Source organism: Pithys albifrons, chromosome 2 (assembly GCF_047495875.1).
Source record: "Pithys albifrons albifrons isolate INPA30051 chromosome 2, PitAlb_v1, whole genome shotgun sequence".
Classification (NCBI taxonomy): Eukaryota; Metazoa; Chordata; class Aves; order Passeriformes; family Thamnophilidae; genus Pithys; species Pithys albifrons.
Genome location: NC_092459.1, coordinates 109,205,921 through 109,335,785, shown reverse-complemented (window position 1 = coordinate 109,335,785; position 129,865 = coordinate 109,205,921). Strand labels below are relative to the sequence as shown.

General features: G+C 45.4%; 1 protein-coding gene across 6 annotated transcripts; it reads left to right on the top strand.

Annotated features, from left to right (window-relative positions):
* Nucleotides 1-30,737: 30,737 nt before the first annotated feature.
* Nucleotides 30,738-112,851, top strand: SERTAD2 (SERTA domain containing 2). Of its 6 annotated transcripts, XM_071582071.1 has the most exons (5): nucleotides 30,738-31,071; nucleotides 32,394-32,546; nucleotides 89,837-89,994; nucleotides 90,707-90,803; nucleotides 107,372-112,851. In XM_071582071.1, exon 5 carries the CDS (start codon nucleotides 107,376-107,378, stop codon nucleotides 108,318-108,320), a length of 945 nt encoding a protein of 314 aa, XP_071438172.1. In that variant the 5' UTR covers nucleotides 30,738-31,071; nucleotides 32,394-32,546; nucleotides 89,837-89,994; nucleotides 90,707-90,803; nucleotides 107,372-107,375; the 3' UTR covers nucleotides 108,321-112,851. The 6 variants fall into 6 exon arrangements, with proteins under 6 accessions (XP_071438172.1, XP_071438171.1, XP_071438175.1 ...); XM_071582070.1 differs by lacking the exon at nucleotides 32,394-32,546; XM_071582072.1 differs by lacking the exon at nucleotides 30,738-31,071 and having other exon boundaries at nucleotides 32,390-32,546.
* The last annotated feature ends 17,014 nt before the right edge of the window (nucleotides 112,852-129,865 follow it).

Below are 129,865 nucleotides of genomic sequence, written 5' to 3'. Positions count from 1 at the left end.
TCACAAGTGCCAGGGAAAACACATCAGTTGGGTGCCAGCCCCTCTTGGTGGCCTGCAGGTGCAGAAAGGATGGTCAAAGAGATTGGGAGGGGATGGAGATGTGGAGGTGCAGGGAAACACAGGCCCCTGTGCACATTTCTTTAGTGAAGAAGCTTAATTTGTTGTTTGTGTTTGATAAATATCTGATTTTGATTATCAGCTACTTATGTGTATCAGAATTGACAGAATTTCATCATGATTTTCCTCTGTCTGGACATCAGGTGGAAAAAAATCCACCCAAAGCACCATGCCACTCTGTGGGTTATGCCACTGTATATCTACAGAAGGGCAGATATTTCCAACACTTTCACGAGGAGTTCAGACATCCCAACACCCTCCAAACCTACGAGTCAGTGTATCCTGGGAAAAGATGGGGCTGTATTTCCCTGTCCATCCACCACCCATGGCCAAAGGCAATCCAAGCAGCCGGAGAGCAGGGCGTGCTCTGACGAGCTGGGAGCTCTCAGAGGATGGTGCACTCCTCTGCAGAGGCGCCCTTGGAGGAGAGATCTTTCATTAAGATTGTCATTTGCTACCACTTCCATCCCCGCAGAGGCTGCCTCCTCCTCACAGGCACCGTCCCCAGGGAGGCAGCGCTTGTGAAATATTCATACATCAGAAGAAATTACATTTGTAAGCGTGGACTGCGAAGCGACAACTGGCTGGAGGGGCGAGTAGAGAAAAACAACAGGAGCGAGGGAGAGAGAAAGAAAGGCAGAATGTGGGAAATGAGAGGTGAGCTGTGATTTATTCCTGCCAAAATGCACGTTGAGTCTCACTGCAGTGAGGAGCTTCATGGGCTCTGCTGTGGTTTGTTTCTGGTGGCATATGAAGTGAATAAATTTTCTCCTCACTCAGGGATGTCTAAACAGCATTTGTATTTGTGCTTCTCTAAGACTGGAGAATAACCTCGCCAAAGCATGCCCAAGAGAAAAACTGTCCCCTAACCACTGGCAAATCCGTGTCACAGGCTTGAATGGTACAGGCATCTCTGCAGGGGCTACCCCAGTTTTAAAGAACTTTAAAAAAAAACTAATCCACTAATCCACTTTTTGGGCTTTTTTTTTTTTGGTAAAATTGGATGGAACAGAAGGAAAAAGGCAAACCCAAGCACATTTAGTCCTGCATGGCAGGAGGCTTCAGGTCCATGATTGACAGAATGTAGTTGGGTGCTTGGTGCAGCCCTTGGGTATCCCCAGCACACAGCTGCAAATCTTTTACATCATCATGGACCACTAATGCCCTACAAGCACAGTGCAAGACCTCCTTGAGAAATGCATATTCCCTCTTAAAAACCACCCCTTTTCGTTTCCTTTCCTCTCTGTGTCTCACACTGTGCACTGGATTCCCTATCAGTGTCCACAGGCTAAGACCTCTAGCAGTGACAGTAACAGTGAAAACCAGAAGAATCATTGTTTTTAATGCTGTGATGATTAAGATCCCCTCACTGCTGGTGCTGTCTGTTGCCCACTCCTGCATAATTTACCCAGATATCCTATAGGTATAGGAAAGGAGTCTGAAAGCATCCTGTAGATGTTTCCTCAAGGGGATTGCTTCCCCTCCCGCATAGGAAGGATCCTCACACCCTGCCTGCACCCTCCCAGCTTGGTCCTTGCCTCCCTCTCAGGAAGCACACACTCGCTCACATGATGCAGGAGCAAGTTTTGACTATTTTAGGGCCTGAAATTTCCCTGTCGGCATGGCAACTTTCAACTCCTCACCTCTGACGGAAGCTGCTTAAAATAGAAAACCCAGAAAGCAGGCATCGTTCTCCATGCTCAGCAAGCCCAGCTCCAGCATGGCAGGCAGGGCAGGATCTGGGGCCGGAGAAATGCCAGGCCTGAGGAGGATAATCCATGGGACATCACCACCCACTGCTGCCTTGGCAGTTCTTAAAACATCACCTGTATCTTCATTATCTTTCCTATATAAAGATATCCTCTCCCTATCTGCCCTTCGTAGCTCAGTGAAACTCTGTCTCGATATTCTCAGACGTATCCACAGGCATTGAGCCTCCATCTTTCCATGGATACAGTCTCCATCTTACATATATTTTACCCCAAGCCTCCAGGCCAGTACAGTGGGACTGTGATATGAAGAAAGGCTCTCCAACCCTCCAAGCTTACTTTTTATTTTTACTTAATTTTTTCCCCCTTTGGAAAAAACATTAATTTTTTACTCCTATTTTTTCCCCAAACCAATTTTCCCTCCAACTCCCACATAAACAATTACAATTACATGGGGTCAAGCGGGCATGTGGTGTGTCTCCTCTAATCCCTGCTTAACCTAATTCATTTTCTGTCTAAGAACAAAACTCTGTGAGATTCATTCAAGAGTCTGGATTATGTCTCTCTCAGCCTACAATGCTCACATAGGATTAGGGAATAAAAAAACCCAGAAGTCACTGACGAGGCACTAAACCTGCAAACAACCCAAACACCTCAAAAATCCCTTTCTTTGCCTGAATTTGAGCTAGGAGACGGGATGTGCAGGAAGAGCTGCTCCACTGAAATGTCATTGCTAACACAGAGTCTAGTCCTCAGGGCTATTTTTAGGTCTTTGGGGATCTGGACCTTTTGTCATATTTTGTTTTGGAAGGGTTTTTTTCTTCTTGTCTCCTCTCTGCACCCCAGAGTTTTCTGGGGAGTTCAGCAGATGGAGTTGGGATGTCTGAGGGGTTTTATTTGGCTTTCTTGTGGGAAAAATAAAATCAATCTTCTACGCAGGGAAGAAGGGCTTGTTTTGTACAAACGCAATCATTGCTTCTTGTTGTTGCTTCTAGGAGAGGTTGTTGACATTTTTCAATCAAAATATTTTCTACTCTTCCTCCAGTTTATGTCTTCTTTTCTCCCTCCCCTCACCTCCTTCAGTTATGGCAGGTGTTATTTTTTTAAACAAATTATGCACTTTCTTCTTTATGTGTTTTTTGAAAGGGCAACAACCACCCAAGCATTTTTCTTTCCCTTTCTGCAACTGGGCAGCAAATACTAACATAAGAAATTTCTCTCTCTCCTGACTTTATTTTATTTATTCCCATCCTTTTCCCCACTGATTCCCGCCCTCCCAAACTTGTCAAAACTCCAAACAGGGAACAGGCAACCCCCAGCTCTCCTCCAGAGAGCCTGAAGCACCCCACCAGCCACCTCTGCTTTCCAGGATAAAAATGGATTCACCTCCTAAAGGATTTCACTTTTACTTCTTTGGGATCCACAGATGCTTCACTGAGGCATCACTAACAAGGCATCTTCTCAAGAGCCTGCTGCAGGATCTTGGCTCCTGGGGGAAGCAGGAATCAGCTGGGAGAAGTTACCTCCGAACACAGGGACAAGCTCTGGTCAGGAGCAAGCTGGGGACACCACACTCTGCAGCTGTTTGCAGTCTTTTTTGGGTATACAGACTCCCTTAAAAGCTGACAGTGGAAATGGAGAGACCTGTATTTTACCTGACTTGAGTTTGTCAATTGCTGTTCGCTTAGAGGAAAACGAGGGGTGCCCATTCCCCAGACCAGAGAGAAAAACAGGGGTTTGCATCTCTTACACAGAAGGCCAGAGGAGATTTAATGCTTTACTACCACAGTGTGTGCTCTTGTTCAGTCTTAGAGGCAGCAAATCCCCATTTCCCAGGCAAAGCTCCTCCTGAGCTCCTCTGAGGGCAGGGGAGCTACTACAGTCTCCAAGGAATACAGGGAAGAACCTGGGATATCAAGAAAAAGCAGTCAAGCTGGACAAGCAAGTATCTGCAGTTCACCTAAAGGACCTGCAGATAAGAGAAAGACAGGAAAAGAAATTTCTAAGGCAGAATAAGCAGGGAAAAGAATGCACTTACATTCTCATTCCCAGGCTAGGCCAACCAAGTAGGTGTTTGGCAGTGATTTACCAAGGTGTGCTTACTCCAAACATTTCCTGGAGCTATTGAACAGTGAAACAAAGTGAATATATTCGTGTAGTTGCATTTATATGTGTATCTACAATGTCATTATTAACACAGTCAATCACAGGAGCTTTATTTCTTGATTCCCTTGAGTGGGGCACAAGTCCTGAGGTGCCCTGGGCAGGAAGCCAATCACCCTGGAGCTGCAGGGGGGTTCCTGCAGGACTACAAAGGGTGCCTGTGCTCGGGCTGCCCAAGCAGACAGGGTAAACACCCTTGGCCCTGGCTATTATAGGAAAGAGTGAGCCCACATGTCCTGACTCACTCCCGGGGGACACCCAGCAGAGGAGCTCGTGGTCACCCGCACATCCCTCCTGTCCCACCGCTCGCCTTTGCTGTGGCTGCAGCTGGTCCCCTCTGAACACCAGAGCCTCTCTGACCTCTTCTCCCAAGGGATTGCACCCCTCCCTTCCCAAATTCACTAATTGCCTCCTGTTTCTCCTTCTACACAACCCTAGTTCCTCCTTCAGATGCCCACTCCTCCATGGTGAGACAGGAGGTGATGGGCACCTCGGGTTAAGATTAGCCCATTGCTCCCTTCTATGGTGTTCATCTTACTGTATAAGCAGACATGTAAAAAACTCATTGAAAATAATTCAGAGTTAGATATCTAATCCCCCTTCCTGGTCTCAAGCTTCTCCTTTAGCCTCACAGCCTCACCAGCTACTTGTGTGACGGGCTGTGCGATCACATCACTTTAAGCTTTGGCACAGGGCATGGGCGAGAAACTTTTGTGTGTACAGAGGAAAGGAGATGATTAGGATGAGGAGAAAGAATTAGCAGGCAGGGCAGCAGGTTTGTGCCAATAAAGAAAGTTTTTTCTCTATGTCACCTTCATTCCAGTTTTGCTCCCCCCAGCCAGCAGCTAAAATCCAAACCAGCTTTGAGTGCTCGGGGTCTGTCTGAGGGAACAGAAACCTCTGGTGAGAAGTACAAATGTTGAGGTGAAGGGAGAAGAAATCTTCTAAAATTACTATAAAAGGTCAGTACTACTTAATTTAGCATATATATTACTAATGAGAATTGCCTGGTTAGGCTGTACACATTACTAGGAAGTCCCTTCCATACCTCACAGTCAGTCTGACCATTTAAAACCCACTCTGCCCCCTCCCCAGATACCCCCCTGCTGCCACTGCTTGCAGGACATCTGCCAGGGGAGGATGATAAGACAAAGAGGCCACCATAAATCACAGCTGCTAATTGCAAAGCCATGTGTATCTGTCCTTGCCCTTTTGTGCCTTTGCCTTCAGTCCACGGCTTGCCCACCCAATTCATCTCCCTGTCATTAGTGCTCTTTCATGTGTCTTTGTGCTGCTTCCCTTTATACTTCGAAGCACAGCCTCTACTTCTCCATAATTGGCTTGACTCCTTGCATCTTTGTTCTTGAGCACTCCTTGCCTCTTTGCCAGCTTGTTCCCTCCTTCTATGTATTTCTCCCCTTCTTCCTCGAGCATCATCACCCTCCTTACCTCCCTGTCTCTCTGAACAGATACACATGATATGTTTTGCTGTTGCCATGCTCTTCTGACATTAACTAATTATGGTCTACAAGCCAGAAGGTCAGCAGCAGATAAGTATTTTTGCAGCACTTAATCCCTCTACGTCTATGGACACAAAAATGTGGATGAAGGTCTTTCAAGGAGATGGTCAGACCTAGACTCCAAAAACCTGTAAAACCAATAAAAAAGGCCATTTCACACCACAGAAACCATCGTTGTCAGCCCAGGCTGCTCCTGGTGTTCGAGAGAAAAGCCATATCAGCTGTCAGGAAATATTCTGGAGGCAAAACTGCCAACTTTTGGGTCATCTCCTCATCCTTAAAAGGCTAGCTGGCCTCCAGATTTCTAGGAACATTTTTTTACCAGCCAGAAGAGTGTTGGGAGACTATGAGGCCACAGTTTTACTTTCAAGTAATTTAGGTAGATCCCAGGGATAGAAGGAGACCCCTTAGGGATTACTAGGAGTTAGTTTGTGCTTCACTGGAGGAAAAATAAATTGCTGGTAAAACTGAGAACTGACAGTCTCTGTGGCAATGTTTCACTACCTGGAGAAAACTATCCCTGACCTTTGCTGTCAGTGCTTTGTTCAAGCTTGAACTGCCTCCACCTGAACAAAGTTGCTCCACAGGTTTCAAACACTGAAAAATTGTAGGGAAAACAGGGGTAAAATATTTCAGAGAACCAAGCGAAACAAGAAAGTTCTTCCATGAGCCAAATACCATAATTTTTTTGCAGCACTGGTGGGAAACTTCTGGACTGTGGGACCCCAGCATAAGCAAATCTTGTTAACAAGCTGCTTGAGCGTTTGTGTGAGGCAGCAGAAGAATGGGTCATGTGTCTTATTGATTTAATGACAACTATCGCTGTTAGGAATTGATGCTTGCATTAGAGAAAGCAGGTTAGCAATAGGCTTGTGAATGTTTGGCCAACTCAGGAGATGGTGAGGTACAAATGGTTTCCCCTATTGAAATATAACTTAGAGGCAAAGCGTAACATAGGAAGGCTCTGCTAATGTCACAGGGCTATAACACAGCTCTGGTTTACTGAATTGAAATATCCCATAGGTGCAGAAACCCACCAAAGATTATGATTAATATATCATCCCTTTGGAAAAGTGCAGTGAAATACACAAGGAAAGTAAGTAATTGTTTTGAATATCTGTCTTTGAAACCCTGTGAATAGGATTCCCTTTCCCCATACGGGAAATCTCGGCTGCTGATGCCAAATATCTTAGATGATGATTCCTAGAAAACTACAGGCACTGTGATGGGGAGAAGGCCTTTCCTGTTTTCTGCTGCAATATCAGCAGAGCCCAAGGATGTGGTATTTTACGAAAACAATGTGATTAAGAGACAGACGCTAAGTGTTCACAGGACTTCTGACAGAGATAAACTGCAGTATCAGTTTCTATCAGATGGAGAGCACACGGTCTGTGCTTCAGGGGAGAGGCCCAATGATTTAATAGGGCTTTCCCATCCCTGCTAGCTAGCGACCTTCAGCCCTGCACACAGAATCGAGAGCATCAAGGGGAGACATCCCAGATGCAAATACACCATTAGAAGCACTCATCCTGGGTCTCAGCACTGAAGTGTTTGGTAGCTTGGGCATATGTCATGCAAGAAGCAAAGGGTGTTTCCCCTCTTGGAGGAGGGTGGATGTCTACTGTCATTCCTTCTACTGCCCCTGAGCCTACAGCCTGTGTTTTGTTTGGTGTTTCAGGCTTTTTCAAGACATTTACTGTTCACCTGAATGTACAGTGATGAAACACTGTCAAAGAATTTTCTGGATTCTGCTTCCTCTCTCTCTCCTTTTTCTTGTCTACCTCCCTTCCTGCCTTGGCCCCAGTTTCTGTTTCCCTATGGATCTATTCCATGTTACCCTACCAAACAAGCACAGTGCATCTCTGTGGGTTGCCCACCATCCGTAGCCTCCACTCTAACATTCGATTAGGTGGAAACTTCTAACCGTCAGTTAGATGGGAAAGGAAGAAGAAAGAGGAACTTCCATGTGGTTGCTGGTGGCACAGCCTCAACCATGTTTGCTGCAGAACGGGGATTTAAACCTCTGGTATCCTCACTGACTCAGTTACTGAGGAGGGGTGTCCTCTGAAAGCTTCATCTTCGTTGTGTGATATTTATAGGGAGGCTTTGGCCACCTGTGATGGGTTTGATCCATGGCTTCCTCAGTAACCGGAGGTAACTAAGGAAGCGGACATTACATAAGTATTCCACACGTGTTTTCCACGTAATAGAAGAGGAGGGGAGATAGGAAGTAGTTTAGTGATGGTATCAACTCCTCTATTTCCTCTTGACTCAGGATCATTGACATGTATTTACCATGTGAGCTAATACTCACCTGGTTTAGCTCAATAAAATTATGAAAAGGAGAAGGGCAGAAGTAAAGATCAAGATCAAGCATATAGATTGCCATGGAGGAAAAGTCCTGAAAATGCCCTAAAACGTGCCAGAGGTCCTTATTGCTGCCACTGGGAAGAGGATTTTTTAAAGTACAATGGCAACAAATAGTTCAAAGAAGGAAAACAAGGATGTGTTTTCAATGACCCCCTAAGTAATTTCCCTCCTTGCAGGATCTTATGTGAAGCTTCACTTTTTCTCATTGTTTTTTAACATCCTGCTTAGACCACCGTACTAACTACTGAACTAAGTTGCTTCTCCAAAATCAGGATGTCTAGGCTAAGTAACTGCCAACGAAGCTCTAGTCCCAAATCCCACAGAAGAAGCTCTGGCACCCACAAATTTCACAGGATTTTTGGGTGCTCACCACCTCCCAGGCAGGATGTGTCCTCAAATGACTGAACTGAGAGGAAAAAAAAGAAAAAAAATCCTCTCAAACTGCAAGTAAAACATGCTTCTGATGCAGAATTAGCATTTGGCAGAGAAGTGACTCATGGTGACTGAGGGCTTCGTGCATCCCTTCTCTGAAGCAGACAGGATCTTTTTCTGGCTTGTGAATCACCAGAAAATGGTAGATGAGCACATCCTGACCTAAGTGAAAAACCGAGGGTGTTAAAGAAGAAGATGGAGGGCTCTTCTCTGCTCTCTGAAATAGCACTGCTGACAACTTTGTGATGCCAGGAAGAGGGAAAACAGTATTTCCAGGGGTGGGTTAAAAGGCAGAAAGCCTCATTTGCAGTGGATTTTATGTCTTTGGAAAGCCCAGCTGTGCACAAAGGGTGGATTCCACTGTACACAAAGCAGGCTCCTGCATGGAAAGGGAATGTCAGCTCCTTTGAGGGCATGATGCCTTTTGTTTTATTGCAGAACCCTGTGTTTTAGAGGGCCTAGCACATTTTCCAGATGCTTTTGTGACCCTCCCAGAGTCCAAAAATCAGATCTTTGGGGTCTTCACAAAAACCCTTCAGGTTCCTTTGAGAAGCTAGGGGAGTGGCACCATCTGAGCATCACCCTAAACCCCCTCTATATACTTCCCCTTTAGACACAGCTTCACATCAGTGGCTCTGGATGCAGAAGAGCCAGAATTTTAAGGACAGGTCACATGAATTGCAGTTTTACCACCTAAATTGCTACAGGAGAGAAGGAAGGAGATATGTATTTATTAAGTGGAGCACATATATAACCAATTTGAGCTACAGTCCAGCTGCATGAAATGGGGCAAACACAACACCCCCAGCTCGGGAACATTCTGGCAAAACCTTCCTGGCCAAGGGAGGGCACAGAGTGGAGCCAAGAGACACATCTGGCTGTCCAAAAACTATGCTGATGCCCCAGATGCTTCCTTGCTTTTTGCCCCCACAGGTTTTGTTTTGCAGCAGGGTGATTCCAGGAGCCAGGCAAGGAGAGGCAATGAAACATATTTTGTTTGCAGTCAGATAGATGAGTTTCCTGATTGCTAAGGTGAAAACACCTGCCCTAATTCTGCTCCTTGTTTCATAATTATCCCTCCCTGTTCCTACACCTCATTTAATTATTTTTTAAGTCAGATGACTCCCCACAGGAATGTCCCTGAGTCAAGTGGTCTCTTATCCTGTAGAATAGAAAAATAAATTATGATTGTGATCTTTTTTTTCTTCACATCAAGTAGAATTAAGTGCCAGCTTTTGTCATGACTACAAAACATTCTCTTCTCTCAACAGAGGAGTCCCTTTGGATAATTGCTCATCACAAAATAGCACCTTCCCAAGCATCTCCCATTAATTATCCTCCTGGTCAAGATTTCCAGGACTTTCCTACTGCAAAAACACTGCAACACTGATGTTATGGTCTAACCTGGGCTCATCTTAAACAGTCTAAATCAGGTTTTGAGGGATGTGTAGCCATAACTACAGAGGAATACTCAGGGTAAACACTTGAGGGAGAGGTGAGGAAAAATGTTATCTGAGCTCTGCTGGATGGCAGCACCATGGTATCAGTGCTCCTAAGAGGCACCTGGGTGAGTGGCTGGGGATGTTACTCCTCATGACTCCAGACATCCAGGTGCAAACTCCATTTTTGCCACTTGTGTCATGAATGCAGGCGGGTGACTTCAGGCTTTTGTGCTTCCCTTCTTCAGACTTGAAACGAAGGTGAAAATCGCTTCCCCTGTGCTGTTGCTGAAGAGGATCCAAGCAGGAGCCCATAAAGGCTTTCCACAAGGATGCTTTGCTGTAGGATCATCCACCTGCCCTCAGGTACCTACTGAAGCTTTTGGCTGAGCAGCAAAGCAGTGATGCACGAGTCGTATCGGCCCAGCCACGCAGATCTGAGCACAAAATGCTGCCTTAGTGAGGCTGCTGCACCCAGCTCGTCAGCTAAGCATGGCAACGAAGACAGGCAACCAAAAAAAAAAAAGAGTAAAATTCAAATCCTGCCATTGCTTTCATGTTAATCAGCACAGCATTATGCAGAATGATTTGTAATTTTACACTGACAGCTATTATCTTCTGGCAGCCACTATGACTTAAACAAATGTCTGATGTTGCAAGGGGCTCAGGTTTTTGTGCCTTTGACAAGAACCTTGCCTCAGCAAGGAGCCCAAAGAGAGGGAAAAGCTGCTCTGCAGTCCTTGTTTCAGTCCTGGTGCAGGGATGCTGGCAGTCCTTCCTTGGTGCTTACAGTAGCACTGCGACACCAACCTCACTTGGAACGCCTTTTGCAGAGCAACAGAAGAAACACAGCCCATGGACTTTGCTTGTAACATCCTCCTTTTCATCGGATGAACTATCTGCAGTGAGAGGAGATGCAGGGATAGACCCCACAGCTTGACCCTATGTGAGAAATTATGAATATGAATAAGTAATGTCAAAGTAATATCCAGGCTCTTGCTTGAGCAGAAACAGTTTTGGTTTTTTAATGCCTTCTAGATAGGCAAAGCATGTAGCAAGTGCCTGGGTAATAACCAATTAAGTAATTCTTCAGCTGTACAGGTTCACAGGAAATCATCTGATATTCCTTACAACTCACAAACCATGGGAAGCAGGAAGGCAAGAAGCATGAAAGAACAGAGAGAATGAGAAACACTCTATTTTGCCTTGATTTTTTTTTTGCTTTTTAAACCAAATTTCTTAGAAACCCAAATCTTGAACTACTCCAGTGACAGGGAGTGCTTCAGACTCATGAGCTGTCTGGTCCTGGACACTGAATAGGGTCAAACACAAAATGGGATGAGGCTCTAGAACGGGAATACTCCAGTTCGGGTTCATTCATCACATTAATTTTCCTCCTGCCATCAGGTCTTGCTTATTCAAGATGCCTGTGTAGCTCAGGCCCTCCCACCAACCACAAGAATACTGTGCCAATCCACAGGGATTTCCTACAGTGCTATTTTTAGAAAAAAATTAGAATTTTGAATCAATAAAAAATTGGTCAGAGTCCCACCTGTGTCAAGCCTGACTGGTTTTCAATCAATCTTTTCATTAAATTTTCATGTTTTGATAGAAAATTTTAAAAAGGAGGATTTTTTTTATTTTGTAGGAGAAAATTTTGCCTTTCAAGCAAACCAGCTATAATTTATCCAAAGCTGATCCACACTTACAGAACTTCTTTGGCTTCTGTGACTATTTCTAGTTTTTGTCTGACTACTTTTGGTGGTTTATTTAAGGTGTTGTTGACACGAATGAGATATTTCTGGGTACTTTTTGAAAGGTTTTAAGTTTTTTTGCTTTTATTCTGGAAGCTTTTGTGTGACCAACAGCTGACAAGCTGCTTCCAGCTCTAGTGCCTTGTCCAATAAAATATACTAACATTCCCTACAGCCTTGTTTCTGTGATGCTCACAAAAACAGAGGGCTGCCATTCCCACCTCAAAGCCTCTGTTTGATACGTAAAAACTCCAATGTCCTGAGTCATCTGTAATTTAAAGTTCAGGTTATACAATGCACCATCCCCTTCAGTCCTGACTGGGACAGATCCAAGGTCATTTCCCTGGTAACTTTGGAGATTTTGGCACAAACCCATGGCTTCTTGTTTTATAAGCCACTTTTGAAAATCTTGCTTGATACCACCCAAAGCTCCTCAACCCACAGAAACACAGAAAGATGTTTTTCAAAGTTATTTTTGCCCTTGTAATGCCTTTTTTATCCTCAGGTGCTCCTTCTTTAGGGTGAGGAGCTGTTGCACCTTTTTGAGGTGTTGCGTGCTGTCCAACACATGAGATCCAAAGAGAGGTGGTCCAGTGGTCCCCCAGGGTGGAGGGGCAGTCCTCCCAGGTGGCTACAGCACATCTGTCTGGGATTTTGTGCCCAGTGGCACCTTCTGCCTGGAGACACATCAGCCTGGCTGGTTGATCAACATCAAACCAACCCCACCCAAGTAAAGCCATTTTTATTTATTTCAAAGACTGTCCTCAGCCCCTGACAGTGGGCACAGCTCCATGGCCTCTCCATCCCCCTTGTCCCCAGGCCTTGGCTGGCCCTGGGGTCCTCTAATGTTTGATATCTTCCTTTTAATCTCAGATTTAGCCTTGAGAAGAGTAAACTCTGTGCAGCCTGGCTGGAGCCAGTGAGAAGCTACACCCCAACAAACATCTTCTCCTTTGTTTTGCCCAGTAATGTTATCTAGGTCATTGTTTTACCTTTCCTTCTCAGCCCTACTCAAGGTGATTGAAATCACATATAAACCATAACGTGGGCAGCTCCCAGTTTTCAGAGTTCATCTTTACCCACTCTTTGGATGTTCACCTCACCTTCTCCATCCTAATTCTCACCACACTGAGAGCTGGTGAGATTACTCACTTCCTCGTGGCAATATCTCACTGCCCCCCCTCTGTGGGTAAGGATTGCTGGGGTGATTCTGATCAGATCCTCATCCTGCTATGGCAACTGGTGGGGAGTGGGGTGTCCCTCATACACCTGAACACAGTCTTTGTAGAAACCCTGAATCCCTAAGGCTCAGCTTTGTAACAGAGAACAGGTCTGTATAAAAAAAATAAAAAAATAAAAATTCAGGGAGAGCTGACTTTTATTTCCCCACTCAGCTCTGTATTTACTTCTGAACATCAGCACTGGTGGCAGGGCTGTGTTTCCATATAACACATTCCCCCCCTCCTTATATAATTACACTTAATTGCTGGTGTCAGTGGCTCAGAAGTCTGCCAGGCTCCACCGTGGTTACCGCAGCAGCTTGAGAGCAGAGCAGGTCCACCACACGTGGCCCAAGCTGCATCCTGAGGACACCCAGTGCCACTCGCACTCCCACCCTGCTCCCTGGCAGCTCTGGGAAAATCAAAAGGACCCGGGATGTGTTACACTGGAATGCAGAGTCTGTCCCAGCACGCAGGCAACTCGGGCCAGTAGTTACCCTTGAATTGGGAACAGTCCCTTTCATCTCAGCAAATTAACTCCGATAAAGATGATGATGGAGCCGACAGCAGCTGAGTTTATCACAGCTTTCAATTTAGAAGAAACAACCCGCTAATGTGTGCTCTGAGCAGATGTCACACAAGCCAGGGTTTTAGGAAGCATTCCTGATTTTCCCAGACTTCTCTTCTTAAGACCTTCCCATTGCCTTTTTATAGCTTCAAGGAGATTGAAAAGGGCCAAAGTGGTGTGGTGGTGGAGCAGCGGCCAGGGAAGGGTAGGAAGGACTGGCTAGAAACCCTCCAACCCAGTGTGGTAGTTTTGGCTTTAGTTTTAGTTTAGAAGGGGAGCACTGAGGCTGATGGAACTTCTGTCTTGTGGGGACTTGCAATAGATAACCCTCTCCCATGAGGAAGGGATTTGCTCCTCGAGCCTTTGTTCCTGTGCTCATACTACTTTTCTCACCTGGAAAATGCTCTCTTAGAGGGAAGGACCTCACAGAGCTTTACGAAAGCAATAGTCTGGTCCCAGCAGATAATTGAGATGCCAGGTTTGCAACAGCCTTTAAAGCATTTTGTTCATTGCTTGAATGCAGTATAAAGAAAATCTCTGATTTTCTGTCTTATTTTTGAAGGCCTTTACTTTTCGTCAGATTAGTTTCTGAAATGCCCAGCTCTGCAGGAAGGTTAGCAAGGGCTTGGTGTCCACCCCTTAGGGTATGAATCAGTGTGAGTGGGCACAGGATAACTCATAGCCTGTCTGCCTGCTCAGTTGACAATCTGCTCAACAGCACTAGAAACAGGCTTAATTGCCAAATAATCCTTCATTTTTGAAATCCTCTGCCCCAGCATTCTGAAATATCAAGAGATAAATACTAATTTCAGGGGTTCCCTGAGCCACGCTCACGGAGCTTGTTCACAGACAGCATTTATCTGTATCATTTCAGCCAAAAAATGTTGCAATACTTCTTCTTGGTAATCATTTGGGAAAGCTGTTGCCATGTGCCACCTGCCCCTCCACACACAATGTGCCTGTGCCCTTCTTTTACTGGCAACTACAGGAACCAGATACCCAGCTGTGGAAGATAATTTCCCCATGGCAAGGAACATCTGCTCCTTGGCAATCTCAAAAGACCATTGTGTCAACTAATCTCTCTAGTGTTGGTTTTGGTTGTACAATGAGGTTGTATGTGACCTGGCACTAAAATCTTGCTCTTCCAGGCACCTTCTGTCTTCAGGTGACTTTTGAATATAGATTAGTTGCTTTGTCCAAAAAGACCTAGTTTCTTGAAAGCTTCTCAGCTTATCTATGGTGTCCTTGTTTCTCAGCTGAACTTCTCACTAACCTCAGCCCTAACCACCCTTCTGCTATTTACAGTGGTTTCTTTTTCCCTTGGAAAAGGTTTATGCACTGACCTTCTCCCCACACACCTCACTTTTGCCTTCTGTTTTTCTCACCCAACTTCAAGCAGTTCTCTGAAAAACTGGAGTGAAAATAAGGAGTTTTGTGATCCCAGGTTGTCCCTGCAGTCAATGGCCCACAAGACAGGAGAGGTAATTCTCTTGTCAAGAGTTATAGTTGTGAGGTAGGATGCGTTTCTTTAGGTCCCAGGCCAGAAGAATTTTGTGGATATCTGCCTTGGGGATGCATTTATAAGTATAAAAGAGCCAACAGCCACATGAGGTGCAAATGCAGTGAAGAAAGGAGCCTTCAAGTAGCGTTATTTTTTTGGCTGGTGAAAAATATGCCTTCTGTCTTCTATCAAGTGCACTGAAATATCTCTACATTAAATGAAATAATTTCCCTCCCTTTTTTTTCTTTAGTATCCAGCTGGGTTTTTTTCATGTATTAACATTTGCTATAGTAGAATGGCAAATTATTGTGGTAGAGCCAAACTACTGTGGCTTGAAGAGTTGCAAAAATAGGGGGGTTTACATTAGACAAACATGGAGTTTTTGCTTAGTCTGAGGTAGCAGCAAATGAGGCAGAAATAAAAAATTTGGAAAGTTAAGAGACTGCTCTCTCTGGTTTGCTACTTATACAGGAGGCATTCTTGATTTTATAAGGAACTTTCCTTACACCCCTTCTTAAACTGATGTTGTACTTTGCCAGGACCTGAAATGTAAAAACTAAAAATAATGGACTGTCTTGCATCAATTATGAGCCATTTACACCTTGAATGCAGCCTTTTGCTATTATTTGTCTGTTATTAATTGTCCTTTTCCTGGTATGTATCATGAAAAATGGTCTGCTTTGAAAACAGGCTTCCCCAGCACTGTGATGGAAGGAGGGAAGATGGACGTGGTTTGGGTTCCACATCTTGTTGCTTCTGGGGCACCTGTTTCCTGTTCCTTCTACCTGCAGGAGAGGAGAGGAGAGGAGTGCAAAAGCACAACTGCCAGGCCAGAAGTCACTGTTTTCACTAGGTTCATTCCAAAACTCACTGAGATATTCATGCAGAATGGGTTCTCCCTCAGGGCTTTCATTTTGGCAGCTCTAGCTGAGCAAACAGACAGGGACTACCAGATTTCTATCACAGCCATGGGCAAAAGCCCCCAGGAGACCAGGTTAGCTCCAAGATAGCTCTGGGATAGCTGCTCTTGCAAAATGGCCATGGGTTAAGTGTCCGAGTGGAAAAACTTTACTAAGAGGTGCATTGTGCTGCCTAAAAATAACCAGCACTTCTGTATCCAAACCACATCCCTCCAGAGGCCTCCAGTATTTAAACAAATTTGGATGCTGAGAGGAATCCTAATCAGGGAGACATTTTGCTTTGGCCACAGATCTCTCTGAAGTCCCTGGCAAGCATCTGCAGAGGTGATGGGAGCGCTTGGCCGTCGCCCATGCCCACGCACTGCAGCAGTGTCGGCTGCTCAGTGGTTTCCTTTAATTGGGGTGATCACTCACATGCGGAGGAGCAAATTAAAATCCTGTGAACTCAGTTATATATAGGAACTCATGGATAGGCAGACAAGGCTGGATGGATTGGCACAGAACTGTAGTCGTTTAGGTTGGAATAGGACTTTAAGATCTTCGAGTCCAACTGTTAATGCAGCACTGCCAAGGCCACCACCACTAAATCATGTCCCCATGTGTCACATGTCTTTTAAATACCTCTGACGTGGTGACTCCACCACTTCCCAGAGCAGTCTCTTCCAGTGCTTTTCTAGACCCTTCTCCAGATTCTTCCCCAGCTTTACTGCCCTTCTCTGGACACACTCCAGCACCTCAATGTCTTTCTTGTAGTGAGGGGCCCGAAAATCAACACAGGACTCAAGGTGCAGCCTCATCAGTGCTGCGTAAGGAGCCCTGGTCCTGCTGACCACACCATTTCTGTGACATGAGGGGGAGGTATCACCTGTCACCCCATTCTCTGCCCCATGGAAAATTTCCCCTCCAGACACTGTGTTGGCCTTATTAAGAGTCTTTGCCTGCAGGGAAGAGGCTTCCCAAAATATGGTGTCTTACCACAGGCTGTCTGCAGCATGTTTTGGGGAGACCACAACCTGCCATGCTGAGCCTGTGCCTCCAAACTCACTTCTCATCTGTGTCTCCCATCAGCAGGACTCTCAAATCTTCTTCTCAAGCAGACAGGTGGGATTTTGGACGGGAAGGGTCAAGGTCTAGTTGAATCCAAAAGGTCCTGTTCCTCCACCACCCTCATGCTGCCAGGGCTGTCTTTTGTGGAGCTCAGCTTTGCTCCTTCCATGACAGCAGATGACTCAAACATCATTTAAAAAAACCCCTAAATAAAATTGTCCCACAACTCCTCCACTACCCAAAGCTCCTCTTTTTCTTTCTTCCCAGTGACTTTCTTGCTTTAAATTTAAGATGGTGCTGGTCACCTTTGCTCCAAAAATACACAAAGCTGCTGCATAACTATTTTCCAAATAATTAATCTTTCCAGTGGAATAACTTAAAGCCCCACGTTTCCTGTTATGTTACACAGCTGCAATTTGTAACAAGAGATCCCGCGCTGCGCTATGTGGGCAGAGGGCCAAGGACGTGGCGCTTTACCTACACAAGAGCCCTACATAAATAATCCTTCCCTGCATGTTAAACAGTTAGGTACTGTTCAGTTCAAGAAAAAAATGAAGAGGGAAAACAAAAGCCTTTCTTTCAATTGTCATTTCACAGTTCGGAGTTAAATTTTCAATGTTATTCTGTTTTGTTTTATAAGCTTCAGGGGTTGGGAATGCCCCCTTCTCAGCTGCCAGGGGCATACATGCTCTGTTCCACCATCAATACTTGTTTTAGAGATTAATTCACATTCAAAAAAAATATTTTGTCTGTCATAAAGCTTACAGCCTCCTGTATAACTGGGATCTTGAGATATGTCAAGTGTAAGCATGGCAATCCTTACTTCTCTGCCCAAACCCAAGCTTGGGTGGAAATCATGGAAGATGGCCAGGAGATAAGGGATGTCCCTGGGTGGAAGAGCCCTTGGAGCGCCACTGGAGCCAGGCATAAATCAGAGCCACCCTGAGACAGGGAGAAAAGGATGCCAGGAACTGCAGTGGTCCCCTGCCAGCTGCATCACCCTGGGATGATATAAAGCCTCCATTGGCAAGGCTTCATCCCTCCTCTGCCTGGCACAACACTCAACACCACCACGCTGGAGTGTGAGGAGTCTGGCCTCCCAAAATCACCGAGTCTCTCTTGTCATGTGTGTTTTGCATATCCATAATAACAGCATCATATGTACTGTGTGGGGAATGCAGGGTTTAGCTGAAATAGTAGCAGTGTTTATAGGTATTATAAATCATCATCAGAATCATGCACACTGCTATTATACTTTCAGGGTAATAGTGAGAAGGACAGCAATATGGCATAAATCACTTGTAAATTGTTGTCTTATCAAATTGAGGGGAAGGATCAAAGGCTTACACTCCCAGGCTTTCATTCAGCAAAGCACATATGCGTAGTGTGTAAGCTCATGGGTCAAACTCCCAATTTCATCCCTAAAGATACAGCTAGAGGAGCTCAGCAGGAGGTTTCTGTGGCATGGTAATGTCTAAAAGCATCTAAACCAGTTCAGTCCTAACTCTCCGTGCTGTCCGTGGGATTTTAGGCATCTCTTTCACTTCCAGACCCCTAAATACACTCACAGTATCTAACCTGTGGTTAATGGGACTAACATGAGGTGGGTGGGATGGAGTGGAGAATGTGTTCCTTGTAAGAGCAGGTGCTGCTTGTCTCCTCTTTTTGGTGAGGAGACAAGGATCTGAGTGTGCTCCCTAAAAATCACAGCTCACTCAGTCCAGTGAGGCAACGAGCCTGGAGAGATTACCTACAGCACCTCCTAAATTTGAAGGATACTCCTATCTGGTTTTGGGGGGATTCATCCAGGTGAAGGAGTGGGTCTACTGGGAGGAGTGAATGAGGAGACCAGAGGCTGTAGTTTACCTTTGGCCTTAGGCATGGCTTGTGCTCACAGTGATGGGACTTACCGCAGGTGATGGAGAAGAGCCTGGTGTCCATGTCAGGTGCAGTCCTGGCTGGACAGGTGTGCTGCCCTGGGTCCAGAGCACGTGGTGTCACATCAGCCACATCAACTGTCACATACAGGAATAACCCTTCAAAAGGGAAACAATTTGAAATAAAGCAAATGGGAGAATAGCATCCAAAAGGCATGAAAATTAGCTGTTTCATGCTTAGAATAACCCCATTACCTCAATATCCTGAATGAATTATGCCAAACTTCCCATACACACACACACACACACACACACACACAAAATCCGCCTTTGGGCTACTTAACAACAGTGGGAAATTTCAGAAGAGGAAGCTCCTGAAAGAGGGAATTTGAAACAAAAGTGTCATTTGGAACAGAACTACAAAGTGAGTATCATCATGCTTTGATATTTAGAATGGCAATTGTTCTCCTTATTGTGAAATACATTTCTTTTGTACCAGCAAATTATTGAAAAAGCTTCATCTTGCACCCATTGTACATTAGGAAACTTCTCAATTAGGACCTCTTTGAGACACTGATCAATGCAGGGGTGAAGAAGGCCAAGAGAAAAAAAGAAAGCAGCTTAGAAAGCGAAAATTGTTTCCTTCCGGCCAGAGAGGGCTATTTATTGTAAACAAGGATGGGGGAAGCTTACGCTGCATTATGAGAAATAATGATTGTGTCTTACCTTTTCCTATCCAAGACCAGAGCTGGTAGGTTTGCCCCCAGGCAAGGTGCCTGTAGAAATAATCATGCTACAGGAGAGTTTAATGTTCTCCTCACACACAGGTGCCATCAAACTCCAGGCATCTATCAGAGCTTAAAAACCTGTTCACAAACTTTTTTTGTTTCAAAGCGCAGAATAAAACACTGGACCCACATGAAATCTTTGCCTTTTCCTCATGTTCACTCTTGGTTTCTTCTTCACATGTGACTAAACCACGAGTCCACTTTTTCCATCAGAGTAATCCAAAAGACTCAGTGTCACCTGGAAATTACTTTGTGTCAGCACAACTCTTATTAGACATCAGAGAATCCCAACCAGCAAGTTGCCCCAGCACTGGAAAAACTTCTATCAGCTCTTGCATGAAAGAGACAGAAATCTGGGGTCAATTTGGATATATTCTTTTCACAGCTTGCAGAAAGTCGTAGTTTGTGTAGTTTCTCCCAGGTTTGAAGCAATGGGTGGCAAGTGAGCAGAAAAGGCTGGTGAAGAAATGGAAAGGACAGGATGAGAGATCATACATGGCTAGAAAAGGGACATAGCAGGAAAGGTGATGAATTGGTGAAAAGAAAAAGCAAACAAACCAAAAAGTAAAATAAACTTACAGAATTGTGGAGCAGTTCCAGTAAAAGAGGAAAGAGAAACAGTCTGGGAACATCAGCGATGTGGACAGTGTATTTAGTTAAGCCATTGACACTGGTGGGAAAAGTGACAATTGCAGGGTTCAGATCTTAATCCAATGGGAGAGTTTCAGCATGGGCTTGTTTTTAGACATGCGAGTAATCCTTGATTTCAATTCAGAAAGCTAGATCCCTGCTCTTATCAAACCTGTTGCCAGCATGGACCTCACTGTTAGGAAAAAAAAATTTTAGATATCTTTTGAGTCACATGTCTCATTTTTTCCCTGTGAAAAGATGCACATACCCATATTTATTTAGATTAATAAGGACATGGAGGTGGCAGCTGTGAGATGTGAAAGGATTTGAGGTTTGCCCCACACTGAGACAGGTCTGCCTGGTGAGGCTGCTCCTGCTCTGGTTGTGTTTTGCTGAGAGCAGGCAGAGCTGGACATGATGAAGATGCTTCTGGAACAATGGAGTGATCAGCGGAACATGAGCACCCTAGATATCACGTTCACAGGACTGGGACTTGTCTGGTGTGGAGAAAACTGGACAGTTCACAACTGCCTCCCTCACAGGCTCTTGCAACCTGTACAGTATTTGGATTGGGTGCAAAGGGAAGAGAAAAGCACATCTGAGGGTGAGCCTGGCTCACATATTCAGAGCACAAATTTTTTCACTGGATTTTAGAGTGGCTTGTTTGGGGACAGGGAGGTAGGATTGCTAGTTCTTTCTGCATCCATCCTTTCAAAATGCTCTCAAAACCCAAATGTTTTGAAGCGTAAACCTTTCAGACACTGAGAAAACAGTGATGCTTGGAATCAAACACTCAGCTTGGGAGTGGGCTGTTCCTACATGAGGATGTTCCTGCTCACTTTCAGTGACATTTTAACACTTGCTGCAAGCACTGCAGTGTCCTCTGACACAGCAAAGCCCACCATGGGCTGCTCCTTAAGTGCCAGTGCCATATCTCTGTTGATACCCAAAAAGATTAACAACCATCCTCAGCATCCCCTCTTTGTGCTGTGTTTTGTACTGGTAAACCCGCTGGCTATTCAAACATCCACAGAGTTGTGTCTGCTCTTGCAGAGGCTGCTCTTAGTCAAATCCACAGTGCTCCAGAGCTTCAATACCTTCAGGAAATTTAGGAAATTAAGATGTCTGAAGTGGTCTTCAGTTGTTGGACGCAGTGCAATGTCACAGAGAGATGGTTCCTCCACTGGACATTGATGTGGCGCTGGTGGACCCCACAGAGAGCCCCAAATCTGGGAGAAATTACCACCTTCCTTGAAATGAAACAAATCTCATGGCATTGGCTTGGCAGAGAGACCTGCTTGTGTCAGTCTGGCATCTTCTTAACAGGCTGAGTTTTAGCAAATAGACATCTATAGGAAGAATTTGTCAGCAGGTTACTCCTCTTCTTTCCATTGGATTGATGTAAGCAATTTCAACAATGCCTCACAATTTAAAAATTATTTTGGAAGAGAGTTGAAACCAGTGAGATTTGGCCAGCCCATCCTCATCCTTTTACCAATGATGTGGTGCGTCACTGAGACCAGTGTCTGATAAGGAGATCTCCATTAACTGCGCTCCTACAAATACACATCAAATTGCATCCAAGCTTGTCAAACTTTCCAAGGAGGAATTAAGGAATACAAAACAGATGGAGAAATGACTGATAGGAAGCAGATCAGATGCTGAGAAAATTAAAAAAAGGGAAAGTAACTGCAGTCTCATTTTAATTAGTGTAAAAAGTCATCCCCCTTTTTATGCAAGCATTTTATACTGTCTTAGACACCAGTTTTTTGTAGCACTCTTGCTGCTATGGGGCTGATCGCAGGAGCTCAGAAAAGCAAGTGCCAGGTCCTCTAACACCCCAGCCCTGAAATCTGGATTAGACAGCAATGGTTTAAAAAGACCAGGTGGGAGCACCAGCTTTATTTATGGAGGGTTATCTACAATAGTGTGGAGTGATGGTGACAGGAATTGGAAACCTGGGCTAGAAATGCACTCTAACATCCCTCAGACTGTTGCCTTTAGTCACTCTGAGACTAACATTTAAACCCACAGGGAAGGGATCACTAACTGGTGGCACTGAACCAGCCTTTGCATCTTGCTGAGCTTACTCCACACCTCTTCTTCCTCCTCTGACCCTTAGTGTGGGGAAAGGAGGAGCGAGGTGGGGAAGCAATCAACACAGCAGGACTTCAGAAACCCTCCCAACATCCCAGCCAGGTGTAGGCACAGGCCTTGGACATCCCTTTATTCCAGTAAGAAGCATTCACCGGTCCCAACCGGGCAGCCGCAAGAGCAGTAACTGGAATGCACTTTGCAACACTCGGGCGAGGCTTGTGGGGAACGTGTGGATCCTTTTCCTCGCTCCCGCTTTCTCTCTCAGCCTGACTGCGGCACGCAGCGCTCAACCCGCTTTGCACCTCCCGGCCTCCCTCTCCCAGCTCCATCCGTGCCAAGCCCAGCTGCTCGGCTCGCGGTGCCGCCGCAGCTCCCGCTCCCGCTGCCTCGGCTGCTGCTAAGCGGGGCCGGGAGGGCCGTAGTGACGCACCCGATCGGTATTAGAAGACTTCACTGGCTATTTATAGGCCCCCACCGACCGCAGAAGGCTCTTGGCCTCGCTTTTTCTCCCTCCTTCCCTCCATCTCACTCACTGGTTTTAGCTCAGCACAGGAGAGGGAGCAAAAGAAATGCTGTCAATAAACGAGTGGGTCCAAGTGCAACATTCCCAAGCACAGCAAAATTTCTACCCCTCTGTTAACAGATTCAGTCTGAACAAATTATTTCCAGCACACCGGCTTTTCACTCTGGTGTTTTTTCCTGCTTTTCAGCTTGGATTTCTTTCCCGTTTTGCTTTTTTTTTTCCTTTTCTTTTCTCCGTCTGCGCAGTTTCACTTTCCAGTTCCTGGCATTGGTTTGGCTGTTCCTCAGCAGGGCTGGATACAGCCCAGAGAGGGGGAGACCTCTCTATTGAGCTTGGCAGATTTCCCCAGTTCCTGCCAGCCGCTTCCCTGTGTCTCTTCCCAATATCCAGGCTGAGCCCTGACCCTTATCTGGGCCCACGACATCTGAAGCTGCTCTGACCACGGGGCCAGGCTACAGCTCCCACCATCACTGAAGCAGACCCATGGTCCAGCACCCTTGTCTCCCACGTCTCTCCGGCCCCCGTCCTGTTCCCGTCCTGGTGGGTGGTTAATGAGGAAAAGGGGAGCTGTGCATGGAAATGGTAGCCATGCACTCCCCCAGGGTGCTCCTTCAGCGGGGATAACCACAGCAATGAGTTTTAAAGTGCTGTTGCAGGAGCAGTCTGCCCCAGTTTGGGGCAGAGTGGCATTTGGAAATGTGAGTAAAAGATTCAGTAGACCTGGATACGGGCAGCGAGGTAAAAACAATGCCTAGTGTCCACAGCAAAGGCACTGATGGAGAAGTAAAGCCATTTATAATCACTTCAGTGAAGTGAAAAATAGAGGTCACTGGAGGTGCATATCCATTTTTTTTAACAAAACAATGCTGATTTTCACAATATTTATTGTCAGAAGCACTTCTAACAGAAACATTCTCGCCTGCGTGAAGACCCTCAGGTTTCATCAAAGGTAAAAGAGGACGACTGTGGGAATTATATCTGTAGCAAGACATTTTTCTTCTGCTTTCTCACTGCATTAACCATTGCCCTCCCTGAGAGATGCTGTTCCTTGCAGCTCCACCAGCACCGAAGGACTAAAGCAATCAAGCGGTGGGGGTGTCTTCTCGGTCTTATCCTTAAGTAAATCACTTTACCTCTCTGTTTTTGAATGGCACCCTGATCCAGGCTTATCTATGCAGACTCGCAGGCTCCGGGGCTGTCTCCGGCTGCAGGGGGGAAGATGTGCAGAACCAGCTGTAGGCACATCCCCCGAAGGGCTGAGGCTTGCAGCAATGCTGGCAGACAAATAATGGGGCCAGGGTCTTTCTCCTTGGGCAGGAACAGCATACCCATATGCAAACAGCTAATGCATTATGCTTTTTAAAATTATTGTTATTTGTAGTATTTACTATGTCCAGTTCTGGGCTCCTCAGTACAAGAGAGACACGGAGCTCCTGGAGTGGGTCCAGTGGAAGGCAGTGAAGGTGATCAAGGGACTGGAGCATCTCTCTTATGAGGTCAGGCTGAGGGATCTGGGACTGTTCAGCCTCAAGAAGACACAACTGAGAGGGTACCTCATCAATGTCTACAACTATCTGAAAGAAGGGTGCCAAGAGGATGGTCCAGGCTATTCTCAGTCCTGCCAAGCAATAGGACAAGAGGAAATGGACAGAAACCGATGCAAGGGAAGTTCCACCGGAATATGAGAAAGAACTTCTTTACCACATGGGTGACCACACACTGGAACAGGCTGCCCAGAGAGGTTGCGGAGTCTCCCTCACTGGAGATACTCCAGAACTGTCTGGATGCAATCCTGTGCTGAGTGCTCTGGGATGACCCTGCTTGAGCAGGGAGGTTGGACCAGATGACCCACTGTGGTCCCTTCCAACCTGACCCATTCTATGAAAAACATACAGATAATTCAAGAGCTGTATTTTAACTTCGGGATGGTGCTTAACATTTGGCCTCAGAACAAAAGTGTTTTACTTTCTCTAGACAAGCTCAGCCCTTTGCAACTTTCTGACCCCATTTTTAAACCTTGATGTGATGTCTTACTGGGAGCTATGTCATGACCTGGTCTTGTGTGCTGTGCAGGACTGGGTCTGAAAAATGGGTAAGAGAAAGAAAATTCTTATAACCCTTATGCAGCTCCTTTAGGGGTTTCTTAGTTTGTTATCTCTGCTAAGGTGAGCGGTCTGACAATGGTCAAAAACAAGCTGGTGGAAAGGGGATGGGAAGTGTCCTGGCAAAGGGAATGCTGGTAAAATTTCGGAATGCCTCTGGAAGGCTGTTTTAAAAGTGGATCAGAATCAACAGGAAAATTTTGTTTTATTCCCCAGTTCCTCCTTCAATTTTGGAAGAAGCACATTCATAAACCATAAAAGCATATTAGTCTTTCTCCACTGACACAGATCCAGCCTTGACCTTTCTGCAGCATGATTAAAATGTAAAAGTGCTTTTGTCATGTGACTGAAATTGTTCCTTTCAATTACACCCCACTTTCTGCCAGCACCAATGAGTGAGGATTTGATGGTCATGGCTCACAACAAATGTCTGGTAGTCCTCCAATGATAAAATCCTGAATTTGAGGGACTTGTAGATTGAGCTGCACAAACACCTCATGGGATATAATTTACTCTCGAATTCAGCATCCTTGTCCACATACAGCTTTGTTTTCTCCATTTTTTGTGTTTGAAGTTTTCTCACTGGGTATTTTCTAGTAGTAAATCTTGTTCTCAGGGACCACCCAAAAGCATCCCAGCTACAAAGTTATTGACCCTTGGCATTTGACAGAGAAACTGGGCTCGGTTTGTTGCTGTTATTTATTGTATTTTTGTCAGGGCTATAGTTATGCCACTCCATTCCTAAGCAGAAAAAGCCACAAAGCCTCTGCCTGGAATGGACTGCAGTCAAATGACAACTGCAATCCTGAGGTGCTGCAGGTGGCACACCTGGCTGTGGAGGCTGGCACACAAGCTCCCTTAGGCATTTAAGAGGCTCACATAAAAGTTCTGCTAATTTCTATGATAAACTTTTGGGGAGAGGGGGGGGAACGTATTTAAATTGCGGTTCAGACTTTGGACTTAAGAATGAAATGTGCAATATTGTATTTTAATATAATAAATGTCTGTGGTTTCTGGTAGTGCAGTAATACCAGAAATTCAATGCTTTCTACATTCATGGACTATGTGGGAAATGTTTGTAAACCAGTCAATAAAGCTGTTAGAGCAGAAGTATTGACAAGATATTAGTGAAGTAGTTTGAGTTTTAAAATTACATGAAAGATTGGTGTTTGACACAGACACTGCACAACCAGAACTGTTACAATCAACAGAAGTGTCATGGTGTAAAGTGAAGGAGCAGCTTACAAACACATGTGCAAATCACATGATTGAGGGACAAAACATTACAGATTTTTTTGCCTTTAGGTAAAGGAGGGTCTGTTTTCTTGCAACAAAGCACACACATTAGCCTGTTTATTGATCGTAGTAATGACACTAAATTTAAATCTCAGCCTTTCAAACTACACAATGATACTGTATGTCCTGTAATAAACTCAAATACTTTTCATATAATTGTTTAAAAAGATGAATATCATTTAAGAAAAGGAAGTACATTACACTGGAATACCTTTGTTCCCAGTTCTACTTAACAGTTGCCAACAGAGAAAGAATCAGAAGTACCTAAGATCCACACAAACTGTTTAAAATGGCAATTGACTCTGTCTCAGCACACAGGATTGTTATTTCTTTGCTAAATGCAGATGGTCTATAAGCTCATTGCAGCTGGACAGTGTTTATAGACATACGGCAGAGGATGGTTTTCAAAGGAATTTAAATATTGCAGGGAGTGGTTTTATATTCCAGGGCCCCAAGTTTGCTTTGTGATAGTGGCTTAGTTTCACTGTTGCTCAAGAAAGGAGCCCTCTGTTCAAGAGGGAAACGCAGAAGGTGTGAAGCGAACAAATAAAATGTTCCATTTTCCATCCCTGGCAAAGCAGAGGAGTAGGAATCAGCAGGGCAGAAAAAGAGACAAGAATGGATAAACAGCAGAGATACACGACCTGAACAGATCAGACACATAATACTGGTTTGCACTCCCCAAGTCCACGAACATAAATTAACACCTGGTAACATGACTGTGTTTTTGAGATAAAATTTTGCTTTCCATGAATACCCTCTAAAATGGGTTTAAAATTCTTTCCATAAACATTTCTAGCTGCTAATCTAATTGACTGGAATGTTTTCAAAAAGCAAACATAGATGAAGGAAATTCACTGCTTTTATTCACATATAATGTGAGTATTTGCACGTTATTCCCCAAAGTCCTTAGCTAAATAAACAACCTTATTTTGTAAACAGCTCCAGTGCAGTAAAAAAGCCAGGCTCCAAGGTCTTGATGTGAAAACATCAACAAAATAATCTCAATTATGCTTAGATGAAGAAATATTTTTAGCAAGTGTTGCCTTCAAAATGATATACACTTTCTGATGCTCCCTAGAAGTTGTAGCTGAAAGTGAAGTCACCAGGGCACCTGCATGTGATCAAGGATTTCTGACTGCTGGGGATGTGCATGGATGCAAGGGAGGGATGAGGCTCCCCTTGCCAGACTCTGATTCGATTCAAACTTTGACAGCTCAAACCCATGAGCTTCAGGGGAATTACTCTCCACTTACAAGGGTGGGAGAGCTGCATCAAGCCCTGGGATCTACCCCAGCTACAGGCACACTACACACCTTGAACAGACCTGGCTGTCAGAGCTCCTTTTATTTTGGGGTTTGCAGTACGGTCTTCTCAGGTAAAGCCAGAGCCAAGCCCATGACACACAACCTTCCCACACAAATTTTGGAGGGTGAGCTGCTGAATCTCCAAGCCAGGGACATCAACTATCCCTGCTGAGCTGATCCTGTCTAGGCAGTATTCGTTTAATTGTAAGCAGTTTTCATAGAATCATAGAATCAGTTGGATTCGAAGAGACCTCTGAGATCATCAAGTCCAACCCTTAATCCAGCCCCACTGTGATTACCAGATCATGGCACTCAGTGCCACATCCAGTCTCACCTTAAAAACTTCCAGGGTCGGAGAACCCACCATCTCCCTGGGAACGCCATTCCAATGCCTGACCACTCTCTCTGTAAAGAACTTCCTGATATCCAACCTAAACCTCCCCTGGCACAGCTTAAGCCCATGCCCCCTTGTCCTATTGCTGAGTGCCTGAGAGAAGAGACCAACCCCCACCTGCCTACAACATTCTTTCAGGTAGTTCTAGACAGTGATGAGGTCTCCCCTGAGCCTCCTCTTCTCCAGGCTAAACAACCCCAGCCCCCTCAGCCTCTCCCCATAGAACTTGTGCTCCAGTTCCTTCACCAGCCTTGTTGCTCTTCTCTGGACCCGCTCCAGCCCCTCAATATCCTTTCTGAACTGAGGGGCCCAGAACTGAACACAGTACTCAAGGTGTGGCCTCACCAAGGCAGAGTACAGGGGAAGGATCACTGCCCTGGTCCTGTTGGCCACGCTATTTTTGATACAGGACAGGATCCCATTGGCCTTCTTGGCCACCTGGGCACACTGTTGGCTCATGTTCAGCCTTTTGAAGCAGTTTGGTGGAAACACTGTAATTTCTAAACCCAGTCTAACTGAGGAGTAGCTTGGCTCAGTTCCACTGAAGCAGACACGCTCCTAAACAACTGACCCTAAACAACCAAACTCGCTAAAACCCCAAACAAACCATCTCAGCCAGAAATCACCTTTGGCAGGCAGGCCGTGTTTCCAAACTTTTCCCTGCAACTGTGAAATTGAGATTTTAAAAGTAAAAGCCTTCATGTAATTGTTTCCCTGCCAGCGCTGGCCCTGAAGCAAAACTGCTGTATGTTGGGAAAGCTGCAGGACTGCAATGATATGAAATATTCCCTTGGCTGCTGTCTCAGAGCATGCTGAAGACCCCGTTGTAGGTTGCACAGAGGGGCAGGATGATTGCTTACAGACTTCCACCATCCAGAAACAATTGTGCCCAAATTCATGAGCTCAATTTCTGTTTCAGTTCCGTTAGAACATTCCTCATAAAAGAACTACAAAAAGACAGTTTTCTGTCCTGAGATTCCCACCCCTTTCAGTTCTTTCAAGAGGAGGTGTGTGTGTATAAATCTCTATCTATATCTGTATCTATCATTGAATGGTGAATACTCTGTTCATTTTGTTTGCCAAATTGCACAGGACCTGACGCAAAGCCCTTCTGTGCAGTGTTCACAAGCTGCTAAGCATGAATCAGTGTGACCACTGCTGAAGGTTGCAGGACCTTGCAAGTTTTTTAACCTCCAATCAGTGGCGGGGGGGGAAAAAAAGATGACAGATGCTAAATTCTCTGCTTTTGCTATCAATTCAAATATGGGAATCACTTATAAATATCATTCATTATTCCCCGTGATTAGCTGAAATTAATACCTTACCCTCACCTGTTTTTTCTCCCTTTTTTTTTTAATCCTGACAGGATGGCCTTAATGCTCTTATTTTCTTTCCCTTTCATATTAGAGCAATAGAGTACTGTCCATCCTGGATTTCTTGCAAGACACTATAGCAAGGCTGGCACTTTGGGGCATTAGATGCTAAGACACAAATCTGAAGGCCTTTTTTTTTTTTTTGGTGAGTGATTTAACAATTCCTGCTTCAAATGAAGTGAATTCTCTGTTTCATCTCCCTAGGTTTCAATAAAAAGCAAGCAGGAAAAACTGTAATTAGTCCAAGTATTTCTAAAGTGAAAAACATGAACAAATTATTGCAGGTTATAGTTTTTCAGCTCTTCAATTACTGTGAGTGCCAAAATACAAAAAAAAGTCTGTATTTATAGCCCTCTGATGAAAGAACAAGTTTTTTACGCAAACAAAACTCTATTTTTGCAGCCTGGGAAAGTGCCAATGCAGTCCCTTATTCTGATAGCGTTATCTCATCATCTTATATAACTCTATCAGCTATTTTACAATTTTTCTTCAAAAAAACTCAGGTCTTAGTGTAAAAGTTTGTAAGTAGAGATGAAGAGGTGAAACACAATTTGAGTATCTTATTTCCTTCACTGGGATTAAATCTTTTGAGAGGTTCCAGCATTTGTTGGAATCTCCTACTGGGCATTACTTCCTCATTGTACCCAAAATAAATTCCTCCGGTATTAATCATTTGAGAAAACAATGTTGCTTTCCTACGCCGCTGACACTGTTCCTACCTGTCAACTCCCCCTCACAGCAGCACGAGAGGAATTGCGCTGTCAGGGATATTGTTTCTTTTTTTTTCTTTTTTCCATTCATCTGGTCAAATTTCGACATCGCGCCGGATCCTGGGATGTGCTTTGTTCTCAAAAAAATCTGTCAGAATTTTTAAAAAATCCAAAATACGAAAAACCTTGAGCCCCTGACACCTGTCAAACACAGGCAAACCCCAACTTCGCACCTGGCAGCGCCGGCCCCGAGGGAAGCGGCGGCTCCCACGACCCCCTCCCCAGGCGCGTCACCGCGGCCAGCGGGGCGGCCCCGGCTGCCCCCGCACCAGGCCCCGGCTCCGCTCTCCTTCCTCCCGCGGGAAACGACCTTGGCGGCGCCGGGCTCAGCCCCGCCCCGCCCCGGAGCCGCCCGCAGGGCGGGAGGTGTGCGGGGTGAGCCCAGCCCGGCGCGGGGTCTCTGAGGCGCCGGCCCCGCCCGCGGAGGTTCCACCACCCCCGGGCCGCCCCCGCTCCCTGCGTGACCATCGCCCCCGCTTCCCCCGCGCGCTCCTGATTGGCTGTCCGCGCCGCCCATCAACCCAGCTCTGGGCGCTGATTGGCCGCGGGGGCCACCGGGCGCGCAGCGCCCGCCCCGCGGGGCTCCCCCCGGCCCTGCCCGGCGCTCGGCGCGGAGTGTCCTCAGAAGACTCATTGGGCCGGAGGGGCCGCTCCGGCGCTGGCGGCGGGCCCGCGCACCCATTGGCCGGCCGCGCTGTCAATCTGTCGCTCCGCGGCGCGCCATTGGCTGCTGGCAGCCGAGGGGGTGGGACGCTCCCCCCCGCCCTCCGCCCCCGCCCGCGCGGTGCCGCCCTGTGACCAACTCCGGTGTGTGAGTCACGGCAGCGCCGTCAATGCCGAGTGCGGGCGGGCGGCGCTGCCTGGGCTGCCCCGGCCCCCCTCCCCCGGCACAGGGCTGGCGGCCCGCACTTGTCACCGTGTCACATCCTCCCCGCCGCCTGCCGACCCGGCTCGCCCCTCTCAGCTCGGCCGCCGCCCGGGGCCGCCGCGGCGGCATGGGATAGAGCCGGGCAGCGCTGCGCGTCTCGCACTGACCTCCCCGCGTTCCAAAGCGCTCCCCGCCACGCGTGTGTGTGTGTGTGTCCCTGTCCGCACCCTGTCCCCGCTCCCTGCGCGCCGCCCTCGCCGGTCCTCGCCGCGGAGCGCCCGGAGCGGTGAGTGCCGGGCACGGCCCCGGCGGGCGGGGGGCGCGGGGGGCGCGGGGCGGGCACCAACTGCGCCCAAGTTGGGGCATCCCCCTCTCCCGGCTCGCACCGCCAAAGGAAGGCAAGGAAAAATGTAAAATAATAACCCCGCTGGCGTCCTCGCCAACTTGTAATGCGTGCGGTGCTGCCGGCGATTGTGATTTTTATTTTATTTTGTGGGGTTTATTTTATTCAACCCCTCCCCGGAGTGAGGCTGTGGTGATGCTGAGGGCATCCCGAAAATCCGCCCCGAGTGGAGAAAACCCCTCCATACCCGGCTCTGGACACTGTCCGTCCTGGAATACCGGGGGAACCCACCTTTTGTATTCCGAGGTGGCTCCATCCTCCTCCCCACCCTGCCATTCCTGGATGTTTCGGTGTTCCCTGGGCTTGACTTGCTGTGTTGGAAAGGGGGAAGCCGTGTCCGCAGCGGGGAGTTTTGGTGGCTTGGCTTGGTATTAGGAGTGCTTAACCATTTCACATTATGTCTCTGTTTCATAGCTATTGATTTTTAATTTTTTCCCCCCCTCTCCTGAGTGTATTTTTAGAAACGTGAATGTGGTATGTTCTCATGTGCTGCATATTCAGAGTAGCTAAAATAAAACAGAGGCATGGAAAACCCCAGCAAATACAGCAGCGTTTGCATACAGGGCGTCCAAAGCCTTAGTGCTTTGCTGGGTTTATTTATTAATATTAATTGCTTGATCTTTGTAATTCATATACTATGGAAACTAATTGCTGAATTGAAGGTTTACCAAACCTCACAGTGCTCCAAAATCAGCTTTCTCAGGCATCTGAAAAATAAATCTGCTGAACTTTTGTTAATAGGAAAGGTCAGCATCTTTCTGGGAATCCTCCACGTGAGGTTTCTATTTTTTAAGGCAAACATCTTGTAAATAAGTACTAGTAGTGTGGCTTTACTCGGTGAGTACTCAAGTGAAGTCTTAAATGTGCTTAAGATCAGTAAATTTTTAGAGGAAACGAAGTCTTTACCAAATCTTGTCTTGCTTCTATCTGTAAAGAGAGGGAAGAAAATAAAAAAAAAAATCAGGTGTGAGATTGATACCAAATACAAACTCAGTCCTTTTTCCAATGAATATCTTGCCTAACATAACCTGAAAACTTACTAAATTTTGCCTTTATGGGAAGGTCCTTGAGCTGTGATCTCTTAAATCAATATGAAACAGGCCCTGTTTCTCCTCTGGTACCAGTTTAGCACCACTGTAACTTCATTAACGGAGCAGATTTGCATTAATGTGAAGAGTAATCAAGAAACTCATGTTTTCAGAAAGGCCCCTGTAGTAATGACGTGACAAGCTCTGAGTCCTTCTGTCATCAGACCCAATTACACCACCCTTACTCACCCTGAGTGGGACTTTACTGCGCAAGCACTCCCTGCGATGCCTCTGTGACTACTTGTATGCTGCACTACCTGCCTGGGTGAGGTAGAGGAGCTTTTCTTTTCTTTTTCCCTTTCCTTGAAATGAGAATATATTGGATAAGTATTTTTCTTGGGCCATGAGGAAAACTTCTGAGGATTAAATGTAAATCTGTTCTCTTACCATACCAAAAAAAAAAGTTTAAGGCTTCTGTTCTGCCAAGTGAAACAGGCAGGTAAGTTTTCTCTCTGTTTAGATTTCCCTTGTTGCTATGGAAAGTAGGAAAAAGATTGTTGAGAAATTAATTATCTTGTCCTGAAATTCCTCTGTGCCTGAGGGATTCCATACCTACATGCAGTGTTCAAGTTGGAGTTGTTTTTTTTGTAATTCCTCTCTGTCTCTAGAACCTGCCCCCCAAGCATGCACATCGCATTGTTTAAATGTTTGCTATTGAAATCACTGGCAGAAGGATCAGGCCCTCGGTTGTTTTTCTTTAGAGCGGTTGATAATGGCTTGGATGTGATGTTGTAAAAAGATAGTATTATCTGGTGTGTCCACAGCTCAGATGCGCTGTCTTATTGCCATCTCAGAAGAAAGCTCTGTACTAAGCAGCCTGTAAAGAAAATATGTCTAACAAAGCAGAACTGTCTTCTGCCTTTCTGTTCTTGTTTATAAATCTCTTGAAAGTTTGCTTGATTTTCTTTCCGAAGAAGACAAGAATCTTTCATGTTTGTTTCATGTTTTCACTTCCTCGTATGACTGTGTTCATTGCTAAGACTTTGTGTCACTGATTGAGATGTTATTGTAATTAACATTAATTATGCAAATGAGATTGTTTTTAGAGGCTCTCCAACTCTGTATTGATACTGTCAACTTGTTTGTTTGTTGAACAAAAATCCATGCAGTTCACCATTCTCCGAGGAAATAGATCAACCCATTCCAAGTTAACATATGCGTGGGAAACTATAGCAAAATGAATTTATTTTAGCTCAGATGCCACACTGAATCATGATGGACATGATGAATACAGTGCAGTTGGATCTGAAAAATCAAGGCAAGGTAAACAGGGGGGGAGCAGGAAAGGGGACTCAAGGTACAGTCTTTTGAGGAGGGTGTTTATGCAGAGTTCCATTACATTCTTTCCAGATAGACAGTGCTAGATTAATTGGGCCAAATTCTGTAGTCCCTGATTGAACAAAACTCTCACTGAAATATACTGGGGTTGTCTGCTTAGTTATGAACTGATGAATTTGTGTGAGAAATGGAGAAAAATGGCAGAGTTATCAGAGTCTAAAACCAAAAACGTTCTAAATAATTAATGAAGTAATCGTCCTTAAATTTTGTTTAGATGGTGTTCCAGGGTTGCTTTTTTAAAAGAAAAACTTATTAAAAATATCTTTGAAATATACATTCACTTATAAAATATTCCCTATAGCAGTGGAACATTTTATAATTTTTTTATAATGTTAATTACAGTGACATTCACAAAACTCTCCGTGTCTGATGTTGAATTGCCCTCTTGAAACACTTCTGAGCTGAGAAGGACTTTAAAATCTCTCTCTGGAAATCGTGACTGTTGCAATATTGATATGTTGTATTGTTGTGTACTCCTAGGAAGAAAAATAATAGAGGTGGGGAGAGTTTTAAGTGACAGTTCGTTGTCATGATATCAAATCTGGAAATGTATGCAGACTGGCAGATTATTCCCTGCCTTAAAAATTAAATCTCTCTAACTTCCCATTTAAATAAGCAGAATTTGGTTTGCAGTTTGCTTTGGGTAATGAAGGAGAGGTGTTTTATTTCTACTTTTGGTGCAGTGGTCCTCTGAAAAGTTAGAAACAGCGCCCTGGGGCTCAGCGAAGTGGAGGGTGTGTAATTGTATGGGAAGGCTCCACGGCTTCAGTGCATTAGCAACTGAGTGAGTTTGTTAAGCTGTAGAGATGGCATTATGGAAATCAATAAAATGCTGATTTCTTTTTCTGATTGCAGATTTGATGTTCAGTGGAAAAGAAGCTGTTTGTTTGTTTGTCTTTCATGCAGGTTTGCCAAACCATTAGTTGATTTGGAAAGGCAGGTTTTTCAGTTCAGGCAATAGGAGTCCATTTGGGATTTTTTTTTAACTCTTTTAAATCTGTCTTTATTAGATAGATTCCAGAAATCACATCCTGGCCTGCAAGTGTCTTCCAGTGTGTCTGTTTGTCAGCAGAGGCAAGAGGGAAGGTCACTTATTTTTCTTAGGACGTGCTGGTGTGGCATTGTTTGTTGTAGCCCAAATGCTGTATGTTCCTGACATCCCTGATCCTGCTTAAATTCTCTGAAGTGTTTGGAGAGTTCTGATGTGATGTACTGAAATCCACAGTGAAAATAAAATAGAAATAGTGACCTTAACTGTTTTCAGAGGTGTGAGTAAAGGAGGGGTGCTATTAAGCCCTGTAAGATCTGTAATATGCATTGGCCTTTATTTCTTTGTCTTAAAGCTGCTCCAGCATTTGTACCAGACAGAGGAGTAACCAGATCATTCATCACATTGAGCTCTTACAGAGAAATGACAGACCAACAGCCTTATGTTGCATGCTGTGTAACGTGTATGATGCATTAGGTTCTGATGATCTATATAAAACATTTTAATTGAGAGGAGCTGTAAATGAGAACGGCTGACTTCTAATCCAGGGACTTTGGTTTTTATTTTCTTCTTCCTAATTGAGATTAAACCTAAGTTCATAATTTTATTTTAATGTAACTCTATGCTATGACCCTTGATAAAATACTCTGAAACACTGAGAACTTTGAGGGAAACTAGGAAACCTCTTTACCTTCCTGCTGGATAGAATAACTGGCGCTAATTTGGTGAACTTTATGGAACTAGGAAGGTCCAACTCATCAGCTTCTTCAGGGATGCTGAAGTGAGAATCTGTTTTGTGACATATGAGCAGCCTGTTTATGGAGTTCAGATACCGTGAGACATGTGGAGCATCTTCTTGTATGAATAGAAACAGTTCAAAATTCTGGATTTATGATGCAGACAACAGTTTAAAGGTCAGCAACTTGGAAAATTAATAATATGGTTCATGTTGACATTTCAGAGGGAATTCTGATGGGGGTGTGGTTCCAGTGAGAGTAAACTTGCTGGTCCGGCTGTGCAGATAAAATAAGCAGCCTCAGTCTTATGTCTTTGGTAACCCAAACCTGTTTACTGGCAAAATTGTGTTTATATTCTCCCTATGCTTTGTTTCTGCTGGGCTCTAATTAAATAGATCCAGTGAGGGCCAGTGTGCTGCTTTTAGTGCTCAACTACAGCTTAGAAATGACACTCTGCTTCCTAATGATTATGAGCAGGTGAAGTGACAGGAAGGGCAGAGAAGTTGGAGTAATGTGATATGCAGTTAAATTCCTGATTCTCTAAAAATCTTTGCCCATGGTTGCAGTGATCCACAGTGCTTCATATCTGGCATTGCCATGTGTGCCCAGATAAGGACAGTTTAAAAATGCAGAAATGGAGGGAAGAAAAAGGAATGTAGAGATCTCAGTTGAACCAGAACAAAACCTCTTTAGCTCCTACCATGTGAAATAGGGAGGAATCCCAAGAAATAATGAGGGTAAAGTCTGTCACAACTGCAAAATTCTGGTAGGGATGGTGACTCTGAAAAAATAGCTTCTAGACAGAGAAGGAATTGTAGTTACTCTGTGGTCTTGTCATAAGCTGTTATAAATGTGGTTAAAGCCTTAGTTCTGAGAAAAGTGCATTGAGAGCTCGGGTTCTTTCTCTTAAAAATTTAAAAGTCTATATTCATATATTTGCTGTGGGACAAAATAAAATATGGCTTGTTTGATTACCCAGTTTCAGTGCTGTTATTGAAAAACCCTTGCACCCTGTTTTTGGCTGAAATGAAGTCTAATATTCCTGTGGATGCCTTTTTCACTCTTTTTATTTTAATTTTTAGTTTTCTTCCTTGTAAGTATCCTCTCATCATCCTCTTTCCTTGTCTTTGTCCTACTGAATTCCTTTTTTTGTTGTTGTTTTGATGCCCTCCATATCTTTCCAGACAAACCTTTTTCTCGTTTGTAATTGTTCTTTCTAGTCTTAATCAACTACCAGTGTTGCTGCTTGCTTATAGAATCACAATAACAGCTCCAAATATGCCCTATGCAGGGTACAAATAAATAGCAACTGAACCTTCCTTAAAAAGCTTGTGGTGGGAATGTGAGATCTGAGGGAGTGTCATGCAGATCCTCTTCTCTGTGGCCCACACTTCTTGGTTTTGGTATGGAAAGTGGTTCTGCTGCTGTCATGCAGTGCTGAGGTCCATGCTGAGGTGTGGCATGCCAGTAATATTTAGTGTCCTCCATCCTTGGCAAGGAAAAGGTTCACCACTGCTGACCCATAGTCCAAATGGGAAACGTGAAGGGAGAGCCTATTGGAGGTGTGACATGAATTGGTGCAGTCATCTGGAAGGAGTCAGGATTGCATCCAGGAATAATACCCAGGTGTCATCAGCTTCAGACACGTGCCCTGTGCTGTAGCAAAGCAGGTTTTTGCTTCTTCCATCCTGTGCAGAGCTCACTTCTATTTTGTATTTTTTTTAGTTTGTTTTTCTGGTTCTATTTATTTGGCTGTTTTTAATGTTTTAGTCTTTTCTTTGATATGTAGTGAGCTCTCAAACTGTATCACAGGAATGTTAAGACTACTGTGTTTTCCCTTATCCTGTACTGGAATATTTGGCCATTGCCAAAGAAATTGAGTTCAGAATCAGGGTCTCTTGAGTACGGTCTCTTGAGTTCCATGCACCAAAAAATGATGTACATATGTGTAGAAGGTACCAAAATACTCCTAAAAGAAATCAAACAAGATTTGTGAAGTTTAAAAAACTAATATTTGTTTTGAGATGCAATGTGAGAACTAAGGTATAAAATGAAATATGTTTTCATTGGGGATGTAAGGGTAAAAGGTACAGCTTTCTCAAAGAACATTTAAAGTATTAAACCTTTCTAAAGGAACACACCAATTCTTTGCTGAACCTACTCAATTGAAGGAAGGTAAGTGGTCCTCCTTCCTGTGAGAGGGAATATATCTGGTAATAAAGTTTCTAAACAGAGGGGAAGTCTTTAGGTCTGGTGGTGGTGATGGTTGTTACCTGATGTGAAAGAAGTAGTGGCCAGGTATGAATGGGAATGCCCAGGAACAGGGCATCCTTCCAGAATTCAGGCAATGCCAGGAAGCTCTTTTAACTGTCCTTTGATTTGGAATATTTTGAATTTATTCTGTTTTCAGATACTTGAGTGCAAATTCTAGAAAAGGCAGTTTTGTCTTCAGGTTGGCAGATTTTTTCCTACCTTGAAAAGTCCAGAAGAGGGAGAAGAAAAAAAGTGAATCTCAGGTATAGTTTTCTCTTGTCCCTGCTGCCATGTTCAAAATGATATCTCATCTTGTTCTTACCCTTGTTCAGAATAAAAGCTGTGATAATCCATTTCCTTTGCTGTGATAATCCATTGCCCAGATGCTCTGGTAGCATAATTTGATTGTGGTGCTTGAACAGCTATCATATCACTTCTACAAAGCAACAGTAATAGTTGTTACAACCAACAGTATAATCCAAGAAATCCAGAGTTAAAGTGCTTACAGCAGTGACTAATTGAATGCTAGAGAGTATTAATGTATCTTCCTGATTTATGTCCCTCATTGGCCACGACAGACTTGCAGAGGAATTCTTAACATATTATTTAACAAGATGGTAGTGCTCTGTGTTTAAATTGCTTGTTGTTGTGCTTTTTTTTTATTGTCCCTCCTCAGACCTCCTTATTAGTTTTATGAGAAAGCCACAGATCCAGATTCCTTCTGGAGCTGTTAACAGTGTGAGTGAACAAACTGTGTAGGCACGTTTTCAACAGCTACAAATGTAGCCTGTGCTCCTTACCCAGGAAAAATTAATAACTGTTATAATTGCTGGGGCTTTCTGTGGTTTTTGTTTTATTTTTTTATTTTGCCTTTCTTTCCCACTTGAACCCTGATTCTGAAGGAACTGGGGCAATTACCCAGCCTGTCTTATATCTTCCCATTCAGGAGAGGGTGTGGTAGGAAAAAAGGTCTGCATTGGACTTCAGTTATTCTCTCTAGTCCCTTCACCACTCCCAAGTCACACTACTTCAACTTGACAAACTGCAGAGGAAAAATTCCTGCTTCAACACTTCTCCCTGGCTTTAATGAGAGATTAAGGAAAAAAAATCCTTCTTTTATAAAGGAAATAGTGTAGGTGAATGTACCCTTTAGGAAAGGGTCCCCCCCACAGGGGTGCTGCCAAATCCTCCCAGACTCTGCACCAGGCTCCTTGAAAGGCTCCTGTGAAGTAAAGAGGCTGTATAGCCAGTGTGTGCATGTGTGTTTCTGAAGCTTATGCTGGATTTCTGCCACGCCACAAAACTGATCAAAATAATTTATAATGAAAAATGCGGCATGGATTCCAGAAACAGATAATGTGATGGGGGAAAGACAGAAGTGGGTGGCAAGGAAGGCAAATCTGAAGGTTTTCCTGGTCAGCAGATGTACCCCAAAGTGTAGATTTACTGCCACTGTCTGTAGGAAGAAGCTACAGCCCTAATTTTTGTTGTCAGAGATAACTCTTACATGCTTGGCTTAATATACCTGTTGTGTACTTATGCACTGCTGTTTGTTTATTTACTTACAGTAGGACTTGGGTTATTTCAGGTACTTTCCAGGTGCTTACACATAATCTCTGCTCCAAGGACTTCACAAATCAGAGTCCAGACGAGAGTAAATAGATGGGAATTTACAGGTTAGCACTAAGAAGCAGGACAAGATTCAGAGGATGCAGGGCCCTTGAGAGGAGTGTGGGTAATGTGGCAAAGGTGCTGTACAGGTAAGGTGGGGAGGAGGATATCTGCAGTAGCCTCCATGAATGAAACAGGCACCACACAGACAAGTGCTCTGACTGCTGAGCCTTCTGTCTGTTCTGCATTTATCAGTCATCTAGGCCTGGTAAATGTGTGCATTTCAGTCCCTGGTGTGTCTGGAAAGAAGAGAGATCCTTTGCTTTGCTTCTGCTTCACAAGTCAGTCCTTGGTCAATTTAGAGCTCCCAGCTCCTGATCCGTCTCTTGGACACTTTCCCCTGTTTGTCACTGTGTGATGTGGTGGCTTTGTAAATTGAGCTGTTCTGTCATGTTCTGTGCAGAGAAATGCTGTGAAAATGGGAAAGCAGGAGAATGAGGCACGTGAGGTGTGTGCCTGCAGTATGAGGCTTGACACGGCCAGTGGGAAGCAGAATTGGGGTTTTGCACAAGCATTCTTTGGGGCACAAAGTGTCATTTTCTTCAATTCAGGTTTTGCTGTGATTAAGGCCCCTGATCATACCTGTAACACAAAACAGAAAACATAAAGAAAATGTTTTCTCCTCAGCCATCATTCTAGCATGCTTATGTGTGTATGAATCATTCCTCCTGCATCTGGAAGGATGAGATGCAGAGCTCTTTTCTAAGGAGGTATCTAAAGTACATCCTCATAGCAGCCAGCAATTGGCATGACAAAAGGGTTCTAGCTAGTGGCTGGCACTTTTCCCATCCCTCTTGCCACTGGAAACATAATGCTTTTGCAGTGTGCTTGTTCTTCAGGCACAGCCAGTCCTCGGGACACACTAATAGAGCAGTTGCATGTTGTTGGCTCTTGTTTGTGGCACCTCCTTAGTGGCCCAAAAACTGGGGAGTACCTCTGATAAACTGTCTTCTTTTGTTTAGGCATGATGTGGAATGCAAACAGTGAGGTGCTTGTGGGACATCCCCATGTGTGGCAAGATGAGCAGCAAGGCATCTGGTGATGCCAGCATAACATCAAGTGTGGGACAAGACCTCGTTTTCTTCTAACCTTGTATGCTTTGCACAGGACAGGGCAAAATTTAGTAGTATTGAATACACAAGGATAAAAGTCCGATTTAAAAAACATGTCATCTGTTGTTCATGTAAACTGACAGTCTTGTATATATTGTCTTCACTTGATTTGCAAGAAGACTAGGCCCTGACTCAATTAACTTAGTCTTAAGTGTTGCTGTGATGTCAAGAAAGAATTTTGTTGCACATATTCTTGTAGAGGTGTGTTTAATGTGGTGTCAGAACAGACAGTAGTAAGAAGAGCTCCTTAATCTCAGTGCTCTGCTTTAACAACTCTATTGTTACCTATCTCTGTTGCTGACCATCACTGGAAAGATCCTTGTCTTGCCACAGTGACCAGCTCTGTATGTGATTCAAACCTAAATGTAGAAGCTGGATTTGCTTTTGCTGATGGTCCTTGAGGCACTCTTGAAACTCAACAAAAGGATGCCTATGGGAATGGATGTGTCTTTGCTTCCTCTTTTTCAAGGATGGTTGGAGATGAGGTTGAAGAGAGTCTAGGAGAGTCCAGCCTTCCTCTAGGGCTTTTGGTGCATTCAGTGAGCTGGTGTTTTGAACCAGTTGTTCTCAGACGTGGGTCCAGTGGCTTTTCCTTCTTTGGGAGTGCCTCTGCAAACAGGAAGAGCCTCTCTGCTCCCCATTCCTGCTCTGCATTTTAACCAGTGTCTGTTCTGCAAGGCAGAGTCATTTCCACTGCAGTAGCTGAAAGTCAAATCTCCATTTCACCTGAGATAGTCTGGAGGTTTAGGGCACTGCTCCTGCAAGACCTCAGCTGACTTGGATTGGGGTGGGAATGGCAGGGAGGAAATCATCAATCTGCCTCACTAGAGAGAGCTAAGTCCTGCTCTGCTGCATGGAGGATACAGGCTGCTAGTGCCTTCTATAGGAAGCACTTTGGCTTTTTAAAGGACAGGTTCCTGTCTGAGTGCATGGATGGAGGAACCTTCTTTCTGCTCCTTTGCAATGGATGGGCTTAACATGCAGCCTTGTTCTTAACATGTCCTGTGAGCTGACTGCACAGTGGCACACTGACCTCAGGAGTTCAAATACTGCCCTGCTCCCTACTGTACTTTAAGTTTGGGGTTAGAGGGATACAGATGATGATGTCTGTAGGCTTTCTGCAGCAGAGTTCGTGTTCTGAAGTGAGAACAGCTGTGCTCCTTTCCTTTGGAGCTGTTGTGACTGCAGGCAGGGACTGTGAAACCCTCCTGTGCCCCTGAAGCTGAATGCTGTGTGAGAGAGACTATCTCCCTGCTCCCTCCCAAAGTGCTTTTGGGAGAATAGTCTGGATTTGGGACATGAAACATTGTCATAGAAAGCTGCTCTGCCCTGGAGAGTGAAATACTCCTGTGTATGAGGGCATGGTGTTGGATTTTGTATCTGGGGAGAGTTTTTCCTTTCACTGTGTCTCAAGCTGCTGCGTTTGTCTTGTCTCTGATACGTGGTAGCCTGGAGAAGACCCTTCAGCCAGGGATGCATTGTTACTTTCTTTAGCTTCATAATTGCTGTTTACACTATAGTGCAATAAACACAATTAGCATTTCTGCCTTATTTCAGGGTGTGTGCTTGTGTGTGAAAAAGATTTGGATACCTTAACTCTGCCATCTTTCTTACCTGTGCCTGAGATATTATCTGCTTGCAATCCTTCCTGATACATAACAGCTGTGGAAAGGAAATAACACTCCCTTTGCTCTTGGAAACATTTCAGCAGTTTGCCTTCAGCACACAGCACAATGGTAACAGGGATGAGGGGTATTACCTGCAGTCTCTTGCTTTTAAAGGTGTCTTCTGGATCCTGCAGAGCATGGTCAGTAGGAGGAGGATGTTCACATCCCATGCTTCACCTGCAGTGTCCTGTTGCAACATGCTCCATATGTATAAATTCAGCTCTGCTTTTCTTTGTGCCACAGGTCAGAGTTTAAAGCCTGGGGACCCCTGAGGCAGAAAAATTGCTCTGCTGTGTGTGTGTATATATATGGCTGCATTCAGCAGGTGTATATTCTCCTATAAAGCGTTCGATATCTTGCAGCCTGAGTCAGCTCTGAGTATTTCCACTTGCTGAGAGGCTGAAGACCAGGTTCTCAGGGCCTAAATTCCTAAGGTTCTGTGCTTGAAGGCCAGGAGTTGGAAGGAAATAAAAGATACGGTGGCTTAGGTGCAATTTAGGACATTTGAGTCTGGCTCCTCCTCTCCTGCAATACCAGTGTGCCAGAAGCATCTAATGTAGGAAGTTAGTAGTGAACAGGCCAGGCCAGTGACCCTATTTTCACTTTCCAAAGTATTTCTGGACATCCCGAACTGGACTCCTCTCTGTTAACCAATTTGAATTTTCAAACTAATCCCTTCAGTCTTAGGCAGAGCTGTTAAGGAGTGCTGCTTATTCCTGGAAACATCCTGACATCTCACCCTCCATACCATCTGGAGGGTAACTGGTGGGGGAGACACCTGAAGCTGTGCTGGTGCATGTGCTGTTTTCTGGCTGTGGAGATTTTTGTTATGTGTTCTTTTGTTTTTACCTCTTATATAAAATTTGAAAGCTTACATTGCACCTGTGGAGCAGAAGGACTAGTCAATGCTCTGTTTCCCATCATCACCAGATAGATCTGGTATAGAATGAAGGAGGTACTCTGGGACAAGGGATGCTGAGGTTGCTTTGCAGCCTCCTGTGCTTGGCTGTGAGGAACTGAGCCCTCCCAGACTTGCTTGTGGCCATAAAGAGTGTGATCTCTCACTGTGTTGGCCCTGGTATTATCTGACTATCAATCATCCTCTTCTCATTTGGAAGAACTTTGACTTAATAATAATGAGAGATACATCATCTTGAGTAATTTCTGTTTGAAGATACTAAGCTCTGTGAATACTGAAGAATATCGTATCCTAAGCTTTTGAGCGGTTCTGAGTAGTAATGCAGTGCTGTTCTTGGAATGATTTGTTTCAACTATAGGACCAGTTTAAATAGAACTATTTAAGTATATGTTGCTGTTCCTCATACATCAAAAAGTGAAGTTCAGTGAATAATGAGTTATCACGGGGCACCACAATGAGATAAGAACTCATCGTAGCTTTCCAATAAATGGCAATGTTATTAAAACAAAAAAGACTTTTTGTCTATAAGCTTAATTGGAAAAGCCAGAAATCCTGACTGGAGATTTTAGCACTCTGACTAACTGAAATGTATTGTCATAAGAGCAAATTTCTGTGTGCAGAGACTGTCCAAGATTTTGATTGCTGCATGAGATACATGGCTGTGGGATATTTTCCTAGGTATGCCTTTTATGTAGATCACCTGATTCCTGGTCCTGGAGGGAAATGTAGTATCTTATTATTGAACAGCTTTCCAAGATGCAGCAGTTGTCATTAAAACTCAGCAGTGGACCATGGAGCTTTATTTGGCAAATTGGGATTTCTTTTTTAACTTTTAATAGCAATGACTTGCAGTTATGTCATGCTGTACTTTTAAACTGTGCAAGGCAATTTGACTCATTTATGTTCTCGTTCTGCTTTTTAATGTGCACACAGAAGAAGCTGCTTTCTGGGATTGCTGATAATATGGAATATGGTGAGGATGACCAGCCCTTGGTGTACAGGGCTGTCAGGCACTCACTCTTTCACTGACTCTTGTAGCAAAGCCACTGTGCTCTAATTTCACTGTCTCCAGAACATGGCTCCACCCTGCAGTTTCTAAAAAATTTTGAGAGGAGTGATGTGCAAGATCCATGTCACTTTTCTTCCAAGTTACTGCTTTTAGCAGGTAGAATCATTGTAGAGTTGTGGTCTCAGGGATAGTTAGCAGGACACCACAATCTGCCCATCCACAACAGCTCTGCTGGAAAGGTCTCATCTGCAGGAGCCCATGTTTGCTCTTAAGGATGAAATGCAATTGAGCATCTGGTGAAGTCTGCTCCATGGTAGAAATTAACTATAAATATATACCTGGGGATTTTTTAATAATTTGTCTTAAACTGATCCTCTCCTACCAGTTGTAGGGCTCCGAAGAACTGCTTTTTCTTCCTTAAGAAAAACTATCAGTTTGGTGGGCAAATGCTGTGCTATGGGTAGGATGTGGCAACAGTAATGCATGAAGAGCAGTGTGCGTAAAAAGACAACTTCCTGCTCTCTGGTGTTGCTGATTATTTTTTCCCCCCTAATTACCTGGATTTGGAAGAATGAGCTGGTAGGATACGAATGTTGCCATCCAATAACAAGAGTTGTGGTCGTGGGTGCCATGCAAACATGAAGCTTCAACAGACTGTGATGTGTTTTGAGGACAGACCAGGAATAATTCAGGCCTCCACATGACTTTCTCAGGTAGAAGGTAAGTTAAGGGAATGTCTGCAAAGCTAGTGCCCAAAGCTGGAATTGTGCTCCCTATTCCAGTTAAACCAATACATAAACAAACCAGTTCACTTGATGTTCCCATTAATTTGGACTGCTTACCTTTCCAGTTTTTCCAGCTTGTGATTTGAGCAGAATGAGACAATAGGAAAAATGACAGTCTGAAACTGGCTTGGCTTGTCTCTGGCTCTCCCCTGAAAGCCAGTTTTTTTCTGCCATCGAAATAGGGACTGGCTCCACAGCTATTGTTCAGGACACCTGAGACTCCACAGCAAAATCATCTGCCGCTGTCTAGAAAAGGGACAGCAAAGGAAAACTTGAAGTCCTTTGCCAGCTCCTTCTGCATCTCTCTACCTAGTAAGGCTTTTCTCCACTATACAAATGGTATAGCAGCTGTGGCTTGAAAGTCACTGGAGCTTTCCCCTCACCCTTGGGTATTTAACTGTGTCCAGCCCTGGCATCTTGAGAAGCACAGGCAGCAGAGGCTGTGTGTGGGGTCACTGTCACTTCTGTGCCAAGCATGCTGCTCCTGAGAGCCGTGCTCTGCCTGTGCCTCTTTCCAATGCACAAACTGGGCTGCCCTGTGGTAAGACAGGTTGTGCTCGTCTTCTGCCTTGAGGCCTTCAGGCCAGCGATGACCTTGAGCCTCTTGTCCCTGAAGATGCTGGGGAGTAGCGTGAGGAAGCCCTTTCTTTCTAACAGCCAACCAAAACTTGGCCTGCTGAGGGATCTCTGAGACCGACTGAATAGGTTTCCCACTGTGTGTGAGAGAGGAGTGGTAAGGAGGAGACAGGATACTCAGTACAGCCCTTAATTTGATTGTGTAACATGCTCATTATTGTGCAGCACGCTCATGACGTGTGTTTCTGACTTCACCAAGAACCACTGAAGGTGCAAAGCCCCTCCATGTCTTCTCTGTTCCAAGAAGTCCTGAGAAGCTTCTGGCTAAACAGTCAACAAGTCCATAGAGTTCCCTTTGGTATTTTGATGGTTGTGGAAAGAATAGTTGGTGGTGGGAGTAATTTTCTGACCGATAAAAAGTCAGATTTCTTGACCTGGAATTATGCTAAGGCTGCTTGCAGGCTGGAGAATGCAGCCAGTGGTCTTTCCCTCGTGCCTTGTGACTTTTGAAACACATTCTGTTGGTGTTAAAGTAGACCTTAACCTTCCATGACATCTCCTGTTTGAATTCAGAGGTCTGTATCTGAGATCTGAAGGCTGCCTTCTACCCAGACTCACTTCACCATCAATTTTTATGTAGCTCTGCATGGGGCAATAGAATGGACTTGGATGTGCTGAATTCTCACACATCACTAAGGGCTCCATGCTTTGGTGTGCTGCTTGTGGATCAGCAGACACAGTTGGAATGCTCACCTACCAAAACTGTTTCTTTTTCCCCTTGATATTGCTAGAAGCCATTCTCAAGTACATTCTACTGGGCAAAATAAAATGAAACCTGTTGATCCCAAACCCCAAGGTTTACTGTAGGCTCCAGTGGGAAAATTGGAGAGGATTGCAAGCTCTGGGAGGGTTGGTTGAATGCCATGTGAGGAATACCACCTGGGAAAGGGGTATTCTTCCTTCTTTAGAAAGCTGGAGGTCAGCTGAGACCATTTTCTCTAGCATTACATAGTAGTGTAAAAATCATTCATAGGAGTTTTATTTTTGACTAGTTAGCAAGTTGAGGAGTAGTGATAGAAGTGATTAGAACTGTGATTCAGTGTTGCTTTTGATCTTGTGGCTAAACCAAAAATGTGGGTTGGTTTGAACTGAAAGATGAAGACTTTCTTTTGCCAACATGAAAAATTAAGATTTTGAATAATCCTAAACCCAAGTATTTTGGATTGTCTAAAGTCCTTTAGGTTAAAGAGTGATTGGAAGAACTTTTCTAGTTTTAGAGAACAGGAATCTTAAGGGCTTTTTATTGAATTCAAGTTGATTTCGATCCTTTTGAATCCATGTTTTGCTGAATGTAACATGGGACAGGTTCACCTGCAGAGGGGAGGGGAGCTGCAATCCCCCCAGCTGCTCATTCCAAGAGCAGGTAGAGTCTCTCCTGTATCATGAGAACAGTATCACAACTGTTCCGCTCCCTTATGCAAGGCAGTGCTGCACACACCCCTGAAATAGTTCTCCAAACCCCAAAACTTCCCAGCATCAATAACAGACAGATAAACTGGAGGTCAATCACAGTGAGAAATAGAGCTTTTTTTTTCCCCACCAAAGTGTGCATGTGGAAGGCAAATGAAATGATTCCCTAATGAAAAAGCAGTAAAGGAGTTGAAAAGCACAGCTAAACAAAGGTCAGACTTGCAGTCTGAATGGAAGCAGAGGCTGAACCTATTTGCAACACATACAGAGTGCAGAATAAAATGAAGGTGGCCAAGGAATATTACCATGCATAGCTAATACATATATATGTAGATAATATATCCCATCATCCACTCTGAAAGCCTGTCATCAGAACCAGTTGCAAAGCACAGAATGCACACAGGAGTCCACAAAGATGTAGCTGGAGAACATAAAGCCCAGATCCCCACAGAAACAGCAGAATTTTTCAAGAATAAATGAGGCATGTCAAGGAATAATGGATTAAGGAAGTTGTGTGAGATACTGATACAGATCCTGGCATCCCACCGGTGTGTATGAACCATGCTGCATCCTCCTTGTCCCTGAGACATGAAGTGAAAGGTCAAAGTGTTAAAAGTAAGGGTTGATGCTTCAATGCAGTTATCGACCAAGTTATTAGCATATGGTTCTAGTGTAAAGAAATAAATGCTATTTTGACCTGCTGTCTGTGTGCAGAAGGTCTAAATGAGGCCACCTTGAGAACTCTTTACCCTGGTGTGGTTGCCTGGGGAAGGTACAGAGATGAGGAGGTTTCCAAAAGAGGAAATCATGTCTAGACTTCAAAATGCCAGTTCTCAGTTTTGTTTTAGGTAGTGATATCCTGTCTGGTATCTTTGAGGAGAAATAAGTGAGAGAAGGAAACAGTAATATGTAAGGAGATGCTAGGTATCATTTCAGAGTAGAAGTTCCCAAAATTTCATATGAAGGATTGTCACCGACCCTCAAAATTTGTCATGATTAGAAAGGCAACATATATTGTTTTGCCTGATACCAGTTTAATGCCACTGGCTAGCAGTGATGGAAAATCTTCTTGTGAAGGCTGTTGCAAGGTCTTGACTAACTTGCCTGCTGTAGTCTTTGTGCTTTCTTCATACATTTTGATGTTAAACATTAAATATTTTGGTTTCTCTCATGTTTTAGCTGTCTCAGGTGTTGGAATGGATGTGCTGATTCTCAGCTTTTTTTACAGGTGACTTGATAAATGTAAATAAAATATAGAACATAGGGCCTCAGAAGATAAATTCACTGTTTCAGGTAGTTCACATTAAGTTTCCCCAGTTTTGCATATCTTCTGTGCCTCTGATGTTGAGAGGGGGGATCTCAAACTCAGTACTTCCCTAAACGAAGAGGAAAACAATTATTTATGTTGTTTGTGGTTAACCTACAGAGCAGTATTAATGGTCTGTAAAACCTCTTCAAATAATTGACTCAATAGAAACTTTTGAGAAACTATTTAAACTTGAAAGAGAATTTCCATGAAAAGATGGGGTAAGATGGGTGAGGTGGTGTGTAGTTGAAGATCCTTTTGTAATGCATTTGTGGGACATAAGAAGTCAGAGAAGTGCATATTTATGTGCTGAGGGGGAAGAAGCCATTAAGCAGAACCAAAAATCTTCAGTACAGTTACTTCTTTCACTCAGATGACCGTGGCAGTCCATGCTTGGATACGAGTACTGGAAACTTCACCTGAGGTTGCCAATAATTGCATTTTGTATTCCTCAAATTCAAATGTGCTGGAGCACTTTCCCAGGCAGAAGTGATAGTGTAATATTTAGAGCTTTAAATGGATCCTTACAGCCATTGAGATAATTATATTTGTAACATATAAAAGTTGTGCTTGGAAACAGGACTTGGTGCTATCATGTAATATGCCTCTTTACAGAGAATAATGGAAGCAAACGAAATTTATGAAAAAGACTTAGTTGGGTTTCTTTTTTTTTTTTCCCCCCCTCTGGACTGTTAATGGTTTAGAATATTTTCCTACAGAAAATTTAATTAAGCAGTTGTTATTAACACTGACCCAGGGCTTTCATGGTCATAGAAGAGGAAGACAATGCAGTTCCTCTGAAAACTTAAATAGTCCTTGTAAAACTTGGCTATTTATTTTATTCTGTCAAATATTCAAATTTTCATCTCAATCCTTATATGGATGGACAGGCACTGAGGTTTTTTTAATTATTTCATTGTGTAAGCGTCTTCGTAGGGATTTTAGGGCTATGCTAAGTTTTCTCATTATGTTTTCATCCATATTTTCATCCATACTGTGATAGTTCTTAGAAGAAAACTGTCAGTTTCTCAGAGATTAAGTGTTGCCTGGTTTTTTTTTTAATAGTTTTTATTTCTGCAATAGCGGTGGAAAATAAAAGCCAGTCGCTTTTCCCCCACATTTGTGTGTGCCCGCAAACAGAGATGTGTGTGCACTCTTCCTCTGCCACACGTGCACAGCCAGGCAGGCACACAAGGAGCTCTTGCCCGTGCACAGCCAGAAGGGGCTGGACACGGCTGTCTTCAGCTCCGTGGAAACTGGCACCGTCCCATCCCCAGTAAACAACAGCCTGACGTCAGCTCAGGCCGCGCTGATAGCAGCACAAGTTGAGGGATTTTTCAACTGGGCAGGCTGTTGAAAGGCTATCTCTGGGCTTGATAATCTCTGGCTGCACTTGAGAGGAATCGGTGCGAAGGTGGGGGGAGGAATGGTTGGTTAATGATAGGAATAATAGAGCAATTCCTGATAACTTCAGATGGGCTGGAGAGGTGATTTTTAAGTCCTGCACCAAAGGGTATTTTGATTCCCAGCTCGTCAAGCTGCAGTTGTTCGCTGCCGTGTTGTTCCAGGTTCTGAAAACCTGGCTGCTCTGTAGGATTCACATTCGTGCCCCTGTTGGTAGCTGGAGAACAATTAAAGTGCTGTAGAACAGTCAATCAAGCAGATGATGAAATTTGACTTTTCTAATGTGTTGAATTAAGCACTTTCATTATGGTTTTAATTCCTGATGTTTGCCTTATTCAGTTGTAGATGTTGTTCAGAGACCTAAGCCTGGCCATGCTATTTTTACTAGTTTCTCTATATTCCATTTGTATTACTTGTGTATAGTTATATAAGTTGTTGAGGCCCCACATTGTGACCACAACACCCAGAAAAGGTTTACTTGAAGGATATTTGGTTATTCATCATTATCAAATTAAGCTAGAATAAAGGGACCATTTTGTGGTGCTTATTTCAGATAAGGCCTTCAGAAAAATAGCTCTTTTCCTGGACTGCTACAAACTCCTTGACTGCAAAGTTAGTGAAGGCTGTTGCATTTCTGAAACAGAGCCACTTTGACTTAAATTTAATTACAGCTGGTTCTCCTCATAACCTAAGAGTTGAAAGAGACTTTTCTGTTGTTCAGTACTACCACTGAAAATTCATTTCCATTATGAACTTCCAGTCCTCCTGTGCCAAAACCAACAGTTAAAAATGAATGGTTTGCTCTGGTAACAGGAAAAACAAACACGAAAATTATTGTGTTGGGTGACAGAAAATCAGAATGTTAAAGAAGTTGATAAGCCTACCAGAATAACTATTTGATGGGCTGTTCTTGAATCAGTGACACTTCCAAGCAAGTATTTCAAGGATATAAATAATAGCTCATCAGCCTCTGCTTTGTTTTTTGTACTGTTGCAAAGAAAGCAAAAAGTTCATATTCCATTTAGGTCCTGTCACCAGGGATTCAAGAGTTTTGTGAAATTCTGGAAAGGAATGTGAATAACTGCCAATATTAACATTTTCTAATGTATGCATTTTTACATCTGTTTTTAGGGTACATTCAGAGTAGGTTAATCATAAAATTTATCTTAGTAGGGAGGGACAAGAATGCAAGAGGGAAAGAAAAATTGGACTTTTTCTAGGATGGTGTCTGTTATTAGTAGTTTTTGAGCCTTTTGACCAAATCTGATGAGGATGCAGAAGTCTCAGAAGTTCACAACTTGTGTGAAAATGGGCAGGAAAGCAAGGATCTGACTGAGCCCACACTTCTCAGTGAATTCAGAGACCAAAAGCAAGTGTGGGATAGATCTGTATGTCTCGTTAAAAGAACGATACAACTGGGATTGCTGATCTTGCAGAGGGGAAGGAAAGGGTGAACAGCAGCTCTTTAAGAACCAGGGAATTCCTGGCTTTCTGTGAGTCTGGCTGTCCTCTGAGACTCGTGTGGCTGCTTGACATCCTGCTCCCCAGAGGGGCTGGCATGTGGCAGGGCCTGACTGCATTTGATTTATGAGTAAAGCCCAGGACTGTTTTAAAGGAGACCAAAAGCCAAGCTGTCAGAAAACCTGTGCTTGAGAGCTTGCAGTAGCAGAAGAGTTGACAGCTCAGGTAAGGAGTTTGTTCAAGAGGAATTGGCTGGAGCAAAACTTTCCAAAATCTCAGGCTAAATAGCCAGGCTGGCCATGGGTGAGCTGGTGACTGGCTGTGGGCAAAGCTGGAGCTCTGCTGCAGCACAGAAGGTGCATGGAGTGTATGGTGAGTGTATGGTTTCCCCAGGTGCAGACATTTTACACTTCAGGGCCCATGTGCAGCTCCAGGATCACAACTTTGGCCCCGTGCAAATGTGAACTTGCCCTTGTGTAGGAGAAAGGCAGTCGTGACACGGGCTGGGCAGCGTGACCTGTGTACCAAGTTTGGAGCAGGTTGCCTTAGGTCTGTTTGTTACCTCTTTCCTTCTTTGTGGTCTGGGGGTAGGCTACTAGGCAGTCAGTGCCTTCCCTGCAGCCTGCCTGCTTTTCTGGGGGACTGGGATGGGCCTGCAGAGCGTGAAATTGTGACTTGTAGCCCTGCAAAACTTTGCTGAACAGGGGTCTTGCTCTAGGTCACTTCAGCAGTACCAAGCATTGCATGGGGCTTGTCACAACCCCCAGCAGAACTTCCCCTTCCAAAACCTGTGCCAGCAGCTCACAAAGGCGGTCAATATCTCAGCTGCACCCTCCCTGAAGATCTGTTAGGCCATGAATAGGAGCAGAAGTGCAGTAGGAAAGATCTTTGATTTTATTTTTTTCTTCCTGCCTTCCTTTACTGTCTCTCATCTTGTTTAACCAACCTCCTACTGCTCTAAATAGGAAGATGAGGTGGTGGGAAAGGCCTGTGCACTTTGCCTCTGCCTCCAGGTGGGTAACATTTGCATTTGCTGCCATTGGTAAGTGTTAGCCAGAACTGCTCAGGCTAGCCTTGACCTAACCCACAAACTGCAGACATGTTGCAGCATGTTTCCTCTTGCTGGAAACGTGCAGAATGGCCTTTTGGATACCCAGCCCTGCTTGGCTCTTCATGTAACAAAGTCTACTGGATGGCTGTTGAGGTTATGGTTCACTTTGTATTGAGAGAAGTTACGTTAAGTTTGGCTTTAAGGTGGCCAGGAATCCAATAATACGGAATTTTAACCAGTTGAAAAAGATTTTGGATTTGCTTTTGGTCTTATAGGGAAAGTCATAAAAAGGCTCCCAAATAGGTTGGTTTGCAATCAAGGTGTAATTTTAGAATGGCTTTGTCATGTGTCTTAAAAGGAATTATCCTTCCCCAAATATTCAGAAAAATCTTGTGGTCAGGCCTGTCAAAGTAACGGTGCAAGGCTTCTAAAGAAATCATGCTGTGTGCCTTCTTTTGTTCTTCGATGACTCTTGATCCTTGTAGGTTGATATTTTCAAGATTTCTGTGTAACATAAGGGGCTAAAAAAAAAGTTCTTAATTCCTTCTCAGTACTTGGAAATGTTGCACACTCCTGCCTTTGCCCCTTCTGTGCTTCTGTGGTGGTCACAACCTCTCTGAGTAGTAAGAAATCACATAAGGGTGGCCTCTCCCCGTGCTCAATTAAAGTGTGATATGGAAGCACCTGCACAAATAGCTCTGGTAGCTCTAGGCAAGGCTGAGGGAGGGAGGATTCTTTCTGGCCTTTGCCACTGGAGCCTTGCTGCTTTCTGAGGCATGAGCTGTTCCCAAGACCTCCTCTGTGTCTGCTGCAGCAGCACATCAATGAATTTAATGAGGTGAAGGACAATCCCCAGTAGGTTTTGGGGATTTGGGGTCTTCTTGTTTGAGACACTCTGTGAAAGTGAAGGAGCAGAATAACTCTGCAACTCACATGTGTTCTATGTAAACTGAAAAAAACAGGAACACTTTCAAGGCTTGGTTTCATACCTTGCCCAGCTCCTTACATCTTATTGGTGTAAACTGTTGGTTTCCAACTGAAGAGATCAGCTAGGGCAAAAATGGAGGGAGCCACAGTGATTGGGTTTCATGGCTTAGACATAGCCACCATGGCTTGCTGCTTCCTTTTTTTTTCCTCTTTAATTATGGTTTTTTTCTCCCATGTGGGCAGGGGGTCCTGTGGAGCATGTGATGCTTCTGTGTTTTCCCTTGCTCATGTCTCAGTGATCAGGAGATTGGTCCCACCCAGAGGGATCCCAAAGTTCCCTATAGTATTTTTTTCAGTCTGGAACAGTTCTCTTTCTTGTTTGGTCTCTTTAAAGGTAGTGCCAAGCACAGAAAATTCACTAATTTCTTCTCGTTGGCAATGCCACAAAAGCCCAATGTGGAGGAAGAAATCAAGAAAACTGGAGTAGAGGGTGGGGTAGACTGATGAGCAGGAGAAGTTGAACTTTTACAGATCTACACTGAGCAAAACAGGGATTTGTGTGCTATTTGGACAGTCAGATAAAAGCCCTCCATTCAGCTCCATGGTACTGCTGCTCTCCATTGAGGCCCCCCAGTTTTACCTGTGCAAATTCCTTGTGGATTTCTTTTCACTTGAAATAAAATAGTATGATTGGGGGGGGGGGAAAGGCAACAAAACAAACAAACCCCAACTCAATAAAGTTCTTGCAACTGAAATGTCTGTTTCTACCATTAAAAACCTCAATTTTCTCATTACTACAATAACGTGTCAAATTGAAATGGCTGAATGGTTTTAATTATGATACTGATTTTATTTTTCTTTTTGGTAGCAGTAATAGTCAAGCAACAGCACGCCGACAAAGGCAGCTTTGAAAGAGCAGCACTCCTGAGAGGTGCCATCCTGCTCCCTCCCCCCCCAGCCCCATCTCCCAATCCTTGACAGAGAAAACAAATCGCTGCCTCTTCAAGACTTTTCTTGTCCTTTCTGTTCGTGACAGGCGTAAGTGTTAGTAACATCTGCTGGCCCGAGCTCGCTTCCTCCTGCCGTGCTGGGCTCTGGCAAGGGCCATGCAGAGGAGCCAGGACCCTGTGCCAAGCACGGAGCGTGGCTTTGCCAGTCCAGGCCTTCAGCAGGAGCTGCATCTGCGATCGCAGGGCACGGCTCTGCTTAGCTCCTCATAGTTTCTTAGGCCCTAACTCAAAAATGGCAGGGTTGTTGTTTTTTTAGCTTGTGGATAATGAATGTTATTTTAAGCAAAATAGCCAAGGGCGATAAACAGATCAACATGTGAATCTGAAAACATTTTCTATGAGCTTTGACTTAGAAAGTTACTGCAAATGAGATATTACAGAGAACGCTTTTCTTTCACAGTCCATTCTTTAACTTGTTTTTGCCTTTCAACAATGTTTTGTTGACTCACTGGTAGGTGTTTTTTTTGTGTTTTTTTTACTTTGCGCTGTCAGGTTTCCTTGATGGTGGGAGCATTTTCCAGAACAACCAGGAGGGAAAGTATATGTGTATATAATTTCACAGGGACATGGAATCCGTAAAGATAGATGCAGACCCTGCTTTATTTTGTTGTTAAAGCAGACCCTGCTTTATTTTATTTTTTTACTTCACAGTTGGCCAGGTTTCCCTTTGGATGGAACAGGCAAAAAGTATTTTGGTTTGTTCTGCTTTTTTAAAGTAAAGCATAGGCTTACTCTGCTGCCTCCTAAGACTAGTTGGTTGTGTACTTTTATTTTTTTCATCAGATTAAAAAAAAAAAACCCAAACATCAAATCTAAAGTAATATATGAAGACTTGGTCTATTTCATGTCAATTGTGAGGTCAATGGGAAAAAAATTATGTAAGAGTAAAATATATCTCAGACTGGTCAGCTCCTAACAAGTAGTGATCTTACCACTTCTCACTCTGAGGTTGTAGAGGGCCTGTGAGATACAGAGGAAAAATACACAATAATGTAATGCTGTGCTTCAGATCTATTTTTGGGGGGGACGATGGGGAGTTCCTGAGGCTATTTTATGTGCAATTTCCTGATGTGAGAATTTTAAAAGACTCTTCTAATGATTTGTCTGGAGATTTTCTTCTAACAGCATCAAAAGCCAGCCTGAAGTTGTGCTATCCTGTACTTCAGTCAAATTAGCCCTATAGAATAATCCAGTTTTTTCTTCCTTTTGCACACACTCTCAGTGTCTGTGGCAATGATCCTGGAGCCTGGAGGCAGCTGCAATAAAAAAGGACTTCCGTGGTTTGCTTTTGCTTTCTCTTCCTGTCCCCTCCATTTTCATATATGTTTTTTAGAAGGCTGAGTTTCTGATGGACTACTTAGTGCAAGATCAGGGGAAAGTGAAACTGTGTTTTGGGGCTTGTTTTGTTAGTTCTTTTGGTTTTCATATAGTGCTCCATCAAAGGCACTGTCCTTCAATATTAAAAACACCTCAATGAACTGATAAATTAAAAATTTCAGTTGATAAAAATGAAAATCTGAACTTTATCTGTAGGAAATACTAATGAGAGAGAAGTTGAGTGTGTCCCCCTCAACCTGCCCCCTGCAGAATGCCAAGCATAGTCACTCTGGCATCATTTGGAAAGTAACCCTGTAGTACTTCTAAGTAGATGAAAGTGAAAAGATTAGAAATCAGGCTGATAATACAGTTTCTTTTCAAATGCTTCCTCTAAATGTTTAATACTGTGTCCCTGAGGAAGTCCCATTATTAAAGCTGCGTGACTATGAAATCACCTTGACTCTGAGTGGGAGATATTTGAAAGTTCTGGGGATTTTCCTCATCTGACTCTTACAGCTTCCTTTCATTGCAAGGATTACAAAGGGTTTTTTTGGTGAAAGATGTCCCTCAGAGTTTGTATCATCTGCAGTCAAGTCAAATTGACAGGGCCGGTTGGAATTACCACATGTACTCCAGGTGGATAAACTAAGTCATGTTATTAACTGATACTAAAGGCTCCTGTAAACTTTTCCCAAAGGGTTTTAAAGCTTGTTCACAAATGAACACTGAAGAAGAGTTTCAGTGCTTTTCAGGCACCTTTTCCCCTATGTTACATTAGTAACGCTAACAAAAATAACTCAGCAGTGCATATTTCTAATAGGCTTAATGACAAAGATTCTCACACACTTTGCAAATGACAGATTCTTGGAGAGGGCAGCCCTCTGCCACAGCCTGGCATGGGGCTGAACACAGCAGCTGTTTGACAGAATGACAGCACACACGGCATTGAGATGAAAAGCCGGAGAATCTCACTGTGTCCCTTAGAAACGATGAAGAGCTCAAGGGAACCCAGAATAGAAGCTGATCAGGTCTTGTGGGTTTAACAGTTTCATTTCTCTGCAAAGTGTGGACTGTTGGTTGTTGGCTGGTTTTTTTCCTTCCTCTGAGTTACGAAAACCTGCTGGTTCTTTGGTTCAGCTCTCCTTACTCCAGGTCTGGGTCTAGGGCAGTTGGTGAATGTGGGGTATGCAAGGCGGCGTACAAAGTGCTCGGCCTTATCCTCACCTGTGTCGGCAATGTGGTATCAGCTTTGAACATGGAGTTGTGTGTGTTGCATAAGGGCATCTCCTGTCTCCTCCAATACCTACCCAGAGATCTTTGGCTGTAAGAGACCGCGCTGCAGATTTGCAGCCGGGTGCCTGTGCAGCAGCCTCCCTGGGGGTAGGCAGGCCATGAGAGGGAAGAGCAGTGCTGCTGCATCACTACCAGCTCTAGTGTCTGCAGCACTTGGATCTTTCCCCGGGGGCCTCTCCTTTGCGTATTAACCCAGCCTGACCCTGCTTGCCTTGCAGGAACTGCCTAGATCACAGCTAGAGGGGGTATGGCTGTAGGCATGAAAGTGGAAGATCTGACACCAATGGTATCAAAGAGCAGGAAGCCTTATACTGATCTATGTGTCCTTAATGAGTGCTGAAGCAAAAAATATTCATGCATCTCTTTTCTCATCTCTTATCAGTACAGCATGTTTAGCAGTTGCTTGAAAACTACCTGACTAAAAAAAAGGCCACAACCCCTTAACTAAACCATTTACAAAGCACTCTTCTTATTCTATGTGGAAATAAACATGGACAGAATACCCCCATGGTTTTCTGACAGGGTCATTCAGCCTTAAATTGAAGTGACCTCATTCTGGAGGTATCCAAGGAGCTCAAGCTTTGAATTTTTTCTTGTTGATGATTTTTATACTGTTAGCAAGACTTCTGGTGGGTTATGTACCAAAAAGCTTGCAGGGGCAAAAATTGCCTCTGAATTCACCATGGGAAAGCTGCATGTGTGTAGATTCCAAGGAGAAAAGGATGTCTTTGGATTTTGGTTATTTCAGCTTTAGTGTGTAGTTTCAGTCTGGTCCTTTGAGCTGCCACTCTCTGACAGTGAATTCACATTTCAGCTTTTTTCAATTGATTTGGTTTTGCCTAGCTGGTCTGATTTTTTTCCTTTGTTATGATCAGACCTTAGTATTGCTGAGTTTGGGGTATAACTCAAGGTATAATGTGATCCTTTCTGTTTAGCTATGCACGAGCACAGAAATATTTTTAGTGGCATGTGTTCCCTTCTCAAGTGCATGCTCTTCTTAAAGCTTTGGGGTTGGTTGTATATACCAAAAATACTTTCTCTTCTGTTTTCCTCTTTTTGTTCTAGAAACTGACTGGTCAAAGATCCTTTTAATTTCAGGTTTTCTTTTTAATAAATTTTTCAATGGATGAATTTCAGCAATGATTTTAAATGAGCCTGAGATAGAAGTTAGGCATAAGTGTCACAAAATTCAGTATCTGTGTGTGATTTCAAGTCTAAACTGGGCAAAACTGAGAAGACTTGCTTTCAGATTTGAAGACTCAAACTGCAAAGCAAGGCAAAAAGAAAGTCTAGTGTGCTGAAAGTCTATGCTGCTGAATTTAGTCCAATTCTTGAAGCCACCAGCCACTAAAACATGTGAATTACTTCATGGAGATGATAATGTTTTTTGGACGTCAGCTGAACAGTTGGAATGAAACTTGGGCCCTGGAAAGTCAGCTGCTGCTGACTGTAATGGAGTCGGTGTCACCTGCTGACCCAATTTTTTAAAAAGAGTTTAGACTTTGTTTGTAAAGGGGGTAGAAGATCTTTCCTTCACATAAGTGAAGATATGGGTGTGTGACTGTAAGAGTTGCCACTGCCCAGAGGCAGAGACTTGGGGTAATTAAGCAGGAGCACAGACACCTTAAGAGAGAGAGAGAACTACCAATAACTAGACATAGAAAATTAAACCAAACTGGTGATTCTAGTTTCAGGTAGTGACTGTACTGGTTTCTCATGGCAGAGACAGTGTACACAGGGAGTGTTAGGTTATAGTGCCCACACTACCTTTCCAAGTACCACTCAGACAGCCACAACTGATTGATTTTGTGCCTCTAATTTTGACTTCTTTTGATCAATGGGAAAAACAGATCACTCTAGGCCAAGGTACCGTAACCCACCATCTTGCAGTTGTGAATAAAGCTTGGTTCTGTCCAAACATCATTGTGAGTGGTTGTAGCGTGTGACTCATGGCCTAATTAAACAGTCTCAAAAAGAATACACTCTCAGTGTTAGCTGTGTTTTTACTAAGCATGTCCAAGTATTTTCTGTCTCTTGAAAAGTCAGATACATGGTTTTAAATTATCTGCCTGCCTGCCATCAGATTGCCAAAGCCCCAGTGATACCTGTCATGAATGTGCAGGACTGGGTTGTCCTGTGAGCATGCTGCATGGATGGCTTGGAAGGGGGAATTTCTATCAAAAAGCATCTGCAGCTAAATGTTAGTTGGACCCTCACTTCTAAGATGTGCATGTCTGTGTAAGTGTAGGAGAAAAAACAGCTATGGAAAGTAAATCTTTCTATTCTCTATGTGAGTATAATGGAGGAAGAAAGCTTGTTTGCTTGTTTGTTGTTGGTTTGGTTGCTTTTTTTCTAATTTTTATTTTGCTTAGCAGAATAACATAAGGAGGTTTGGTCCTATGTTTTCAATGAATGACTGCTTGGTAATGAAATGAAGTAGTGAAAAACTTTGACCCTTTTTGGGGTACTGTGCATATGAAATAGAACATTTTTACATACTGAGTAGGATGCTCCAAGACATGCATAGTCTTACTGGCTTTTTTTATTTCTTTTAAATATGGTCCTCGGTGAAAAGTCAGACCTGCCATAGGTAAAATTTGTGATCCCCTTGCTTCTAACCTGGTTGAGCTCTTAGATCTGCAAACTCCTTGCTTTGAGTCTCTGTGCAGTGCAGAGCTGTTTATGTATCTTGTGCTCCTGTCCATTCACCAAAAACCATCTGATGCCCGCAGAATTATCTTTCCAGGCCAAGGTGGTCTTGAATAAAACACTTGGTTCTGATTGTTTGGTACCTAAAGTTTTATGACTACAAACTGTTGTGAGAATATCAGTGACTTCAGAGACTTTAATTCCTTTGAATTATCCACTTTTTGGATGTGTTTGCTTTAATTCTTGTCTGTGTTATACCAACTTACATCTTACCTCTGTTGCTCCAAAATTGTCATTATTATGCTATGCTAATACCATTTTTTTTTGTCTGTCAAACCTGCCTTGCCCTTTCATTTGGGTTTACTAGTTTCTTAGAGGGAAAAACTTTTTGGTTAATACTTAACCTACTCAGTAGCATAGGTGCTTTGCAAGATGATTTTTTTATAAATCCCCCCCGAAACAGGTGCCTTCCAGTGGACTGGAATACAGGAGCAGAGAGGGGTTGTTTAGGATGGGAGGACAATTCAGGAGATCTGAGTTGATTTCCCAACCCTTAAACGTTCCCTTTCTTCTCCTGCATTTGCTATTCCCTTTGCTGTTTAATTCCTGATGATTTTATTTCTTTTTCCCATCCCTATGACATACCTGTTTAGCTTGTAAGGTGCATGGCACGGCATTGTGCATCCAGACAACGATATATGTGCAGAGCCCTATGAATCTCTAGGTTCAAGGAGAGGACAGCAGTGACAACGATCCTGAAGCTGCAGTGATTATATTCCCATCTTGGGAGTTCCTGTTCTTGAGGTTGCTTGTCTCTAGGTAACTCTTCAGTGTAGGAACAAGAAAGTCACACTCCTCTGCAAGTTGCTGCAGCACGGATAACCTCGTAGGAGCATTTTGCCTCATCCAGTCCTCTCCTTCCCCACAGCTCCCTCATCACTTCAGCCCCTATTGCACACACGCCATCTGAGGAGGGGCAGATGGAGAGCCCGGAGAGTTACCAGAGAGCCCCAAACTCCCTGAACCAGATCCACTGGGGTGACTTTGCTGTCACTCCTGTTCTTGTGAGGTTTAGGGGCTTTGCTTGCCTGTATGCAGGTGTTAAAGGCTTTGCTACTTCACTTCTATCTCGCCAGATTTCCCTCCAAAAGTGATATAGCACTGCAACTGCATCTGGCTCAGGGTGGCATTGCCTAAAATCTGTGCTGCTGTGAAGTCTCCTGGCTTTTGCCCTCTCTGGGAAAACTACCTCTGTAATAGTCATCTGCTGCAGGATGATTTTTTTCCCCCTTCCTGCTGCATCCTTCTTACCTTTATCCAGTGGGGAGAGCGTAGGTGCTCCCTGGAGCGGGTACTTTCCTGCCCGTTCCCTCGCTATCAAGCGCTCATCACATGATAACAGACCTCACCCAGACCCAAGCGGCTGCCGATCACAGCGTGTCGTCAGCTGGCACCGCTCCTGATTCTCCAGAGCTGGCAACTGTCCTCTTTTCTTTGAGCTCCGATAACGGGAACAGATTAGCGGTGGGAGCAGCCGGAGCACTGCTTTATGGCGCTTTACTCCTGTATACCTCCGGTTTTCCACAAATCTTGCCAAGTGAGTTTCCTGATTGTGGGCTGTGTCATTTGCTGTGCTCCCCTTCCCTGCCCCCACCCATTTCCTGACATCACTTTAAATCCGGCTGTAGCAGTGGTCCAGTTCTGCTGGAGCACTCCACCCAGGACTTCCGAATGCATTAAATCTTGCTGATCAGGGGAGTCATACGGTGTGTAGAGCATGAAAAACTACAAAGCTTTGTCGAGCTTAGGAAAGAAATCATCAAAAAATGACAGAATATGGAACTCTGTTTTTTAATTATTCTTCCCCCACGCCCCTCATTCTGTGTAACCTTCATGTGGTGCGGCTGCTCTACCCTAAGTAGGAATAAACAAACAAAATCTTCAAGTTTGCCTCTACTGCAATCTCCTGCAGCAATTTTGAAATTATCTGGCATAAAGTAATAAATAAAATACTTTCTCATTGCTTTAAGTGGTCTGTTTGTGGTGCTTCTCTAGACTGTAACCATCATCAAAATGCTGGGGGTCCTGTTTGGCTTGTCAGTGGTTACAATCTGACCTCAGAGGTAGGACTTGGCCATTCTGAGGCTACAATGGTCCAAAGCAAAGGTTTGCAGTGCTGTCATTATGATTAATCTCTTGGCAATCTTGCAGTTATATACCATGCTAAAGAAGGCTTTTTATTCACAAGGAAAGCATTGAAGCCTCCACTGGCATTGTGACCAGCTACTTTTCTGCTGGAGGTCCCTAGGATCCAGCATCTCTTTACTTTCCTGGCGTTTGGGTTTGTCCCATGTGCTGCTGATTCAAATCTAAACCAGCAGACAGACTGAGATTTGTTCTTTTTTCTCTTAAGCGTGGACACTGGGAGTAAGAGGACATGTCATATTTTGAGCATCGTTTTTCCCAGTGTAAAGTCAAAGTCTTTCCACCTGTGTAAATGGGGGAGGGATCAGATGGACTGATCAGGTGTGTTTATAACTGGCCCCAGCAGCTTCTCTATTTAGGAAATGAACAGTGGACCAATGATGGAATTTATAGCCCAGTATGCAGTGCTACAGGACTAATAAGCAGTGTCCTGTAGGACACCTGCAATTTGCTGCCCTGAAACACTGCTTGGGATCAAAGTGCCTTTCTGCCATATTGCCCATGAGCTATATATGGTGACCAGAACTTGAGTGTGAAATTCCTGCAGGTCCTTTCTTCCAGATCAGTTGTCTAAGGCAAACACAGTCACCCCCTTTGCGTATCACTGCCTCCTTGTCTTTAGTCTTAAGCCACAGCTGAATTTTTTGCTCACTTTGTATGAGTCTAAAGATACCTGCCTTGCTAGTGTAGTGTCAAAGCCCTGGAGAAAAACAATGTCTGTGGAAAAGATGTCTTATGTTGATTTAACTGGCTTTGATGAATACTGTAGAAGGAGTGATGCTTGCTGGTGAAAGTTTTTAAGGGAACGTGCCTGTTTTTTGACAGGAGACATCACAGTTCTGGATGTTCCACCATCATGATCAAGCAAATGCTCCTTTTCAGTTTTGTCTTGCTGAGGCTTTTGCACCTCCACACTTTATTCTGGCTCTCGGGTGACTTCCAGGGAAATTCCAGGGAATGGATGTTGTGGGGTGCAGTGTCACAAACCCATTAGGACCACTCTGTGTCTGCAGTGCTCAGTTCCTGTGTGTCCTCCCAGAAGTGACACAGAGTGGGAGTTTTCTGCTGTGGACACTGATTACACTTGCAAATGATCCTGACATGAGAGGAGCTTTGACTGTTCTTGAGAACAGGGTTAGGATTCAAAATATTGACCAAGTGGAGAAATCACCTGGAAAAAAAAAAGAGGTGATTCCGAAAATGACAAGCACAAAGTTGTAAGCTTAGGTGAGAATAATGAGCTTCCCAGACCCAGAATGGGAGATGGCTGGCTGAGCAGCAGCTCTGCAGACAGGGGCTGGAATTGATGTTGGATTCTAGGCTGACTGTGAGTCACCAGGCTCGTACTATTGTGAAAAAGGGAAACTGGGGTTTATAACCAAGAGAGTACAGCAGTCCTTCCACTCAGCTTAGCTTGGTGAGGTCTCAGCTGGAGTCTTGAACCAGTTTTCTGCACACAGTCTTTAAAAACAGCAAAACAATTTAAAAGTGGGTCAGAAACAAAAAAAAGAAAAAAGGAGGAAAATAGCATGAATGGATGATTTAGCAGACATGACCTATACAGACAAAATGAAGGTGTTAGGGTTGCTCAGTCCATGGAAGAAAAAAATGAGGGGATGGATGGACATGATAGTACCTGTAAAATGTGGGAAGGAATAAAAACTGTTCAGCATATATTTCAGGAACGGGACTGTGTACTTGTGTCTCGTGGGAGCTTTGTGCAGAGCAGTCCTGGTGACAGGCTGTCACCAGAAATCCACAGAAGCCTCTTTTTAGCAAATGTATTTATCTGGATCTGTGTTCCTGTGGCAATGTTCCTCCTTCTCTCCTGATTTGTGGTGGCCAGCCTGAGAAACACATGGTGCCTCTGCCTCCATTGCAGGAATGCTGGTCTGGCCCCATGAGCCGGGGAGAGCAGGACAGCTGCAGGGCTGACCTGCACCTCCGATCGATCAGTGTTAATGGCAAAGCTGCCCCGTGCTTTTGTGCTGAGAGGGCAGCAGATTCATAGCTAGGTGTGGCTCCACAAATGCCTGGTCAGAGGTGTGCTCTGACGTCAGGCGGGGAGATTTTTGCCTCCTGTTGTAGGGGAAGTTGAGCATTCGCATTTGGCTCTTGTGAGAGGGCTGGTCATTTTCCTCTGTAAGGCTGGAGGCAGGCGAGGTGACCAGGGTGGAAGCAGGAATGCTGCTGTAGACTCACTGCAGGACTGGTGGTCTTGCAGGAGCACCAGGTATCAGGTCTCAGGGTGTGACAGATGCATCCTGATAGATCTCCCTTTAGCACCAGCAGCCAAAACATAGTGGTCATGTTGTTGTGAGGAATTTGTCCCCATCTTCCAGGGAGATTTTTGTCTTGGGGTGGGTTCACTCTCCCCCATCATATAGCAGCTACTGCAGTAAAGCAATATTAGGAAGTAAGATTTTAGCTGTCTTCCACGTGATTAGTCCTGCTTGAGGGAGGGGGAAGGGCCTCACACTCCCTATTAATCATTTCTTCTTCCCTCCTCCCATCTGCTCTCGCTATTGCATACACCACTAATATTTGATCACTTTATTTTTGTCTGATTCTCTGACTCTCCTTCTTCTTGTTCGTTCTTTGTTGAATCTTTGCCCTCCTTGCTCCCACATTCTTGCAGAGGTGCTACTCAATGACCTGATTATCTCCCCTAGCTCCCTTAAAAGAAAAACAAAAATGGGTAAAACAAAAAAGTAAACAGAGAAAGAAATACTCCAGAGTTCCTCTTTTGCCTCTCCTTGGACATTATGCCTTTTCCTACTGGTCAGCACCTTCTGCCAAAGTTGTAGAGCACGTGTGGGCAGTGCCTGCTTCCCTCCTCCTCCTTCTCTCCGTGCCCTCCCCAGAGGCTGCAAGCCTGACTCCTCCTCCACCTCCTTCTCTTCCAGCTGCTTTCACTAGCCTCCTAGCTCTTCTTGGCAGTGAGGAGCCTGGACATCTGTAGAAGCAGCTGGAAGCAAGATGGAGAGCCAATATCCTGCAGCTCATCAGATCTGTACAAACCTCAGCTCAGGAACAAACTGCTTAATTTGCTGTGTTTTTAGACTGTTTAGTTCGCACTGCTCACTGCTCCTTTCTCACCATCCCAGCAAAGTTAAAGGTTATTGATATATGTCATGTCATAGCATGTTGTTTTAGAAATCTTGTCACCAATCTGTAAATGTGAGTGTTCTTATGCCATAGTGAAAGAAGGCAAAGTTAAGCATTGTTTCCACCTGGATCTTCAACATTACGTGCCATTATCATCATAGGGCTCCATGGGCAGAATTTAATCCTGCATTAGCCAAAAATTGACCTCTTGTTGAACAAGCAGAGGTACCACAAGTTCATATTCCTGAGAATGCAGCAAAAGTATTTTTGCTGGTTCCCTGTTGCTTTCCCACCTGATTTACATCTAAGCCTTCTTGCAGAGTTGACTCTTGGTGATATTCTGAAAGGTGACAGTTATCTGTCCCTGTAAACACTGCAAGGCAGCGTTAAACCGAGCTCAGCAGGGCTGACCCTCCTACAGAAAGCAGTAGAGGTGCAGGATCCCTGCTACTGTTCCTGGAGCTGGGGAAGCTGGCGAGGGTTGGGAGTTGCAGTGTTTTGCAGCAGGGCTTTTGGGGATGGGCCCCTGAAGGGAAGCTTGCGAGCCGTGTTGCTGTGAAAAGCCTCGCAGCATGTTACATGATGCAAGCTCCTTGGCAAATGCTCTAATTGTGTCACTGAAATGGCTGAGCCACAACGCTCAGGGAAAAGGTTTTTCCTGGTGAGCCTGCAGACCCTTCCCTGGTGCACGAGGGCGGTCTGGGAATGCCGGGAATACCATAAGCTGCCGTGAGAGCTTGTGTTTGGGGAAGGTTCCTTGTGCTCTGCTTCGGGGTCTGAAATTTGCCATTTGTGTGGCTGGGAGCACATAACAGGAGATATAACTAGAGAGATGCTTTAAAAATTTTTTTCAGAGAACTTAGAAGTGAGTGTGATGATTGGGGACACCATTTTCATAGACCTTTCAGCCCAGCATCCTGTTTAACTCTCACGACAACCTGCAGTTACACACTGACGCAGCTATTGGCATTTTTAATGTCTTGTTCCCTCAGCAGCTAGCAGTGGCTGTTTGCTTTTAAATGCCATTATTTGCACCCAGAGCAGTTGAAGCAGAGAGGTACAAAATAAAGGGAATAGCTTTGGAAATCAGGCTTTAGGCCTGATTCGGGTTCAGGCTCTGAACAGTGCTTTGTAGCACGAGTGGACATAAGTGTGTGTGGGTACTCAGAGCTTACATATGGTGTTATCAGGTGTTTAAGTCCAGTGTAAAGCAATTACCATTTGCAAGTAGTCCTAATACATGTTTTTCTTTTCTTTCCCCCGTCTCTAAACCTTTGCTGCGAAACAGAGCTCTCATATTTTCCATTCCTAATTCAAGAGCTGGAGGGATCACTAAAGCCAGGTATCAAGTTACAAGAGAAAGAGTGAAGACATTTGGTTGCAGCTTCATTGGCTCACACAGTACATACACCCAAGCGATCATTTTCATCAGCCCCCATGTCTGTGTTAAAACTCTGTAAGGAAAATCACCTTTTCTCTAAGTCTGTGCTTGGGAAGGACAGTGTCTGCAAGGAAAGTTCCCACCAATAGAGGTGTTTGAGGACTGGGAACTGGAGGAAGGAAAAACCCCGTAATGATCAAAAAAGCATCTCATCCATAGTACAGGAAATGTTGTTCCTCCTCATCTTAGCTACTAAAAAAAGGCAAACCAACAAGTTTCAACAATAACAATGTTCAAATGAAATCCTTTGAATGGGTAATATGTGTAGCTTAAAATGAGAATGTGACTCAGCCAGGAATTGTTACTATTTCTGGTACTGTTTTAGTTTTTAAACTTAGTCTGCTTCAGATATTTCGCATGTCCTTTGTTCTGATAGGAGGCTGATTAGAGGTGGTGACTAAATATCCATTATGGGCTGACTATTTCAAACTTGGATATTTTCTGCTGAAATTGAGATTTGAGTCTCTCGTCTTAAACTTAGACATGAACTTGAGTGAAGATTTCAATGTGTAAAAGAAAGCCAAACCACTGTATTCTCTTTTGTTTTACCTTCTTGTTACCACCTCCTTTCTAGCACTTTTCTTGGGGTTTCCCCTCAGACAGAACCTGTTCTTGTCTGTGTTTGGATGCTTTCTTCAAACCTTCAGCTCCATCTTTTTGATTCTTAAACTGGTGTGTGTGTTTGGCTGTTTCCTCAGTAGTTTCTTGCACCAGAAGAACCTCCTCAAAGAGCCTCCTTCACCCTCTTTTCCTTTCCTGTGTATTCTCTTGGTCTTTCCCGTGTGCTGGTTTTTCTTTTGCTGATCTCCGTGTGCTACTCCTTTTTGTTGCACAGTTGCACTTTTCTAGCTGAGGGAGCTCTTGTTTCCCCACCATGCCTTTCCTGTAGGATGATGGGAAATGCTGTATTTCCCCCTTCCCTCCTCTCACTGCCTCCTTTCCTCCCCTGCTTTCTTTTCTTGTATAGCTCAGTGGAAAATACTTAATGAAAAGGACTTCAAGTAAACGAAGAGCAGATCAAACTCAAGTTATTTCCCTGTCTGTCTTTTCTACTGTCTGCCCATTCCTGTGAGTAAGAACTCAGCCTTTGAAGATGGATATTCTTGGGAATCTGTAGAGATATTTATTTTGAAAAGGGTAGTAGTGGACTGACATTTGATTTCCTTATTTATGTGTGACTGTTACCCATAAGCTGAAGACCACATGTGACTTACAACACCCTGTGCTTCCTCAGTTTTTCTACCCTACCTTCAGTGCACATTTTGGTGGTAATCTTTATCATGAAAAGAAGTAGAAATCATGTTCCCTTAACACTGAAAATTTAGGTTAAAATTAAAACACACACAGAGCTGCAGAATCTCTAGGACTCATCTCCTACAACACCAAAGTCTGACTTTGGGGGCAGCCCTGGGGGCTTTTCAGGGGGATGAGAAGGGGATTTTCAGTGTTATACACAAGCGTTTTATTTCTTGCTACTTATGTGGCAGTTGTGAAGGTGTCCCTAAACTGTAGTAGTTGTCAGTGTGTGATTGCTGTACTGAGATACTCCGTGAACCCTAAATGAGAAGCATGCTGAGATGAGAGGGGAACCGTAAACAAATCTGTGTATTTTCAGCTTATCTGTCTTTATTTTTCCCAGTGTGGTGGACAGGGATTTATTGTGTGTGCTACTTTTACACTGCCTAGCATGAGCAATGAGAGTCCATGCAGTATGAAAGACACAAATTCAATTAAAACTGCCAAGTTCTTCCCCTCCTGCCACTTTTCCAGGCCAGTATTTTCCTGTGTGGGCTGCATGTTGTTTGTGTGACTCCAGTGCTGCTCAATCAAACAGGCAACACTTCTGGATAACAGACAAAACAAAATTAGGTTCTTTGTTGCTACCCATATGCCCAGGATAAGAAAAGACTTGTCTCTTCTCTCCCCCATCTGTACAGACCTTCACTGCAAGGAGCAAGGGTTTGAAGAAGTTGGGTGAAATTTGAAGGGAGTCCAAGGTCTTCTTATGTTTGTGTAATTCCTGGTGGGAGCAATGTCGTGTAACACTGAGCAGGGGCACTGTGCTAATGTAACTTTGGACCTGGGCAAAAGGAAGAAAAGCTGTGAGACAGCCTCTTGTCAGGAGCCTTTCCCTGCAATCCTCCAGACAGTCTGGCTGTACTCCTGAAAGACAGGTCATATCCTGCCAGGCATGAGAGATGCTGAGTGAGGGTGTACAGCCTGTGCTCTGCAGATCTGCAGGCTGGTCCTTTGAGCTTTGCCCATGAATACAGGAAGGACACACTGAGAAAAATCCTTTATCCAGATGCCTTCATATAGATGAGGAAAAAGAAAGCCTAAGTAACCTGTCTCTTCTTCCATCTTGCCCTTAAAAATGCTTCCCACGGCCGCTCCCCCTCCCCGGGGAAGCACAGACCCTTCCCTCTGAGGGTCTGTAGGCTGGAGGCAGTGAGTGCTGGCACTTGGGCAGTCCAAAGAGCCAAGTCACCTCTGAGAACAAGAGAAGGATATAGGGATGATACCTGCATTCCCTGCTGTGTGCCCTGGTGCTCAGGAAGCGATATTACTAGAGAGCTCTAACAGATGAAGCTCTGATGAGCAAATACAGATGTCAAATGTATTTTCTACCTATCCAAGCTGTCCCTTTACTGTAATAGAGAGAGCCACCAAGAGGAAATGTACATTTGTACCTTCTGCAACTGAAAATTTAGCCCCAAACTCTGAACTGGTGGTTTATCTGCCCTGTCAGATGGATGGTGTGAGGTAGAAGCACTCATCACCTTCTGTCCGTGTGGGAGGCTCCTGTGGCAAGATGGACAGGATACAGCTTGAGAAGGCTCCCCAGAGCTCAGTGCACCTGTGCTGTTTGTCACTGCCTGTCCTGTACTTGTGCACGAATTTCAGGCTGGGTGCTGTGGCTCGCAGTCTGCCCCCAGATGTGTATTAGTTATTTATTTTCCCCCACGTGCCGGCAGATGGTCGGAAGAAGAGTTTGCCAAGCATAGTGCATGCTTGAGGGCAGTGATTTTTGAGGCACGTTGTTGAGATTATCTGGTTTCGCGTTTTCTGTAGTTTAGTTTGTGTGTGTGAAGGGAGTATTTAAAACTTCTAGACAATAGTTTGCTGGGTTGCAGGGAATTAAACCCTTAATGAATAGTCCATTGTTTACATCCATTTGAGGCTGTTGCTTTGCTGAATTAGTGCCATGAAACATAGCTGCAACTCTGTTGTTTTTAACTCTCCTCTCCTTACCCATCCCCCTTCCTATTCCTTATGGTTGCTAAATCCTGCTGTTATCTTCTCTACACAAGTTTCCAAGCTTCCTTCTCTCCTCTTGATTTCCCTCTGCTTAAACCTCCTGTCCAAACTGGGTCGTCTTTTGCTTCTGGTGTGGTGTATTTTCCCATTCTTGGCCTCTTGGATTCACATTTCAGTCATTATTTTTATCCAAATGAATGTGGGAAAAGAAAACAATACCACCAAACCTGCCTTCTGTTGCCACACTCGGGTATAGATCCCCCTCTTCCTTTTGCCTTCCCCTCTCCACCTCCTTGATTGGAACTCTTACTTTGCCAGTTTACAGCTCTGTGTGTGTGTATATATATGTCTATATACACACACATATATATGTATGTGTGTATATATATATATATATATAAATAATTTTATCTCATATTTGCCTGCAAGCCTCTTGCTCAGTTTCTAAACCTTATTTTCCTCTCTGTTCAGGTGGCGTCTTCCCTTGCTTTGTCCATACTGCTCTGTTCTTTGCTCTCTGTGCCTTCTTCTGGTGACCCCTACAATTTCAGGTAGCTGCCTTTTGACCCTCTTTAACCAGATAAATGTGGCAGAATTTTAAGCTTTCTTTTTTGTGTGTTCCATTTGTAGATGGCACTTTTTTTGCTAATTGATGCTGCATAGTTTACCTGCTTGACTTGCTGGAGAGATTGCTCAGACTGATGCATACCACACTCTGGAACTGTTTATTCTCTCTCCAGCCCTGATTTATAGATAACTGGAAAAGGGAATTCTTCCTGCCCTGTTTTGAAAACTGTTACACCACAGAAAAACACATTACATGATCACAGCACCTGATACCAAAAAGCTCTACTCAGTTTTCTGGGTTTCCCCATTAAAAAAAAGCTTCCCCTTATTATTTAAACAATAATTTCCCTCAAATTATATTTAAGAGCTGTAGGCACAAAGCCTTGCCTGCGCTTCTGGAGTTCCTGGAAATTGGAACTTTCATAATCAATAGAGGGAATGGGATGTTTTGGAGTGGGTTTTTCTGTTTGTTGGATTATTTTTTTTCTGGTTAGTCATTGTGCACATGCCACATAGCACAAACCAACCACAGCTCTGTCAGGCTTGTGTGCCCAGACCAAAGTGCTAGGACAGATATCTGCAGAGAATTCCCTATGGCTGAAGAGATCAGAAGGCTGGGAGGGTTGGAAGGCCACAAAGATTTCAAGAAAGTAGGTACAGGCCAACTGAGAATCTCCTTTAATTAAAGGAGTGCTATGTATTGTGCAAATCCGGAGCAGTTGCTTCCCTTTTCTCCCAGCCTCTGTGGGATGCCCTCTGGGCTGCAACTTGAGGGCAATGGTTTGAATTTGAAGTACTGTCTGTATGTATAGGACAGTGCTGGTGTCCTTTTGGATCAGTGGAGCTGCTCTAAAATATGGCAAAATCATCAAGTGACAAGCAAACCAATGATGCTTCAGCCCAATGCCAAAGAAAATCCTGCGAGAGAGAATTATCTGTGAAAATTTACCCTGTTGCTACGGAGCTCGTTTGGTTGCATATATCATGTGAGAGTGGAATGATTGAAGAAATACTGCACTTGGTAAATGAACAGAGAATCTGTTTGCAGCAGTTGCAGGACAGCATATACTGGCGTAAAACCTGAGACAGCTGGTAGTGGTGCTGAGCAGGTACTGTCTGATAATGGTCAGGCAGGGGCACAGGTTGTTTTTGAATTAATGTGTTTGTTGGAAGGCAGGGGAAGAGTGAAATGCCTCTGTGTTTTTAAATTATTTCTCCCTCTCAGTGCCATATACTGTTAAGGAAACCAGATTCTGGGGACACGTTAGTTCTGTAAGCAGCAGAATTTTCTGCTTCCCACAGGGGTAATGCTTTGTACTTCCACTCCAGACTGATGTTAAAATCCTGAGGCTGTGACTCTACTTTTGTTTTGGCCTCTGGAAACACAGAGCCAATACATAGGATTTCAGATTCATTCCTGGCTTTCTTACAATTGTTTACTCCTCTTCCCCTCTCCGTCACTAGACATTGCACATTCCTCCCAACCCAAACCTCTGTAGCCCAAAAATAGGTCACACACCACCACCTGGACAACAGGCATCGCTTGCATCATGGACTTGGCGTGACGTTGGTGAGCCACAGATCGGAATGTGTGAGTGCCTGGAGAGCCGGGCCAGCTTCTCCAGGGAGCAGGATGTGAGAACACCCCTTGTGACACCTGCCTTTTGCAGGTGAAGGGGGAGAGGACACTGTTTACAAAGGAAAAAAAGAAAAAAAGGTATAGGCTAACTCCATCAGCACACGAGTGTTCTGCTGGTTGTTTTGGGTGATTTATAATGGTATACAGAGCTTTGTCACCTTTATGCTGACTCATTCTAGGCTTGCCCAGAGTTCAGTCCATTGGCCTGTAAAAAATGAATTGCCCATCTCTGTGGCTTTCCCTGGTGGCCACAGTACTGGGGCTGTTGTCAGTCCTACTGTCAAGCTCAGCTGGGGGCTGGAGGGCTCAACTCAGCCTCTCAGCACTGATGATTTCATTTTGCACACCCTTATAAAGTGGCCCTTTGCAAGGCATATGTAAATCTCCTTTTTACTTACTGGGGAGAAGAGCAGCAATGCCAGCAGTTGGACTTGTAGCCTTTGCTCAAGAATGCGATTTCTGTCTGAGTGGTTACTTTGGGAAGCTCCCAGGAAAGGAGCACATTTCTAGTTTTCTTTTCAGGTGAGGTTAGGATGGAGTAACAGGGCCAGTTGCTGCAAAAGGTTAACTGCGAGGCGGATGGACATGATGGAATTAGCAGCAGAGAGAGAGGTATCTGTGAGCATGTGGACACTTTCATAGGAGTCATACCTTGTCCTTCTTCCTGAGAAGTGCTGAGAACAAATTGTCATAGAAATGCAAAATACAGTCAGTCTGTTTTGGGTTGAGGCAATGAAATGAGGGCCCTGTAGCCTGGAGAGATGTGTATGAGTCTGCATGGGGAAAATTCACCTTAATTAAATGGGTCGACAGATCCTGTTTCTCCTGCTCCTTCTGCAGTTTGCAGCCTTCAGTCTAGGAAACGCCTCCTGAATTCGCCCACCACTGCCCTTACGGAAGGGCTGGCACACTCCCCTGGAGTCCTCCATGCTGTATGGCTGGATGTCACTGAGACCTGGATCATGACCTGTTTGGCTGGATGGACAACTTCAGCCTGGGAGGGGAGCCCAGCACATCCCATGCCCTCCACACACCGTGTTCCTTAATGCTCCTTCCCGGCAGCTGGCTGGGTTTTGGCATGGAGAGGATGGTGTCTCTCCCAGCGCTGATGCTGTGCCGGTGCCAGGGCCTGTGTCCCCCTCCTCTGGCGCTGGGGAGCTCCTGGTGCTGCTGTACTGAGCAGTGGTGCTGGGTAAGTTGCTTAATAGACATGCTTAGGCTCTGCTTTATCTTGACAATACACCCTTTTCTGGAGAGAAATGAAAGTTTCAATTTCAGTCACTAGCCTGTTTTTCATTAACCTGTTTTAGTCAGCAAGTCATGGCTTTACTGTGCCACTCTCTCAAACTGCCACTCGTGAGCCTAACGAGATGGAGCAAAACTCCTGTCCTCTGCAGAAAATGCACAGAGAGAAGAAACAGTTTTACCCCAAACGTTAGGGGAGAATCAGTCAAATTAACACTACAGTAAATATAAAATATTTTTAATTTACAGAGTACTTTCAGCCCGAAGTTGGGGACAAGGGGGCCAGAGGGGGGAAGGATTTGGAGTGAAATTAATAAAGCTTTTAAAACTTTTGACTGAATCTTTTATTCAGTGTTTGTATAACTCCGTTATCTGCTAGTTAATACCAGTATTTTTGATACCTCTCCAGAGCCAATACATGCCAAACCTTCAGCCCTGTTGGGTATTTGTGCTACAGCATATTTAATAGCCATGACAACAATTCAACAATTGTATAGAAGCCTCCCCTCCCTGTCTGAGTGTTGCAGGCACCAGAGTGTCTCCATTGGAAAACCCCTAAACATACAGTTTCAGCCAAAACTGGTTTAATGATAGTCTACTGAGAGCTTGACAGGCGCTTTTTTTTTTAAAAAAGGGGGCACTTTTTTCCCTCCTCCTCTCTCCCCGCTCAATTTTTTTCTTAACTTCTTCGCTTCTTTTGTAAGAGCTGCCGCTGTAAAACACAAGGCAAATTAAAAAAAATAAATTGCTCTAAATTGCTTAACAGGCTTGATGAGACAAAGCCTGGTGTGTTGGAGTGGCTGCAGGGAGCTCTGCGGCTGCTTTTGTATGATTTCAGAGGTGAATTTAGATGGCTGGAAGATAGATGGGTGCCAGATGCAGTTTGACACAGATTCCGGCAGCTGCTCCTGCGCGAGGTTTCATTAGCAGCGAGTCCGCGGCAGCAAAGCTCCGGCGAGGCCCCCAACGCCGAGCTGACAGCGAGAACACTGAAACAATACAATATTCGCTAAGTGATTTTAATCTAGGAGATTAAATGACACCCAGTTGGTTTCCCGACTTAGAAAGCCAACGTAGTGTAAAGCTGTTTGTGGCACTCACTCTACCCAGTCCCCTGTCACACCTATTTACATTGAGAGCTCTTTCTCGACCGCCCCCCTCCCCATCCTGAAATGGGAAGAGAAGGGTTGGGTTTGTGTCGCAGTCTTATTTTTCCATCCTAACTGTATAATGTGCTTTTAACTGCAACAGGAAATACTGGCCTCACTTCAACAAATGCTTACATTGGACCGAAGTGCTCGCGTGCTCCTGCTAAGCACAGGCGAAACTGTTTGAAAGATTAAGGCCATGGTCTGGAAAGTGAACAACCTCCTTTTTAATAAATGGGCAAGTCCCAAAATCAGGAAGTCATTGGTATTTACGGGCTTGGGAATTGGGTTTGGTTTTAAGTAAACCAGTGGATGGATGACCTGATAGAAATGGTGATAGAGCTGCTCTTCTCCAGGCAGATGAAGTTTTATTTGTGGAGGGACACTAAAGTTTGGGATTTGGTGAAGGGAGAGAAAATGTAATCAAACTTATTTGCAATACAACCCAGTCTGACTGTGGCTAAAGATTCTTCTAGGGAGACTTTGTGGGCTGTATTTTGGGAACCCTCACTGTGGCACACTCTGTAGTTAATTTGGGGTTTGTATGAACTTTGTGTCTCTGGTTGCTTTAGCAAGTAAATCCCTGACTTTAAAAAAATTTTAAAAAGGGTTATTTCTCTGATAGAGGGTTATTCCCCTCTGATAGGGGAAAGTATGTAGGGAAGCAAACAAACAAAATCTCTTTTCTTTCCTATGTACCACCTAAATTTTGCCTTCACATATTTAACTGCTGATGTCAAACTACTCTGTTCACTTTGAGTCATTTACTATTCTCACAGTAAGCAAACAAACTAGTTTGGGGTTTTTTCCTCCAATAATTAAGCAAGTTGGATGTATATGGGCTGCTGTCTTTGGATCTCAACTGCTGTTAGTTTGTGCATGTTACATCTGTGTCTAGATGCCTTTGGTAAGTACCCCATGCATGGCTTCAATTAAGCTTTCTATATCGAGAAAGCATGCCTTAATTTATCAGGTTAAAGATATCTGTTACATCAATTTGTTCACAGTGTGTTGTGACCTAATCAACTGGGGATGTAAGCCATTTCATGAGGAGTAATTACTCAACAACAAAAAATGTCTCTCTTTCCTAATAGCTGTGAGTGAGTTGGCTAATTGGAATCCATTTTGGTAGTGGCAGGTCAGCAATCAGGAGGTGACTTTCCTGGCTGGCTTCTGGGAGGGAGGGGGAGGCTGCAGCACAGAGCTGTGGTTTCCTGAGGTCACTGTGGGAGCTTCCCTGCCTTTTGTATCCGTGTCCATGCGCTGAGAGCGGAGTGTCCTCACACTCCCCTTTAGCACTGATGCTGTGACACAGCTTGGTCAAAACCCTTTCCTGGGTATTTTTGAGGGAAAAAATTCATGAGTGGGTTGGAAATGCTAGATCTTCTTTCAAGACTTGCAAAAGAGTTCAGGTGGTGTTGCCATTACTGGGGCTGGGGGCCTGTAGGGGTGTTACATGGCAAATACTCTCTTTGCCTGGCTGGGCCTTGGTCAGGATATGAAGTTTAGGGATGATGGCTCGTTATTTTTCTACTTGGATCAACTTATGACAGTGACAGAGCAATACTTGCCTTCAGTGCTGCATTGGTTAGGAGCATGGGCTGCCAGTCCTGCTGGAGGTGCCATGCGGAAGCATTTTGGATGACCCCACTGGCTGTTGTCCTGTTTTTCAACTTCACGAAGAGATAGATCATTGAGGTGCACTCTGGGGGTTTTTTAAATTTTTTCCCCTCCCTTCCTTGGCTTCAAACCTTGCTGAGAGGGAGGTGGAGAGGAAAATCCTCATGAATTAACATTATTTCCCTGGTGGGCTTTGCTGCCATTTTATCTAATTACGCCTGCTGTTTTCCAGATCACATTGTAAGCATTTGCATGAAGGGGCTTTCACTTACCTCCTCAAGTAAATTAAATAACAGCCCTTAGGCTGGGCTGACAGCATAATGCATTTTCATGTGGGAGATCAACAGCTCCCATACCTTGAGATGGGGAGTGCTGAAATGACAGGGAAGCTCTGTGCTTTTGTCTCAAATTAGGGCAACTAGGTTGAGTTAGGGCTACTTTGAAAATGCCTGCTGCTGGCTCTTGTGGTGTGTAGGGGTCAGTAGGAAGAGAAGGGTACATGGGAATCTGCAGAGGACCACAGAGAACAGACTCACCAGGATTCACGAGCTACGTGCAAGATGTGCAGGGAAGCCAGGGAAAGCAAGCCTGTTGTCAGCAGGTTTAAGTGCACAGCCCTATTGGAAAGTGTGAGGGGATCTGCAAACCGTGAAAGATTGGAAGCCACAGACAGAAAGCAAATGAGAGGTGCAGGCCCTGCCCTGAGGATGTTTACAGCATGACTTTGTGGATGAGGAAGGCTGGACTTGTGTTGAGCACTCTGGAAATCAAAACACACAGCCTTGACTTTCATTTCCACAATAAGCCATCCCGTAGTTTCCCTGCACTTCATTTCTTCAATTTGCAAAATGAGGCAGTAGCCCGTCTGAAATGACAGTCTGCTGCTTTCCTTGCCCAGCCCGTTACTCCCAACGAGTATCCAGCCTCAGGAACTATCCTCCAATGTCTCAGAGCTCCTAGAGCTCTTCGTGATATCAGCCTCATGGCATGATCTGGTTCCTTCTCAGTCATGTGTTATACATCAGAAATGTCCATCAGCCCTTCCCTGGCTGTGGTCACTCCTCCATTCCTTTGATACAGTTGAGAGCTGAGGAGGAGAATGACCATAAGGAAATATATTTCTTCAGCTCCTGATCAGCCCAGGCTTGTCCTGGCAGGAAAGAGGATGTCAGTGGAAAGGCAGAGAGAGGAACTCCACCTTCCTCCAACCATTAGGCTTGGACAAACCTGAGGTGGCCCAAAATTCTGGTGTCCCGTTGCGTTCTTTCTTTACCGGATATTTAAGTGTGCCTGAACTGGGAACATGCTGGCTGATGACCTGCATGGCTAAACTGAGTGAGCACTTAGTGAGTGAGGAGGAGGAGACAGACCTCTGCAGTACCTAGAGAATTTACTCTCTGCTCTGGCTTGCTCATGTTGGTTGTGAATGGGGGTCAGCAACAGGAGAGGCTGCTTAGCTTGGGAGGGAGTGTGTGTCTTATCCAAGGCTCCCCACCACATACATGTTTCATGTAAAGGAAGAAAGATTGTATGTGTCCTCTTAGTTCATTGTCACTCTGTCATAACAGTGACCCTCTCAGTATTACACCTCTAATGTTGAAGTACCTTCTATCTTTGATGCTAATTCTTTTTTTCCCTGTGTCATTGGCTGGGGATTAAGGAAATCATGCAGATCACTAGGATCTGCTTGAAGGAGTCTGCAGTGACTCACTTTTGTCTGTGAACCTTTGCTGAAGAAATGTATTGACTTGTTTTGCTTTTGAAAATCAACTTTTCTGTTTCATCAAAACATAGTTCCAGGTTGAAGGTGTAGGAGAGGTAGAAATGTTAGTGTGATGGGAGCATGTTAAAGCATCTTGGCTCATCCAGGTAACTAGAGAACTACTCTGTGATGCGTTTCTGTGTCTGAGATGAATTTTGAATGCCAGCGAGATAATGAGATTTATCAAATAAAAAGCCTGTCTTTCACTTGGTTCCAGCTTGGCCTCATGCCTCAAATACACAGAGTTTAGCTCAGAAGCAGCTTGTAATTTGTATCACAAAACCACCGTGTGTAATTCATGATGGATGGTGGCCAGTGGGTATGGGAGGTTTGCAGTTGGGATGTGCTGACATTTGTGCCTGGTCAAAGTCACTGCTAAGGACAGGGGACAAGTGAATGGTCACTACGAGGTTACCGTGGGAGAGTCTGAGGAGGTGTTTGCCTTCATAAATCAGGGATTCAGATTTAATGTCAATCATTTTTTAGCATGAAACATGCATGATGCAAGACACAGTGCTGCTTTTAACATGTTTGGGCAGATGATTCAAAAGTGATACAGCTGCTTCAGAGATCTGGTAGTATACATCCCATTATCATTATTCACTCACATTATTCACTGTTAGAAAGCTTTCTAACAATGCATGATATTTCTCAAGCTCTCATCCCCTCCTCTCTCTTTCTAAAAAAATTAATTTAATTTTATTATTATTATTCAGATTCCTGCTGTACACATCCCCCAAGCAGGTGGGAGGGGGAGTTGGTGGTTGATGACTTGGCTTTGTTGGATCTTCACTTAATGCAGGGTGGGGGCAGAGAAAATGAAGCTAAATTACGCAGATCCTGAAGGCACAGCAAGTGTGCTACATCACTTGTGAGCATGACTAGAACTGAAAATGAATCACAGCCTTGTTAGACACTGTATGTGTCAGTGTATGTGGGCAGAAATATCATTCAGCGAGAGAGAGAGAGAAAAAGACAGAGAGACTACATCTTTTAAAGTGTGCTGGTCCCACTGAAATGGTTGTAGTATTTAAGCTAATGGGTGAGAGCTGGGAAACAGTGGGACAGCTGTTCCAGGATACTTTATTGTGTCGATTTTTATTCCTTTCTGAAAGTTCAAAAGAAGTCAGGACCTCTCAGCAGTGACATCTACTTTCTAAACCAGAAAAGGCTGTAATTGCAAGTTCAGGTTTGAACCCACTGTCAAGTGCTTTAGAATACAACCACCAACTATCCTGGGCTAGATATGAATGTGGAGTTGCTTCAGTTTGTGTGTTTATTGTCTATTAGGATGCAAATTTGATTTGCTCTCCCCGCAGACTTTTGATGGTGCATGTGCACATGAACACACAGCTACACACACGTGTGCACACTGAGCCAGTTCACATATTCCAGCTGCAAAAGTCCAGTCAGCGACTGTAACCCTGATTCTTGCAGCTGTATAATTCAAACAGGACTAATTTCTAAAATGGAAATCAGTTTTACAGGTAGGTTGCAGTGTGACTGAGCCACATCAGGTGACTTGATGGAATCAGCTGGCCATTAAAGTCTGCTGTATCCATGCTTGTGTTCCAGAAGATACTTGCCGCAAATGACAGCAGCGTTCCTAAAGAAGCTCTCCCACCTCCTGCAGAAAATATCCATGGTAGCTATCAAGCAGCAGCCATCTTAAAATTCCCCCTTGGCACACCAAAACCACACTTTTTCGAAGGCAGATGGAATCAACCAATGTGTTCTTTCAGGGAATTTGGTTGTGCGTTTTTGGATGTTGTGCTCAGTGCCTGTGCTAAGTCATTGGCCCATGATGTGTTGTGTAATTTAATGCAGAAGGAATGATGGCAGTGACTGTCCTGAGCTGTAACTCCTGTCTGTCAAGTGAAGGACCTGCCTTCACTTCCTTCTGATGATTCTAGACACTAACCTGAGTTTTTAAAAAGTGGCTAGAGATGTGTAATTTCTCCTTTATCCCCCTCCTACAGACCAGGTGCTTTGTACTTTCTGAACATGAAGTGGTTTCTGAACGTTGTGAAGGATGTAAACTGTTTGCAGCTGAGAACACAAGAGTGCACCTCCCCCTGAAAAAAAAAAGGGGAAAAGTAAAAGATGAAACTCCCACCATCTGTAATTTTTTAAAATCCTGGTCATCATGTGGTATTCCCAGAATGTCCTTATTTACTAAATGAAATAGCAAAAATGAAAATGGCTTATGATTTTCCTACTCTTAATGTCATACTTTAGGGAAGAAAGGCAAGGAATGGATCCATACTTGTCACAAGTTAAAAATAAGTTTCAATTACTTAGAGTAAGAACATGTTCTGAAAAGTAAAGATTTTGGACTTAATGTGCATGAAACAAAAGGCCGTTGTGAGCTATGTACGAGAGTTGCTGCGAGTTTGTATTCTGCCCTTTTTTTCTGTGGGAGTTATTTCCTGTTGTTGACTAGAGTTCTTTATTTAGAACCACCTAACTACTGAATGACGGCTCGCTTGCAAGAAGAAAAAGTGTGATTAAAATTTGCTAGGGCTTAGTCTCCAAGATCTCCCCACTTCCATTTATTTAGGGGGAATCTTTGCTAAATGAAAGAAAGAAAAGTTCACACCAACAAATGCATTTCCTTTTCGTTATTTTGCCCACATCAGCTGTGGCAGCATGTGGTGTTGGGAGCCTGAGGTCTTTCACCTGAACATCTCATGGAAGGTAATGTTTCTCTAACCAGAGGTGGTTTGGTTTAGGTTCTTCTGGTTTTAAAACCAAAAGAAACCTATCAAATGTCACCCCTCCCTTTTTTCTGGTAGGAACAATGCACCGATGTTTTTTCTATGAACCCCACAACCAGAGTAATGAGTGAGCGCTTGAACTTTCCCAGATGCTCAGATGAGAAAAGAGTTTCCTTTGAAAAGTGCTGCCAGCAAACAGAGGTTTCTGTGTGCTAAACTGCTTGGGAATAGTATTTATTTATATTATTATATTATTTATAATAATATTCAGCTCATTACACAACTGGTGAAAAATGAACTGGATGTAGTCCCTATTATGGGAGAGACACTTAAGGCCATACAACAGGTGAACACTGGCAAGGCAGCTGGGGTTGATGGAATTCCACCTGAAATCTGGAAGCATGGAGGTCAAGTACTCCATGCCAAATTCCACGAGCTTGTTGTGTGTTGCTGGGAACAAGGGGAACTACCACCAGATCTCCATGACGTAGTCATCATCACCCTGTACAAGAAGAAAGGAGAAAAATCAGACTGCTCAAATTACTGAGGTATTTGCTCTCCATTGCTGGTAAAATCCTTGCAAGAATACTTCTGAACAGATTAGTACCCACTATTGCAGATCTTCTACCTGAAAGCCAGTGTGGTTTCAGAGCCAATAGGAGCACCACAGACATGGTGTTTGTTCTGACAACTGCAGGAGAAATGTAGGGAACAGAACAAAGATCTCTATGTAACCTTCGTTGACCTCACCAAAGCTTTTGACACTGTGAGCAGAAAAGGTCTGTGGCAGATCTTGGAACGTTTAGGATGTCCCCCCAAGTTCCTCAAAATGATCATCCTGCTACAATGAGGATCAGCGTGGACAAGTCAGATATGGCGATGCACTCTCTGAGCCCTTTCCAATAACCAATAGTGTGAAACCAGGTTGTGTTCTTGCACCAACTCTATTCACAATCTTCTTCAGCATGATGCTTCAAAGAGCCACAGCAGACCTCGATGAAGAAAACGGCATCTACATCCGATATCGTACCAATGGAAGCCTATTCAACCTAAGGCGACTGAAGGCCCACACCGAGACCCTGAATCACCTTGTCCATGAGCTGCTTTTTGCTGACGATGCCGCCCTCGTTGCTCACACAGAAGCAGCTCTGCAGCGCTTAACATCCTGCTTTGCAGAGGCTGCTGAGCTTTTTGGGCTGGAAGTCAGACTGAAGAAGACAGAAGTTCTCTACCAACTTGCACCTCAAGAAGTCTTCCATCATCCTCACATCACCAGAAGCAATTCAGAACTTAAGTCAGTCCAGCAGTTCACCTATCTGGGAAGTATCATTTCCTCAGACGGTAAGATTGACAAAGAGATAGACAACAGGCTGGCAAAGGCATACAGAGCCTTCGGAAAACTCCATAAAAGAGTCTGCTCCAATAAACACCTGAAGAAAAGTACAAAGATCAGTGTCTACAGAGCCATTGTACTGTCTACTCTTTTATATGGGTCTGAATCCTGGGTCATCTACCGCCACCACCTGTGGCTTCTCGAAAGCTTCCATCAGCGCTGCCTCCGTTCAATCCTAAACATCCACTGGTCTGATTACGTGACCAATGTGTCTGTTCTTGAACAGGCAGGGGTCAGCAGTATCGAGGCCATGCTGATGAGAACGCAGCTGCGCTGGGCAGGGCACGTCTCCAGGATGGAGGATCACCGCCTTCCGAAGATTGTGCTCTATGGTGAACTTGCCACCGGCTGCCGCAAGAGAGGAGCCCCAAAGAAGAGATACAAGGACTCCCTGAAACAACACCTCAGCCTTGGCCATATTGACTGCCACCAATGGTCCACTCTGGCCTCCAATCGGGATTCATGGAGACACACCATTCACGACGCTGCTGCTTCCTTTGAGAACACATGTAGAGTCAGTCTCGAGGAAAAAAGACAACTCAGAAAGAACCGTTCCTCACCAATATCAACTAAAGAGACGTTCCGCTGTGCCTTTTGTGACTGGACCTGCCTATCCCATATCGGCCTTTTTAGCCACCAGCACGCTTGCAGCAAGCGTGGGTAGTGCCCTTCCCAAATCTTCATTTGGGAAGCCTAGCCATGATGATGATGATCAGTATTTGAGTATGTGTTTGGAGTCAAATTATCAGCGCTTTGACACCTGCTTAACTTCTTTTGTTCTTATGCAGGGGCTGAACATCCAGTAAGAGTACAGGAACATTAGCGGAAGAGCACAGTGGGGGGAAGAAGAAAAGAAAAATATTTAACCTGAAAATAACACTGCTGTAGGTAGTAGGTAAGCAAGCAAAGTGACTGGGGTGTATTGTGGCTTTTTTGCTTAGCAGGAATCACACTAGGAATGTCCCGTGGATGTGGATGATTACAAAATGCACTGGGGCGTGAGGGATAGCAGATGGACAATCATCCCTCCTTGGCTTGTCTGGCCCCTCGCTGTAAGTCTCTTGCAGAGGTGCCTGTTTCTGCCCAGCTTCTGCAAAATAGGCTGCTGCCTTTCTGTGCAGGACTTGGCTGCTCTTGGTGCGTGGGTCCTTCGCTCGACAGACAGGAGTTACAGCTCAGGACAGTCACTGCCATCATTCCTTCTGCAAATGAATCTGGTAGAAACTGGCTTATAAAGTTGAACCTCTGTATAAAAGTGGATCTCTGTGGAAGAGAGGGGTTTGGGAGCCTACTGCCCATTCCTTTGGGCAGGGAGAGAATCATAGAATCAATGATTGGGTTGGAAAAGACCTCCGAGATCATCAAGTCCAACCCTTGGGCCAACTCCAGTCCATTTACCAGATCATGGCACTCAGTGCCACGTCCAGTCTCAGTTTAAAAACCTCCAGGCATGGTGAATCCACCCCCTCTCTGGGCAGGCCATTCCAATGCCTGAGCACTCTCTCTGGAAAGATTTTTTTTTCTGGTATCCAACTTAAATTTCCCCTGGCAGAGCTTGAGCCCATGCCCTCTTGTCCTATTGCTGAGTGCCTGGGAGAAGAGACCAAGCCCCACCTGGCTAGAACTTCCCTTCAGGTAGTTCTAGACAGTGCTGAGGTCACCTCTGAGCCTCCTCTTCTCCAGGCTAAACACCCCCAGCCCCAGAGTTTGTGGTTGGGAGAAGAAGCAGGGGAAGGCTCAGCCATGCACTTCTTCTTTTCTTCTCCCGCTGCTGTCCAGAGGTCGAGCCAGAGAACGTCCTGGATTCCATAACAGCACGATCAATGGGGATGCAGCTCATCCTCCTAGTTTCTTAGGTCTGCTCCTTTCCCCTGACTTGTTCCCCTCTGTGATCCCATCATGTCTGTGTTTTGCTCCCTCGCCGAGGCCAAAATTAAAAAAAAAAAAAAGAATTATTACTGTTTGAGTGTTTGAGAGAGCTGCTTGTGGCTGTCACAGAAAACCACTACCACTACTGACTTGAGGGAGCAGTATGCCATATGCAACATCTTCTTCCCTAGCTCCCTGCCATCCTTGCTCTCGACATCTCTCTTTTTTTTTTCCTGTTTTTTTCTTTTCCACCCCTGCAAATGCCCACACATACTGTGTGTCAGATGGGAGTAACCAGTCAGGAGAGCTGGCTCTCCCCTCTTCAACACCCCTTGACACATTTCAAGGACATTGGGACCCCAGAGACACTGTGGGGAGGAAAAAAGAGAGTGCTCAGAGGTGTGAAAGGAAGGGGAAGATGGACTGATGATAAACGGTGATTTTCAGCTTTTCTTTTCTTTGTCCTGTTGGTAGAACCTAAATACTGGGTGGGTTTGCAGTGATTTAGTGTTTCATCTTTGCTTCAGAATACTAATTAGGTGTAAACCTCTTTTAGCCTTTGGCTAATGGTCACTATAAATGGCAGCTTCCTTTAAAGTGAAAGAACATAAAAAAAGCTAAAGGAGAACCTGAAATAATTTGTGCAGTTCCCTTTTTCTTCAGAAAGATAAAATGCATTTCTGACCGTTACAGGGGTGGGTTTAGGTAGAGTTAAGAAATCCAGACATCACCCACAGTCTGTTTACCTGCATATACAGTATGAGCTTCTGCTGAGTCTTAACCGTGCAAGCACTGGGGAATGTATAGAGAGACAAAATGAGTCATTACCACAGGCACAGTCACAGTCACTAAAAGCATCTGATGTACACATTCAGTCTTTTTTTTATCTCCTCTTTGCACATAATCTACGAAATCACACATTTTGTGAAGGGTTAAAAGAGAAAGATTTGTGCATTCACTGCATTGACTCAATGAGTTCAGTTCTATATGATCTTCAATTATTTGTAGAGGAACAGAATGGCAGTGGGAGTTTATGCTGCTACATTTGATGTTCTTGTGCTAGGTTTTTTGCCAGCTCCTTTTTTTTTCCTTCCTCTTCTAAATTTGGCCCTGCAGATTCAACTTCTGTTTTATTGGGGTTTGTTGGTTTTGGCTTTCTGCTTTTTTTTAAAAAAAAAAATGGTGTAGGTCACTCACTGTTTATTTAAAATTGGACCTTCAGAAACCTCTGTCTGAAAGCAGCACAGATAAACATTGTCTGTAAAGAATTTTGCACCTGGGATAGTCAGAGGAAGGATTTATCACTGCAAATTTGAATTACTTTGAAAATGCCTCTATCTTACTTGGTAAGCATTCCTTGAATCTAGGGGCTCTAAGAAGCTGCAGAAACTAGTTTTAAACCCCAAGCCCCCAAAACCATGTAAGAGCATCAATATGCTCTACAGGTTGTGTTCCAGCCAGCAAAAGCAGCATTCACTTGGATGTCCATGTATTAGCTCATGTAAATAAGGATTGAAATAGGATGTTGTTGGCTTTTTTTCTTTCTTTTTTTTTCTAGTAATGCATCTGAGCACAGACACATTAAACTCCAGTGACATGGTTTTAAGAGTTGCATGACATACTGCAATGCTGTATAACACCCTACATCAGCACTATAACCATGACACCATTTTGGCTGTGCCCTCCCAGGCTCCAACTCATTGCTCCTGTTGTACAAAGCTTTAATGCAACAAATTGAGCAGGAACATCCACTTCTAGAAGCCTCCAGTCACCCCACTGGTGGCCCCACTTGGTCTCTCAAGCCTTTGGCATCTCAGCAGGGTTGAGCAGTGCTAAACATATTCAAACTTGCCTATGCAGCCTTCAGGTCTCAAGAGCACTTAAGAAGAGTGTGGGGGGCATCTGTGCTCCCGAAATTTTTGGCTCCACGTAGAGCTTTGCAGGAGCAGCTTTGCTTCAGGAGAGGGTTGTAGCATGTGCAGTGCACACAGTAATCCAGCCCAGCAGAGCTGCTCCCCCCTGGTGACCAAGGAGCAGGTGGTCCATCAGCACAAGGGACATGGTGGCGACCTTTGTAATGTAGCATGTGTGGCTTGCATGTTTGACAGCCTCATGTTGTCAAGGTTTTCAGGCTCGTGTTGGGTTTGTGCTCAAGACTGGTGGGTGGCCTGTAGTCTTCTGGCTTGATTGCAGCGACATCTGTTTACACCAGTGGTTAATTAGGCCTGAAGACTGGCCATCTCTGCATTTTTCCCCACCATTTCTTTGTTTTTTCTTGATTAGAAGTATTCCCTTCTCAGCTGTAAAACAGAGGCTTTGGTTTTATCTGCAGATTTTTTTTCCCCTCTTAATCCACTGGCCCTGTTATGAGATGAATATCAGGACATCAGTGTAGCCTCTCTCCAAAAAAGTAACCAAGTGTTCCACAAAAGAATGACTTGTGCTTTTGATGGAGACTGCAGAGTGAGCACTGAAAGGGAAAGAAAAGCAGCCTAAAATTGTTTAAAACTCGGCTCAGTGCATAGTACAATTCACTGTGTCACAAGAAGCAGGAATGGAAAGGCATGTTTTTAGGAGCCTGTGTGCTGTACAGACAGTGCTGGTGTGAACAGTCTGGCCTGGGACAGAAATGAAGCACATCTTGCAGGTGATGCAGCCTGAATGGGATTTGGGAGAGAACACGGATTTTTATAAAAAGGCAAAAAGATGGAAGATATACAGCAATGATAGGCAGCCTGAACCTCTGTCAGAGGACAGTCCTTCAGCAGGAGCAAGGATGATGCACACATCAGTCTCCAGAGGACTGGGAGTGCACAGAGAATTACAGAGGGAGGGAGTCATCTCCGTGCACGGTGCACGAGGAATGCAGCAAAACCTCCTCTGACTAAGCCAGCTAATGCACACTGCATTTTTTTTCTTTCCTGATAATCCTGTTCCATAATATTTCCTTAATAATTTAGTATGTGAAGAGTAGCCCTTTTGAAAAGCATCTAAATCATCAAATCTTTCTTTCAGAAGAAACCTTGCTACCCCCTTGTCCTTCACAGGCACTGGAGATTTTTATTGGGTATGGATGTTGGAGCGCTATCTTGGAGTTAAGGGTTGTTTGGGTTTTTTTTCTTAATTACTTAATGAATTTACCATGTAGCACAACCCTCGGTATTGCCAAGCAATAGCTTTCTATTACTAGACTGTACAGGCCCAATCCTGTGTTACCAAAGCCAAAAGCAGTATTTGGGAACCAACATTGTCATCAAAATCTGTAGGAAGGCTTAGAATAACTATAAAAAAGGGGTTAGTTTCACTCAGAATTTTGATTCATGAGCTCCCTGGTTTTTTGCCTCTCTGATCATTTTACCCAAAGAAGATCAACTGCCCAACTGGACATATAATATATGATACTGCATTAGAACTAAGGCTGCATTTGGTCATACTCATTAATTAAACTGATTTCTCCTGTAGGTTTTTTTTTCCTGGAGAACTAACAGAGAATGATAATTAAGCATATTATGCATTCTGGGGAACGGTGTTTCTCCTACTGCCACAGAAACATTAAAGGAGAAAAACATGAACTAAAGCAGAAAATGAAAGGGGGAAAAGAGAGCTAAAATTGGAGTGAGAAGGGGTGGAGCGTTCCTTCCTTAATTTTACACCGACTCCTCAGTGCCTTGGGATGTGTGGGGCACCCTTGTTACAGTGGAAGAGTTGCACCAGCAAAGAAAGAAAAAAGCATTGAAATCCGAAGGAAAGCCACCGAGCTCACAGGTGCAGGTCCCTCCCTGCTCGTGTACAGATGCAGACTGCAGTAATGCAGCACCCGATTTTTTTATTGAGGAGCTTGTTTCTATTTGTGGCTGGGCCTTGGATGAGGAGGGCCTTACTCTGAAAGGTCAGTATTGACCCCTGAGCTGGCCTGAACAGAGATGGCATGAGGTCTTAGGGGTATTTAATCACACAGTGTGCTTCCTTCTTACCCAGAAGACCTGTGTTGCTTGGTGGGGATCACTGCTCGAGTGGAACGAGCGGCTTTGGCTGGAGGCAGGCCCTTTCTTTAGCTTTTCCCAAGTTACCAGTGCCAAGGGGGTCTTTATTTGCAAAGAGTTGTCTGCTTTGGGAACAGTGTTAGGTATTTGCCTGCCAGGTCCTGCATGCACGAAGGCAAAAACATCCAAGGGGAAAACAAAGTTGTGTTGTACAATTACCTGATGAAATCTCATAGTATTCATGTGTGCTGCAATTAGAAAGAAAAAAGGCCAAGGATGAAATTAGAAACATAGGAAGCAGTTCACTCCCTCTTTTTTTGAAAAACATGAGGGATGCCAACATTCCACACACCAAACTTTGCTGCTCTTTCCTAATTAGCACATGCATTGATGGGCAGAGATTACCTGGCAGTCTGTAGTATTTCTGATGAATTGCCCAGTGTCTCTTCCCCTCTCCGGTCTTTCCAATCTTTGATTTCTGTTCATTCATCTTCAGTGCAGGAGGGGGTTTGAATGATCTTCATGAGACCTGGCCTCAGTCAGACAGGCTTTGACCATCCTTGCTCAAAGACAAGGCTGTACTTAGACTATGCCTGTAGCCCACATCAGGTCAGTACTGCTTCGGAAGAACAGTTTGATTCCTTCTCTTTTAGCATGTTGTCTTCAAGCAGGGCTTGTGTCAAAGCTACAACTGCACAATTACATCTGTTACTGCTCCCCAGGAAGCCCTTGTGTGCATTGCTCCAAAATGGGATGCGTTTTGGGTGGCTCCTCCTTGCAGATAGGCAGATTTTCCCCACCACTCCTGCAGGCTCTGGAAACCTCTACACACTTCCTAGCACAGCATTTTGTAGCTCAGTTGCAGGCTGTTTCTCTGTGCTTACTGACATGTTCAGGCAAACTGTTTGGGTCTTGCAGAACACCTTCTGGTCAGGTTGCTCCAGAGCTGCAGAGTAGTGTTTCTTGGCCAGAAAGGTCTGGTTAGATCAGGTGCAAGGCCATGTGAGGAGGAGGAATATTCACCTTGCGTAGCCCAGCCTCGTCCCGCCACGATGGAGCCTCTGCTGTGTGCAGAGCGTAGGAAGGAGCTCCGTTCGTATCGATTCATGTTGTGACCTATGCTCGGCTGAGAGTGCTTCTGAGTGTGGATGCAGCTTGTACTGGTTGTGTTCAGAGGAACAATCTGAGTTACAGCGTGACTATAAACTCCTGCCAAGAAAGGCCCGGGAGAGTTACAGTAGGAAACAGAAGGGGCAGTGAGGTTTTTTTTTTCTTGTGCTAGTGTAAAATTGGAGTGACCTAACGAAGGCAGAGGCATTTAAAACTCAGATGACACAAGGCTCAGGCTTTTTACTGCCGAGTGTAACATGGCAAGATTAGGGCTGTGCAGATCGGGCTGGAGCCCAGCTGCTTATTTAGCAAATGTTTGTGGTCCTGCCTATGGTGTCGGTGATAGCATGCACACACCCGGGCGTGGGGACTGTAAACCTGCTGCGGACTTTGAGCTCCGGAAGGCAGGCACCGCTCGGCTGGGCGCATCCACGGCGCGATTACGCAAGGCCAGATCCTGCTGTGTTACAAATCCGGTGTAAAGGAGGGCGGAATGTGGCTCTGAAATACAGTGAATCTGACTTGCAAAAAACACCCCCCAAAACAACCCAAACCTAGCTGAAAGTGTGCATATATTAGAAATATTCTGGGTGGCTTTTGAGTAGGCAGAAGCCTGCTGAATAAGTACCACTCAGGCCCCTGAAGAAAATGAACCTTTTCCTTTTATTTAGTGATTTTATTATGACTCTTGCAATTTCAGGAAAAGACTTGTTTCCCCAAGCAGAAGGACCAAATTTCAGTGCCTTACTGCTGGAAGGTATCCAGACAGGGGGAATTCTGGTTTTAATGTTTGCCAGCTCCTGGGCAATTTGCAAATCACTCGTCAAAATTTAGTAAACGGTTCGTGAATCGCTTTGCAGATCGGTTCAGGGTGCTGCAGACACCGGATGGGAGAGTTTGGATCTCCTCGAAGGAATGGCTGAAAGCGTCGGTGGAAGAGGAAAGGTGTGCTGAGGCCTCCCAACTGGCAAAGTAAAATGTCAGGTTTTAGGTCTGATGCCCTTTCCTCCCATTTTAGTGACTAGTGTTTAGATCTCAATTAGATGGGGTCTTTCCAGTTACAATTTTAAGAATTGTGAAATCATCACTTAATCTCCTTTATTTTGGCAGATTCGCTGTTTTAAGTATTTGCAGTTGTTTTTTTCTTTTGTGGATTTTTGTCAGATACAATTTCCACGTAAAGGAAACCTTCCTCCTAAAAGTATCCTTCTTTTAGTTTTCAGTTTTCTAACTGAAATTTGAACTTTAATTTCTAGCAAGACCATCATCTTGATTGATCACAAATCATTACAGATCGTTTTGAGCATAATACCCAAACCAGTCGTGATATTAATGACTAATAATCGCCTTTATATTAGGTCTTAAAGCTTTATTGTCCCGAAATACAACCGGTTTAGTGGAACATGAAAGGCTGGACTGATCCGAGGTGCCGCTAAGGCTGCAGCCAAAACTGTAAGGTGTTTGAATCGCCTTTAACAGAGCCGGCTGGGATCACAGTCCCTTTGGAAACACAACCCATTGAGGTGACTTAAAATAATCGTCTTCTTTCCAGATAGCGCCTGGTGCCGAGCGCTTCCCCCCTGCCCCCAGATCTTCACGCGCCCGAACATCTCCGCTTGGCCTCATTTTTGTGCTTCGGTGGTACCTGCACAGCCCAAATTAGCAGCGAGGATTCCACGGACGGGGGCCGCCGCCTCCCTCGGCTCCCAGGTGAGCTCCCGGGGCGGGGGGGCGGCCGGCAGCGCTCCGGGTTTTCTCTAAACATCCCCCCAGCCCCAGCTCCGCTTGGCCCGACCGGGGGCTGACCGGAGATCGTGGGAGGGGAGGGAGTTTTGGGTTGTACCGGGACGACCTCGCTAGCCAAGCCCCGTCCCCCCGGCCGTGTCCCCGCCGCCGGATAGCGGGGATATTTGTCATATTTGCGGTCGGGGCGCCTTGGCACCCGCCTTTGTGCCGGGCCGGCGCTCCCCGGGGAAGCCCCGGCGGCTACGGGGGCTGCGCCGCCCACCCGGGGCCGGGGCACGCGTGGGCAGCGCGGGGAGCCGCGGGAGAGGGAGCGGGGGAGGAGGAGGAGGAGGAGGAACGGGGGCGCGGGGGGTGGGGGAGGAAGGCCGGGGCCGAGGCGGAGCTTTGACGCGGGCTGGAGGGTGAGGAGCTCGCTGGAGCCGCCCCTGTCGTCAGTGCTGGCGGCAAGTGCGGGGAGCCGGGGCTGGTGCCTCCTCCTCCTCCTCCTTCCCCTCCTTCTTCTCCTCCTCCTCCATTGTATAATGCTGCGTGATCGCAGCCGCCGGGGCAGAGCCGAGGCTTAAATCCTCACGCCGCCTGCTACTGCGTTCTCCTCCTTTTCCTCCTCTTCCTCCTCCTCCTCCTCCTCCTCCTCCTCTTTTCCTCCTCCTCCGCATCCCACCCGGCCCCTCCCCAGAGCGGCGCGTCGAGGAGCGACATATGGAGCTGCTCTAGGGCGAGAGTTTCCGACCTCCCCCTCTCCATGCTTTAGTTCTCAGGTGGAGCTGCATGTGGTGAGTGGGGCTGAGGGGCAGCGGCGGGGGGGAAATGAAGGGGGGCAGGGGACGGCGACACCCCCCCACACACCCCCTCTTGGCTTTGCGAGTCATCAGGGCTTGTTTCATCTCTACCTTTAAACTGGTGCCCGGGCAGAGGAGCTCGGGGCGGGGATCCTCCCCCTCTCCTCCGCGGGGGGAGGGGGGGAATCGTGCTGAGATGAACAGAGGAGGGAGAGCGGCAGAGTTGCGCTTAAAATACGCCCCCTTCCCCTCCGATGCGCGGGGATCCCGGGTCGAAGCAGGTGCGGGGAGCTGGAATATACTTTCTTATCGAGGTGGCCGTGCCGGCCGCGACAGTGCGGCCGGTTGTGGTCTCCAGAGCCGGGCTCCATCCGACGCCAGGGAAGCGGCGCCACCGCGGTAAGTTGGGGTGTGCACCGGGGAGCCCCCGGAGCCAGGGGGCTGCAGCCGAGCTCCGCTTTCCCGACAGCAGCCGCGGCTTCGGGGAACCCCGAAAAGTGCGTTCCGTAGTGCCGGGAGAGCTGAACGGGTCTGGGTGAGACTTTCACTCCGCTCTAGCAAAGCTGACATATGGCTGGGCAGGACCCGGCTGGCCCCGCTGCCTGGCCCTTTTCAGGGGTTGGTGTTAGGGCAGGGGATTAGCCTGTCTTTGCCCTGAGCAATAGCGCGCACGGGTCTTCCTCGGCAGCACCGCCAGCACTGAGGAACAGGCGTCTGGGGGGCTTTTATGAGCAGGGTGGTTCATCTTTTGGAAGCGATGGTGAAAAATATATTTATTGGGATTTTCTTCAGGGTGGGCGAGCGTTTGTAATAAAGTCCTTTTGGGATGCCTCTGATTTAGAGTGTTTGCTGCTTTACTCGTGTCAGAATCTGGAAAGATAAGTTCTCCTTAAGCACGAAAATAGGAGTACAGTTACCTGCTGTCATTTCTTAAATTTCATAAAGCACAGCTGGGAAACCCAGGGCCACTTCTGTTGAAAATCTATGGGCGGGCGGGGGGTTGTGCGTTGTCCTTCGGGCCCCTTGGTGGCTGATTTACAGCTATGGGTCAGCTGCCGGTGTAAAATAAAGCGAATTCTGCCCATTTTATCTCCATCCGGGGGGGGTGCTGTCAGCTTCTTTACCCGAACTTCAGTGCAGCACGCCAGAGCTGTTGCGTGTGGCGGCGTGTGTTCAGACACATCCAAAGCTCTCGGGAGCAGGAAAGTCCAGGCATTTTCATCTCGTGCCTGGTGCAGTCATCAGGGTGACTCTCACAGCCGTCAGTGACTGCTGGATTTGGCCACCGTAGAATGTACTATTGCTCAAACAGTGGTGGGAGAGGGCTTGGCTACCCCAAACACCAGTTTTTTGCTTGTCTCTCTCAAATGAGTAAGGGCTTGCTGTGCATGTGAGTTGAAACGAGACTCTACCTTTTTATTCTGATAATTTTAGGGATTCACCTGCACAAATGAAGGTGTCCCTGTCTTATGGACTTCTCACGGGGTACAAAATTGACAGAGGCACCTCGGTTTGCATCTTAAGTGCACAGGAAACTTTCACATGGTGAAACAAACCATAAAAATGAATTGTGTTTTCTTAAAAGTTATTGCTGCTTGTACTTCTCTTGCTGTAGAAATTAGCCAGTTGATTTAGCAGGGTAAATTGGAAGTAGCCCTTCCTTGTAGAAGTTAAAATGCTTACATTTTTACATAAGAAGATGGTATCTTTGGAATCTGATTTAACATAATGAACTAGTGGTGGTGGTTGAGATAGGAGGAGGATTAGCAGTTTGTACTGGCAGACAGGTATCTGAAAACGTGTCCTTGGGAATACTTCCATTGTCCAGGCCAGTATTGCAGCATCTAACGTAACAGCTGTAGATGTTTCTCCTTTTGTGACTGATCCTGCTTCCATTTAAGTTGGTAGCAAAAACCACTCACTCCTTTTCTGCAGAAACTGGATTGGACTGCGAATGAATGGAGCTAGACTTCGTGCATATTGAAGCACCACTTTGATTTTTGTGTCAAGCTGATTTCTCTGTCTCTGAAGCTGATTGAAAGCAAAGAAAAAGAAACTTGATAGCCATAGGTCCTTCAGGTTTTGTCTGCAGACGAAGCAGCCTTAAAGAGCATTAAATACATCTGTAGGTTCTGATTTATTAAGAGTTGTAACTGTATTCCTTTATACACCTGCTTTTTTTTTAAATGGGAAAGATGAAATGAGTTTTGCAGTGTTTTGATGGAAATAATAACATAAATATTCCAAGCACTCAAGTTGTCTGTCTGAGATGCATCAAGGAGTTTGAGATAATGTCCTAATAGCAAGGAAAACCTCAATTTTCATATTCTAAATTTTTTTTAGTCTCCATGAAGTACAGCAGATTTTATGCCATATCTAGTTTGGAGGGGTTTGCCATCATTTACACAAGCTGCTTTTATTTTTCAATAAATATTTCATAGGGAAAACATTTTTTTAGGAACTTTTGACTTTTTTCACACTGATGTAAAGCACTCCTGGCACAGTTCATCTCTGGCAGTGCTAACACTAGACAGGTGATCCAAAATACTTGTGACTATTTTTGCTTTTATGTAACATCTTGAAGTGTAATCTGTCAAACATGGAGAATGCAGTACTTTGAAAGAGTAAGTAGTGTTTTGGTGATCTACTTCTTATAAGGGCTGGGTAGCAAGAGAGACACCTTCTTTTAACTCAGCTTTATATGTGTAACTGGCTCACAGGGAGACAGCTCCAGTAGCAGTGGTTCTTAACGTGCACACTCACATGAGTCAGTGCCAGAAACAGCAGCTTTCAGTTACCAAGTCCAAAGATCAGGAGTATTCCAAAGGAGAGAGCAAGGTCCAGCTTCAGTGCAAGCAGGTTGGCACTAAGCACAGATCTTTAGTGTTGATGAATCTTTTGCTAATTAATGGTTTGTAGAAAATGAAATTTGCCAGTCTAAGTACAGCACTCACGGGGGGATATAATTGCATGTTTTCTGCCACTTCTTTTGATTTCTAAACTTTAATCAGTCAGAGAAATTGTGCTGTCATGAAGAGGTGCCTGTTTTCTATAAAGGGAGAGAGACCCTCAGCATGTGTTAGTTCTATATTTCTTTTATAAGCAAAGTCAATTTTTGTGTTTGCTGTAGTGGAGGCTTCAGGTTTGTTCAGCATTACCAGTGCAAACACTGTAACAAAAAATAAGATAATGCTTGATTGTTCAACACAAGTGGGGAAAGGAAGCCCTGTAAGTGCTGTGCTGTTACTTGTTGGATGTGCTGAAGTCAAGCCTAAACCAGAGTCCAAAGCAAATGTGTGGCTGGGAGACAGCAGAGGTTTAGTGGGAGAAACAATCCTGGATGTGTCACAGCAGGGTCCCTGCCCTCCCTCTTAAGGCTATACAGATATTAAATGGGGTGTCACTGCAGAAGAGAAAATGCTCTGCCATGTTTGCTTCACTGGTGGCTCCTGATGAACGTGTCACATGCTGGGTGTCATTGCAAAGTGTGCAGGAGGAGCTGTGAAAATGTGCTGGCTGGGAGATTCCTCCATCACAGAGGGGATTTTCAGGGTGGGGAAGAGCTGGTTTGAGGGGCATTTCCAAGGGAGAGCTGGGGCAGTCTCCAGGGGCAGCGGGTACAGCCTCAACAGTCTTCAGAAATGGCTTTAAGTTGTGACTAGGAGCAAGAAGGCTTGAAAGGACCAAATAAACTGTCAAGTCACCAGAGAGTGAGTTTTTTGGTTTTCACATGTCCCTTCTTTGAGGATCGAGGCTCAGCTAGCTCAGGTGAGATAGCAACCAACACCACATCAGAGTGACTGAATTCAGACACCTCCAGTGGTAGTAAAACCATGTCCAGGGTCCTGCTTTAGGTGAGTTCAGACCACTGTTCTTCCAAATGAAGGGCCTGGTTCAGTACTCTCCCCTGCTTGGTACATAAAATCATAGGTGTTGCAATATAATGTCTGAAGTTCACAACCTGTGTAACACAATCAGTGTTTTGAAGAGCAGTGGTCTTAAAGAGGAATTTCTCCTTAATATCTCCTTAATGATTGAGCTTTCAGTGGCATCGAATGACATGAGTCTTAAGTCTGTATAATTATTAGGAGCCAAAGCCTGTTTACTTTGCGTTCACACCAGTGAGATGTATTTGATTTCATCTGACAGCTTGTTTCCAGTGAAGTTAAAATAAAAATTGTATTCCTAATATAGTAGAATACAAAGATAAAAGTGAAAATGAGAGTTGTTTTCTTTTAATGATATTTTGAAAACCAGGCAATATATGGAAGTAGCAGAAAAAAGAAGTTCCTTTTAAAAGGAACTCTGAATTGGTGGAAAGATCTAAACTCACCCTAAAACAGGCTCGGAGGATTTGTAACAATCAAAACTCTTTTCTCATCACAGATTCTCCATACCCCTCTGTAAACCCGTATACTGTTTGATCCAAACTCACCTTTAATGAAAATGTAGCAATTATTATGGCTGTTTTCTTACAGTTTCTTATAGTAGCCTGTAACATTAATCTTAAAAAAATTCTTTCTGTCATGCCAGGCAGGCAATAAGGTTGAGTGAGCTGCACTATAGAAAGAACCACCCATGACTGGAGGTAAACTATGCGGATATATGTTGGGGTGGAGGTTGAAAGGAGCGTGGAGGGCATATTTGAAGCAGACTGTGCAACTGCTATAGCAGGTCTGACTAGTTTGAGATGCCTAAAGGCAGCTTTGTCTTAACTTCAGGTAGCTGCAAAATGAAGTTTTAAATCCTAATTCAGTAATACATCATCATCTTCCGGTGCCTCCACAAACTTTACTTTTCATGTGTTTTTACAGGCACTCTTTCTCCCTCGGAAAAAGCCTTTGGTAGGTACATGTACACGTGCATGCATACAATTTGCGTATTTTTAAAATACACATTTAATCAAGATAGGAGACTGGCGCTTCTGTGCAAACCACAGTGGCTTTTTTTTTAAAACAGTGGTAACATTTTGCTTTCTCACTGTTTTGTGTGCCTGTTCCTGTGTGAGAGAAGCCCCTCTATTTCAGCATTTTTGGCACGGTGTGATTTGTTGCTGGTCGGTTCTTGTGCCTTTGCCTGGCCCTGTGTAGGAGGAGTGCCCTGGGCTTTTGTAGTCTGTGCTGCGGTCAGAGGGATTTTGACCGAGGTACTTTCGTGCTGGCTGTCCCAGGGGTACAATAACCTGCTTAGGTGGCTCATGGTTCCTCTCCCTTACCCTCCTGTCCCATCTGTTTGGCAAAACTGGCTCTTCTAAACAACCCTTTCCTCCCCTAACTAGTGTTCCACAAATAACTTGCGAATGAATAGAAGAAGAGAGGAGAATATTTTCTGTGTGTGTAACACACAGTGTCAAGCTTCCTGTTGCTGCCCTGCTTCCCCTTGCTGGCAGGGGAACATATGTGATACATATGTGCTTGGACAAGGACTGTGGTTTTAATTGTGGGGAAAATCAGTGTAACACTGTCTTGGGTGAGGTGAATGGGTTGTGGCTGACTGAATACGAAGTTTAGAACATTCAGTTACCTGAGCTGTTCTCCTTCTGTATTTTCCACTCCCAATTTCCAAAGACTTAGTTTGTGGTTAGGCTTGTTTGTTCTGTGATAATTGACCTGTACTAAACATGCTTCAAAATACAGATTTAATAGATGTTTTCAAAATCTGCTGTTAAAAAGGTGTCCCCATCTAAGTTTCAATTACTTACTTGAAAATGTTTAAACTACTACAGACAGAAGTTACGTGGATCCCATGGTGGCTGTTTTAAAGCCCATCACTTTTGTGTAGTAGTTTTTATTGTGAAATCAAGCAGGTGCCACAAAAAATGGGATCTCTTTCATCGTAGCTATTACAGGTTGAGAATAGTTCAAGGCTGGCCAAAGTTCCGTTTAATCAGTTTTCAGAAGGCTCCTTCATAGGACATGAAAACACATGCTGTATTTCAACAAATGCAAGAGCTTTAGTGCACTGGACTGAAAGGCCAGTGTTATCATCTTGTCTAACATCATTTAACACCATCTTAGCAAATTTTCATGTCAAACTTTAACTACCTTGGGTTTTGTTTGTTTTGTTTTCACTGGTGGTGGAGGTTTATCCAACAGCTTTTTCACCATCTCTAGGAGAAACTTGTGGGGTGAGTGGGTGCTTTTTCACAGAATATACTTGTTTACAGGGCTGTGTTCATTTCATATAAGCAAAAATGTTGAAAACAACTAATATGCTGTTATAGCTACTATAAAAAATTCCAGGGAAACATCTTTCTTTTCTCCTCTTCTAACTTTCAGTAGTGAGAAACTGGTTAGAAAATAAAATCTACATCTAAAATGACTTGTCACTGCTGGGGTGTATGGTGCATTTTGCAGCATATATTTCTTCTGAGTTTTTTTTTTATTTTTTCCTTCCCTCCTGCCATTCGCTGCTTTTCAGTTTGACTGTGATAATTTATTCAACACTGTTTTGAGAGCAATAACCTACTTTTTGGCAAACCATTCAGTTCTTTCCACGGTAGTGTGGGTGTTTTTCCCCCCCGTGTTTATTAGGGACCTGTGATAAGGAGGAAAAACAAGGTACCTTTGGGGAGAAGATGCTGTGATAGGATTCAAACAAAGTAATTATACATATGTGAGAAAAACTCTCTTCCCTTATTATACACAAAGGGGTCTCGTCTCTCTTGGATGCACTCACAGTTCTCATTAACCTTTGTGGGAATTACACAAATCCCGTGAAGATGGGTCTATAATGCTAAAAATATCAGCTGGACCGTGACGTGCACGTGCCAATGGAGATGTCTTGTACAATACAACACAACGTTGCCGTAATCTATTGTTCTGTGCGACAGTGCAGGGAGGAGGGAGGTACAGCCGGGCTGGCTATTTCATCATTCTCCCTTAGAGTCTGACCAGTAGCATCTTGTCATTACAGGCATGTAATTTTAGCAGTGAAAAGGGAGTGCGTGTGTGTATGTGTGTGTGTTTCCTAGCCTGTGTCACTTGGTGGTAGCTGTTCTAGCTCTTTCAGATTGCTTTGAATTTAATTTACAAGTGTGGTGTCTTTTTTTTTTAGCCAGCACTTTCGCTGTGCTGATGCCTGCTGGCTCTGCAGTGGGGAGGAATGGGAGGCAGTCAGCCCTTGGCTGAATTGGGCCCCGAAGCAGTACACAGCCATCTTAATTGCTGATCCTTCACCTCTTGAGGGGATGATGGCTCTGGTTCTCCCACCACAGAGCTGTGTGCGCCGGCTCTGGTGTGGCTTCTTGCCCATTGATGGGGGATTCACTGTGCCATGGTCCTGCCTGTGAGACCAGCACATCCAGTTTCCATGAAAGGAGGCCCACAGTGCCATACTTGTGGAAAGAAGCTGATGTGGAGCAGGAGGAGCTTCTTGGCTGATCCCAAGGAGGCTTGTGCATAGAAGCCCTCACATATTTTTTGGGTGACAACAAGCAGAGTTTGCTGAATAATCAGCTAATCACGTAGTAAAGTCAGAGCATCTGGCCTAGTGCTGTGCCTGGTTTGCTTTACTGCAGCTCTGATTTCCTGCCTCTGATGCCCAGGTGTGTGAAGCAGCTTCCAGACCTTGAGCTTTTGATACTGGCAGCAGAGCCGCTGAGCCCATGTATACACAGCACAACACAACTTGATTCACACTTGGCAGACCTGGCTGCTTCCTCAGCACTGCCACATGGACACCCAAACCTCAGAATAACCTCGGCCGGACTCTTTTGTGGCTCTTTGAAGCGCAGAATCTCAGCTAAGCTGAACCCTGGGAAGGAGATTCCTATGTAGTGGCACAGGTGCTGCTATGAGTAGATGGGTATGTGCAGCCATTCTGGGGAAGAATGTAAAGATTTGGCACAGAGGTGACCTGAGGCAAGGGCAGTTTTGCCATCTTGTTGAAAATTTCTCTCCCCTCAGTAAATAACCTTAACAAAGCAGCTCCTGGTAGTGTGAGACTCCTCCACTTTGGTCAGGCTCAAAGCAGGTTGGGAGTTGACAGGGCGATGTCTGGACCAAGCCTGTGAGGGGTTGGGGCAGCATTAGCAATTGTAAAGGGCTTGTTTCATAAAGCTTCCAGTTAAGGACAAGACCAAAAAAGGACAGACTGGGGGCTCGTTTGCATCTTGTGGGTGCTGCTGCAAGGATGCTCATGGGAAAAAGTCCTGTCTGAAGCAGAACATGAAAGAATTGACGTTTTGCCTCTGAGATCTTTCAGATAGAAATTAGTTCTGCTGGGCAATCCAAACGTGGTTGGTTTGGGTTTTGTTTTTGTTTTTTTTTTTTCCTCCAGTAAAGACAACTACCTTCCTGTAGGTGAATGAAGCCTATTTTGAATAAATGTTTTTAGCCCCAGTTTGTTACACAGCTGTATCCCCCCACTTGCCTCGTACTGAAAAGGAGTTGTCAGAGTTGCTCGGGGTTTCGCTCTTGCCTAAAGCCTCACTGTGGCTTGCTAACTTTCCATGCACAGATCCTGTGCAGTCTTGTTCACCTTCTTGCTGTGCCAGGGTAGTCTTTAATGCTTTAACGAGCTAACAAGTGCTCCTCTGATTTAAACTTGCATTAAGTTCTGCTACCCTGATAGAATTCCTAATATTATAAACACCCTTAATAACATAGCTGTAATCTAGAAAACCTGCTGTCCTTTTTCCAAACAATTACTTAATGAGGCAGTAATTTATTCTAAGCTATATTTATTGGAGTCCATTCCAGCTTTATCAGACATACTCTTTTTGGATGTGTGCAGTTAGTCAAAAACATTAAAACTGCTCCACTTCTTCCAGGGGAAAACGTTACATTTACCAAACTGACAGCATTAGAAACTGTTTTCAATTTAATAGAAGCATATGTTTCCTGCAAGACTTAGCACACTGCAGAGTCAGAGATTGCCTTGGACTGCGGCTTTGCCTTTTTTTAGCATGGTGAAAAGAAGCTGGAAGCTGAAGGCAGGAGTGGAGTTTGTGTTTTTTGGTTGTTTTGCAGAGCCTTCTAGCAGGGCTTCAGCGGCTGGAAGTTTAAGAAACTATCAAGAAAGTGGTGTGGGCGGTGCACACAGAGCTCTCGCTCCAAATGCAGTTTCTGATCATGAACAAACAGCAAGAGCTTGCTTTGCCCTCTGGGCCTCAAATAGTACAGTATGCAACAAGGGAGAGCAGGCAAGGCACGAGGATGGAAACAGTAGGATCAGATTACAGTTTCAAAATATCGCTGGAACACGTTGGCTGGCGTTACACTATTGACTGGCTTTATAATTGCATTGCTTATTTGCTAGGGGAGGGCTTCACCTTACTTTCTGATTAACATGGACACTCCTTCGGGGACCTGGGGACTCCAGGCTCTGAGTATTAAAAGTCAAACCCCATGAGAGCTGCACGACTTCAGATGCTTCTCAAATGATAGTCTGAGCTTCCCCTGTTGTCTCTCTGCTTATCATGGGTTTCTCTGCACAATCCTTAACTAATTCCTGTCTAGATTACCATCCAAGAGTCACCCAGTGTGGTGTTCCTTCTTATTTTGATTTTAACTTGAGACTAGAAAAGATCCCTGTCACTCAGCTTGCTCTCCCTGCAGTCTTCACTCATAGGTGTCTAAAGCAGGGGGCTAAGACTGTGTAAGGAGAGGGAACCGCCTTTCTTGCTAAATGCAGGAGGGGGGTGCCTCTCTGTTTCTTCTGAAAGAGCTGAGGTTTACTCATCACCGCAGGAGATGGGAAGTGCTGGGTCCCTGTAAAATACACATGAGAAATACCTGCCACTCACAGTTACTGCTGACACTGACAGCCTTGCAGAAAAGGCTTGCAAACATAAAAACAATTCCCTCTACTCTCTGGAAGCACAGAGCTACCCAGGAGGCCAATTTTTTTGTATACTCCAAAGGAGTTTTGTAAGTGCTTATTAAACCTCACTTAGTTGAAAAAAAAAAGTAAAAAAGAAAAGCATGGTAGGGGTACAGCCAGGATTAATGTAAGATGTGTCAGGGAAAACAAACCTTATAAATGCAGGATATCTGAGCACTGGATCTGGAGAGGACAGAAACCCCAGCACTGCTCCATTCCCTCTACCTCTCTTCTGCGGTCGGGGGATTTGTTTCCTAACTCGCATGTGACGTGAGACCCAATTCTTACCAGGCAGCGGTTGTCAGGAGGCCTCTCTAGGCAGGCAACATGGTTGCAATACTCTCCAACAAGCGAAATCTGCATCAGATCCCGAGAAGAAGCCTTGTAGAGAAAAAAGACAGCTCCCCCCAGCCCTGGTCAGTGTACACAGCGCGAGGCAGCGGCACACAGGGAGCGTGGCCTTGCGGCACTGCGCGGTACATGCTGTCCCAGCTCCCAGGGATGCTGCGGTGCCAGGATTTAAGGACTCCGGTGTCAACAGATAAAATCCCCAAGGAGGGGTGATTTTCATCGTGCTGTGGCTGTTGCCTCTGAAAGTCCATGTTGCTTATTCCCTCCAGTCCTGGAGCTAAACCTCTGATACCTGGGCTGTTCAGCTTTCCTCCTTTTTAGTGAGGCTGGGAGATGGTGCCAGGCTTATACTGGCCTTCCCCTCCATTGCTTCTTTTCCTTTCTAACTTTGAAGAGGAGGAGGAGGAGGATGCCAGTGCTCTCAGAGGACAGGCTGGCTCCTGCCTGCTGGGGCAGGTTTGCTCTGCCTTGGCAGGATCCTGCAGGCCAAGGAGCATCGTTTTGTGGTGGGTGAGCCCATGGTCCTGTGCCAAGGGGTCTTCCAGAAATGTGTCCTCTCCCTCTTCCTCCCTCTCCCTCTTCCTCCCTCTCCCTCTTCCTCCCTCTCCCTCTTCCTCCCTCTCCCTCTGCCTCTTCCCCTCCCCCTCCCTCTCCCCTCCCTCTCCCCTCCCTCCCCCTCCCTCTCCCCTCCCTCTCCCCTCCCTCCCCCTCCCTCCCCCTCCCTCTCCCCTCCCTCTCCCCTCCCTCTCCCCTCCCTCTCCCCTCCCTCTCCCCTCCCTCTCCTCCTCCCTCTCCTCCTCCCTCTCCTCCTCCCTCTCCTCCTCCCTCTCCTCCTCCCTCTCCCCCTCCCTCTCCCCCTCCCTCTCCCCCTCCCTCTCCCCCTCCCCCTCCCCCTCCCCCTCCCCCTCCCCCTCCCCCTCCCCCTCCCCCTCCCCCTCCCCCTCCCCCTCCCCCTCCCCCTCCCCTCCCTCTCCCTCCCTCTCCCTCCCCTCCCCCCACCCCTCTCCCTCCCCTCCCCCCACCCCTCTCCCCCCTTCCCCCCACCCCTCTCCCCCCTTCCCCCTCCCGCTTCCCCTCCCCCTCCCGCTCCCCCTCCCGCTCCCCCTCTCCCCCTCTCCCTCTCCCCCTCTCTCTTTTGTGGCCTTGGGGATGTGGAAACAGGGATGGGGAGAGAGATTTACCAGTTTGCCTCCCTAGCTCTAGGAGACAGATACTTGGAAGTTGTGGGTTACAAGTTCAGGTGGTCCTTCAGGCTGGATCTGGCAGCAGTGAAATGCCTCACAGCAGCTCAACCTGCCTCTGTTAGTTCAGGGGATCTGGCCCTTGTCTTGCCAGTTGAACCCAGTTGGCATAAAGGGCCTTTTTATTTTGGTTCTGCAGCTATCTGTGCTAAATTCTGATTCTGCTGAAGTCAGTAACAAAACACTCATTGACTACTGTTGGGCCAGGATACAGCCAATGGAACCCTCAAGGATGAGAAGTGAGGGATGGAGGAAACGAAAATTACATTTCATGTGCCAGAAGTGACACAGAAAGCACTTGCATAATTCACCGGGTAGGTTCTCCGAGAAAACCTGTTGAGGTTTGCTTATGCCCGAGATTTGTGAAACTTTGTTTTGGGAGTGAAATGTGCAAATTCAGTTCTCATAGCAGTTGAGGGGGCTTTTATGGGGAACTTTTGTATTGTGGGGTTTTGTTGGTTTTTTTCATACATACGTGTGAAGTGTTTTTTAGTTCTCCCAAATTGCCTTTTTCTTTCTCCTTTTTAAACACTCCCACCCCCCCACCCCCCCCCGTGGATTTAATTAGCCAGGATTTCAGAAAGTAACTGGTCCTGCTTCAAACTCCACTTCTCACACAAGCCCCTGTGGTTCACACCTGTCTTTCAGCATTCGGCTGCATGGGGAGGAGGAATGATTACCCATGGGCTCTGGGATTTGGTGCTTGTACCTTTCTGAGCAATGTAGTGTTTCTTTTAACTGTGGACCTCACTCTATTCAGCTGTTCATCCTCTAGGCTGACCAAGATGGTGGCGTAAATCTGAGTGGAAATGTGACTTCTTAAAAACCCTTTTCTGCTGTTCCTCTTGGAGTTTAGTTTCTCTTTCTATTTTTTTCCTTCCTGTCTGCCTTGATGAGCAGGGAGGGCCTAGTGGATTGTAGAACTGATTTCCAAGAAGATCCCTCAGTCTTAAGAGACATTTAAACTTAATTGTTAAAAGTCTTTGGGAATTAACATTAAAGGTTATTTTTATTATTGGTGAGCCAAATCACTTTTCCTCTCAGTTTTTACATATCTGGTGCTTTTCTCCATGCCAAACTCCCGACTATGACAGACTTCAGGAATAGTGCAGCAGTGACAAGGTACAACGTCCGAAGCACAATCAATAAATATAATACTTCTCTCACAATGTGCACGTACCTCTGTCCTCGGGAGAGTGAAGGATTCGTCACTAAGTGGGCTCAGAGACACAGGCTCTGCACAAGCTTTTCTGTGTTTAATCAATGATGGTCGACTCCAGAGAACCATCTGCTCCAGGCTGGTTATCTCTTCTGCTGAGCCCCCACTACATTTTTTTCCCAGCTCTCTCTGGAAGAGCATGCAGAGCCAGTAAAAGGAAGCTAAATGACATGCAAATGAAAAAAACTATATATTACTTTTGTTTTTCTATTAAGAAAAACCAACTCCCAAACAATGGTAGGGTTTCTCTGGCACTGAGGTGCGTGCAATCACCCTAAATGGACAAAAAAGAGAGTTGACTCTTTCTCAGCAACAGTGGCTTAACTTTAGTTCTGGGTCTTCCAGAGCTGGAGCCGCCTGGAAGATAGCATTGGGGAAGATCTCCAAGGAACTCCCCCCACCCTACTCCCCAGATAAATGAGCTTTTCCATTGTCTTTCTTCAGCTTTCTGCTTCCACATGCCTAAGAAACATTGAAAACCAACTTGCATACCACAACCCTGCAACACCCTTTATTAAAACAACAACAACAACAAAGTGCTGTCCCATCCCAACTCTTAACACGTGGCCTCAGAGTGATGTTTAGTGGACGAATAAAAAGGACAGATGAAAATACAGCAGAAATACGTCTGGCTGAGATTGCTGCTCAGCCAAAATAGATGCATGAAAGACCCTCCATGAATGTGACCCTTTGTCTTTCTGCCTGTCCAGTCTTGCTTTTGGGTGGGTTCCTGCTGTCTGGCTGCCCCTGTTAGGGCAGTATGACTCGGTAGGACAACTCTGTCTTTTGGCACTTTGGATGGTGCAGGTTTGTCTCATTTTCTACTGATCTTTGGTCAAGCTGATGTGTAAGTCTGGCATTTTCATTTTCCCAGCAGGAGCTTTGGCTGGAAAGGCTAAGAACAAAGTTTTTGAAATGAACAGGACTAATTCAGATCAAATGGTGGTATTGTACAGCTTGCTTTCTTTTAAAAATAATGTTCAGTGTCTTAAGACACACAGAACTGATCTCTTTAATGAAGGTGTGATACTGTTGGTTGAAGGAGGAATGAGATGGTTAGAACTGTAAAGAATAAACAGGCAACATTGTCTTAACCTCCCGCAATCAGAAACTGTGTAATTCCTTAATGGAGAACTAACGAAAGACCTTCAAGCCCTCAAGCATGTCTGATTTTACCAACTCTTATCAGTTGGTCTAAAAAGATACTGCCTACTTGCTTCACTTAGCATGAATAAAGTGACTTATGGAAACTGGAGGAAAATGTTTTTTTACAATTCCCATTTGCATGCCGGGGATAAAATAAAACTTAATAAAGCTGTGCTTATTTGAGCCTCCTCCTTGGTGGAATAAACCCCTTATGCTTAGCCTAGAATCCTGCTTTGTTGCTTTAGTGGTTAAACCCTCTTCCGAGCGTAATAGTGGGGGAAAAGGAAACTGAAAGTTGTGCTGAAAAGCTAGTAGGTGAAACTGGGAGTTGCCTGATGTGTTTTATCTTTTGAAAGGGCAAGCTCTGAATCAAGCTATGTGAAGATCGAGTGAGATGTGAGAGTTTGACTGTCATACATACAGGAAACCTTGAATCATTCCTGAGCTTCCTGGAAAATGACGTAGTGAGGTTATCGTTGTGTTTACTTAACGATGATCCCGTAACTCTTACTGATCAGCTTAAAAAATATGTTAACTACCAGCACCTCGGTCTGGGATGGAAATGGGCTCAGTTGAGTTCATTCAAAATACTGGCCAATGTTGCCTCGCAATAATTAATAACTGAGCACAGGGTCTGTTTTCTTTATCATGGGGGAAAAGGTTTTCTTTGTACAGTGAATGTTTTTGTACATTCCTGGCAGAGGCTGACAAACTTCAAAACTCTTCTAGTCCCTAAGCCATTTAAAAATGTCTTCTTTAAATAGAGCATTGCAGAAGGAGCACTGGTATGTCTTTAGGACAGAGTCTGTCTTTTTTCAGGGAGGAGATAGCAGGAAGGGATGGAAAACCACTACCTCTCTTCCTAACTTCTTGCTGCTTTAAAAACATTCTGGAATTGGGCAGGGTTTTGATTCTTGCTAGCCTGGTCCTCCCTTTTGTGCTCAATCTGTCCCAAGTGGAAGGAAATTTGTCCACTGTGGACACTTGAACAGCAAAGTCCCCCCCTCTACCCCTCGCACTCCAAACCCATGTGGACAGCTCTGGAGTAGTCCATGGAAGTGACACTAGGGAGCAGAGAAAAACCAGACTTCAGCAGTACTGCTCAGTTTCAGAGGTTTTGTTCACCCGAGATTCCAGGCGCAGGAATCGCTGGTAGCTGGCCAAGGAGCTTGGATGGCAGCCTACCTGTTCCTCAGCTCCACTCAGCTTGCTCCCTCCCCCTGCCTTTCTTTTTTTAATTGCATAATATGCTACAAAATTGTCTGGATTTGGGACTTATTTTTAACCAGAAGAGGCTCACTTCACCCTATCTGATTTTGGCTTTACCAACCCGCAAATGCTTTCTGAAGCCCTTTCTTCTACCATTGAAACCCTGACTTCTTTTGCCCCCTCTCCTGCTTTCCAAAGGGCTCTTTGCTCTTAAGTGTTTGTCAATCACTCTTGGGGATGTTGGTAAGTCCTACAGTTGTCTGTCTGCAGAACTGGTGTATGAGCATCAAACTGGTATTAGACCTGCCTGGTGCAGTCATTTCACAGGCACCAATCCCACTGGGGGAATTGGGAATGGTACTCAAATAAGGAAGGTGAATTTTGCCTTCTAGACAATAACTGCATCACATGAGGGGAGTCAGATCTGGGGTAGAATATGTATAGCTGTTGCCACTTCCTTCTGGGTAACTGTGGCTGAAAAGCCTCTTCCATATTTAAAAAAATTATTTATTTAATCAAGGCAGAAATCTTCATGCCATTTTATTACATTTCTGTTAAACAGAGGGAGGGATGCAGGAATGATTGTATTAAAAGAGTGAGTGGGTTAGGGCTCCAGAATCTCACCAGTCTACCTGGGAAAATGAGAGAGCATAACGTGAGGTCGTGCTACTGTCACAGCACAGTGATTCCTTCATTCCTCTGCGTTTTTGGGGATCTTCATGTCACAAAAATAATGGTGACAAAAAGAGGTTGGAACTGTGCTGTGTAGAGAAGCATTTCCAGGCGCTGTGAAATATCCTGGAAGAGATAACACTGGGGATCGAACTGCCCTACTTAATCTTAGCTCAGAAATTATTTATAATGCGGGGCAAGTTTCGTAAAATCCCCTTTGTTTCCTTCAAAATCTGCCATCTGACCAACAGCAGAGTGTAGCACAGAGCGTGATCTTGGGGATTAGACTAAAAGACTTGACAGATCTTCTTCTTCATCTGTAATTTATCTAATTCTGAGTGTAATAACTGAATTTCCTGCTCTGGTAGTTTAGTCCTTAGGCGATCAGTTAAATAAACCCATATGCGTATATCCTGGTGTACCAAAGGGCTGGATCTCCCAACCTCACTGGGAAGGTTTCTCTCAATATACAAGGCTTGAGCCTCACTTCTCTTTCCCCCTGAACATACTTTTGAATAAAAAAGGAAATTCATTGTAAGAACCTTGGTGCTTTACATTTGTATTCCCAGGCATAACGCTGCATCAGCCAGGAAATGTAAAGAAACATTCGGTGCAGTATCTGAAGCTTGTGCACCTCTGTACAGTTATTTGGGGACCACTATGTATGCAAGAGGGAAATTTGCTGCCAAGCATGCAATACCTTGAGTGTTATAGATGCTGTTTGAATTCCTGCTTGGAGTTTACCAGCATAGCCACACTTGAGCAGGATGGATCAGAGCACTGTGTTAAGGCGGCTTCTGCTTCCTCATCACGCTGCTGTGGGCCAAGACTGAGTTATTTATGTGGCCAGTTTTGCTCTTGCTTTGCTGTCTTTATCGGTGCCCTCTCTTTCCTTTCAGATATATGTTGGGGAAAGGAGGAAAGCGGAAGTTTGACGAGCATGAAGATGGGTTGGAAGGCAAAGTGGTGTCTCCTACTGACGGTCCCTCTAAGGTGTCTTACACCTTACAGCGTCAGACTATCTTCAACATTTCCCTTATGAAACTTTATAACCACAGGCCATTAACCGAGCCAAGCTTGCAAAAGACAGTTTTAATTAACAACATGTTGAGGCGAATCCAGGAAGAACTCAAACAAGAAGGCAGCTTGAGGCCCATGTTTGTGACCGCTTCCCAGCCTGCCGACCCTCTCAGTGACAACTTCCGCGAGGCGCAGCCGGCGTTCAGCCACCTCGCCTCCCCGCCCCTGCTCCCCACCGACTTCGTAAGCACTATGCCCCTGGAGTCCTGCCTCACCCCAGCCTCTTTGCTCGAGGACGACACTTTTTGCACTTCCCCGACTGTCCAGCACGATGGTCCAACAAAACCACCACCTCCCGCTCTCCAAGCAGTAAAGGACAGCTTCTCCTCAGCCTTGGACGAAATCGAGGAGCTTTGTCCAGCACCTACCTCCGCAGAGGCAGTAGCAGCCGAAACAGCAGCCGATGACTCTAAAGCCCATCCCGGCGAGTCCAACATCCACAAGCCTGAGGGCCTCCCGGAGAGCAGAACGGCTGAATCCAAACTCATGGACTCCCTACCTGGCAACTTTGAGATAACAGCTTCCACAGGTTTCCTCACAGACTTGACCCTGGATGACATTCTGTTCGCTGACATTGATACGTCCATGTATGATTTTGACCCCTGCACGTCTGCCACGGGGGCTGCCTCAAAAATGGCTCCTGTCTCAGCAGATGAGCTCCTAAAAACTCTTGCTCCGTACAGCAGTCAGCCAGTAACTCCAAATCAGCCTTTCAAAATGGATCTCACAGAACTGGATCACATCATGGAGGTGCTTGTTGGGTCTTAAAATATTAGAAATATAGCAACTTTTTTTTTTTAATTTTAAGTACCCGTATATACACTTGGTAGTATTTCCATAGTCCCTCCCACCCCAATTCACAGCACTGTGCATGCATCCTTGCTTGCCTTTTTTGAAAAGAAAAGGATCACACTAGTTTTTGCTTCGAGCAGAGTTGGAGTGCCTTCATCCATGTATGACCACTTCTAATGTATTTTTTTTAAAGTGGTTCCTCAAGGAAGACCGAATATCCTGGTATAGGAAAGAATATGTATTGTAGACAATGTTATGTTATTACAAAAAAAAAAAGAAAAAAGGAAAAAAAAAGGTAAAAGCTAAGCACAAGGATTTATGTTGGGGAAAGCTGTAAATTGCATGTGCATACTTGTCTATTTTTTCTATAAGTTTTATTGCAAGAGGTAAAAAATTTTATTATTTAGATAATCTCAATACCATTTTAGCCCTGTATAGGTTGACTTTAGCAATTCAGCCTTTTGGAGGCATTAACCTGCTCCTCTTTAAGTGTTGCATTTACATGGCTGTTTAGAAACTGCTGCCCAAATTTATTTTATATTTTTGTACAGATTCTGCAGTTTATGATATTGTTTTTTCTAAAAACAAATGCTGTTTATACACACAAAAAATAGCTATTTTGATAGGATTTGCTCACATAGTTCCTGCATAATTCAGATGTACAAGAACCACTTGTACTTTTATACAGAGTTGTAATGTTTTATATGTGTATGGTGCAAAGAGAAAATTGGATCAAATAAGCCTGCAGTCGGTTTCCCTGAATGCAAACAAAAAAAGTGCTTTAAGAAAGGGCTGGGAGCTGCTTCTGTCTGAGTTTCACAAGTGTTTGCTCCCTGCTGTACCCACTGCGCACTACTGTGATTCCTGAAACTTAGAGCCATGTCCTTTTCCAACACGTATGTGAAGCAGTTGGCAGGAAACAGTTGTGGAACTTCCCCCAGAGAGGTCCCTGAGCGCTGCCATGGCTGCAGCTCCCTGTGCCAGGGCATCCATCCCGCCTGACGTGGAGCCTCAGTGCGGTGGCACATCGGCACTTCCTCACCCGAAGCTCCTGGAAACGGTTCTGGCACAGAGCAACGTGCCCATCGCCCACTGAGAGCCAACCTCTCCTGGGAATCTTCCTGACTGCCGGGCACGGGTGGAAGGGTGAGGCCGAGAGCGCCCACTCGCCCTTTCTTTGGAGCATTTCTCCTCCCCTGTCCCACCTCACTGTGCTAAGTGCTGAAAGAGGCAACTTCAGTATTACTGCAGTGAAGCTCATCTCGTACCTGCACTGGATGGACTTGCTTTAATATCCATTGCTGTTGAAACTGGAGCCAGTCGTGTGACATCACTTGGCATCTCGTATAGAGTTGGGTTCTTGTATCAACTGTGTTACCTGCTTTACACTTTATAGACCCGTTTTACAACGAATATACAGACACAGCTTTCTATGCATGGTCCCTTTCCCCGTAACACCTGAGAAGTCTTCTCCTTACTGCACCAATAGCTTTTTTTTCCTCTTTTTTAAGTTCATTGTGGTGTACATTTAATTTAAAAAGAAAAAAATGTTTGCAATGTATCATGCCTATTGCTGAAGTTGCTATGGCATTTTAGTTTTCCAATGGTACTTTAGTTGTTGAGTGCCGGTTACAACCTATATTGTTGACATGCCTATGGCTTCTTTAGGAATAACTTTTATATTTATTTAAGAAATTTTAAATTATGTTTTACGTCATTTGGCAATATTCAGTCAGTTCTGCTCCCTTCTTGTCATGGAAGAAATTGGGTCTTGCCTGCCTTTTAAGAAGGCGGCTCTTTATAAATTGGCACTTTAAAACAGGCCATATATATTTATTAGTATATAGATAGATGTAACATAGATATGCACACAGACACAGGATAAAAGCAAATACGTTGTTGCAATGAAGGAACTCGTAATGGAAATGAAATGCATCGTGTACAGCTGTGAAATGTGCTTTGGCTCCCAATTCATCTACCAGGGTGAGATGTGGGGCTGGGCGAGGCTGGGGGGCACTGGCTGAGTGGGTGGGGTTGCTTTCTTCTTTTTCCCAAGCTGAAGTCGGTGAAGCCTATGGATTTGCAGTCATTTCCTTACACAGCCTAAAAAGAAAGAAAGTTACTGCTTCAAACAGAAAACCATTGACCAAGTGTAGCTTTAGGGACCATGGGAAGGGAGGGATGGGAAAGGAACAGTGACCCTCACTGAGCCACATCCCTCAGCCCTTACAGGAGAACCAACAGCCCTGCCTGATTCTGCCCCTCTGGCACCTGGGAACACCTTAGCCAGGGGTGTGTGTCTTCTGCACAACCACCAGTTTCACACAGTAACTTGGTAGGCACTTGCCTTGCCATGGTTCAAAACTGATGCACAGTGTGCTGGAGCTGCCCCATGTTTTGGGGTGGTTACTTACATATTTAGACAAATACCACATGCCAGGCAAAAGCTCCCATCCATGCTGTTATTGAGACCTGTGCTGTGAAGTGCAGGGAGTTAAGTTTTTGTATCCTCAGAGCTCTAAATCCACTTCACAACTTGGACGATGTCTGTGGCTCCTTGGTGCTGAGGCACATGTCCTGTGGCAGAATCCTTACAGGAATCCCATAGAACTGAAACATGCTTGAGTTTTAAGGGACTCAGCAAAAGGTTGGGAAGGCTGGTGCAGGCCAGGGTGGGGAGGGCTTAGCTGTGGCTGTTTCCCTGCACAGTCACTGACTGTCTCTGTCTTGGCCTTTGCCACAGTCCTGACAGCAGCCATGCATGGAATTTCTCTGAGACCTACACCAGGGATGGAGATAGAAATTAACGTGCAATGAAGTGACAAGATGGGAGCAGAATAAAAGAGCTTTGGATTTGAAGTGATTTTTTTTCATAAATTATTTATTCTTTTTTTTCTTCTGTAAATATATTTATTTTATTGTGAAGCTAACAACATCTGGATTGTAACATGTACAGAATGTATGGTAGGAATGTATCCTCTTGTAGGAATGTAAATCTGTATGAAAAAGGGTATGGGAGCCAGATTCAGAAAGAATGAACTGAGTTCCAGTCAGGATATGCATGGATCACAGGATTATTTCTTCCCTACACTCTTTTTCTAATATGGGTCTGGTTGTTTGAAATATGCAAAAAAGGTATGGAGGAGGGACAGTTTTATGTTCAAATTAGTCCTAATCAGGCTCCTACCCCCATCAGCTCCTTGAGAGGGGCCTCCCTTGGCACGCTGCTGGAATCTGCCATGAGGCAGGAACAAATGCAATCACCTCCATCATGCTGGCCTAGGAAAGGTTTGAAAAAGGTGATTTTTTTCTTGTTTTTTTTTTTTTTTTAATGCCCACGGGAGGCCCAGTGGAAGCCCCTGGGGCTGGACAACTGGAGAAGGCAGCAGGATGGTACTTCCAGCCCCAGAAGTCGTGCCAGAGCTGACACCACCTCCTTGCCAGGAGGCAGGGCCAGGCAGAGGGTTTGCCTGCCCAAATCCAACCCACCCACGGTGCTCTGTGCATCCAGCCAGCCAGTCCTCAGGCACCACAGATCCCTCTGGAGTCCAGCAGGACCCCACAGCCCTGCAGGCAAAGGAAGAGGAACGTCCCTCCGGGAGAGCAGCTTCGAGCAGTGCCGTGTATAAGTGCATGGATCTGGCACCTTCCTCACAGCCAGCTGGAACAGCACAGCAGGAAAGCCACCACCCTCTGGAGCAATCACTGTCAGGAGAAATTTGGACCTAGTGAAAGGTAATTTGGTTTTCCCTCAACGCTGCGTGGTAAGAATCTGGTTTATTTAAAACTGATATTTTGAATCCAAAGTTAACACTTTATTACCATTACATTGAGTAAATAGCAATGGGTCCTGTCTGACAAATGGTTTAATTCACTCTGGCATGTTGTGAAGTTTTTGTTCTTGTTACAGGGTTTCTTTTGGTTTGGTTTTATTCTTTCACCCCCTTGCCATCAGGTTTCAATATCCTGCTTCTGTGCAAGTTGCTTTTGATATTCTATTAATTAATGAGACTGAACATTTTAAAATAAATTAGTTCTTTTTTAAGCACTTTTTCTTTTTCTGAAAATAAGCCTAATGCAAGTTCTGGAACCTCTTTAAAAACACAAATTGCAGACAAAACCCCAACCTCAACTCCTATCTAGTTCTGAGCATATTCCATACTAGTGCCTGTAAAGGCCAAGATTCTGGAAAAGGTGTAAATAGTGTGACATGTTCAGTGCATGGTTGTTTGAACAGGGCTTGTTATTGTCAAAAAAATTTTTAAAAAGGGAAAAAAAAAGAAAAAAGAAAACAGGCTGTATTTCCCCTTCCCCTCCCACAGACCTTAGAGCTGTGCCTTTTCTATGCAATATTACAGACATCTGAAACCAGATTACTGTATTCACATGTAGGTATGGGCTGTAATCAAAAAAACAATTGGACAAATGTACATGGAAATGAGCAGTCTTACTTTTGTAGTTTTATATTATACAATAAACAATTAAAATAAATTCTGGCTTTGTCCTTTCCCTCCACCAAAGAGGACAGTCAGGGGAAGGCAGACCCTGTGAGGGCTGTAGGAGGAGGGAGGTCTCACCTGCGGGAGGTGAGGAGGGAGGGACAGCCCGGTCTCCCCCGCCCCCCCCCCCTTCCTTCCCCCCCCCGCCCCCCCTTCTTAAGTGACAGAACAAGAGAAATACCACCTCGTGCGAGGCTTGCTCCTGGCGTGAGGCTTTTGTGCCCAGCACAGAGAGGTGTCCACGGTGGCTGTTCCTGGGCTCTGTGCCGAGGGATGCCCAGCTCCGCTGTGGCGTGTGAGCGGCTGCCCAGGGAGCTGTTGGGCTGGCCCAGAGCGGAGCCTGCCCAGTTTTAATACACATAATGCGCTGTCCTTTAGGGCATTAAATCCCAGCAGGAAACATCTGATACCTTAATCCACTGCTTCATTTATCAGTGCCCTCTTCCCCCCCGGCTCCTCCAGGTGCCTGGTGTTTGCTTTCAGGGCCAGCCAGGAGGGCGATCTCGCCCCTGCCTTTTGCTCAAGCCTTTTGTTGGCCGAGCAGCAGCCGGGGAGCGCCGGTCGGGCTGCGGAGCGCAGCACATGAGTCACCCCTCCCGCCCCGCTAGCGCGCGCCTCGCCCGGCCTCCTACACCCACAGGAGCACGGCTGCTCCATTTTGGATTCGCAGCGAGAACCAAAACCCCGGCGGAGAAGCGGCGAGTCCTCCCGGTGCCCGACATGCCGCACGTAGCCCCGCGGCCGAGCGCCCCGGCTCGTGTTACCCGCGGGCTCCGCACCAGCTGCCGCTCCGGGGACAAATGGTGCGGGGACACAGGGCGCGAGAAGCGCAAAGAAAGGAGAAGTGGGAGAATTAGGGCCGGGACAGGGGTTGAATTTCTGCCTGCTCAGCAAGGGCTGGGGCTCAGAGGGGTGAAAATCACCCAGGGCTCCGGCGTGACGGCTTTTGTATCTCCAGTGGCTCAGCTTCCTCCCGGGCTACACCGCCCCGACGGACCGGCAGCGCGCACACGGATATGTCCAGTCGCCGAGGCAGGACCCGTGGCATTGCCGCTGCTCCACTCCCAAAGCTGCTCCAGTTTTCTTGCCATCTACCTTTTAAGAGCTTATTTCCTCACTTGTGACTTGTCAATAAGAGATGCCTCCAGCCCAGAACACCAAGACTCTGCACAAAGCTCTCCTTACCACCACCCTGCCTTAAGCAAGCAGTTTCCCACCCACTCCAACCCTTCAGTTTTCCACCTCAGTGAGGGCAAACCATTGCCCTGGGCTTGTAAGATGGGGTACCTGTGTGGGGAGCTGCATCTCCCCATAGTGTCTGCCCCAGCCCGAGGGCAGCAGCCAGGCATTTGTGTGCAACCAGCCCTTGCTCTGAGCCTGCCCACGCAGGGGCAGGAGGCAGCAGATTGGAGTTTGGCTGGAGTTTGGCACAGGCACTGACCCAGAGTGGATGAGGCATCTCACAGCAACACCACACTCCTGGACTGAGGGACTTACCTTGTTTCTTGAGGTGACAGGAGTTTGGGGTACCCTCAGGAGTGAAGGACAGTCACTGCCTCCCTCAGGTGCATGTGCCACTGTGCCCCAGCCGTGGGTTTCCAGGCAGAGGGGGCACTGCAGTGCTGAGCAGCAGCTCATTACCAGCAGTGATGGCCTAGGTCTGCATTCAGCTCTGCTGCTGCTCAGCATCACCACAAGTCAGTGCAGCAATGCCATAGCTGACAAGAGTCACACTGAGCAACCCTCTTGGCCAAAAAAACAGAACATCAGGGAGTTTGGGCCAGCCAGTCATCTGCTTTCAGAGACCTTGTTCAAGCATATGCCATGTGGGCAGAAAGACACTCAAACACAGCACTGAGGCAAGGAGGGGACAGCAAAAGGCACCCTGCAAAAGGCACCATGCTCCTGGTGCCCTCATCCAGGAGGGATGATGCTCCCTACCTCTAACCTGCATGCCCATATGGGACACGTTCCTCCCACCATTGGCAATAGGAGTGAGCCTTGTTCCCAGTCCTGCCCACACAGCACAGTCAGCTTCCCTGGACCACACACACCTTGTACTCACCAGAGAAACCACAGCAGGGAAAAGTCAGTGGGGAATAAAACCCCCTCCAGCCACAGGCAGTGCTTCTTAGGGCTGCTCTGAACCACAGCTAACCCATCAGCTGAGACAGGTCCCTGGGGATGCTGGCTCCATGGCTAAGCTGCACAAGTAGCTGCTGCTCCCTGGCCCCTGCTACCCCTTTCCACTTCACCCCTTTCCTCTGGGCTCCTTCCCCTCTGCTACTGCTCAGTCCATGGCCCCTTTTGCCACTGTCACTGGTGGGTGCAGGCTCTTCTCTGTGCCTGCTCCCTGTGTGCATCATCTGCTGCCTCTCCACGCAGCTCCCTCCTTCCACAGCTCCTCTCCCTTTTGAAGAAACTGCCTTAGCAACTGGCAGCAGGCCAGCAAGATCATGGGTTTTTCCTCCCAGCCTTCCTTCTCCTCCAAAGAACAAGGTGGCCAGAGGGGGAAGGAGCCATAAGACCTGCTGTGGCCACAGAGGCTCTGTGTGTGACAGTGGGCTGGGCACACCTGCTGACTTCCACACCTCATCCTCTGGGAGTCATGCTCCAGGTACTCCAGGTGCTCTGGGGTCAGGGGCAGAGAGGTTTCTTTCTACTCCTTCCCTTTCGCTTTTCCAACCAACATGTCTCCAAAAGCCAGCTGATTCCTCCCCAAACACGTCCAGATCTAGATCATTTGCCAGGGGAAAGCACAGAAGGAATAGCTTTCAAATAGCCCATTTTCTGCAAGGATTTCCTTCCATTCTTCTGGCCCTCCCTTCCCCACCTCATGCTACTCTCCCTGGACTATTTCCTCTCCTGTTTCCTCTCCTCTTCCCCCTATTCACTGGGCTTCCTCACCCTCACCCTGTTCCTCCCCTTGCTTTCTCTCCTTCACACAGTTTGGCCCACAGCCTACAGTACTTGCTCCTTTCCTGGTGTGAGTGGGAATGACATGGATTTTGTGCTTGTGCCAAGCTCTGCATTTATTAGAGATGAGGAGGAAAAAGAAAAAAAAACTGCCACAGTTTGCTAGAGCACAATACTCAGGTAAGTATTGTAACATTGGTCTTGCTTTCCTTGCTCACTGCCCTGTAGTTTTCATGGGGATGGGATTTGGGTTGCTCCAAAGGGAATTTACTGCCCTGCTCACAACCCTTCAGCAGGGCTAATTGGGCAGCCCACTCCTGCCTGCTGGGGGGTCTGCTGGGGTAGGAGGTATGGAAGGACAAAACCTCCTTCCCCTCGGTCTGATGTTGAAAAAATGTACCTTTTTCCTGCCTGACAGGAGTTAATATCTTTGCAGCCAAAGTGGCACCTTACTTCAACCAAAGGTTTCCTTCAGGACTGTCACACAGTGGTCTGCATCTCATCCCCTGCCTGCTCTGTTTGATGGGCAAACTTGGTGAAGCAGACCTGTCTAATATAACCTTAAATTAAGAGGTGTGTGGGAAAAGTAGGAGACCCCATGGGGAAAAATCCAGGGAGGGAACTGGAAAAGTCCAGTGGCTGTGAATGAGGGGGTCTTTGAGTCCTGACTGGTTTAGCAGCAGCCTTTTCAAGCAAGGCCCATCAGCTGGCTCAGGACATGAATGCAGGGGACAGTCCATTTCCAGGCAGTTTAAAGCCCAGCTCTCTGCTCCCACACCTCTCACCTTCAGCCAACAGTGTACAGAAGCTGCTTCTGCCACCCTGAACTGGACTGAGGGTCACCTCAGCCACTGATGACTGCCCCCAGCTAGGGAAGACAGACAAGTTAATGCTCCAGGTCCAGGGCTGAGGGGCACTTATTCTCAGTGAGGAGAACATCTGTCCTGTATGTGACTCCATTCTTACAGCAGCAGAGCACCTACTGGTGGGCCATCTTACCTCCCTCCAGCCTACAGTGACGGTGGCTGTGGGGACACAGCTTTAGTCTCCACCAGGGTTTGAGGAAGGTCTGGTGAGCTGAGCTGAGCTGCCAGACTTTGGCTTTCACTGGATAAAAGAAAGTAAGAGCAGGGTCTAGACCCAGGTCATATCCCCCAGGAGGAAATATGTACACTTGGAAGCAGCAACAATTCTCAAGAATCAGAGTGCAGCCCAGAGATAATCCAGCTTCAACAGTGAGACTTGATCCCAGCTGTGGTGTTTCATCCAAGGAGGGGCTTGGGGGTCAGGAGAGGAGCAGCTCAACTCCAGGATCAGGAAAGCCTTCAGGGGTTACCTGTGGATGTGAGTGGTCTCCACACGCAGCAGCTGCTGTGCCTCCAGCCCTCTGATGTGTGACACAGGGAACACCATGGGCACAGACCCGAGCTGGCCGTGCTCCAACGGCGTTGCTGTCACGTTCCTCGGCCAGTTCCTCCCGCTGACGAACTTTGTGAGCACAGTGACTCACAGCTGCCCCAGCCAGGGAGGCAGAACTGGATTGTGCTGCTCTGGGAGCCAGGCTGCTCCCTCCTTGGAAGGGAAAAGGACTCAGGGAAGGAGTAGGGCAGGGAAGAGCTGAGCCTGCAGTTTGCTCTGCAGAGGCAGTGACAGCTCTGGCAGAGGCGATGCTGGCAGCAACGCCACCCCCATTTAGATGACACCCCCCCCACACACACTTGGCAACAGCCTCAAATAGAGAGTTCTAAGCAGAGTTCAAAACAACCCCCTCCACCCCTGCAGTGCTACAGGTTACTCCCCAAACACTGGGTGGCCCCTCTAGTCTCATGGTGTATTACTTGCTATAAACTGAATTCTGGATGATTTCCTTTGTCCAGTCCAACGAAAAAAAATAATAAAATCATCTAATCACCTCTGCCACTGAAATTGGGCTATTGAAAAGCCTTGACTTAATGGGTCAGGAATCACCAAGACAGCTGGAATCACTTGCAGGAAGGAGCATGATAATGGTTTGTACATCCCCGGTGTGTGGCGAGGTCTCTGGGGATGGCAGTGATGCAGAACAGCAGCTACAGCACAGCTCTAAAACCTGCAAGCTGCTGACAGACACTGAAGGAACAAAGTGAGGGCCAAAACGTGCCCAGTGAATCATCCACCATGAATTGGTTCAACCAGTTTGAAATCCCACACACGAAAGCAAAGACAACACAAGACTGTGTCATCCCAGGCAAAGGAGTGGGGGAAAAAGGAAGAGAAACGTGCTGGCCAGGAGGGACAACTCTTCAGTTTGGCCCTGGTGATGGGCTTGGAAAGGTGGCAAGTCCCAGCTTGCTCCCTCCTGCCAGAAGCTCCAATTCCTGCCTCTCCTCCCACATCCCATGCTCCTGCCACGACCTTCCTGCCAGCTCAGCCGCTCCCTCCAGGCAGGTCCCCATGGGGAGCAGAGGTGCAGGGGGTGAAGAGAACAAGACTGGGAAAGGAGAAGGGCTCTAGGGGCATAAGACTTGCCAAAATGAAGTGTCCTCAGCAGGGATGGGAGAAAAAACAACCTTCCCACAGTCCATGGGCTGCTCCAGAGGGACAGCAAATCTGATTGGCTCCAACTAACTTCATTTTGTGCCTTGACTTCAGGCAGGATCGGTGCTCACCAAATGTGAGGATAAAAAAAGGTGTGATTTGAAAATAAAGAGTAGTCCTCTCCAGGCAATCCCAGGCTGGGTGATGCTCACCCGGCTCAGAGCAGGCACGGTTGGTCCAGCCTGCCCAGCACCCCTGCCCAGGCAGAACCGGCTCCTGGCACTGTGTCTGGGCGCCAAAACACACCCAGCTGCCTGGGAAGGGCTCAGGGGGACAGTGGCACAAAGGGAAAACTGCAACCTCAGGAACATTCACACACACAGCCATTTTCTTGTGCTGCTCTAACTGCTCCAATGCTTCAAGTGAGAGGCATCAAGGTTTAAGATTAAATTGCAATTTAAGATAAACAGCAGGAACAAGCCCAGTTGGCCCAACTCCTTTCTCTCCAGAGGACTTGTAATCCAGGACCAATCACTTCTGGTTATGGTGTCTGTTCTAAAGCAATTGATCCAAACTTTTCTCCACCAGCTTCAGTAAAACAGGCAAATTTGGCTCTGTTGTTCCAGCCTGCCCTGTGCCATCTGCAGATAACTCTCCACACAGGGAAAATGTGCCCTGACGAAAAGAGTTAAAACAACCCAACAGCTTCATGGAATATATAATTTATCACTCAGAGTAACCATAAGAAGAGCACATTTTAAATGTGGGTTTTGACTGTGGTTAACCCTGAAATTAAGGACTTTCTTTCTTCATTATTGCACTCATCTTTTTGAAGTACAGCTATCCCCAAAGCCGAGCTCAACTCCGCAGCTTTAAACCCAGCTCCTAACACAGTGCCTGCTCCTCACACAGCCAAGTGTTGCTTTTAGCACAAAACAGGTCCTGCAACTGTACCTTAGCCAGCAAAGGTAATACCTGCCATGAAAAAGAAGAGTTAAAAAACATACTTTATAAAACATTGCCTCCTTGTTAAGCCAAGGGGGAAAAGCCAGGCGCTTACTCATGGTTTACCCTCTCACGCAACCCTGAGAAGCAGAATAATTTACCAACATATAAACGGAGGGCTCAGGGGCAGCTGCACCACATAAACAGTCACGGCGGTGCTCTGAAGTTTCTATCAGTATATGGGATATAAAGCTGGGTGAATAACTGATTTTTCGGTTCGCTGGCAATCCTGAAAAAAGTTTCCAAAAAAGAAGAAAAAAAATTTCATTTGGGGTCGACTGAAACAAATGTTCCACTCTGACTCTTCAGCCCTTTAACAAAAGTTAGCGCCGAAGATCATTCTAAATGAAAAGTTGCTTCAAAGAGGAAAATCTCAAAGCCTTTTATTTGGAAAACGCTGAAACAAAATAGGTTTGTTTCTCTTCTCTCCAGAGGAAAAGAAAAAACAACAAAGTGTGGCAAATCAAAACAACTCATAAAAGGTTTTTGTTTTACCAAAATTTCTCTTTTTTGTTCAAGATTTTACCCAGCACAGCCGATTTACACATATAATAACTTAGACACACCAATAATCCTGATGGAATACAAGTTCTTTTTTTTTTTTAAATACCCAAACCACTGCACAAATGTCCCGAAACTGAAACCCAGCAGAAAGTAAGCTCAAAACCACTAAGCTTTCCTTGGCTCGGCGGGAGAATCTTATTAAGTCTCTGAATCATAGAGCCACAGATTTGGGATGTTGTGAAAATTAAATTAGTCTTACTTCTTATTAGCAAGGCAAGAAAGGAACCAGGAGATTAGGATGCAGCAAGTGCTGTTGTGAGCCAACTTTTCAGCGTGTTTCTGCTTTTCTCCCGTAAACCCACAATTAGTGGCATTCGTGCTGCTCGGTGCTATTTTTAATCTGGGGCTGCAGGTTCCTGACTTTCCACTCAGTCTAATGCAAATCCAGGATTTAATGCCATGCCATGGTGAGGTTCTCATTTCAATTCCTGATTTGTTTCATTAAAGCCTCTGCTTACTTGTGCTCTGTTCTGTAGGTGCATCTACCCCTATGGCTGCAAATGTAAGATCCAGGGCAGCCAAGAGTTAAACCCTTGGGACAGAGAGGCAGGAAAGGCCCATCCATATGCACTTCCAGAGTACAGGCGGGATGGCCTCAGCCCTCTCCTGTTTTGCCTTTTTCTGGAAGTTTAATATTTGGGTTTGTTGGCTGCTGGATGGCTCTGATGCCTGGGGGGACAGAGGCTTGGCCAGCTGGGACAGGAACAGTGCCCGGCATGTGGGACCAGAAAAAGAGATGGGATTTATCCAGATTTATCCATGCTTCCATTCAGAATACAATTGCTACACGTGCCAGGGAAGAAGTGGGAGCGAGGCACTGTGTTTTTCTAACTGCTGGTACTTTAAATTAAGCTGGGCTGTAGCACAGCTCGCCTTTGTACTTCACAGCTTCCAGACATCCCACCACGCTCCACAGTGGAAACAGCAGAAGGCAAGAGCAGATATTCCAAACATTAAACCCAAGCCTGGATTTAAAACAGTAGAAAACAAAATAGAAATGGTTCTCATATGTCATAAACAGACAAGGACAGGCAGTGACAGTTTGCTGGAAATTGTTTTAACAGATCACAGCTGAAAGTGACTTTAAACCCAGAGAAATCCTTGGAAGGTAAAAAAAATTCCGAAACAACTGAACAACACCCAAAGAACTTGGACCATCTCAAATCACCACTACACTATGAAATCAACCTTCCTAAGGGTGAACTCCAAAGCAATTTTTAATGAGCCAGTACTTCCATTTATCATGAGCTCATTTGAATACTACAGTCCCTACATAATAAATCAAACCTGCATGCAGTGTTATTATTATTGTTTTGTTTAAATAGAACCTTTAATCCCCAAACAGCTGGCTCTCAGCATCACAGGGCTACAGGTGAGCAGCTGGGCAGCACAGCACCTCTGGTCCCCAGGCCATGGGGTTTCCAGCAGGGTAGGTGGGAAGGGCTGTCCTGATTGTCCATCCTCAGCTCTCCTGGGAAACAGCACTTGCACCAAGGAGAAACCAGTCATCTCTAACCCAACACGGAAGACAAGAAGCTGAAAATCCCTCCAAGGGGGATGTTGCTTTTAGCTCAGCACACTGAGTGCAAGCCCAAAGAGCTCTAGCACCAGATAGGTCCGGTCACCACTTCTGTTCTTCAGCCAACGATGACAGGATCTCATCTACTCCCTACTCCAGGCTACAGCACCCCACAAAACATGCAGGTTTTACAGAGTGCCTTCCTAGCCTGAGTTAAATGAAAGAATAAAAAACCTTGGTTGTGCGCAGGAAGGTGTGGGGAGCTGGGTTCCTGCATGCAGGACCTCTGCAGTCCTTGGCCGTATCCCTGGAGGAGACAAACTGCAGGGAGCTCCTGGCACACACACTCCTGTCCCTTGCACTTACCCTGGTTTCACACCTCCTGTGCTGTGCCAGAGGAACAAAGACATCCCCTTGCTCCAGATCTCCCCTCACAGCCTTTTGGAAGCTGAGCTGTCCTCTTGTCAGAGTTCTCCAAGCCCAGCACAAGAAATGCCGACAGCCAGGATAGATCAGAGTCCAGAGACTCCCTTTTTTCTTGGAGAACTGCAGGCCCTGAGAGTACCAGGAGCCCAACACTGCCAGGTGAAACCTACAGGAGGTGGGATGTGGTGCCACTGGTTTTCCTTCCAGCAGAGGACAAAAGGGCACCCTGACCACCCCTGCAGCACCAAAGATGAGCAGCTCCCACCTGCTGCAAAACCCTGGGCACTGCACTCATGAGACACATTTGTCCTGGACCGTGGCACCAACCCAGACAGCATCCAGCACCTCTCAGAATAACCCCAACTGCAGGAAGTGTCACCCTCCATTGATCAATGTGTGTGTGTATCATCACATATAACTGTGTATTATAGTTATATAAAACATGAGCTCCTAACAGCAAACTCTAGACAGGGAAAAAGGTCTGGGCAGCATAAATTATACAAACAAAAGCAAATCCCTATTATTGGATTGAAGTGTTGAATTGTTTTGCTAGAAAATCCAGCCTTGAGTTTATCAGTTTATCAGCCTCTTCTCTGACCAGCTCCAAAGAGGCAGTAAACAATCATAGTGCCACTGTAGCATCTCTCCTGATCCTGGCACTTGAGCCAGCTTTTTTTGCAGGGAAGACACCTATAACCCAGGCACTGTGCTTCTGCAGCTCCAACAGCAACTGCAGGAGAGCCTGTTCCTCTCTCCTCATTGGTTAATTAGTTTCCCACATGTGAGTTTGCTGTGCAGGAGAAGAGCAAGGCCTATCTCTGTTTTGCTTTCCTCTTTTCCAGGGTCAGCTGTTTCTGGGGAACTTAGAGCAGCCATGGGTTCTGCAGTGCTCTGTCAGGCAGGAGGGAAAAGGAATCCGTGTTTAAAGTGGAGCATGAACTCCCCTGTGGTCCTGCCAGCGTTCCCTCACCCGCCTCCACCTGTTTGGACTGCTGAGAAGAAACTAGAGCCTATTATCAGGCTGCCTTCTTTGTCAGGTGTTCCTTTGATGTAAATTCAGCCACGATCAGATGTGCTGATGGCAGCAAACAGCCAAAGAGAACCAAACGTGCAACCCCACAGTGACCTGCAGAGATTACGCAAGTGGGGCCGGAGACAGATGTGAAGATTAAACACCAACGAGCTGAGAAGTCTTGGGGGAAGTACCCAGCGAGACCAAATAAGCAACACAGACAGAAAATAAGAAAAGAAAGCAGACCAAGGATTGAAGAGACCCTACTAATGCATAAATCAAAGTCTTCCCCTTCCTCGGGATCAGAACTGTTTCACTAATCCCAGTGTCTGCACAGTCCCTTTTTCCTTACATCAAGGAAAGCCTGCCTAGAGCTAATGGCACTCTGGATATCCATCTTCCAGGAGCATACCTTTCCCAAGGGTGGAGGACCAGGAGGCTTGCAAGGCCAGAAAATACTGTGCCTGTATGTAACACAATGCAACTCCATGGCTGTGCCGCCACTTCCCATCCCACAAATCCATCCCTGCCTGCAGCACAACAGCATTTTGCAAGATTTCTTTAAAATTTGGAGAGTAGGGCTCTACTTCTGAAGGTGGAAAGGTTTAATTTGGGGAGGTATAGCATAACACTACATCACTCCACTTTTCATCTGCTGTTAGCAGTGATGTCCTGACCATGCAAGCTCTCAGATTTGAGGACCATTACTGATTTAGGAACCACTTAGCAGTACGCCAGGTGAGAGAGGGTATTAAGACACCCAAATTCATGGGGAAAACACCACCTAAGAAAAGTACTTCTTCCACTGACCAATCTTTCTGCAGCTAAATGAGATCTGATGCCTTACTACAGGCATAGCTATCTTTGAAATCCCTGTTGCAGAGAGCACTTTCTGTATCCCTCAAAAACTGAAGTTCTCTGGCAACACCACCAGAAGAAGTGTAAAGTTCCTCTTATAAACATGCTGAAATCCCCCTTGCCACTGCATACCATGGCTCTTTCCTCTGTCACTTGTACACCAGGGCAGTGACACTGTGTTCACACTTGCAAAATAAGAATGAATTTTCAACCCTGCTGACCAGAAGTGGCAGAATAAGATCAAGATGTCAGCAAGGCAGATTTCTGCACACCAGGCCTATTATTTGCTAATGAGATTTCAGCCATGATCCTCCTGACTCAAAACACACTTCAGAGATTAGAACACTCTGAAACAGGCTGACAGCAAGTCCTGAACTCTCTGCCCCAGTGCTGCGGTGCCCTCAGGCTGGCCTGGGCCATGCTACACCTCGCCAGTGCTAGATCACCTCAGTGGGAATCTTCCTACACCCACTCCCAGTCTCAGGGGACTGTGGCTTTCACAGAGAGATGGGAATTTAAGCAGGGACACTGCAACATTTTGGCAGTGTGCTGAGACAGGTTGGCCTCCACAGTGCCAACACCAGCGCATTGCACAAACCAGACACAGGGAATAGAAGCCTGTGCCAGCTGCAATGGTCCTACAAGCTGGAAAGGCCCAAACTCCTGACCTCTTCAGAATTGGCTCAGGCCTCCTCCTGAATGAAAGAGGAGCTTTCCTAAGGACTGAGCTCGCACTGCCAGCCTGCAAAGGAGCTGCATTGATTTGAAACCTAAGGGACAGCTGTTTGTCCCTCCCTTTCCACCCTGCTTCTTCCTCCCCAGCCAAAGGAGGGGGAAAGTTGCCAGAACAGACTTCATCTAGGTGGCCAAGCATTGAGAAAAAGGGAGAGGACACCCCTTCAAAATGGAAAAGTGGAGGAAATTGTGCCCTTAAGAGCACAAAGCGGCCATACAACTGCTCCTTTTGCCATTGTCAGAGGGAGGCAGCTCAGTCCAAGAGAAAGTGGAGTAACCTGCAGCAGTCCCAACAGCTGCAAAACACCCATCGCCAGCTGCATGTTGATTCTTAACTCGCTTCAGCATTAACTAAGTGACAAAAGGCTTTAGTGCTCCTAATGAAAACACAGTCCCTGCACCCAGTAAAAGAACACAGCCCTGGAAAAAAACCTCACAACTCTTTTTGGTAGTAGAATTCATGTGCAAACAGATTTCAGGTCCAAGTTGCTGAGTTTGGGACAAAACGTTTGATGAGATTTGGGGCCAGGGAGAGAGAGGCAAGGGAGGATTTGAAGGTGTGTGTGGGACACTTCATGACTGCTTTTGATTTGTTTCCAAAATATCTGTGTTTTCTATTTGTGCTAAGGCTCCTTGTAGTTTAAAAGCCAAAATGTGATCCAAAAAGGCCTTATGGACCCTGAGCCAGCCTTTGCATTTTTGAAAGAGTCTGTCAGATACTTCCCACTCTGCTTTGAACTCCTGTGGAAGCTGCTCCCACATCCTTCTCCAAGGCTGCTGTAACTGAAGGGCTTTAGGAACAGATTCAGCAAATCTTGTTGCCTCATCTTCTGTAAACTCCTTGGACTGATGAGCATAAAGGAGTAAAAAAAAAAAAATCAGCAGTCCAGTTACTCATAGAGTGTCTGGACATGGCTGCCAGCATTTACTTGTTCTTTCCAGGCATTCTCCTCACACCCTTTTCCCCAACTGAAAAAGACCTGAAAAACCAGCTCCAACCACAGGAAAACTCACAAATCAGACAGTATCGCAGCTCTGCAGACCGAGTGACAGCCCAGGGGGACACTGGAATAGACATCAGACAGAGACAGTTCTGCCACAGTCACACAGGTGTGTCTTCTTCACATCCCACTGTACCTCAGTCTGTCACTCTGACCATACAGCTGGCTCTGGAAAAGCATGTTGGGATATAGCTGTGTGGCAGGAGCAGCAGGACTGCCCTCTTTCCCCATGTCACCGTGGCCAAGACTTGTTGCTATCTAGGGCAGACCTTTGCTAGCTGTTCTTTTGAGTATTTATACCAACAGTTAACTCTTGGAAATACCACTGGGACTAGCACTGGAGAAGCCAATTTTCTGGTTTTTTCACTACTAGAGCTAGGAGTCTGTAACAAATTCCCTGAAGTGGCACCAGGCGCTGTAACCATGGCACCAAAAGTGGTTGGGGCGGGATGGACTTTCATCCCCAGGATACAAGACACAAATCCAGAGGGTTTCCCCCTCTGCAGAGGCAGCCCAGCCATGGCACAGTGTGGCTCAGGAGGATGGAGCTGAACACCAGAGTGGCCTTTGGGGTTCGTACTGCAGCAAGGTTTGGGGTGCACAAGATGCAGCTCCCTGAGGCTTGCTGGATAACTCCTTTTCCTACGAGGCATCCTCCTGAGGAGCTGGAGGCCAGGCGACAAGTTAAGGTCTGATCCAAAGAACTTGCTTCTCTCCCCTTCTGTAATGCCACCTGGAGCCCAGATCAGGCAAGACAATGCTTCCTGCCATTTATAAGATTATCTTGAAAACTACACCTGGCCCCAGTGAGCTGCACTCACTGCAGTTCTGTGCTGAGGGAAACAAATACCAAGTGTTTTATCGCTTAAAGAGTCAAAAACAATTGAGACACATTTCATTGCAAAAGTGGAGACAAAGGCACAGACAAGGCTGCTGAGTTGAAACTGCCCCTCTGCTTCCCCTCCCTCCCTACTTAATAACTTCATTGCTTTAAATATGGGAGGGGAGGCTCACACAATGGCAACAATCCTAGTGGAAAATCTACTTGTATTCCAAGGGAATTTGCTTGCTAGACCTGGAGTCAACCATGCAAACACTTGCAGCATGGAACCGCACATGCACATGTACTAGAAAACCCTCAAGATCCAGCCCTAGCAAGCAAGGATAAGTCACAACAGCACTATTGCCAGCAGGTGTGGCAAATGCCACCTTGGTCACACAACCAGTGAGAACACACATGATAGCCCAGCAGAACTCCACAGGGAATACAGCCCAAGAGGGGCAGCTTTGTTCTGATGCCTCAGATCAGTTTACTGCACACAATGGGTACATATTCTACACATACAAAACTATGCCAAAAAGATCATTAAGCATATGGAAAACCATGCCAGAAGAATCATAAAGTCTCCTTAAGCAAACATTAAAACTATGTACAATACCTTCATTTTGACTCTCCTTTGAATTATTTTGTTTTCCACAGGATCACTGTGCCTTGAGTTCAATGAGAAGGATTTTCTCATATTCCAGAAGTAGTCCCAAGCCTTATGTAAGGCACACAATCCAATCACTATGTGGAGCACAGCCCTAGGAACCGCTGCAGACAAATGCCAGGTGAGTGGAGTCCTGACAGAACCAGTGGAGCTGCAGAGGAAGACTGAGAAACCCTACACTAGGAACATACGTTTCTTGGTGACCATAAGACAGCCAGCATTCCCCTATGCCTTTGAGATGTGTGTGAGACCTGGATCAGCTGAGTCCTTCCCAGATCCTGCTGGCAAAGAGGAGCATGGCATTTCACACAGAGGTAATCTCTGCAGCAAGGCTGTAACAGGGTTAACAATGTGTATCACAGTTCTAAGTACAGGTTGACAGGATGAAAACAAGAGCTTCATCAGTTTTGGGTGCTTCACACGTGCTCCTGACCCCCAGTGTCACAGAGCCACCACTGTGTATCAAACAAGCAAAGCTCCTAATTGCTTCAGCTACATCACAGGGAAATTAGCATTTCTGCACATCCCAATCAGGCAACTCATGCTGGGCACCGAATGACAGAAGTGCACAAGTGACCTCCTGCAAAAAAGCTGGCATGGCCAGCTGCTTCCAGCCAGGAGAGCCTTGCACTCCACTGTGGCTTCTCCACAATTTCCACATAAGGCCATCCATTCTCTTCAGCTGTATGAAGCAGAGGCCCTGCAGAGAGGAGTTTCACTGCACTATGCTGATTCAGAGAATAAATCTGCACAAGGCATGAGGCAAGGATCAGGTGAAGACAGGAGGATATGTAAGTAACAACTGTCACATTGCAGACACATGACACGACTGAAGCTGCAGTTCCAAATCACAGTGGCAGAGCTTTGCTTTGAAGGATTTGGTTTTATACCTACAGTCTGGATTTAAAATGTACCTCCTTATCTAAAAATAACTTTTGAAAAAGGTATTTTAACATCTGGACATGTATCAATGTTAAAACAGGCACCAGCAGCTGCATTTAAACCCCTTAGGTCTGCAGTCCAGCTCTCTGCCCAAAATAATTGATAGCAAAGCCAGGCTGTGGCGATGCACAGAACTCACACTCACCCCATGGGTTTGACACATTTTCTCTGCAGTACAGTAACTCAGGCACTTGGGTCTCTGAGGCTTAGTTTCAGATTTTGGAGAAAAGCAGTCAGTGGGCACAGTGTGTGCACCTGTAATCCATCCCAGGCTTTCCCTTCTCTCCAAATGCTCCTGCTCCTCACGCTTGTATCCCACTTTCTCCACCACCTGCTCTTCCTAGAGCTATCCCGGCTGCTTAAACTCTGAGTCCTGCTTCACCTTCTTACTTCCCTCCTCAGAGCTGCTCCTGTGGTTTTGCTTTGTATTTATTTCCAGCTCCTCCTTCCCTTCTTTTTAGCCCTCTAAATCTGAAGTTGTTGTTTCTTGCTGTTTCCTTTCACATTACAGGTTCTCCTGAGGTAGTAGACCAGGCTGCTTGCTTGCCTTTTGTGGCTGTGCTCTTTGGCACAGATGATGAAAAACTTCTCTGCTTTTGTAGCAAACACTTCTAGCAGGTGCTATGTAATTATTAGATGCCATATGATTTTATAAATGGAAGTGTATTTTGCAGCTATCCTGTATTTTGAGAGTGCTCTGAAATCTAAAAGATAATTATGCAGAGGTGCCGAGCTGGCACAAAAAGGTTGCACCCAGATGTAAATGGTTGGGCCAAGGGTGATCCATCTGACACACACTGAACTAAGTCTCTCTCACATGCTAAGAAGACTACTGGATATTCAGCTCAAGCACAGCAGTCCAACAACAAAACTTCCCACATGACAATTTCATTACCAGGTAAAATGCTGTACAACAATTCAACATGATGAAGAGTTAACTTCAGTACACACTAATTGCATATGAGGCTGCCTCATACATTGTCTGCAGGCTTTACTTTTGGCATCTCAAAATGAATCTGTCGAGCGGGTGATATTCTGAGAAGGGCTGAGACTCTCCAGTGCTGTGGGCAGTGCAGCACTGCTCACACCTGCAGCTGGGGGTGATGCCCCAGGCAAGGCAGGGCTGAACCCCCGAGTGTCAGAGTGCAGCCCTCTGGATAACACAAGCAGAGTGCAGCTCTTCTTAGCAGTCAGTCAGGAGCCTGCAGCTCACTTCACAGTGGGATCTCTGGACTTTGCTTCATGGCCATGTGCCAACTCAGGCAATTGCATCTGAACCGAGTGTCCTGTGCTGTTTGTGCTGGGCGGGCACACGAGCATCTCGCTACTGACTGACACCAGCTCTGGAGTGAAAGTGATGCACACTGACAGGCTGATGACAATGCCCAGCAACACATATGTGCAGAAAGTATCAATTACCATCCTGCCCATAAAGCTACTGGCAAGATTAAACTAGATAAGGCATGCTGTGTCAGTGGGAACAGCACGATCCTGATGCAGCCGGATCTGCTGGACAGAACTTTCTGCGTAAGAACAAAGCTGCCTGTACAAGACAGGAGGAGAGAGGCAGAGGATCCTGTCTGTTCATCCCACCACCAAGCAAAAAGGAGACTTAAACTGAGACAAAAAGCAGTGCCGCACTTTAAGGCAGGCAGCATCCACTTCAAAAGGCTGAATTTGGATGTAAGCTTTATGTTTTTCAGCAGTGTGAAGGTCTGTGGGATGCAATTTTTTTTTCCCCTGGGGCAGAGAGAACATAAAACCCCCATAAACACACTCTGGGTAATACCAGGTTTCACAAAGTTTCAGATTGGTACATCAGTCACAATAGAAATCTCTTTTTCCCCCTCCCCCATCCACGGCAGCCCACCAGAACTGCACTCGGAGACGGGAAGACAAATGGGCAGCTGCCTCTGGAGGCAATTGTGAGGAGACTAAAGATCAACTTGCAGCTGGCACTTCCACCCCCACCTCTCCTTAATACTTCAGTCCACTCACTGCCAGACAAGGATCATGAGTCAGCTCCTAAACATATTC

Bases quoted from the DNA above. Each gene is read 5' to 3' on its own strand.
- SERTAD2 (XM_071582069.1), top strand. From the start codon at position 91,006: ATGAACAGAGGAGGGAGAGCGGCAGAGTTGCGCTTAAAATACGCCCCC. The intron at 91,209-107,371 runs GTAAGTTGGGGT...CTTTCCTTTCAG, and splicing joins AGGGAAGCGGCGCCACCGCG to ATATATGTTGGGGAAAGGAG.